Source organism: Chiroxiphia lanceolata, chromosome 3, assembly GCF_009829145.1.
Source record: "Chiroxiphia lanceolata isolate bChiLan1 chromosome 3, bChiLan1.pri, whole genome shotgun sequence".
Taxonomy (NCBI): Eukaryota; Metazoa; Chordata; class Aves; order Passeriformes; family Pipridae; genus Chiroxiphia; species Chiroxiphia lanceolata.
In genome coordinates, this window is record NC_045639.1 from 116242189 (window position 1) to 116362691 (window position 120503).

Below are 120503 nucleotides of genomic sequence, written 5' to 3' on the forward strand. Positions count from 1 at the left end.
ACACCCCAGAGCCTCCTGTACCCCCAGACAGAGTTGCAAGAGGCTCAGTGCCTCGGGACTGCAAAATCCTGCCTCCCACAGCACCCACCCCACACACTGGAGAGAGCCTGGGTCAAGTCCACACAAGGTTCGAGGTCCTCCTGAGGCCCTGGTGCCACCCATGCATGGTTCCATCACCTGGCCCCAGCCCTGTGCTGCTCTACCGAGCACTGCTGGGGGCTGCAGCCACAACCCCTTCCCACTTCTCACCCTCAGGCGAGGGCCAGCAGCTGGGTAGGCTCTGTAGCCCCATCCCCAGATGAGTGCACAGGAGCAGGATTCAGCTCCTCTATGCTTCGGGTTGTACTCACCTGCCTAGAGTGGCCCCAAAGCCCGGGCCAGCCCAGAGCCAGCCCAGGGCAGGAGTGTGAAGGTGAGGGAGGAAGGATAGATGGTGCATCCTCTCCATAAGGGCCATGCTGGCAGCCCGCAGAACCCAGCTGGTGCCAGCACCAAGGGGATGGCTCCATTGAGCTGCATGGGGCTGCCACAGTGAGACCGAGGGGGCTGGGACTCAAGGCCCTGTGGGGGTGAGGTGAACCATCATGATCCTACCAGTTCCACTCAAAGCCCCTGGCTGGGATGTGCTGTGTGAGCTGGGTTGTGTCTGCTCACTCCTGGTGTAGGGTGAGCATGGACACACATCCCCACAGGGCAGCAATGCTGGTGACGGCAGCCCTGCCCCAGCCCCAGCTTCAGCCCTACTCCCCACCCTTTCCACAGCCTCCCAGGATGCACAGCCCTGCACTGAGCACATCCTGACCCTGTGGGGACTCTGCACCCAGCGCTGGAACCCTGGCACCATTCACCTTGTCCCACTGTTCTGTAGCAGTGAGGGCACTGTCACAGCCCATGGAACAGCTGTAGTGGAACCTGGTGATCCCCTAAGCCACCATCCACCCTCTGTTGGAGCTCCCTCTCCTCACCCAGTCAATGGGGCAGCTCACCCCATCAGCCTGCAGTCCACAGCCCCACACTCAGTGCCTCGGGACAAGGCAGAGTGGAGCTGTCGATCTGTAACACAGGAATGGTCACTCTGGAACTGCTTCTGCAGGGCCTGGAGGGGTTGCTGGGCCATGAGCCTGAGGGCCATGGGAATCGAGAGTGAAAAATGCCATTTATTGGTGCTCTGACTGTCTACAGCAGAGTCACACCAAACCCCATTTTCAGGGGAAGCACCCCCAGCCTGCAGTGACCCCAGCTCTGTGCCCATGGTACTGCCAGCCCAGGGTCAGCCCCAGCCCAGTGGCACTCCCACTCCTTCCTCCAGGGATGTGCCATGGGGAAGGGCAGAGTGATGCCCAGGGCAGGAGGACTCTATGCAGGCAGGGGCCAGGAGAGGGTTGAGCATGGATGGAGAAACACATTGCAGGCAGAGCTGCCACACGGCACAGCCAGAGCTGGAGCCAGAGTCGGAGCCACTCCAGGCCTGTCTCAGGGTGCCCTGGCACCATCTTCTCCCCAGTGTGTCCCTGGGGCAGTGGGGGCCGTGGTGATGGTGTCTCCCCAAGGAGAGGGACAGCTGCTGCCAGCACTCTGCCTGTTTCAGCCTGTCCACAGCCACAGGCACCCACTCAAAGGGCTCCCGAGGTGTGGCAGGGTCAGGTAGTGTACAGGTTGGGGACAGGGGTGGGACACGGCTTCTGCCTCACATCCGATTTGCTTTCCAGGAGAGGTAGCAGTTCCAGACGATGGCAACGCACTGGACAACAGCCAGCCTGGGGACAGAGGAGACAGGGTCCACAGCCGCTGGCTCAGGGGACCAGGGGCTGGGGGCCAGAGCCACAACACTACCTGTGCTGCAGGGGCACGAAGTAGAAGTTTGCAATCTGCACGGGTGGCCAGATCTGGGCAGAGAAGGGGAGAGCAGTGAGGGGCCCTGCCAGCGCCTGTGCCCCGTGCCCACCCTTGCCTGGCACTCGGGGACAGGGACAGGGACAGAGACCCGCCAGCACTCACACAGTAGTTGGTCATCAGGGCGTCTGTGTAGTCCTGCAAGAGAAAGGAGGTCTGAGCATGCAGAGGGTCCCATCCCCACTACGGGGCACAGAGCCCCCACAGCCCTGCCCGTGTCTCCCACAGCTGTGCCCACGGGGGTGGCAGGGACAGGGCAGCCACAACCGCCCTGTCCCCACTGTGCCACAGCCAGGGCACACGGGCAGGCAGCTCCTCTCGCCGGTGTGGGCTGTGAGCCCCTATTCAGCCCCGCAACCCCCAGGTCCCTCCCAGGCACCCTGGGGCAGGGACAGAGACGGGCACTGAGCCAGGGTATCCACCCTGGGAGCCCGAGGCGCTGTCCTTCTGTCCTCGAGCTGCAGCCGCGGCCGTGCCGCATCCCTGCCCCACGGCAGCAGGACGAGTCCCTCATCCAGCCTGGCCGTGACTCAGCCAGGAGCCCGGGCTCCTCCTGGCGCTGGCCGGCAGCCCAGGACGGGGCGAGCGGGCACAGGGTGATGGATGCTCTGCTGACGCTTCCTCTGCGTGGGGAAAGGCGGATGCGCCCCAAGCCAGGGGTGAAGGTGCTGCCAGCACCACTGCCCAGGTCCCAGCCCAGCCACCCCTGCCACGGCAGCTGGGACCTACAGCTTGCAGGAATCCCCCACCACGGCGGGATGCTTTGGGGGAGCTGAAGCAAGATCCATGGCACCAGCTGGTCTGGATGCAGCAGGAGTGGATGGACAAGAGGTCGTGGGGTGCTGCCTGTACCCAGGACCTCTCCACATGTGCCTCTGGGGTGCCTTGGAGCACCCCATACTCTGGTTGTGGCTCATGCAGAGCTTCGAGAAAGCAGAGATGACACAATCCTGCCCTGGGATCTGCTCCCTGCACCCCAGGGCAGGATGAGGGGTACGCACTGGCAGCCCAGCAGGCTGGTGCCTGGGGGTGGCACCCCACCGAGGAACAAGCTCTGGGCGATGGCACCCCAGCAGAGCTCCAGCCCAGGGCAGTGGGTCTGGCTGGGCTGGGGCCCTTCACACGCAGCCCTGGCAGCGCTGCACGAGGCTGGTGTTGCCACCCCTGCCAGCCAGGCGACCACCCCAGCGAACCTCGTCCCGCGGCGGGTGGGCACCCGCTCCTCGGTGACTCACTCTGGACACGCTGACTCAGCGCTCGCACCGGTTTCCAACAGTTACTGCCAATGGGAGCCATCTCGGTAATGGCTCTGGAGACCCAGCCAGGAGCAGGGCCGGATGGCACGCAGGAGCCCATGGTATCTGTGCCCGGCACAGGTGGGACCCTGCTGCCACACCACAGGAATGGCTGTGGTGCCAGAACCCAGAAGACTGGCAGCACCGGGCACCTGACGCCCCCAGGGCCCTCAGACCCAGTGCCTGGGTGTGGGAACAGCCACGAATGGGAGCAGCCGCCAGAGCCAGCGCACCAGGAGGAGCTGCCAGGGCCCCCCGATTCCCCAGGGCCCCCCCATCCACCCCAGGGCGGCAGCACATACCTGCTGGATCTTGGACCAGTTATCCTGCACTGACAGCCCGTTCATGGCCCCCGTGATGGCCAGAAAGCAGCCAAGGAAACACGGGGCGAAGCCCCCCTGTGAGAGAGGAGCCGGGGCCAGTGCCAAGGGGTTTGTGGTGCCTGGAGCTGGGCTGGCCACGGGCAGCCCCTGTGACCCTGCCCACCCCAACCCTCCACCACGGTGGGGCTTGGCTCAGCTCAGGCACAGGGGTTCATGGAATGGGATGGAAACTTGCCACAGGAATACGGCTGTACCCATCACCCCATCCTGCTGCTCCAGCCCGATGTGAACCCTTGCTCACATCACACCAACCTGATCCAGAACCATCTTCTTGACAGCCACGACTTTTGTGTTCCCCGGGATGAGCCGATCCAGGATCCTGTACCAGCTGCCCACAACAGGGCCCTGCAGGAGCCAGGAGGTGAGGAGCAGCACCTGCCCTCACCAGCCAAGGGGGCTCCAGAGCTGGTTATATGGGCCCAAGACTACCAGGATGGGCTTGTCCTGCCTCCGACTGGGCTGTGCTGCCGTGCTCCAGGGAACCAGCCCTGCCCACGGCTGCCAGAGCTGGCATCAGGATGTCCCAGCTCACACTGGTGGGCAACATGACCCCACCCCGACGAAAGAGCCCCCGATCCCATCCCATCCTACCGTGCTGGCACTCACCACGAAGCAGAAGCCAATGGCCATCATTTTCAGGGTGCGGGGGCCATGGTGCCCACGCAGCCCCCGCCGCTCCACCAGCTGCTGTGCGATCACATCCCCAGCTCCCATGAGGGCCCCTGCGACCAGCACAGCCCATTCAGGTGGGCAAGACCCCCGCATGCCCTGCCCATGGCTGGGCCCCCTGCCCCAGTGCTGCTGCTGCTGCTCCCTGCCCCGGGATGCCTGAGCCTGCTCTGGCCCCACGGGCTCCATCCTGGCTGCAGCTCCTCACTGCCTGCACTGAGCCCTGCTGAGCACCTCGGGCCTCTCAGGACGCTGCAGCATCTCTGGCCAAAAGGGTGCCCGACTGCATCTCCTCCTGGTGCCCTGGGCATGGGGCTGACCTGTTGTGAAAGACTGATTAACACCCGTCACCCAGGGCCTGTGGTGCCTGGGGCTCTCAGGACAGTCCATCTGGCTGCTGCCTGTGCTCCCCACCATGGCCTCTCCTGAGCCTCTCCCAAACCTCTCCCTGTGCACCAGGCAGGCTCTGCTGACTGTGATTCCTCTCTGGAGAGCCATTCTCTGCCTGTGGCTCTGCCAGCAGCCAGGACAGGCAGGATGTGCTCCCCACTGCCCGGGCTGCCCCAGCCCCTCACTGTGGCCGGCTGCTGGCACGGCTTCCTGGCCCTGTTTCCAGATCAGTGTCCCCGGTGGGATGCTGCCTGGCTGGGCCTCTGGCAGCTCCTGCTCCATTCTACACCCCTGACCCCTTCGACGCAACTTGGCTGGCCCGGTGCTGCCCCCCAGCCCCAGTGCTGCTCCCCCTGGCCCTGGCAGCTCCTGCTCACTCCCCCCGCTCCTCCTGGGACAGTTCCCAGGCAGCTCTTCAGCCCCACTGCTGCTCTGCTCTGAACTTGGAAGCCCTGAGCCCAGCAAGCTCTTGGCCTGGGGAGCACCAGCCTCAGCACTCCTCATCCCAGCAGCCCCTGTCACGGTCAGCTCAGGGCCAGCCCCATCCCAGGGGCTCCATCAGCGGTTCATGGGGGATCAGGGCCCAGCTCCCTCTCCCAACACCATGCCATGTGGCCCCCAGACAGGGCAAGCCCAGGCTCTACAGCCCCATGGAGGCCCCAAACACCTCCTGCTGCCACCTCACAGGCTCCATCTCCCACCCTGGACCAGCCCCAGGGTTTGGGGCGCTGTCCCCCAGCCCAGAGCCCTCTGCTCCCACCCATGATGGCAGGGCAGCCCTGGCAGCCCACGGGCTGCAGCAGCGCAGGGGAGGGGGTGGCAGCAGCAGCAGGATTCCAGCCCAGCACACCAGAGCGCTGGCTGCTCCTGCAGGTAGCATTCCCAGGAGCTGGGTGCAGGGGCACGATGCTCATTGAGAACATGCAGCCGTGGCACTGCCGTTACTCATCCAGTGCCGAAGGCTCCGGGCACGGGGCCCAGCGGTGACAAAGCTGTGCCGGAGGAACAGATCTGTCTCTGCCCGGGCCTGGGGTGCAGTTGGATCCAGTCCCTCACGATAACTTTGGCACCAGTGCTTGCCCAGGGGGAGATGGTTGTGTGGGGCTGGAGCCTGCAGCCAGGTCAAGCCCAGAGCCAGGGTGCCCAGCTGACCCCCAGGTCGTTGCTCCTGCGACCAGAGGATTCTGAATTGGGCCTGAACCTAAGTAGGGCACCGTCTGTATCCCCACAGCATCACCACGGCGGGAGTGCAGGGCTGCTCTCCACAGGCAGGGAGGGACAGCAAGGTCACGGCTGTGGGCACGTGCTGCTGCCTGCTGTGCCCGGGCCCTGCCGGTAGCCTGGCCTGGGGCCCGGGATGCAGGAGGCAAAGCCCTGCCCGACCCCGTGGTCCTCGGACAGCAGCTCAGGCGGTGAGCACGGCTGGATGCAGCAGGCACAGCCAACTGCCAGCAGCTCCCTGGCCTGGCCCCAGCTGGCAGCACCGGAGGCTCCGGGAGCAGCAAGGGAAAGCAGGGCTGGAGGCCGGAATGTATCTGGCTCAGGGCACGGGAGCTGCATGGACCATGGCACAGCCAGAAGAGAGGGGCTAAGCCCAGCCGTGAATGGGGGGGGTCTGAGAGCAGGAACACTCAGCCCCAGCAGTGCTGCTCCAGCCCAGAGGGAACGGCCGTGCCCCCTCAGCTGGGCCTGGGAACCTGCCACAGGCAGGGAGAGCCCAGCCTGAGGGCAGAGCCTCTTCTGGGCCGGGGGAACCACATCCAGCGTCAGCCCAGCACCCACAGAGCAGCCGTGCCCCTCACAGCACAGCCCTGTGCCCCTGGGGGCTGGTGGGGCCTGGAGGGACTGGGGGGCTGTGCTACAGCAAGGCCAGCTCTGACACAAAACAGCAACAGGCAGAACAGGGCTGAAGCCAGCCCAGGGCCACACTGAGCCTGCACAGCAGCAGGCAGGGGCCAGGGGGGAATGGGCAGGGCTGGCCCTGGGCAGCCCTCCCAGCTCCACCCTGGCCTCTCGCCAGGCACCAGGGGATGTGTGGCCAGCAGTGCCCAGCAATAGACTCCATCACATCCCATAAAAATAACAGCAGGAGCAGCGAGGCAGCCTGGCAGGGCCCCAGCAGCTGGGCAGGGGGGCACCCGGGGGCAGCAGGGCCAAGGGCCAGTGGCTGCACCATGAGGGGAGGCCCTGGCTCAGCAGGGCACTCCCTGACCAAGGGGTTATGCTTTCCCAGCTTCCTGGGCTGGTGGCTTGGGAGCAGCAGGACAGGGGGAGCAGCAGGACGAGGGGAAGGCTGTGAGCAGGGGGTGCAGCAGGGAGCACACAGGGACACCCCGCTCCCAGCCAGCAGTGCCACACAGCCCCTGCATGGCCCCGAGAACACCCAGCACAGGCAGGATGGGCTCTCCCACCACCCAGCCACAGTCCCAGCCCCGGGTGGATTGGGGGGGACAAGAAGGGCAGTAGGCAGTGGGGGCAGAGGTGTCTGGTGTTCAGGGCTACGAGTCGCTGGGGCAGCAGAGCTGCCGGCCAGTGTTGGAGCAGATTTATGGCACTTCCCAGCCCTGTAAGCAGCAGCATCGTTAGGGAAATTCAGGGCAGGGCCCTGGGAGCCTCTGCCCAGGCAGCACCTCCGTGCCTTCGCCCGAGTGCTGGCACACACCCGGGGGTGCTGAGACCCTGCAGGGGGCTGCAGCCCACTGAACCGCCAGTGCCACAGCCCAGAGCCCATCCCCTCCCGGGGGAGCAGGACCTCCGAGGCAGCCTCCCCCCGGGGCCTGGGGGTGAGTGGGGCGAGTCCCTGAGCCGCGGAAGACCCTTCTTAGGCCCCCATTACCCCGCCCGGAGCCCGGCGGGGTCCCCGCTCTCCCTCCCGTGTGCCGGGGTGGGCTGCGGGCCAGGGGCTCCCGGCGCGGCCGCCGCAGGGCGCGGGGCCCGTGCCCGTCCCTTACCGGCGGTGAGCGCCTGTGCCGCCCCGGGCCGCCCCAGCAGCCGCCCGCAGCCCCTCCACAGCGCCGCCATGGCCCGCGTGTCGCGCCGCGGTGACGCGAGTCGCGGAGAGATGTCGTGTCGCGACCGGGGGCGTTTATTGGTCAGTATCGGCCCAGCACGGTGGCCAGCAGCGCCATCCGAATGTACATCCCGTTCTCCGCCTGGCGGAAATAGGCGGCGCGCGGGTCCGAGTCCACCTCCACGCTGCGGAGGGACCGCGTCAGCGGGCACTGCCCCGGGACCGCCGAGCCAGCGGAACTCCTGATCCCACCGGGACCCCTGACCCCACCGTGACCCCTGATCCCACCGGGACCCCTCACCCCCCCCCGGGACCCCTGATCCCACCGGAACCTCCGAGCCACCCTGCGACCCCTGATCCCACCGGGACCCCTGATCCCACCGGGACCTCCGAGCCACCCTGGGACCCATCACCCCCCCGGCACCCCGATCCACCGGGACCCCTAACCCTACCGGGACCTCTGATCCCCCGGGACCCCGATCCACCGGGACCCCTGACCCCACCGGGACCCTGACCCCCTCAGGACCCCTCACACCACCGGGATCCCGGATGCCCCCCCCCCCGGGACCCCTGATCCACCTCGATCCCTCACCTCACCGGGATCCCTGACCCACCGCACACCACAGACCCTGTCTCCCTCCAAACCCACCAAGCAACCACAGTCCCCATCACCCTGAGCCCCCCTACCCTGCCCAGCACACTGCAGTCCCCTGGCCCCTGACCCCGCGGCAACACCACAGACCCAGCTCCCCCAGAGCCCTCCACCCCCCAACACCCTGGGAACCCCCACTCCTGCCCAGTATATTAGATAGCCCATTCTCCCAGACACTACCCCTGAGCCCCCCACCCACCCAGTACCCTGCAGCCCCCCTGCCCCTGCTTCCCCCCTCCACCTGATCTCGTTGACACGGGGCAGGGGGTGCATCACCACCATCCTCTCCTTGGCACGGGTCATGATGTGGGGCGTGAGGATGAACTGCCCAAAGCACTGAGAGGGGACACACAGAGCCCTCAGCTAGGGCAGAGGACCCCCCACAGCCCCCGAGGGCAGCAGGACCCGGGGTCCCCTCACTCACGGCCTCGTACTCCTCGGCCCGTTCGAAGCGTTCCTTCTGGATGCGGGTCATGTAGAGCACGTCCGTGTCCGGCAGCGCCTCCTCGATGCTCCCGAACTCCTCCTGGGGTGGCACTGTCAGCAGGGCTGGGGGCACAGGGCTGGGGGGGGCGTGTGGGGCCAGCCCCCCACCCCACTCCTCACCTGCTGGATGCCCCTGGAGGCCACAAAGCTGGTGATGTCGGGGGGCATGCGGAGGCCGGGGGGGGTCACGTAGCGCAGGTTGATGCGGTACAGGGTGAGCAGGCGGGCCAGGGAGTGCACCGTGCGCCCGTGCTTCAGGTCACCCACCATGGTGATCTGGGGAGAGCGGTCAGGTCAGCCCAACCACAGCCCCTCAGGGCCCAGACGGGGTCCCTTGGCCCCCCACCCCCCCTCTCACCGTCATGCCGTTGACGGTGCCCAGCTCCTCGCGGATGGTGAAGATGTCCAGCAGCGCCTGCGTGGGGTGTTCCCCCACCCCATCCCCGGCATTGATCACCGGCTTGCGGCAGTGTCTGGCGGCCAGCTGGGAGCACGGGCAGGGCAGGCAGGGGTGAGGGCAGGCAGGGGTGAGAGCAGGCCCCACCAGCCCCATGGTGGCAGGACCCGAACCCTGCCCAGCTGGGGACCATGTCCCCGCCCCATAGTGCAGGTCACCATCCTCGCCCTCAGGGCAGAGCCCCCGGCGCCTCCAGGACAGGACACGGCTGCCCCAGCCCCCCCAGCCCCTCTCACCTCGACGGCGCCAGGCTGGGGGTGCCGCAGCACCAGCACGTCTGCGTAGCAGCACATGGTCTGCACGGAGTCGGCCAGGGACTCGCCCTTCTGCACCGAGGAGGTGGCCTCGGAGAAGGACAGGACAGCACCGCCCAGCCGGTTCATGGCTGCTGCGAAGGAGCTGCTGGTCCTTGTGCTTGCCTCGTAGAACATGGTCACCATCACCTTCCCCTGCAGGGCCAGGCTGTCACCTCGGGGAGCCCAGGGCACCCCCACCCGGGACAGGGCTCCCTCGGGGCACCTGGGGGCCAGGTGCACGGCTCACCTTGAGGATGTCCACGTTCCGCTCCTTCTGCACCAGCATGCGCAGGGTGTGGGCCACATTGAACAGGTGGGACAGCTGTGGAGACAGGTGGCTCAGGGGGCGCAGGGGCACTAGGGCTTGGCCAGGGCGCAGGGGGCACCGCAGCCCCCATGGCCACCCGGTCCCCGTGCCCACCCGCCCAGGCACCTGGTCCTTGGAGAACTGCTGGACAGAGAGGACGTGCTGCCCGACGAGGGGGTTCAGCAGTGGGGAGGTCTGGAAGTGGGGGGAGCGCTGGGGGGAGGCCTGGCGTGGTAGAGGGCCCAGTGGATAGAAGTGGTTGTCCTGGATTGCCGCCGCATCTGGGGCACCAAGAGCAGCTGGTGAGCCCACAGGGGTGCCCAGGGGAGCCCAACCACTTGCTGTAGGCCTGAGACCCCCACTGTGGGCCCCCAGATCCCCTCTGCACTCACCCAGCTCCGCTGCCTTCCTGCCGGCCTTCTCACGGGCGTCCTCGGCTGGGTGGGAGAGGGGAGCGGTGCCATTAGGGGGTGTGGGAAGCGGCGGCACCCTGGGCCCTGCTGTCCTCCCAGGGTGTTGCTGGCATGGCACAGCCCTCCCGGCACTCGGCAGCACCAGACAAACCACGTCAGGGCTCAGTGCCAGGGTGAAGGCCACCCAAGGACAGGCAGGCCAAGCCCCACATCATGCTGCGCCCCTCTCCCCACGCACCCCGCAATTCCCAGTTGGCCGCCCCCCAATCACACTGGCAAGCGAGGGGTCCCCGAGGTGCTGTGTGTGCCAGGGCGGGAGCGGGGCAGGCGGCACAGCCGTGCCCTGTCCCGTGGTGCCCGGCACCGGGTGTGGGAAGGGGCCCGTGGCGGGCGGCGCGGGCAGCCCGGGGCCCGCACGGCACCTGGGGGAGGGGATGCACTCATGGGCTGCAGTTAGTGCCATTAGTGAGTCCCCCCCCCCCGACATTACCGGTGCCTCGGGCGCCCGGGCGGTGCGCGGCTCCCAGCCTCTGGAACGCTGAACGGGACACAAGGGCCGGCGTCAGCAGGGCTGCCCGTCCGCGGCCCCAGAACCGGCCCCGGGCAGCGCGCCCGCCGCCCCCCGCCACGCCCGCCGTCCCCGCACCGCCCCCCTACCTGGCAGCCCGGGGTCGGAGGCCCGGTGGATGCGGGGCGGGGGGTGGAAGCGCGTGTCGCCCGCGGGGCCGGGCCGGCGGGGGCTGGGGGCTCGTCCACGCAGAGTCTCACCAGCTGCCATGTGCCGGGGCCGCTCGGGGGTCTGCAACGAGAGACCCCGCTGGAGCCAGGATGGACAGGGACCCCTGCCCAGCCCCGTGCATCCCAGTACCTTCACAATGTCCTTGACAGGGGCCACGTGTGGCGGCACCACAGCTCCTGAGGGCCACTTCTTCACATCTTGCCCATAGCCAGGGGCCACCAGCACCTGCATTCATAGGGGTGATGGGGTTCGGGGTGATGGGGTCGGTGCTGGGGGACCCCTTCAGTGCTTGGGGACCCCAACAACACAAGGGAAAACAGACCCAGGGCCTTACCTGCCCGTCGATGTAGGCAACCTCCCCACGCAGGACCACCCTCCGCACCGTCCCCTTCACCTTCATGCCCTCGAAGGGGGTCCAGCGGGCCTTGGAGAAGGCCATGCAGCCAGGGATGATCCACTCGTGCTCCAGGTCCACCTGCCAGGACAGTGGGTCAGAGGCAGCGGGGCCAGGACCAGACCTGGGGCAGGTGGGCAGGGACCCACCTCTACATAGGTGTCCTCCTGTGCCGGCAGCCCAAAGATCTTGCGTGGGTTCTCGTAGAGGCGCTGGACAATGTCCTCCACGCTGAGCCGCCCCTCGGAGACGGCCGTCAGCAGCAGGGGCAGCATCGTCTCCAGCCCAGGGTACCCAGGGGGCGGCTGCTGGCCCTGCTTCTCCTCCAGCGTGTGGGGGGCTGCAGGACAAGGCTGGTCACCAGGGGCTGTCCTCACCCCTTGTCCCCACCCCGCAGCCACCGGGCTCACCGTGGTCTGTGGCGAAGCAGTCGATGGTGTCCATGTTCTCCCAGAGCGCCTCCACATCCCGGCGGGTGCCCAGCGCCGGCCGCACGGCCGCCCGGCCCTCCCCGAGGCGCCCCAGGTCGTCCTGGCTCAGGAAGAGGTGGTGCGGGGCCACCTCGCACGTCACAGGGATCCCCCTCTGCTTGGCTGCCTTGATCAGGAGGATCTGGGGGAGCTGCACTTAGTGGGGGGAACACAAAGGGCCCCACACCCCGACCCTGGAGTCCGCTGTCCCCACTCCCAGCTCACCTCCTCCCTGCGGGCCACGTGGCAGATGTGGACGGGGCGCTGGTACAGCTGGGCCACCATCAGCACGGCGGCCACCGTCTGCCGCTCCGCGTGCGCCACGACGGGCAGGTGCTGCGGCCACTGCTCCAGGTGCTGGGGGAAATGGGGCTGGTGGGCGCCGGCACTGGGAGCGGCTCTGCCCCGTGCCAGCCCCTCCCTGCCCGCCAACCTCCATCCACAGTGACACATCGTCCATCCGCAGGCTGGAGAAGGTGTCGTTCAGGTACATCTTGAGCCCGGCAGCCGCCCCAGCCAGGGGGCCCAGCGCTCCGGCGTTCTCCGAGGAAGCCCCCAGGAAGAGGGCGAAGTCGCAGCGGGCCCCAGCCTCGGCCAGCTGTGGGGTGTGAAGCGGTGGGTACCGTGGCAGGGCCAGTCCCACCCGGGGCAAGCAAGCCCACTGCAGGCAGCAAGCCCACCACGGTTGGTGTGACAGTGACCAGGGAGGGGATGTGAGCGTCAGGCTGGCAGCGGCCCCTCACCTTCTGTGCCAGGGCGAAGGAGGCGGCATCGGTGATGGCAGGGTTGGTGTTGGGCATGGCACACACCATGGTGATGCCCCCGGCCAGGGCGGCTGCCGTGCCCGACGCAAAGTCCTCTTTGTGGGTGCCGCCCGGCTCGCGGAGGTGGACGTGCACATCGATGAGGCCTGGGGAGTGTCAGCCTCAGCACCAGCAGCCCCCGGCCCCAGGGGACATGGCAGCACAGCAGGGAAACATCTCCTCTCCCTGCAGTGCTCACAGATGCGCCCAGCCTGGCTACCAGTGCTGCTCCAGCTCCAAAGGGCCACCTGGGAAGCCCCTGCCCCCCCTGTGGCCCCTGTCCCACCCACCTGGCAGACAGATGAGTTTCTTGGATGTCATGCAGTCCACGTGAATCTTCAGTGGGGGGGCTGCCCCAATCTGTCCCAGTGCCTGCAGAGACAGCAGCTGTGAGGCAGGACCCCAGGCCAGGGTAACAACGGCTGCCCGAGTTGCACCCCAAAAGCAACCCCTGCACGGCGATGGCTGCACACAGTGCCCACCCCACAGCACCCACAACGGGACTTCCACAACCTCCCTTTGCTCTCTTCCCCTGCACACACTCCCTGGGGCCCCCGTGTGTCCCAGCCCACCTCCACGAAGAGCTTTGTGCACTTGATGTCGATGATGAGGGGCACGGAGTAGTCGACGGCCAGGCGCCGGGTGCGGTACCCCTTGGTGACGAAAGAGGAGAGCCGGCGGCCCCCCGAGTTGCGCATCGACAGGTTGATGACCATCTCAAAGTGGTTCTCGGCCAGGTAGTCCAGGATGCTGCGCTGGGTCTCCCGGGCGCCGGCCTCGTTGCCATCAGCCTCCTCGAAGTGCCAGTCCACGGCCTTCACCTGCAGGCAGTGACCCCGTCAGGGCCCCCCACTTCTGCCGGGCGTGCGCCCGGCCCCACCAGCCCCCAGCCCCGACCTTGATGCCGTGCTCGGTGTAGAAGTCGGCGGTGCCAAGGCTGGCGTACAGGTTGTAGCCGAGGGTCTCCAGTCTCCGCACCGTGGGCAGCAGCTCGCTCTTGTACTGCAACGAGATGGGGGCCTGTCAGAGGGCAGGGGGGAAACCCTGACCCCCCACAGCATGGTCCCCCCACATACCTTGTAGCTGCCAATGGTCAGCAGGATGTTTTTCTTGGGGATCTTGAAGCCGGTGCTGAGCATGGCCTTCAGGTATGCCTCACAGCGGTTCTCCCCGAAGCAGGCCACCTCGCCCGTGCTCGTCATCTCCACTCCCAGCACCACGTCAGCGCCCGCCAGGCGTGAGAAGGAGAACTGGGGCACCTGGGGGCAGTGGGGGGCTCAGGGGCTGCCCAGCCCCATACCCCAGCCTTGCCCCCACAGCCCCTGCTCACCTTGACGCCTACAATGCCCGTGCCCGTCATCAGCCCCACGGGCTCCACGTCCTCGCCCATAATCACCTGGCTGGCCAGAGCCACCAGGTCCACCCCCAGGGTCTTGGACACGAAGGGGAAGGAGCGGGAGACACGGACGTTGCACTCGATCACCTTCAGCTGGTCGTCCTGGGGGAGAGGGGACAGAATGAGGCACAGTTGGGGACACAGGGTGTTCTCCCGCCGGCACTCTGTGCCCCAGCATGGCCCCCAGCCCCTGTACCTTGGCAATGAGCTGCAGGTTGAAGGGCCCTGTGACCTGCAGCTCCTGCCCGATGGCGTGGACAATGGCCTTGATGCGCTCCAGGGTCTTGTGGGTGATGTCCTGGGGGGGTGTCACCAGTGTGGCATCGCCTGAGTGCACCCCAGCGTTCTCCACGTGCTCCGAGATGGCGATGGCCACCACAACACCATCACAGGCCACCGCATCCACGTCGATCTCCTGTGAAGGGGAACACGGTCACAGCCTGTCACTGGGGGACAGGGCTCTCAGGGCACCCTGGGGCTGGAGCAGCCCCCTGGATGGACCTTGGCCTCCTGGATGAACTTGGAGATGACAACAGGTTGCTCCTTGGACACGGCCACAGCATTGCTCAGGAACTTCTCCAGGTCGCTGTCCGAGTAGGCCACGTTCATGGCGGCACCGCTCAGCACGTAGGAAGGGCGCACGACGCAGGGGTACCCCACCTTGCAGCAGAAGTACTTGGCCGACTGTGGGAGACAGAACCTCAGGAGGTGCTCTGAGGGCCACCCTGAGCCACCCCACCCCCGTCACCAGGCCCCACCTCCATGTCAGAGAGCTCCTTCCAGAGGGGCTGGCTGATGCCGATGGTGTCAAGTAGGCGGGAGAACTTGAAGCGGTTCTCGGCCGAGTCGATGGCCTCCGGGGACGTGCCCAGGATGCGGCACTGCTGCCGGTGCAGGGCCATGGCGATGTTGTTGGGCAGCTGCCCACCCATCGACAGGATCACGCCCTCAGGGTTCTCCAGCTCGTAGATGTCCATCACCACCTGCGGCACCGCACGGGGCAGGGGGATGGTTCGGACAGGGCCATGGCAGCCCTCACCCAGTCCCACGGTGGGCAGAACCCTCGCCCCACAGCAGGCAGGGCTCCAGCCCCCATACCTCAAAGGAGATCTCATCGAAGTAGAGGCGGTCACACATGTCGTAGTCGGTGCTCACTGTCTCGGGGTTGTAGTTCACCATGATTGTCTTGAAGCCCATCTACTGGGGGTGGGACAAGGTGAGCCCAGGGCCCCCCACCCCTCTCTGGCCACATCCTCTGACCAAGGACACCCACTCCCCGTCCCAGAGGGTGCTGGGGCCCGTCTGACCTTGCGGAGCTCCTGGATGCAGCCGACGGCACACCAGTCAAACTCGACACTGCTTCCGATGCGGTAGACGCCAGAGCCGATGACCATGACGTGGGGCTCGTGGAAGGCCAGGTCATGCTCGGAGCCGTTGTAGGTCAGGTACAGGTAGTTGGTTTGGGCCGGCCACTCCGCCGCCACCGTGTCGATCTGCTTCACCATCGGCAGGATCTTCAGGTCGCGCCGCATCTTCCGCACAGCCAGCTCGGTGCTGAATGGGGCTGGGTGAGCTCCGGGACTGGGACGGGGGGCAGGGCGGGGCCGCCCCCCTCCCCAGCTCACCTGAGCACGGCCAGGGCCACCTGCTTGTCAGAGAAGCCGAGCTGCTTGGCGCGCTGGAGCACGGCGGGGGGCATGGTGCCCTGCTCGCCGCGGTACGACTCCAGCAGCACCGCGTGGTCCGTGATGTTCTTCATCTTGTGCAGGAACCACCGGTCGATCTTGGTCAGCTCGTACAGCCGCTCGATGGAGTACCCGGCCCGCAGCGCCGCCGCCAGCACAAAGATCCGCTTGTCCGTCGGCGTCTCCAGCTCCTGCCAGGCCGGAGGGGTGAGCAGGGCCGGGGAAGGGAGGTGGCCACCTCTCCCCCAGGACTGCACCAGCAGCACATACCCCCCAGACCCCAGTGCTCACCACGTCCGAGGCCGGTTTCACCATGTGGTCAAAGCCCACGCAGTTCTCATCCACCATCCTCAGCGCCTTCTGGAACGCCTCCTCGAAGTTCCTCCCGATGGCCATGACCTCCCCTGCAGAGGGACAGGTGAGCAGACGGACCCCACGCCCACCCCATGCCCGTGGGCGCCGCTGCCCCCCGCGCTCACCCACGCTCTTCATGGAGCTGCCAATCTTGGTGCTGACACGCAGGAACTTGCTGAGGTCCCAGCGCGGGATCTTCACCACGCAGTAGTCCAGGCTGGGCTCGAAGTTGGCTGTGGTGGAGTTGGTGACAGAGTTCCTGGGGAGGGGACGGGGGTCAGCGGCCGGGGCTGTCCCACTGTGGCAGCGCCTCGTCCTGTGTTGTGCCAGCACCTTACCTGAGGACGGGTAGGGGGATGCCCAGGGCCAGCTTGGCAGCCACGTAAGCCAGCGGGTAGCCGGTGGCCTTGCTGGCCAGGGCTGAGCTGCGGGAGAGCCGGGCGTTCACCTCGATGATGTAGTACTGTGGGCAGGGGGTGGGCAGGGTCAGCGGGTGCCGTGGGACACGGCTGAGCCGTCGACACGGCCGGACCCGCTGGATCCCAGAGATGCCACAGCACAGGGAGGCTGGTGTGGCACAGACTCATGGGGCAGAACCCAGAGCACCCCAGGGTAGGGCTGGACAGGGGTTGGGAGTGGGACCCAGGACTTTCAGGGAGCTGCTTGTACCTGCTCCGACTCGGGGTTGAGGGCGAACTGGATGTTGCACTCGCCCACGATGCCCAGGTGCTGCACCACCTTGATGGCCGTGCGCCGCAACATGAAGTACTCGGTGTCATTGAGAGTCTGGCTGGGGGCCACCACAATGGACTCGCCCGTGTGGATCCCCAGCGGGTCCAGGTTCTCCATGTTACACACCTGGCAGTGGGGGGAGGGTCACTGTGAGCTGATGGTTCCCCAGCACCCCACGTGCTGCCCATGGCAGGTCCCTCCCAGCTCCCACCACATCCTCCCCTGCCCAGACAGGGCTGAAACACAAGCCCCTGGGACACCCGATGTGTTCAGCCCACCCAGAGCAGGGGGGTGCAGGGCTCTGGCTCAGGAGGTGCAGCTCCCAGTGGCACACAGGAGCTGTGCCAGCACCTCGGGAGGCACAGGGGAGCTCTCCCTGGGGACAGGGTCCAGCAGGAGCCCCCCACCCCCAGCCTCACGTCCATCCCCTCTCAGTGGCCCGGAGGTCTCCCCCCATCCCATACCGTGACACAGTTGTTGTAGGCGTCCCGCACCACCTCGTACTCAATCTCCTTCCAGCCCTTGAGGGACTTGTCCACCAGCACCTGGGAGGTGTGGGTGAAGGCCTGGCTCACCAGGGCCACCAGCTCCTCCCGGCTGTTGGCGAAGCCGGAGCCCAGTCCCCCGAGAGCGTAGGCAGAGCGCACCAGGACAGGGTACCCCAAACGCTCGGCCGCTGCCTGCGCCTGCAGGGAACAGAGGGGTGACGGTGGGAATGGGAAGAACAGGCCCCTGCCCTGCCCCGCAGCCCCACAACCCACCCCGAACCTGCTCCAGGGAGGTAGCAGCCTCGCTGGGCGCCACGTGCTCCCCGATCTCTTCCATCTTCTCCGCGAAGACCTTGCGATCCTCCGTCATCTCGATGGAGGCGACGGGGGTGCCCAGCACCCGCACGTGGTACTGCTCCAGCACGCCCGCCTTGGTCAGCTCCACCCCGCAGTTCAGGGCCGTCTGCCCCCCGAAGGTGAGCAGCACCCCGTCGGGGCGCTCATTCCGGATCACCTGGGGGGCACAGGGCGGTGGGACAGAAACCATGGTGGGTCTTGTGTCCTCCTCCAGCTGCTACCACGCCTGTGCTGCCCACCAAGTCCCTTCCACTCCCAGCCAGTCCTCCATACACCAGTCCTTCAGCCATCCCCCAGCCCAGCCATCCCTGTACCCCTGAACTGCCCCAGGGTGCTCACCTGTGTGACATACTCAGGGGTGATGGGCAGGAAGTACACCTTGTCTGCCAGCCCCTTGGAGGTCTGCACCGTGGCGATGTTGGGGTTGATCAGCACCGTCTGGATGTTCTCCTCCCTCAGCGCTTTGATGGCCTCATGGGGAACAGAGGGGTCATGGCTGGTGTCCCTGGGCCCCTGCCACCCCAGTGACCCCCACCGCTCCCCGTGCCCTGCGGTGGGTGCTCACCTGTGACCCTGAGTAGTCGAACTCGCCTGCCTGCCCGATGGAGAGGCCGCCGGAGCCCAGGATCAGCACCTTGCGGGGCTGGGCCACGTCTGGGCCTCCTGCCGGCGCCTTGCTGTAGGTCAGCCAGTCCCGCAGGCGCTCCCGCACTGGAGGGACACGGCACGCTGGGGACGGGGCTACAGGGACCCCGGGCACAGCCCTGTCCCACAGCCTCTGCCCCACCGTCCTGCCCATGGCCCTGGCTGCCCCTCATGCTCACACCCACCCGTCCGGGCTCCGCCGTCCCCATTCTGCAGGTCTCGCGCCGCCTCCACGAAGACATCAAAAAGCCCCTCCAGGTCCGTGGGTCCGGCACAGTGCTCGGGGTGAAACTGGACGCTGTGGAGGGGGGTCAGGCAGGGCACAGCCCTGGGCCCCCCTGCACCCCCAGCCATGGCCCCACAACCCCCGGCCCCCCGCTGCGGCCCCGTGCCCACCTGAAGAAGGGCTTGTGCTGGTGGACGAGGCCCTCGTTGGAGCCGTCGTTGGCGTTGGTGAAGAGCGGGGCCCAGCCGGGCGGGAGGCTGCCCGCCTCCACCGCGAAGCCGTGGTTCTGCGCCGTGATGAAGCAGCGCTGGGTGTCCTCGTGCAGGCACGGCTGGTTGTGCCCACGGTTCCCATACCTGGGCAGCGGGACGGGTGTCAGGCGGCCCCGGCAGCCGGGACCCCACGGTGACCCCGGCCCCAGCCTCCCACTCACTTCATCTTGTAGGTGCGGGCACCGAGGGCCAAGGCGAGCAGCTGGTGCCCCAGGCAGATCCCAAAAACCGGCTTGGGCTGGGGTGCGTCCAGCACCCGGCGCAGGCTGGACACCGTCTCCTGGCACAGTTGCGGGTCCCCAGGGCCGTTGCTGATGAACAGCCCATCAAAGTCTGTGCCAAGAGAGCAGTGGGGTCAGAGTGGAGCCCCCCAGCCCCTCAAAGGCAAAGTAGGGCTCCCCAAGGTCCCCACTGGCTCACAGCAGCCCAGCAGTGAAGCACTCTGAGCCCCCAGCCCCCCCAACACCTCAGTAGGGTCACACCAAGATGCTCTGACCCCGCAACACCCGTCCCAGTGGCAGCAACGGCCCCCCCAGTCCACCACAACTTCCCTTGCAGTCACATTAGGGCCCCTCAGTACCACAGCCCAGAGCCCCTCAAGCCAATCCCAGCAAGGCACCCCAGGCCCACGGCCCCCCTCCTGCAGCGTCACACTGAGGGCCCTGAACCCAAAAGCCCCCAGGAAGGATGACACCAAGACTCCTCAGCCCATGGCACAGACCAGGACACAGGTGCCCGCTGCCCCCAGCACCAACCAAGCAGACAGCCCTAGCTCCAGACCCCACTGAGGGGTGGGGCCCCAGGACATCCCTGGCCAGTGTCATCTCACCTGCGGTGTCCAGCGGGTGGTCCCAGGGCACCACGGTGACGGCCGCCCCCAGCTTGCACAGGCACCGCACCTGGTTGTTCTTGAGGCCGCAGTCGAGGGCCGTGATGCGCAACGACCCGCTGGGGTTGAACACGAGTGGCCCCTGCGGGGGGTGGAGGTGGATTGCCCGGTCCCCCCGTGGGGACCAGCCCCCCAGGAGGGGCTCTGCAGCCCCCGCCACCGCCCCCCAGCCCCGCCCAGCCCTCCCCCCCTCGCACCTTCAGCGACACCTCCTGCACCAGGTGCCGCTTGTTGGGGTCCTCAAAGGAGAGGCTCTCCTCGGGGGTCCCGTCCGGCACCAGCTTCCCCAGCAGCGTCCCCTTCTCACGGATCTTCTTCGTCAGCGCCCGGGTATCCACCCCTGCGGGCGGGCTGTGAGACACAACCCCACGGCCCTGGCCCACCCCAGCGGGACCCTGTGCCCCAGTGGGACCCTGCGCCCCAGTGGGACCCTGCGCTCCAGTGGGACCCTGCGCTCCAGTGGGACCCTGCGCCCCAGTGGGACCCTGCGCTCCAGTGGGACCCTGCGCTCCAGTGGGACCCTGCGCTCCAGTGGGACCCTGCGCCCCAGTGGGACCCTGCGCTCCAGTGGGACCCTGCGCCCCAGCAGCATCGTCATCCCCAAATCCCAACACTGGGTTGACCTCCATGGGGGCAAATCCCAACACAGAGACGGGACCAGCTCAGAACTCACAGACCCCCAACCCCCAGCCCACCCTGCAGTCTCCCCAGTCCCACCTTCCAGCCCGGGGATGTTGTGCTCCTTCAGCCACTGGTCCAGGGAGCGGGATGCACTCCAGTGGCTGGGGGTCTCCGAGCACTCGCCCACCACCAGTGCAGCCACGTGGATCTTGCTGGACTCGAACCACTGGGGGAGCAGGGGGTGAGCAGGGCCAGGGGGGCGGTCACCAGCCCAGGAGAAGTCCCAGGAGACACAGACCCCATCCCTGGCCCACAGTATGGGACCAGACCCCCCCAGTGCTGGGCTGCCACTGTTGAGCTGAGCTGGGCTGGGCTGCCACTGACCAGGCTGAGACTTGGTCCAGGGGAGAGCTGCTGACAGCAAGACCCCCATGGTCAGTGTGGGGAGGTCAGCATAGCACGGCCACAACGGGCCTGGACTCTGCCCTGGGACAAGCAGCCTGGAGGCTTGAAGGGGTGGGAGGGGGCTGGGGCCTCGAGCAGGCCCAGCGCTGCCTTGCCCTGGGGGGCTGGGACCCCCACTCTGCAATGGAGCCCTGGTAACGACACACACACAGTCCCACTCCCCAGGTGCTGCAAGGGCACCCCAGTCCCAGCTCTCCCCCTGCCCAGACCCAGTCCTTGGCATGTCAGAGCATCCTGGACTCTGCTGTGGCTCTGGCCACAGGATCAGAGTCAAGCCTCCACCTGCCATGACATGCCACTCGCTGCCCTGCCCTGGCACCCTGTGTCATCCCATCATGGCACTCTGTGCTGTCCTGCCCTGGCACGTCACGCTGTCCTGCCCTGGCACCTTGTGCTGTCCATCCCACTCTGGCACCTCGTGCTGTCCATCCCGCCCTGGCACTCTGTGCTGTCCTGCCCTGGCACCTCGTGCTGTCCATCCTGCCCTGGCACCCAGCACTATCCCGTTCAGCCACCACGACGGGACACGCTGCCCCGGCCCCCCTCGCTCACCCTGCTGAGGCCGAAGGCGTCGGGCTCGTCCCGGGGCACCCCGTAGTTGCCGACCAGCGGGTAGGTGAGCACCAAGATCTGCGCCTTGTAGGAGGGGTCGGTGAGTGCCTCGGGGTACCCCACCATGCCGGTCTGGAACACTGCGCGGGGATCGGGATGGCAGTGATGGGATGTCCCGCCGCGGGGCACTGACCCGGGCCGATCTCGGGGGACCCCGAGTGGAGGGAGTCCCCGGGCCGGGCCGGACCGGACCGGACCCGCCGTTCCCTCCCCTCCCCGCCGCCGGTCTCGGGCCGCCCCCCGGCATCCCGACATCCCGGCCCGGCCCGGCCGGCCGCACTCACCGACTTCCCCGGCGACGGCGGCCCCGGCGGCCCCGAAGGGGTGGCCCCGCAGCACCGACCCGTCCTGCAGCAGCAGCCGGGCCATGGCGGCGCCACGTGCGCTCCGGCGGCCCCGCGGCGGCGAACGAGCGGCGGAGCGGGGGCGGCGGGAGGATCCGGGGCGGGGCCGCGCCGGGACCGCCCCGGGGCGGGGCGGCGGCACCTGAAGCACCGGCCGGGGGGCTCCGGGGGCTCCGCGGGGCGGGAGGAGGAGGTGCAGCGACCCGGGACCCGACCGCGGGTGCGCGGGGAACGGCGGAGCGCGGGCGGTGGGGCCGGAGCGGGAGGGGACCGGGCTCAGCTGCACCGGGCCGGGACGGATGGGGAGTTTGGAGAGCCATAGGAGTTTTAAGCGCAATAGTAGAAGTGCCGCGAAGAGTTTGCATTCAGCTGTTGCAGACTGTTAATCTATTTTTCACGACGTTTGTCAGGGGAGAGCGCGAACGCAGTCCCCCACTACCACAAATTATGCAGTCGAGTTTCCCGCATTTGGGGAAATCGCAGGGGTCAGCACACCCGGAGTGCAAGGGATGAGCCTCGCCCTGGGAAAACCACCTGCCTGATCATGGTGTCTCCCCTGCCAGGTAAGTATGACTCCAACTCCCAGGCCCCACCGCGCCCGCCCCGCGCACCCACCCCGAGCACACGCTCAGCGCGGCCCCGGCCCCGCTCCCGCGCGGCCCCGCGCTCCCCACCGTCCCGCAGGGTCCCGCCCCGCGCAGCGCCCGCGGACGCGCGTGGCCGCGGGGTTTGTGTGCGGGACGTGTCCCGGCGTCCCCCGCGAGTGTTGTATGATTTGCATGGACACGCCCCCATCCCCGAGGCCCCGCCCTTCTCAGAGCTCGGCTGCTCGAACGTGGCCCCGCCCCCTCCAGGCTCCGCGGGTCCCGCCGCAACCGGGTCCGGTCGGTGCCGCGCGGGGCTCGTGTGTCACCGCCCAGCGTGTGTCACCGCCGACCGTGTGACATGTACAGGTTGACACGGTGGCACTTACAGGGTCTGTACACAGACACCTTCGCAGCCCAGCAACCCCCAGTGCTGGGACCGTGGGGGGCTGGGGGCTGGTGGTGCATGGTGAGAGCAGATGCCCTCTGAGGAGCCACCCACAAGAACACGGTGCTGTGGAAGTGCCCACGCACCCTCCGTGGGGAAGGTGAGGGGCTGTTAAACACCAACAATCGTGGCACCCCAGACCCACCAGCTCCAGAGCCCCACACCTGTGACCCCACAGACCCCAACGTGCCCTCAGCCAACACCGCTCCCCACAGTCCCTCTGCTGCTGTCTGGGCACTGCTGATTTGGCTCTAACAGCACACGCTGTCCATGTGCAAAGGAGAGGGTGGAGAACAGCGATGGCCTTTCACAGAATTAGAGAACTTCTGGCACTCTTTGAAACATCTGGAGCAAAACCTTTGGGTGAGTGGGGGTGGCTCCCGGGTGTGGGAGGATGGATAAGGGAACTGCTGGGGCCAGCACAGAGGGCTGGTTGGGTTTGTTGGTGTTGGTTGTTGTGTCTGTGAGGGTTCAGCTGATCTGACCTGGACCAAACTAGGATGTGAGAGGCTGGAGCGAGGCCTGGACTGTGCAGGCAGGGCCCAGAGGAATGATACTGAGTGCAGGAGGGGATGGGGAGAAAGAGGAGAGGAGGTAGAAAGGCTTGGACTGGAGACTGTCAGTGGCTACACAGTCAATCCCCAAGCTGGGGTGATGGGAGACCCGGGACACAGTGGTGAGGGAGGGACCCCAAGGTATGGGTGCCAGGAGCCCCTGTGACGCAGCTCCCGCAGTGGCACCAAGGTGCTGTGAGTCCCCCCTGCTCAGCAGTGAGGTGTCAATGGCCGGTGAACGCGCCGTCGGCACTGCCAGCGCCCCGGATCGGGGACACGGGCCAGCCCGACCCGGGCCATCAGCCCTCGGCGGGACCGAGCGAATGAGGGGCGAGCCCCGGGGCGGAGAGTCCGCGCTGGAGCCGCCGGTGCGTCGGGAACCGGGAGCAGCGGGACCGGGATGGGCGGAGGGGCGGGGCCTGGCGGGAGGGGGCGTGGTCACAAGCAGTATGTACTGACGGAGGGGGCGGGGTCTTGTAGAAGAGGAGGCTGGGCTATGCAAATCATACAACACTCGCGGGGGACGCCGGGACACGTCCCGCACACAAACCCCGCGGCCACGCGCGTCCGCGGGCGCTGCGCGGGGCGGGACCCTGCGGGACGGTGGGGAGCGCGGGGCCGCGCGGGAGCGGGGCCGGGGCCGCGCTGAGCGTGTGCTCGGGGTGGGTGCGCGGGGCGGGCGCGGTGGGGCCTGGGAGTTGGAGTCATACTTACCTGGCAGGGGAGACACCATGATCAGGCAGGTGGTTTTCCCAGGGCGAGGCTCATCCCTTGCACTCCGGGTGTGCTGACCCCTGCGATTTCCCCAAATGCGGGAAACTCGACTGCATAATTTGTGGTAGTGGGGGACTGCGTTCGCGCTCTCCCCTGATGAACGCGGTTAAAGGACAGATATACAACTGAAGCAAGGCTGCAACATTGGTGGTGAGGGGATGGGGCGATGCTTTGAGTCGGGTGCTATGACTCGATAGTTGTGATGCCCCGCAACAACCGCGCGGCTGCTGGAGGTGGCGGGAGTGAGAGCGGAGAGGTGTCTCCTGGACGGGGACGTGGCGAGGGACACCGGAGCAGCGGGCTGTGGGGACCGCGAGTGTTGGGGGCGAACCCGGGGTGTCCGGGCCCTCCGAATAGGCGGGAAAGCTGTGCGGGGGGTCCGCTCGCCCCCGGTGCGAGGCTCGGGAATAGCCGGGGGTCCTGGGGCATCACAGATGCCCTCTCCGAAGAGGCGCTGCCGATTGCCCGGGAGACGCATCCACATTCCCGGCTGGAATTGGCCAGCGGATCCCTAAGGGTGGGGCTCTGGGCTGCTGCGCCTGGAACCGGAACAATCCGGGAACCACCCGCGGGAGCGGGTCCCGCGCGGGGGAGAGTGGTGGAAGTGCCGGTCCCGCTCCGTTGTACTGTTAATTGGCAAATAAGAAACCCCTAAGCCTCAATTTGTGAGCATTAGTGGGCAGGCGTTCTTTATAATCAGCACTGGACACACAGGGAGGATTGCTTCCCTAATCATCTGTGTGTCCTGTTCTCGCTCAGCGTAGCTAATATTTACGTACAATTTTACATATAACTGTCTTACGTATTCACTACTTTCCTCAGAAAGTTCATTCAGATGTTAATTAGCTCTGAGAAGTTCCTCGGAAATCCTTATTTGGTCACTAGGGGGCTTCTGGTGCTCTCTTGGTCTCTGATGGTCTTCTGGAGCTTGAACTTTCCTTGCACTTGTCCGTTGAGCAGCGTATTTACAGCTGGTTATAGAGCGCCTTTGTTCAGCATCTCTTATCAAAAACTGCATACTTATGTTACGACTACTCTAACTGAAAGCATTCATAAACTTGTAATATTGCAACTGAACCCTGACAGAAACTTACGTAAAGGCCCGTGGAAAACTACTGAACAATGGAGGAATTACTGCCCTGACCGTGAGCACCGCCGGGGTCACACCCGTCGGGTCCGTGAGTGCCGCTGGACTTCCCGGGGGCGGGAATTGGATGCATCTTGTCCAAACTCGAGTCAGACGAAGTCTCTCCCCCGCTCCGTCCCACCCGCGGGGTCGGTGTGCGGGGCCGGCCGCTGACCCGAGTGCCGCCCTCCGCCGCAGCTCGAGCGCGGGGTCGGGACGGAGCCGCTTCTCGGCGGGCGAGTCTCGGGCCGGGGCCGCGCTCGGGCGCTGCTCGGCCCCGCGGGCGGCAGCGGGAGAGGCGAGGCCGGGCCGGTCCCGCAGGGCTCCCGCACGGGCAGAACCGGGATCGGGAGCGGGCGGGTCCTTCCGCCGGGGGCGGGACTCACCTGGCGGGGCAGAGCCCGAACCCATCAGAGGGATCCCGAGGGCCGCACTGGTCCTGCAAGTGCCGGGTCTGCGGGGCACGGGGGTTTCCGCGAGGTTGTGGGGTGAGCAGCGTCCGGGGGAACGCGGACACGGCCGAGAGTGCTCGGTATTACACACGGAGATGGACCCAGGTACGTATCCTTTGAGTTCTCTCCTTTAACCGCGTTTGTCAGGGGAGAGCGCGAACGCAGTCCCCCACTACCACAAATTATGCAGTCCGAGTTCCCGCATTTGGGGAAATCGCAGGGGTCAGCACACCCGGAGTGCAAGGGATGAGCCTCGCCCTGGGAAACCACCTGCCTGATCATGGTGTCTCCCCTGCCAGGTAAGTATGACTCTAACTCCCAGGCCCCACCGCGCCCGCCCCGCGCACCACCCCGAGCACACGCTCAGCGCGGCCCCGGCCCCGCTCCCGCGCGGCCCCGCGCTCCCCACCGTCCCGCAGGTCCCGCCCCGCGCAGCGCCCGCGGACGCGCGTGGCCGCGGGTTTGTGTGCGGGACGTGTCCCGGCGTCCCCGCGAGTGGATGATTTGCATGGACAGCCCCATCCCCGAGGCCCGCCCCGGACCCCGCGAGCAGGGCAGCGCCCCCTGGCGGATCCTCCCGGATGGATTCGGATCCGTTGGATCCCTCGGAACGGAGGGAAGCGGGGGCTGTTTGTTTAACGGGCGTTTTGTTGGGCGGTTCGTGCTGGGTGTTAGAAAGGAACTCGGGAAGAGAGAAGGAGCGCCGGGGGCGGTTCTTTCCCGAGTGCTGTCTGTAACCACAGGGAAGAGGGAGAAGGGAAGGAGAAGAGCCGGGTGAAATTCCCAATTCCATTGTCAGCTGCCCCAGCTGACGTGCAGGGACAGGGAGGAGGCAGAGGGTGAGGTGGATTTTGGGGGCGAGGATGGGGATTAACACCCTTCCAGAAGGATCAGGATGCCTGTTGCAAACAGGAGGGGCACTGGGAAAAGGAGTGTCCTGAATTGCAAAGGGAGAATCAGAAGAGATGGGATTTATGGCAGAAACTGGGCTGGACTGAAGGGGACCGGTCCTCAGGCCAGTCCTCAGGTTCCAGGTAAGCCGGGGAATGGAACAATGGATTTTCTAGTGGATACTGGAGCAGCTCATTCCATAGGTCCTGGCCCTGGGGGACCTTTAGTGAAAGGAAAGTGGGTGTTGTTGCTGTGAAATTCCTCAGGGACAGGGAATCCCCCAGACCCTTTCACAACCCGTGGAGTTCACGACTGGGAACACAAAATGAACGCATGGCTTTCTCCACAGGCCGAGTGTCCTTTGCCATTGCTTGGGCAGGATTTGCTGGGCAAGTTAAATGCACAGTTGACTTTTCCTCAGGACTCTGTCCAGCTGCATATTCCTCTGGAAAACGCATGGAAAGCACAGCTCTACCCACTCACCGAGGGAAACCTGCAGACAAGGGAATCTCCAGTGAAGTTTTAGGTGCAGTGGTACCATTGGTTTGGGCTCTGGGAACCCCGGGATGAGCGAGAAACCCGAGTCTGGTAAAAACTGAACTGAAACCAGGAAGCCAAGTGGTAAGAAAAGACCAACACCCCAGAAAATGAAGGGTCTGGAGAGGACTGGAACCGTTAATAGAGTAATTTTTAGAGTTTGGGTTGCTGCCAATCAGAATCTAACACTCCAGTCCTGCCAGTGAAAAAGCCTCAATCATCAGGATATAGAGCAGTGCAGGAGTGATGGGAAGGTAATGCCTGGACACCTGATGTTCATTCAGTTGTCCCAAATCCCGACACCCTTCTCACCTCAATCCCAGAGACCAATATGGACTTTGCAGTGTTGGATGTGAAAGATGCCTTCTCTTATATCCCTGTGGGTGAACAGAGTCACCTGGTCTGTGCCTTTGAATGGGAAAAAGCCAACTCGAGCAGGGAAATGATATCAAGCCCCTCAAGATTTAAATCTAACTTTGCAATTTTTTTCAGTTGTTCATCAGTAGCTGCAGCTGGACAGCTGTGATCAACAAATTCCACTGCGAACGTCCTGCACTCGGCTGATGTTTTGTTTCAAGGAAAAGAGGAGACAACCCCAAGAGCAGTGGGCTGTCTGGACAGGAGCCTCCAGGAGTGTTGTCAGCAGGACTGAGCAGCACCTGGGGAAAGGTAATTCCAGCAGTGGGAGATGGTGACCAGTGACCCACTGACCACCTGCTCAGAATGGCCCCCGACTGAAACAGAGGGAAGAGCTGCCCCTGCAGAGGGAGGGATGAGCGAGGGAAGGGAGGGACACCCAGCACAGAGAGGTTTCAGTGCTAATTGATAACGAGATGTGTAACCTGTAACCAAGGAACACTGGTGCCTTTGTTTGCTCAAATGTATAAATGCTGATGCTCGGAAAGCAGAGAATGGCCTTGGGGGAACCTCCAGCTCCGGTCTCTGCACTAACAGGGGTAAACCCCAGAAATCCCTCACCTGGGGGTGGGAATTGGCACTGCGCTCGGGGAACGAGCCCGCGGCGGGGACAGCGGTCCCGCTCCAGCCCCCGGGACTCAGTCCCAGCGTCAGGGAGCGGCCGGGGCAGGACGAGCCGCCCGTGCTGGGCTCGGGGGCAGCGGCTCCGGGAGCTCCCGGCGGTGCCCGGGCCGGACCGAGGGGCTGCGGGACCGGCGCGGGGGAAGCAAAGGGGGAGGGGCCTCATCGCGGAGGCGTGTCCATGCAGATCATACAACACTCGCGGGGACGCCCGGGACACGTCCCGCACACAAACCCCGCGGCCACGCGCGTCCGCGGCGACTGCGCGGGCGGGACCGTGCGGGACGGTGGGGAGCGCGGGGCCGCGCGGGAGCGGGGCCGGGGCCGCGCTGAGCGTGTGCTCGGGGTGGGTGCGCGGGGCGGGCGCGGTGGGGCCTGGGAGTTGGAGTCATACTTACCTGGCAGGGGAGACACCATGATCAGGCAGGTGGTTTCCCAGGGCGAGGCTCATCCCTTGCACTCCGGGTGTGCTGACCCCTGCGATTTCCCCAAATGCGGGAAACTCGACTGCATAATTTGTGGTAGTGGGGGACTGCGTTCGCGCTCTCCCCTATCGTGTTGTTCAAAAACAGTCCGGTAAAACAGGAAGCACTCTAACTGTGCTGTGTTTGTTTTTTTCCCCGGCACCCTGATGTGCGTCCTGTTCAGCTCAGCACTTTTCCGGGCCGGGCCGGAACATCCTGATGCTCGCCAGGCAGTTCCTCTACAGGGACGTTCCGGAGCATCCTGATGCTCGCCAGGCAGTTCCTCTACAGGGACGTTCCTTCTGCTCGATCCAAGTTCGTTCTGACCGAGAGCGCCCCGGGCCCACTGCCTGTCGCTCCCCCCATTCGCAGCCTGCACAGGGGGTGGGGGCGATTTGCATCTCCCTGTCCTCTCCCCTATCAATGATGGTTCCACTGAGCTCCTGCTCCCCTCCCTGGGAAGGAACTGATGGTCCACTGAGCCCCTGCTCCCCTCTGATGGTCCCACTGAGCCCCTGCTCCCCTCCCCGGGAAGGAACTGGACGGACACATGGTGAGAACCTGTGGCTTTATTGATCCCTGGCAGCCACAGGGACAGCCGGGCCTGAGCACAGAGACCCCCAGGCCAGGGGGTCCCCTGCCCATCCGCAGCCCCCTGCCCCACTCAAGGGGTCTTGGCCTTCCTCCGCTGGGTGCCCCAGAGCAGCAGGGACAGGGATACGGTGGCAGTGCCCAGGATCCCACTGAAGAGTAGTACCGGGAACGTGCCCTGCCCGGGAGCAGCGGTGAGCGGTGCCACCCCCCGCAGCCCCCCAAAGCCCTCCCTGATCCATCTGGGGGGCAAGCCGGAGAGGGTCCCGTCCCACTGGTGCTCACCTCGCGCAGGCACTTGTAGCTGTGTGAAGGGGCTGTCACAGAGGCACTGGACGAGGCCGGGGCCATCGGGGGCACACGCGGAGTTTCGGGACACGGCCAGGCTGGCAGAGCAGAGTGGGGGGTCACGGGGCCCAGGCCAGACCCCACTGCCAGCCCCAGGCACCCATGCCAGGGTCTGGTCCCCCCCGCCGTACCCAGCTCCATGGAGCCATTGCAGGGGTTTTTCTGGCCCCGGCACTGCCGGATGCTCCCGTCCACTGTCACATCCTGCCAGGCGTCACTCCCGCCCGGACACTCCAGCGCCGGCGGCACCGCGCTGAGGACAGAGCTCAGAGCTCAGCACCAGACCTGCAGGGACCTCCAGCCCCGACCCCCGGCACTCACAGGAGCTGCAGGTGGGTGAAGCCCAGGAAGGAGTCGTTGGGGAGGGACGTCAGGGGGGTTCTCAGTCAGGTCCCTGTGAACAGATGGACCTTCAGCCCCATCCCGCACCCCCGGCCTGGTGGGCACTGGGGTCCCTCCGGACCTCACTGAACCTCAGGCTGTTACCCATACCCCCATTTTCCCCCCAGGCCCCTGGGGGTGCAGCCTCCCCTCCCCCAGGGCTCAGGGCTCCCTGTGGAGCTGCTGAGGGAGGGGCTCGGTCACTGACGTCGTTAACAAAGACCCGGAGCTGGGCCCAGCGGGGGTGCCCTGAGCTCTGCACACCCAGCCCTGACAGTGCCCTGGGCGGGGCCGTCCAGCCGAGCCACCCCCTGCCCCCATCTCTCCAGCCTGGGGACAAGGACGCTGTGTGGGACCGTGGAACAGCCCCTCCACCATGGGCAGCCACGTGTGCCCCGGTGGAGCTGCACCAGCTGTCCCCTGTCACAGAGCTCCAGGAGGGTCTGTCCCACGCTCCCACTGGGCACGAGAGTAGTTTCCCTTTGTCCAAGCCCGGGGGACTGTCCCCGACTGCCACCAGGGCAGAGAGCAGCCAGTGTCCCCTGGGGTGCTGAGACCAGCAGGGCAGGGCTGTGCTGGCCTGGGGCCCCTGGGGGGTCCCACGGAACCCACCCCAGCCCAGCTCCTCACGGAGGCAGAGGGGGCCCCGGGGGACTCACAGGACGATGGCAGCGGTGGCCTCAGCCAGTTCTGGGGGGACACTGTGCAGGGAGCAGTTGCTCAGGTCCAGCCTGGGAGGGGGCAGCAGTTGGGGGGGACAGTAGCACACCTGGTACCCCCCATACCACCCCCCCCCATTCCCATGTGACCCTCAAAACCCACCCTGGCCCCTTTCTGTGCCCGGCCCCCCCCCCCACACCTCCACCCTGCATGTCCTCCATCCAGGCACCCCCCACTCCCGCCGTTCCCCTGACTCCCCTGTGACCCCAAACACCCACTCCGGCACCCCCCGCCCCCGAGCACCCCCGTCACGTGGCCCCCGACCCCCCCGTACCCCAGCAGCCGCCCCCGGGGGGGGCCCCCTCTCCCGGCAGCAGCGCCCGTCGTTCTCGGTGTCTCCCCGGGACTCACAGAACCGGGACACAATGGAGCCGTTCCGCGGCGGCCCCGGGCAGCTCCCGCACACCTTGGGGGGGGACAGGAGGGCATGGGCAGCGCCGGCACCCGGGGCAGCCCCCGACCCCGGGCACCCCCGGACCCCGGGTACCCCCCAATCCCCGGGCACCCCCGATCCCCGGACAACCCTCGGCCTCGGGGCAACCCCCGACTTCCCCGACCGCCGGACACCTCCAAGGCGGTCACCCCCGAACCGCGGGGCATCCCCGGCCCGCAGGTCACCCCCCGAGCCCGGGGCAGCCGCGATGCGGGCACCCGGACCGGGCACTCGCCGACCCTCGGTCCCCCCGTCCCGGGTACTCCCTGACCTCTTGGCACCTCCGATCTGGGGCATCCTCCGCCCACCCCAGCCCCCCGTTCCCGTGCCCCGTCGCTCACTGCGGCCCCGCGGGCGGTCCGGGCCAGCAGCAGCGGCAGCAGCGGGAGCAGCAGCGCGACCCCGCCCATGGCGCCGGGCTGTCTCTCCCCTCCGCGGGCCGGGCGGCCTCTGGACCCGAGCGGGACCGCGGGGGGGCCCCCGCAGCGCGGGCAGCGGGGCGCGGTGACCGGCCGAGGCAGCGGAGCGCGGCGGGGCCGGGATCGGGATCGGGGTCGGAAGCGGGGCCGCCCCACGTGGGGCGGGCGGTTGACGCCATCAGAGCGCGCGGAGGCCGGGCAGAAGCGGCGTCGAGGGCGGCCCCGCCCGTACGTCATCACAGCGCGCACCCGGCTGTCAGGCGGCACGTGTGGCACGCGCCGCCGCCGGTGAGTGTCGCACCGGGTCCGCCGTGACAAGGTCACCGCCCGACCCCACACCGCGCCGGGGGCACTGCGGGCACCGGGCCGGGGCGGGCCGGAGGCCGGCACCGGGCTGGGGACACCGGGGACACCGGGGACCAGGGGACGGGGAGCAGAGCCCCCGGTTAGAGGCACCGGCGACAGCAGGGACGGAGCGGCAGAGCCTGGGCTGGTGTGACTGGGGACACCGGGGAAGGCGGGCTGGGGACAGTAGGGACAGGGCAGCGGGTTCACCACCCGGGGACACGGGACACCCCGGGGCTGGGGAAGCGGCACTGCGAATGCTGAGTTTCGGGGGGAGACACCGGGACCCCCTGGGGGAGCGGCAGCAGGACGGCGGCGGGGTCAGTAGGTGACGGGGACACGCGGAGCGCCGCGGCTCTGGGTCATCGGCTGCTGGGGGCGCGGGGGTCACCGGGGCTGGCGGCAGCAGAGCCTCAGGACACCGAGGGCCCCCCGCAGCGCGAGAGCCTTGGCCCGAGGCCGGTGGGTGCCCCTCGGGACGCGGTGCCCCCGCCCGTGTTTAGTCTGGGTGGGGGAATGCGGGGGGTGACCTTGGACCTGTCCGGGAGCTGGGGCGGTGACGTGTCCCGGGCCGGTGGCGGCCGAGGCGCTGCCCTCTCACCTCCTTCCCCCCCGGGATACCCGGTTCTGCCGTCGCTGACGGACCCCGGCCCGGCTCGGCCTCCCCCGGCCCCCGGCGGGCAGGCCCGGGCAGGCTGTGCCGGGGTGCCAGGAGAGCTCAGCCTAATCCCCCAGGCATTCCCCAGGCGAGCATTCCAACGGGGATCACGGTGGGCACACTGCCACCCGCAGTCCAGCCCCGTCCTCCCTGTGCCCCTAACGCTGCCCCGCCGGGATGGGGGGTCCCCTGCAGCCTGTACCCTGTCTCTGGCTGGGAGGGGGATCCTCCACAGCTGCATCCCCTGCTCCTTGGCACCCTCTGCTCCGGGCTCCCCGCAGTCCCTGCATGCCTGGGGAGGCAGAAGAGGGGTTGTCTACCCGGCCACCCCCTCCTGCTGCACAGGGGGCAGAGCTCGGGGGGGCCCCGGGATCCCCCTGTGAGCGAGACAGGGGTGCCAGAGCCAGCGAGTGCTCAGGTGTTTGCTCCACCTGGCTGGTGCCCGGAACCCCTCTGGCTGCCAGCCCCCCCCTGTCGTCTGTCCGTCCCTGGCCGTGTGGGGCGTGTGGTGTGGGGGTCACCCTGCCCAGCCTCTGCCCTCAGGGATCAGAGTGTGGGAGCTCCTCCTGCCCCTCCTCGCCGGTGCAGACTGGGCTCTGCTGTGCCCTCCCCCGCCCCGTCGGCCGGTCCTGCTGCGGGGGCTGCGCTGTGACGGCCCCAGAGCGCCGGGCTGGCGCCGGGGCCGGGCGGGGGGCGGGCTGGGCTGGGCTGGTCTCTCGCACCGGGGGCGGCTCTGCCGGGGCTGAGCAGTGTCGGGGCGGTTGGGCCGGGCTGGGTTTGGCGGGGCTGTCCTGCTCCGGGGGCAGCCGTGCTGGGCTTGGCTCCGGTGGGACCGGCACTGCCACGCTCAGGGCTGTCCTGCTCCCGGGGCGGCTGGGTGGGGTTTGGCTCTGGTGGGACCGGCACTACCAGTATCGGGGCTGTCCTGCTCTGGGGGTGGCTGTGGTTGGGTTTGGCTCCTGTGGGATCAGAGATGTCCTGCTCTGGGGGTGGCTGTGTTGGGTTTGGCTCCTGTGGGGTCAGAGATGTCCTGCTCTGGGGGTGGCTGTGTTGGGTTTGGCTCCTGTGGGGTCAGAGCTGGCCTGCTGTGGGGGCGGCCCTGTTGGGTTTGGCTGGTTCTGCCGGGGCTGGCGGGGCCCGTGCCGTGGGGGCCTGGGTGTGACTGTTTTTGCAGCCAGGGCCTCAGTGCTCTTTGGAGGCGCTTGGGTTCCCCTCGGCGGGGCAGGTGGGGCAGCCCAGGGGTGGCCAAGCCCGGCCCAGAGGGAGGAGAAAGAGGAGGAGGAGGAGGAGGAGGGTCTGACCAAATCCCCCCCGCACTGGGTCCTTGAGGCCAAGACAGAGCGAGCGAAGGTCCCTGCGGTGCTGACACGTCCTTCTCACAGCTGCCAGCGCCGGGGCGATGCCGGCCAGGACGTGCTGCCGGGGCGGCTGCCGGGGCTCGGGGTGCCCATGAGGCCGGCGGGACGTGGGTGGCCGGGCAGCAGTGGCGCTGGCAGGGCGGCGGCACAGAGACACGCTCACTATGGAGTTCACCACCATCGACTACACCATCTTCGTGCTGCTGCTGGTGCTGTCCATGGCCATCGGGCTGTTCTACGCGCTGAGCGGCGACCGGCAGCGCACGGTGCAGGAGTTCCTGCTGGCCAACCGTGACATGGGCTGCCTGCCCGTCGCCCTGTCCCTGCTGGCCACCTTCCAGTCGGCCGTGGCCATCCTGGGCGTGCCCGCCGAGATCTACCGCTTCGGCACCGAGTACTGGTTCCTCGGCTGCTCCTACTTCCTGGGGCTGCTCATCCCGGCGCACGTCTTCATCCCCGTCTTCTACCGCCTGCGCATCACCAGCACCTACGAGGTGAGCGGGGGGGCAAGGGGGGCGCAGGGGACCCCGTGGCCAGGTGGGGCAGTGCCCTGACCCCTCTCCCCGCAGTATCTGGAGCTGCGCTTCAACAAGACGGTGCGAGTGCTGGGCACTGTCACCTTCATCTTCCAGATGGTGTGTGGGGCTGGGGAGCGTGGGGGGCATGGGGGGCGTGGGGGCTAGGCACGGCTCAGCACCACACTCTCCTCCTCACAGGTCATCTACATGGGCGTGGTGCTCTATGCGCCCGCGCTGGCCCTCAATGCAGGTAAGGGGGGACGGGTGGGAGGGATGCCGGGAGCCTGCTGCCTCCCACCCCGTTAACGGCCTCTGCTGCTTCCAGTGACGGGCTTTGACCTCTGGAGCGCAGTGCTGACCATAGGGCTGGTCTGCACCCTCTACACTACACTGGTGAGTCCCCGGTGCCGCGGGTGCCCCGTGCCCCTGCCGTGCCGTGGTGACGGGCACCGTGACCCTGCGGTGACCCTGTGCCCCTGCTGTGCCCCTGCCGTGACGGGCACGGTGTGTCCCCCAGGGCGGGCTGAAGGCTGTCATCTGGACAGACGTGTTCCAGACGCTGGTGATGGTGGCAGGCCAGCTGGCTGTCATCGTGGTGGGCGCACAGCGGGTGGGCGGCATGGCCCACGTCTGGCACGTGGCCGAGCAGGAGGGCAAGATCTCCAGCATCGAGTGAGTGACCCACCAGGACCCCCGTGTCACACCAGGGGGACACGCGGGGCAGCCTGGGGTGGGGGAAAGGAACCCCCACAGTGCGGGTCCATCCCTGCTGCCCCCTTTCTTGTGGGGTGCCAGTGAGGACCTGCCACTGTGACCTCTTGGTGCTCCTCACAGCCTGGACCCCAACCCCCTGGAGCGCCACACCTTCTGGACCCTGGCCATGGGCGGGGTGTTCATGATGCTGTCGCTGTACGGGGTGAACCAGGCGCAGGTGCAGCGCTACCTCAGTGCCCGCAGCGAGCGGGAGGCCAAGCTGTGAGTGGGGCCGGGGCTGGGGGTCCCCGCACCCGGGATGGGCCCCCTTTGCCTCCCCCAGCCCTGACACCCCCCCGGTGCCTGCAGCTCCTGCTACGCCGTGTTCCCCTGCCAGCAGATCGTGCTCTGCCTCAGCTGCCTCACAGGCCTCGTCATGTTTGTCTACGACCGGGAGCACCCGCTGACCCCACGCCCTGGCTCCTCTGACCAGGTGGGTGCAGACCCCTTCCCCGTGTCCCTCCCTGAGCCCCAACACCCGCACTGATCCCCTGCCCCAGCTGGTGCTGATCTTCGTGATGGACGTGCTGCGGGACCTGCCGGGACTGCCCGGGCTCTTCGTTGCCTGCCTCTTCAGCGGCTGCCTCAGGTGAGCGGGGCGGCCCTGGGGCAGTGGCTCGGAGGTCCTGGCCAAGCCCCCTCCCGCTCCCTCCTCCTCAGCACCATCTCCTCCGCCTTCAACTCGCTGGCCACGGTGACCATGGAGGACCTGGTGCGGCCGCACCTCCCCGGGCTGTCGGAGTCACGGGCCACGCTGCTCTCCAAGCTGCTGGGTGAGCGGCCGGGGGGCTGCCAGGGGGGTGGCAGGGGGGCCGGGATGTCAGGGGGCTCCCCAGCACCGCCATGACCCCCCGCTCCCCTCCCCAGCTTTGGTTACGGGCTGCTGTGCCTGGGCATGGCGTACGTGTCCTCCATGCTGGGACCTGTGCTGCAGGTAGGGATGGGGCTGTGGGACCCCCAGCTCCGGCAACCCAGACGGGCTGTGGGACCCCAGCTCTGGCACCCCAAACGGGGCGAGGGACCCCAGCTCTGGCACCCCCAGGGGTCGTGGGTCCGGCGCTGAGGGCCCGTGTTCCTGCAGGCGGCCATCAGCATCTTCGGCATGGTGGGGGGTCCCCTCCTGGGCTCTTCTGCCTTGGCATGTTCTTCCCCTGTGCCAACCCATGGTGAGTGCCCTCCCACCCGTGAGTGTGTCCCCCCCTCCCGTGAGTGTCCCCAGCCCCACAGGGGTTGGTGGGGAGGTCTGGGTCAGTCCGAGCCCGGCTGTCCCCTGTCACAGGGAGCCGCCTTGGGGCTGGTGGCCGGGCTGGCCATGGCCTTCTGGGTGGGCATCGGCAGGCCCTCCTGAAGAACATGGGGCAGGCTGGGGGGGCGCCCCATGCCCAACAGCACAGCGCTGCCGACTGTGGGCAACCTCACCACCATCCTGGCTACCACCCCTGCTGCCCCCCACGCCGACCCCGAGGTGAGCGGACGGGGGCTCAGGGGCAAGGTGGGGGGGGTGAGGGGGTGCTCCTCTGCACAGCCCCTGACACCTCGTGTCCCCCAGCCCTACGGGGCTGCAGCGATTCTACAGCCTGTCCTACATGTGGTACAGCGCCCACAACTCCACCACGGTCATCGTGGTGGGGGTCCTTGTCAGCCTGCTCACTGGTGAGTGTGTGGCGGTGGGGGGGCCACCATGACCCCCCCGGCCCCGCTCAACCCCTCTGCCCCCCAGGCCCGACGCCGCCAGAGGCCCTGGACCCTCGCACCATCTCCCCTGTGGTGCCCCGGCTGCTCTGCTGCCTGTCCCCCAAATCCGGCAGCGGCTCTGCTGTGGGGGGGGAGACCCTGCCCAGGTGAGGAAACAGACCCCCAGCACCTTGGGGGAAGGGGGACATGGGGTGGGTGCCCCCTGCCCCTGCTGCCCCCCACTGTGCCCCCCTGCTCCCTGCTCTGTCCCTGCAGACCCCTGGCCATGCAGATGCCACAGAGAAGAGCAATGGGATTCCCAATGGCCTGGGCCCCCCCGGGCAGCGGGAGGAGGAGGAGGAAGGACAGGGGTACATCCGCAGTGCCACGGCCCCCTCCTATGCCGTGCAGGAAACCTCCTTCTGACCCCCCCGGCGTGGGGATCCTGGACACCTCCCAGCCGTGGGGCTCAAAGCCCCAGTGGGGCACCCACAGATGGACAGGGAGTGCCAAATAGTGGGGTGTGGGGTCCCTGGTGGGGGGCCGGTGTGCTGCCCCCCAGGGGGGCTCTGGGACCATGTCTGGGGGGTGTCAGAGCGGTGCCCCCCACCCAGGCTGGGATGCTGCCCAGTGCCCCCAGCCTGGCCATGTGCCTTACACACCGCTCTGCTCTGGGGGCTGCCTGGACCCCTCGGGGTGCAGAGCACACCCCCGAAGGCCCTGTCAATCATCTCTGTGTTTAATGTCCCCCCAATAAATGGTTCTGGAGCACAGCTGTCAGAGGGTCCCTGGGAACCACCCCCTCCCTGCTGTAACCCTGGACCCCCATCTCTCCAAACATTGGGGTGTCCCCACTGTCCCCCAAGAACCCACAAGTCCTCATTTCCCTGATCAGTGGGGGAGTCTCACTGTACCTCAGAACCCCTCAAGCACTGGGAGTCCCCACGAGATCCCATGGGAACACCGTCTCCCCAAACACTGGGTTGTCCCCACTGCCCCCCAAGAGCCCATGGGGCCACGGACCCCCATTTTCCCTGGGGAGGGGCCGCACTGTCGCCTGGGACCTGACGGGACTCCTGTCTCCCCAAGCAGCGGTTGTCTCCACTGTCCCCCAGGAGCCCATGGGGACAGAGGCCCCCTGCTCCCATGAGCGCTGGGGGTCCCACTGACCCCCCGGGCCCCCCAAGCCCCCGAGATACCGGGGGTGTCTCCGCTGTCCCCCGAACCGCCTGGGGCACGTGACCCCGCGCCCCCGCCCCTTTTGCGGCCCCACCCCTCTGGCCCCGCCCCCTGGTCTTGGGGCGGGGCGTGCTGACGTGCTGGCGCGGTGACGTGCCGGCGCGGTGACGTCACGGCGCTGCGATGGCGCCCCGGCGCCCCCCGGAGCTGTACCGGGCGCCGTTCCCGCTCTACACTGTTCGCCTGCACCCGCGCCGGGCGCTCGCCATCACCGCCGGCGGCGGCGGCGCCGCCAAGACCGGCATCCGCAATGGCGTGGTACGGGGGCAGGCGAGGGCTCGGGGGGAGCGGGTCTGAGCGTGGGGACGGGGGGCTTTGGGGGACCAGGCTGCAGCGTGGGGGGTGGAGGTTTGAGCACCGGGGGAGTCTGAGGGGCCGGGGGACCCGGGGGTGTGTGGGGGCCAGGTCTGAGCGAGCAGGGGGGGTCTGAGGGGTCGGGGGACCCGAGGGTGTGTGGGGGCCAGGTTTGAGCGAGCAGGGGGGGTCGGAGGGGCCGGGGGACCCGGGGGTGTGGGGGCCAGGTTTGAGCGAACAGGGGGGGTCGGAGGGGCCGGGGGACCCGGGGGTGGTGGGGGCCGGGTCTGAGCGAGCGGGGGGGGTCTGAGGGGCTGGGGGACCGAGGGTGTGTGTGGGGGCCAGGTCTGAGCGAGCGGGGGCTGCGGGATTTGGGTGCCCGGCTCACGGGGAGGCCCCAAAGGGGTGTCCCCGGGGAACCCCCCAGAGCCCGGCGGGGGCCGCGGCTGAGCCACCCCCGCCCCCGCAGCACTTCCTGCAGATGGAGCAGATCGGGGGGCAGCTCAGCGCGTCGTACTGCACTGCCACGACACCGATGACCCGCGCCACCATGACCCATGGCGCTGGCCGGGGACGTGATCGCCGCCGGGCAGGGACAAAGCTGCCACATCCTGCGCTTCACCCTGCAGGAGCCCGAGGGCCCGGGCACCGCCGGGCGCGACGGTGAGAGCCCGAGTCACCGGGGGCGGCATGGGGCACCTGCCCTGGGGCGAGGGGGATGTGGGGACGGGCACTGCCCTGGACTGCCCCCTCATACCTGCCCTGGGTGCCCTGTGGAGGGCTGGGTAGTGTTTTGGAGATGAGGCATTCTGTGGACACCCCCGTGCCCGCCTTGGATCCCCCTCTCCGTGCCTACGTTGGGTGCAGTGGGGCAGGATATGGGGAACTGGGGGTCTGTGGGGTGGCTTGGAGATGGGGCACTGCCCTGAACCCCTGCATGTCTGTCCTGGACCTGCCTCTCTGTACTTGCCCTGGGTGCCATGGGGAGCTCTGGGGATGGGACACTGCCCTGGAACCCCTCTGTGCTTTCCCTAGACCCCTCCTTGGACCCATCCCAGGTGCTGTGGGCAGGGTGTGGGGGGCTGGAGAGTGTTTTGGGGATGGGCAGTGCCCTGGACTCCACCTTCTCTCTGCTCTGGGTGCCCTGGGGCAGAAGCTGTGGGGTGCTTTGGAGATGGGGCTCAGCTGTGGACTCCCCCCCATGCCCACCCTGGATCTCCCCCGTGCCTGCCCTGGGTGCTGTAGGACAGGGCGTGGGAAGCTGGGGGTCTATGGAGTGTTTTGGGGATGGGCAGTGCCCTGGAACCCCCCTGGATCCCTCCCTGTGCCCACCCCGGGTGCTGTGGGGGCTTTGGGTACCGGAGCTGCCCCGGACCCCCCGTGCGTGCCCCGGGCGCTGTGGGGGGGCGTGTGGGGTGCTGTGGGGACGGGCACTGCCCCCCTGTGCCCCCCGTGCCCGCCCTGCCAGCCCCGTGTCCCGGTTGCAGGCGGGGGGGACAAGGGCGTGCGGCGGCGGCGCGGCCCCGGCGGGGGGGCCCCGGGGGACACGCAGGGCCGGCCCCGCGAGGTGAGGGTGGAGAGCCTGCACCGCGTGCGCACCGACTTCAGCGCCGACGCCCTGCAGAAGGCCGTGCGCTTCAGCAGCGACGGCGCCCTGCTCGCCACCGGCGGTGCCGACGGCTTCCTGCGCCTCTGGGAGGTGGGCACGGGGCGAGCTGTGGTGGGCAGGGGGGGCCAGGGGGCACAGGACAGTGGAGTTGGGCACGGGGGGCCAGGGCAGGCACAGAAAGCTGGGGGGACGTGGGGGAGCCAAGGGGGGCACAGACGAAGGGAGATGGGCACAGGGGGCTGGCAGAGGGAAGCGGGGGCTGGCAGAGGGAAGCGGGGGCCAGCACTGCCGTGCTGGTGGCAGCACGTGTCGGGCAGGGATGGCTGGATCAGCATCAGTTCCCTAACTCTGATTCCCCCCACACCTGCCCGGGGCTGCAGCGGGGCCCAGCCCCTGCCCAGCGCCCTCACGGCTCTGCCCCCACAGTTCCCCAGCATGAAGAAGATGCTGGAGTTCAAAGCCCACGATGGGGAGATCGAGGATATTGCGCTCGGCCCTGACAACAAGGTGAGCGTCGGGCAGCCCTGCGGCCCCTTGGCCCTGCAGAAGAGCAGCGTCTGACCCCTGTGCTGTGTGTGGCAGGTGGTGACGGCAGGGAGGGACTTCCAGTGCTGCGTGTGGCAGCAGGACCAGCTGGTGACGGGGCTGCGCTGGCACGAGAACCTGCCCGGCATCCCCGACAAGGCCTATCGCTACCAGGCCTGCCGGTGAGGGCTGGGGATGGGGCAGGGAGCTGGGAACAGACCAGTGGGGATGGGGATGGGGCATGGAGCTGGGAACAGACCACCGGGACTGGGGATGGGGCAGGGAGCTGGGAACAGACTGCTGGGAATGGAGCAGGGAGCTGGGAACAGACCACTGGGAATGGAGCAGGGAGCTAGGAACAGACCACCGGGACTGCGGATGAGACAGGGAGCTGGGAACAGACCACCGGGGATGGGGATGGGACAGGGAGCTGGGAACAGACCACTGGGGCTGGGGATGGGGCAGGGAGCTGGGAACAGACCACCGGGACTGGGGATGGGGCAGGGAGCTGGGAACAGATCACTGGGGATGGGATGGGGCAGGGAGCTGGGAACAGACCACCGGGACTGGGGATGGGGCAGGGGGCTGAGAATGGGCCACCAGGGCTGGGGATGGGCTATCCCCAGCTGCTGCCTTGTACTGAACCCTGTCCCGGTTGGGTCTGCAGGGAGGGGTTCCCGGGCTCTGCTGCTCTACTGGGGAGGGGGCTGGATGCCAGGAGAGCCACAGCCTGTGCCCTGTGCCCCCTATGCCCCCTGAGCCTTGTGCCCCCCATGCCCCATGCCCCTGTCCCCTGGCAGGTTTGGGGCAGTGGAGGACAGTGCTGGGGCGCTGCGGCTCTACACGGTGCAGGTGCCCCACAAGCGGGAGCGCCGCCCCCCGCCCTGCTACCTGACCAAGTGGGACGGGAAGAACTTCCTGCCGCTGCTGACACGGCCCTGCGGCTCCGAGGTCATCTCCTGCCTCTCCATCAGGTACCCCGGGGCCTGGGGGAGGAGGGGGGCTGTGGCAACCCCAGCTCACTGCCCTTTCCCCGCAGTGATTCGGGCACTTTCCTGGGGCTGGGCACAGTGACGGGCTCCGTGGCCATCCACATCGCCTTCTCGCTGCAGGTGAGCTGGGGCAGGGGTGTGGGGCAGCTCCAGTGCCCCCCAGCTGGCCTCTCACCCCCCTGTGCCCCCCAGAGGCTGTACTACGTGAAGGAGGCCCACGGCATCGTGGTGACCGACGTGGCCTTTGTCCCCGAGAGCCAGCCCGGGCGGGAGCTGCTGGGGGGCCACGAGGCCGCCCTGCTCAGCGTGGCCGTGGACAGTCGCTGCAAGCTGCACCTGCTGCCCACCCGACGTACGTCCTGGGACTGCTGAGGGGCTGCTGGGGGGCTGCCTGGGGGCTGGGGTGCCTCTACCCCTCCCGCAGCATGGGGGGCTGCAGCCCCCCTTCACCCATCTCTGCCCCACAGGCTCCCTCCCGGTTTGGCTGCTGCTGCTGCTCTGTGCCGGGCTCATCGTGGCCACCATCCTGCTGCTGCAGCTTGCCTTCCCGGGCTTCCTGTAGCCCCCCAGCCCCTGGAGGGGACCCCTCGGCGCCAGGAGCAACCCCCCAGCCTCGACACCCCCTCCCCACAGACTGTGAAACAGAAAAGGGACCAGCCCCGGCCCCACCCCCCGCTGGTGTTCGGGGTGTGCAGGAGGGGCCGGGGAGCTGCCCGGGGCCCGGCCCACCGGGACTGTGCGGGCAGCGGGGCAGGGCCAGCCCTGGGACAGGGGGCCTACCGGACACGGGGGTCCCCTGCCCCAGAAGGAGGGCGTCCTGCTGGCCCCCCGCCCCACTGTGGCCATTAAACTGGAGCATGAAGACAGTGCTGTGTCTGTGCCGGGGGAGTGGGGCTGGTTTGGGCGCGTTGCACTGGTCTCCGTCCGGGAGAATGTGTGCCCTCGGGGGGGCCGGGCCGTGCCCTCGGGGGGCCTTCCTGGAGCCCCCCACGGCGAGCAGGTGCTGGCACTGGCTGACCCAGGCCCTCGGTGGTGCTGGTGCGGGGGTCCAGGGATCAATGCTGGGCTGGCCTGGCTGTACCTGGGGCCCTGGGGAGTTTAGGGGGGTCTCACCCACCGGGACGGCCCCGCCCGTGCCGTGACCACGCCCGCATCTCGCCGCCCCGCCCGGCCCCGGTTGAGAAGCGCCGGATCCTGGTTGCCCCGGAGCTGCCCCGGGACGTCCCGCATGGTGCCGAACCCCCCCGGGAAGGGCAGGGCAGGGCCCGGGGCGGGCGGGGCCGCTCCTGGGCCCGGTGGCGGGGCCGGGACGTGGCGGCTACGTGGCCCCAGCGCGGGGCGGGCGGCACCGAGACGCGAGCGGGGCTGGGGGTGTTGGGGGGCGTGCACTGGGTGAGCAGCGCCAGCCGGTCCCGTCCGTGCCAGCGTGTCCCCGCCGCGCTGGGACCGGGGCAGCTCCCGGATCCCCCGCCCCTCTCCTACCGCCGGCTTCCCACGGCCCCGGGACCCCGACCAGCCCAGAGACGCCCCCGACCCCGCCACTCTCGTTCCACTGCAGCCCGAGGTGGTGGGATGAGGAACCCACCGGTGACACTGACCGTGCTGCTGCTGCTGGGGCCGGTGGCACGGGCCGCCCCTAGGACGGGGGGGCACAGGTAGGGGGGTACAGGTATGGAGGGTATGGGTGTGGGGGCACAGGCATGGAGGGTAGAGGTGTGGGGGGCACAGGTAGGGGGGTACAAGTGTGAGGTACAGGTGTGGGAGGCACAGGTGGAGGGCAGAAGAATGGGGGGACATAGTTAAGGGCAGGCAGAGATGTGGGGGTTCATATGGGTGTGGAGGCACAGGTGTGGGTGGGGTGCATGGGGGCCGATGGGCACCTGGGCATGAGGGGGGCACAGGTATAGAGGGGACGTGTGGCTGTGGGTGGGCACAGGGGTCCGGGGGTGCACGGTGAGGGGTGGGACTAAGGGGGCTGTGGGGGCCATGGTTAGGGGGATGTCAGGCCAGCACGGGCAGCCCCCCCAGGGGCACAGGTAACCCCCCATCTCCTGGCCAGGCCTGAGCCCCCCCTGGCCACAATCCTGGATGAGTATCCCGACCTGCTGAGCCTGGAGTTGCCGCTGCTGCCGTGAGTCCCTGCCCTGGAGAGCCCCATGACACCGGGACCCCCACCCCGGCTGGGGCTGTGCATTGAGGGGGGGACAGCAATGGGTGGGGGGTCCGGGCAGTGCCCACCTGCTCCTGGGACAGGGTGGGCCATGGGGCATGGGTGGTGTTGCCCACCCCTGTCCCTGCCCCCCCCAGGCTGCTGCGGGGTGCGGTGCGGAGCCTGGGGCTGCCAGAGCAGGACGTGGAGGCCATGCCACGGGAGCAGGGTGAGACCATGTGGTGTGATGGGGGGCTGAGGGGCTGGTGGGGTCAGGGACCCCAGCCCCACGGTGCCTCTGTGCCCCACAGCCCTGCTCTACCTCATCGTGCTCCATGACCACGACCGGAATGGGCACCTGGATGGGCTGGAGCTGCTACAGCTGCTGGGCACTGTGCTGGCACAGGCTGGGGGGTGGCCGGACCCCGACACGGTGGGTCCCACAGGGATGGTCCTTCGCACCCCACAGAGCCCCCAGGCCAGGCCCTCACCCCCATCCCCTGTCCCTGCAGGTGGCTGCTCTGGTGGACCGAGCCCTGGCGAGGCAGGACCGCAATGGGGATGGGCTGCTGGACGCCCACGAGCTGCTGTCACCTGACCGAGGCCGGGGACCCCTGGGGCAGCCCCCCCTGGAGCCGCAAGCAGGGTCTGAGGCTGTGCCTGAGGAGGGCACGGAGATGGGGGTGAGCAGCCCAGGGCAGGCAGCCCCTGAGACTGGAGCCGCCCAGGCTGGACCCCCTGAGGATGGAGGCATGGAGGGGGATGGAGCCCCCAACGTGGAATCCCCCAGTGCTGAGGCTGTGGAGGCAGAAGAAGCCCCCGAGGCTGAAGCCCACAATAGTGATGTGTCTGATGAAGAGGAAGTCCCTGAGGCTGAAGCCCTTGAGAAGGAGGCAGCCCCAGCATGGAGGGACTCTGGGGAGGGGTAGATGGTGGGGGGCTGTGGGCAGGGCTGAGTGGGGCAACGCCCTGGCTGCTTCCTGACCTGCTCGGGGCACAGAGTGGTGGGGGGTCCCTGTGCCCCCCACCCTGCATCCGGACTGAGGGGCTGGGTCACTGTGGTTATATGGTCTCCCCTGTAACGCATCAGACAGAGAAATAGAGGCTGCTGGTGGCCTTGGCCATGGTCAGTGCACCCCTGGGGCAGTGAGACCCTGGGCAGGGCAGGGGGGGCATAGCTGTTGTGGGGCACGTGGAGCTTTATTGGGGGAGGTGCTGCGTGCAGTGGATACGTGGTGCTCCTGGGTGGTGAGGGGGTCTCCAGGCACAGGCTCAGATGATGCCATCGAAGCCCTGGATCCCGCATTTCCTGCCTGCGATCCGGCAGCCGAAGGTGAGGGCATCCTGCAGGGTCCTCCCTGGGGACGGGGCCCAGGATGAGACGTGGCCGCGCTGTGTCTGCAGCGCAGCTGTGCCATAACTGTGCCAGGCTGAGCCATGGCCACGCCGTGCCCGTGCCGTGTCCGTGCCCACCTTCTGCGAGCGCGAAGATGACAGCGGCGTTGAAGGTGTCCCCGGCCCCCAGCGTGTCCACGAGGGTCTCTGGGGGGAAGGCGTCCGAGTGCACGAGCTTCCCATCGGGCCCCACGGCGTCGGCCCCCTCCTCGGCCCAGGCGCAGATCAGTGTGGCCCTGGGGGGGTGTGGGGTGTGTGTGGGGCTCACCATGCACTCCCCAGCCCTCCCGGCCCCCCATGCGCCCCCCATACCCTGACTGGATGCGCCCCCGCAACCCCCGCAGCGCCTCAGGGGCCGAGCGGTACCCGAAGTGCTGGGCCAGGTCCTTGCTGATGAACACCTGCACGAGAGGGGCTGGGGCGGGGGGCAGCCCCCGGCTCCCCCAGCCAGGCAGGGATGGACCTGCATGCCAGGGCTGCCCCCAGACCCCAATCACACCCCCAGATCCCGACGACACCCCCAGACCCCAATCACATCCCCAGAGCCCGACGACACCCCCAGACCCCAATCACACGCCCAGAGCCCTTACACCCCCTGACTCTGACTCCCTTACACTCCCCAGACCGCAATCGCACCCCCCCACTCTGACCACACTCCCAGTCTCCGACTGTGCTCCCCAGACCCTGGGTACACCCCCAGACCCCACTCCTGCACCCCTCGAGCCCGGATCGCGACCCCCAGCGCCCCTGGCCCCGACTCCGGGTGCAGCCGCCCCTTGGCCCCGCCCACGAGCCGTAGGTCCCGCCCCCTTATCCCGGCCCCCCCCCCCCCCCCCTGGGCCCCGCCCCGCACCACTTGGCCCCGCCCCATCAGCGGCAGCAGCTCCTCCCGGGGCTTCTCCACTTCCACCGAGATCCGGACCCGCTGTCCCGGTGCCGCCGCCAGGTTGTGCCGCTCCACCCGCTCCAGCATCGCCTCCTGCTCCGCCGCGTTCCGGGCCTGCGGGCACGGGCACGACTCCGCCACCGCCGGGGGTTCGCCGGCCCCGGGGAGCCCCCCACTCCCGGGATGCTCCGCCCTCTTGGGATGCTCCCCAGCCCGAGGAGTCCCCCCAGCCCCGGGCTCGCCCACAGTCCCAGGGAATCCCCCTCCGGCCCCGGGGGTCCCTCTAGCCCCAAGGATCCCCACAGCCCCAGGCTCACCTCAAAGTGGATCCACTTGTACTGGGAGAGGTCGACCCGCTCGAAGTCGCGGGCCGTCACATCGGGCAGGTTCCTGCGGGACGGGCGCCAGGTGGGGCAGGGGACCCCCAGCCTGGCACGCGGCCGGGGGCGAAGGGCAGTGCCAGGGGCTGTGCAGGGCCCCACGCTGCCGGGACAGAGGTCCCAGGGGTGACACTGCCCTGGTGAATCATTAATTGATGGCATCTGGGACCCTGAGCTCGACTCGAAGGGCAGCGCAGCGGTGGCCAGGCCGGGGCCGCGGTTCAGCGATGCCCAACAGCCCCTGACCCTTCGGCACGGCCGAGAGAGCACCGGGCAGGTGCCATGGCGGTGTCGGGTGTCCCCATGGGGCCGTGCCCGCTGCCCCGCGCCCCAGAACGTGTGGTCATGTGGGGATGTCACCGCCAATGCCGGCGGCGGCACAGGCGGTGAACGGGGGGCTGCAGGGACCACTGACGGGGCTACAGGGAGTCAGGCAGCGGGACCCGCGCCTGTGTAACCCCGAGCTGGCACAGCCCGGCTGCCCGCAGGTGCCGGGCCCTTACGTGTCGTGCAGGACGATGGTGCGGGAGCCGCTGGAGGCGTTGACGATGCAGCAGGCGCAGGGCACGTCCCCGCGGGTCTGCCAGGCAACGTGCGCCGTGTCCACCCCCCGGCGCTGGAAATCCGCCGCGATGAAGCTTCGGGGGACAGAGAGCGGGGTGAGGCGCCCGCACATCCCCGGGAGGGGCGGGACGGTGCGGGTGCCCCGGCGGGGACAGGCGGACAGCGGGGGGACCGCGGCAACGGCATCGCGCCGCGGGTCGAGGCTGCCGGTGGAGTAACACGGAGAGGGCGGTGGAGTGTCAGGGCGGGGCGGCCCCGTGCCCAGTGCTGGGGGGTCCCCGCACCCCACTTACTCGGCGGCGGGGCCGGGGGCCAGCGAGCCCATGAAGGCGCAGGGGGCTCCCAGCAGCGCCAGCACCGTGCAGGAGTTGGAGGCGTTCCCGCCCCGCTGCCACCGCTGTGACACGCACCTGTGGGGGACAGGAGGCTGCGGTGGGCGCGGGGCCGGCTTGGGAGGCACCGGTGGAGCCGCCCCCGTTGGCGGTACCTGGTGTCGGAGTCCTCGGCCGGGAAAGTCTCCACCACGCTGATGATGTCCAGGCACACCAGCCCCACGCACAGGATCCGCCGCTCGCCCGCGGCGCCGCCCGCCCGCGCCGCCATCCCGGACCGCTGCGGTGCGGGACTGGGAACGGGAGCGGGATCGGGACGAGGACCGGGCACAGTCCCGGGACGGCCGGCCTGGCCACGCCCTCGGCCACGCCCCCATCCCCAGCACCGCCAATCAGCACCCGCTGCCGCGCCGGGCCCTCGATGGGCGGGGCGAGAGTTGGGCGTGGTCGTGTGGGTCACGCCCCCAGTGCGCCCCGCCCCCGCCCCGCGTGCACATAACGGGCGGGAAAGGACAGACATACCCCAAACACTCACCCCACACCCACCCACCCCACACACACCCACCCCCCACACACACACCCACCCCAGGGACAGACACCCCCAAACACTCACCCCACACACACCCACCCCCCACACACACACCCCACACACACCCACACACCCCAGGGACAGACACCCCCAAACACTCACCCCACACCCACCCCAGGGACAGACACCCCCAAACACTCACCCCACACACACCCACCCCCTCCACACCCACCCCCCTCACCCCACACGGACAAACATATCCAGCTCGCGTGCCCTTTGGACACACGGACACACGGACAGGGACACACAGACACTCTGTGTGGCAGCCCCCGGTGAGGGACTGGGACCTGCCGACCCTTTGCGCAACAAAGGGCCCGAGGACCTGTGGCCTGGCCAGCTGAGGGACACTCGGGGACAGCGGGAGCTGAGCGTTCCAGGCTTTGGACACAGCCGGGTGAGGCACCCTCGGGGACAGCGGGAGCCGAACATTCCAGACTTTCCCGTGCTCAGACCGTGAGGGGATAAATGCTCAGGGGTTCCTTTGTTCGGGGTCCCTCCTTGGCGGCACCAGCTCGAGCTGTTTTGTTGTTTGTTTTTTTTTACTTAGTTATTGCATCAAGATTAAATCATTTCAAGGACTGAGGCGTCTGAGACTCTGCGATGGGAAGGCTGGGACTGAGCTGGTGAGGGGAACTGGTCTGACTGGGCAGTGTGGGGGGTGCAGCTGTGAAGGGGCCTCGGTCCCAGCTCCGGTGGGATGGGTGTGGCTGCTGGGGCAGCTCCGGGATGGTTGGACAGGGAAGTTTCTTTAACAGTTTGGCCACCCAGGTGCGGCCCCGGGCCACCCGCTTTGGAGCCTCCCTGCTCCAAACCCCCACCTGCTGGCACCGGGTGAGCTCACCGGGATCTTTGGAGCAGCCAAAGGGATTCTCAAAATTCCCTGAGCAGATTCAACGTCAGTGATCAAGGTTTGTTATTAAACTGCTCCGATTCCCTCAGTCTCTCCGTGGGTGCAGCATTTTGTAGGGTGGGGGGAGTCCCTGCAGGGGTCGAGTGTGGGAGCGTGGCCTGAGCAGCGTGAGGGGAAATGGGGGGATTGGGGGCTCGCCCAAGGCCTGCAGGGGGTGGGGATCCCTCGTAAGCCACGCAGGGAGCTGAAGTTAAGGGGGGGTTATGACTATTTTTAGCACATCCAGCACAGCAGAGGGGATGCTCTTGGCCAAGGTTGTGCAATTGGGAATGTTGGGGATGATTTGAGGCTTCACTGACCCTGGGAGAGAGAGAGAGAAAAGATTGATGGGAGAGTTGAAGCATTTGAGAAGATTAAGAGGGAAACTGTTTAAAACCCTGGGCTCTGTGCGTGCTACAGACGGTGTTTAACATCTAGTGACTCCCTCAAGACGCTTCAAGAGTTTCCTTTGCAGCAAAGAGCCGGTTGGTGCCCAGACACAACACCCAGGGAAGGAGCTGGTCACTTGAGGTCGCTGTTGTGTGCGCGTGGGATCTCCTCAAAAAGAGGGATCCGGGGACATCCAGAGGCGCCTCAGCTGCAGCCCGTGCTGTTTGTACCCGTTTGGAGGGGGTGTTGGGGTGTGAGGTTGAAATCCCACACCAGGAGCGGGTTCTCCAGACCAGCGGGTTTGGGGTGTGTGTGAGATCCCTGTGCTTGTAACGGTGGTAGCTCCGTGTGTGTTTCTAAAAAAATATTCCTAAAAGCACATTTTCCTACGTGTATGTTTCTGTTGGGTAAGTGGATGGTGAAGAACGCAAAAGAATGGGTAGAACTGCTGTGATTGTTCTCAAGGAATTGCTGTGTTCTGTCTGCAACTGGAGGCTTCCCCTGGGCCTGGTTTGCTGCTTGGGTCCGGCAGGAGGAGACTGTTTGAATTTTCACGTTAATGTTATTTATATTAAGTAACATTATGTATAAATATTTATATTAAACACTTTCATTTCCTTCCAGGAGGACGATCTGCAGAGTCCTGCCCGAGCAGGAGAGGGGCTGTGGTGCCTGATGGTTTGTACGGCCCCTCTGGGGAGAAGGGAAGGAAAAGGCTTTTGCTACTTTAAAAAAAAAAAAAAAGTAAATGAGAAAATGGTTTTAAAGCTCTGTTGTGATTTTACGGAGGTTGAGGGTTCAGCCCCTTGGATCTGCAGAGGATTTTGGCACTTAATGCCCTGCACTCCAGGTATAAAATTCCTGGGCCAATCAACTAAACCTCTGGGTGAGGCAAACAAGGACTATCAGTTAGGTGAGGAAAAGGAGAAGAGGCTGCAGGCAGAGGGGCTGCTGAGTTTGATTGGGTTGGAAAGGTTCAGGCAGAGCTTTGGGATGTGCACGAGAGAGAGAGAGAAAATCTTATGGGAAAAATTGCAGGATGGAGAACCCGTAACATCTTCAGAAACAGTCTTGTAACTCAGAATTTTCCTGTCTAGTGCAGGAGTTGAGTGAATGGGTCTTTTGTTCTGACAAAGAGCAAGACAGTAACGTTTGCACTGACATCTGATGACGAGGAAGTGACATTACGACCCTTCATTAAAACTGGTGATTGTTGGGGTCACTAAACTGCCACTAAACCAGAGCCATCTGCCAAATCTCAGCCTCAGCAACCCAAAGATCAAAGTTGGCCAGTAAATCAGGGGAGCCTGAAATCCAGCAAGTGGAATCCCATCAATGCACCCCATACATTTGGACTCCTGTTGGTCCTGGCCAGCAATTAATAACATTTCTAATAGATCCTGGAATGCAACATTCAGTATTAACGCAGTGGGGGGGGCTGAGGAGCCCTGTGTGTGACCCAGGCAGCAAAGAGTTAAAATCACTGGAGTAAACAGAGCAAGTGTTATCTGCCTAAAATCACTGGAGTAAACAGAGCAAGTGTTATCTGCCGAGCTGCTGAGCTCAGTTTATGGCTCCTGGGTGAGAAGTGAAGTCTTAACCCTAAAGGAAATCCAGAGCCTGCAGCGTGCTGCTGCAATCCCTGGCTCGGGGATTGCTGGGGTATCTCAGAGCTGGATTTTTGCTGCAGCACGAAATGGAATTTCTGAAGTTGTGGCTGATTTGGCTCCTCTAAGAGCTGCAGAACCCAACACCACAACCCAACAGCCACCCACGTGCCTGGGCAGTGGTGGGGGTCTCACAGTCCCCCTCGAATTCTCCTGTCTGGGCAGTTTTTTACAGGCAGTTAAATGCCAGTGCTGCACCTTTAACCGCTGCTGTGACAAATCTGGTGGAGGTGGTCACTCAGATTCAGAGTGTCCTGCTCATGGATGGCAACCCAAGATGTGAAAGATGAGTCTTGTACGATTCCCTGCTGGAAACAGGACAGGGCTGGATTGGTGCTTGCCTGGAAGGGAGGGCAGGACACCTTTATCAGAGCCCACAGGGGCACAAACCTTCACCACAGCACAGGCTGCACTTGTGGAACTCTCACAAGCAGCCTCACTCCCTCAGGGCGTGGAATTCATGGGAGGAGACCCCCCTGGAAAGGCGGGGGAAGCAACAACAGCAGCGAAGCAAAGGGTTCATGAAACAGAAGCTGAGGTTCCACCTGAGAGGCACCAAGTCCAGGCTGTTGAACTCGAGCCACTCAGGGGGAACCTGCCCGGCCCCCCCGAGAACCGTGGGGGTTGATTTTTCCAGGGATGAACCAGCACAGCCCCACTGAAGGTCCAAGGTCAGCCCTGAGGGTGACCCCCCTCAGGAGCCCAACACTTGGGTCCTACCAGCCCCGAGGGGGACCCAGCCAGAGGATTTGTGTGACACAGGAACCAGGAAAGCCAGGGAGAGGTGAGAGTCCCTCTGCCTCGGGCCCTTTTGACTTCTGGGTTTCTTTTGTGGTACTGAACCAGCACCGATGGATTGTTCCTTCTATTTAATAATTGGTCTGTAGTGGGCAAAACTTTCACTTTTTGTTTAACAGGAACCTTCTAACAGATGACATCGAGCTGTGTGGAACTGCTGAAACCTTTAACTGCCCCCATAACTGCCTGTATTATCAGTTTATTAATTTTTGTGCCTTTTTTGCGTTATTAATATCACCTTGTTGAGGACCAAATATTAGTCAGATTTTGTAAGACAGACCACTATATGTATTCCTTGTTTGATTTTTGCTAAGTTTATCTTGTCTTTTTACTGGGAAAAAAAAAAAAAAAGAAGAATGGTATAAAGAAGAAGAATGGTGGGTAAAGCTTTTGCTTTTATCCTATGGATGTATAACTTTGTCTCGAGGAATCGAGAATTGGGGAATTCAACTAAATTTAGCCTGGGAGTCGATACAAGGATTTATACGTGTTTGAGATCGTACAAATATGTATTGACCTTCCATGTTCTGCCTCAGAAGGCTTTATATCTGTCATGATTTGGTTGAATTTTTAAACCAAAGGAGATGTTACACGGGAAATGGATGAGCCCCCCTGCCCAGCCCAGAAGGAAGGACAGCCACGGACCACAAATGGGACACAGCTAAAGTACAAAAAGCACTTTACCAGCTCTCACACAACTCCACCTGTAACCATTTTGGAAACCAAATATGTTACCAGTCATTAGACTTTCCAGAGTAAATCGGAGACTTGTATTCCCGCTGGAACACGTCTGATGCACTGCTGGGTTTCCTGCTGTGTGTCCCAAGGGCTTTTGACATTTCCTCACCTCTTTTATTTATGCTGAGCAAGATGGTAACTGTAGCACGTTCTGCACCACACACGCTTCTCATCTGGGGGTGCGACTCAGTGCTGCAAAGGAAGGTGACGAGGGTGATTTGCTCACTGAAATAAAAAGAAAAAAAAAAAAAAGCAAGCAACCTGGGATGACAGGGATAATACAACCAAATTCGAAATGGGTCAGAGCTTCCCTTATGTCCCCAACAAACGCAAAGCCACAGTTTTTGGTTTTTGTCAGGATTAGATCACGATGGAGCTGTGCTCTACCCCCCAGAGAACAGAGTGTGGGCCTGATGAAGGGCTGTGTTTGCATGAAAACCTTTAGTGTGAGAACTTTTTCAGTGTTTTGTATGAAAACTGTGCAGCACAGGCAGCCTTGTTGAGGGTACCAGGGTACTATTACCAGGGATGCATCGAATTCCAAAATCTGACTGAGAGGGCTCCTTGTCAGTCTTTCCCTTCTGATCCCGTTTCTCACCCACTGAGACAAGTGGATCGTCAAGAAGCCCCATGTGTGCTAAAGGTTCATTTTTCACGGTGTACAGAATTACCCACCGTGCTCCCAGGGACGGGAGCGCTGCCTGTAAAATTGTTCCAACTCTATGTGGATGTGGAGAACCTTGTTTCAGAGAGAGAACCTTGTTTCAGAGAGAGAACCTTGTTTTAGAGCCTTTGAAGGACGTGAACACACCCCCTCAACAAACCCATTTGCAGAGGTGTGAATGAACCTTTGTACAACTTCATCCCTCAGGATTAATGATGGCAAGTCAGATATGTTTATATAAAAATAAATTATTTATTATGATAAATGATTAGGCAAAAAGATCTTAATCAGAATTATTTGCTACACAGTATAGAAGCTAAAACTGCTTATACAGTATAGCGTACTATATCAAAGCAATTATATTAAATTATATAATATATATATTAAATATATTAACATTATATTGATATTATATTAAATGATTTAATTATATTATTATATTAATTGATATAATATTAATATTATATTAAAGCAATTATATGAAAAGAATTACATTAAAGCAATTACAGCAAAACAATTATATTAAAGCAATTATATTAAAGCTAGCAAAAAGAAAACAATTCTTACATAGAGATTGATGTTACTCACCCAGACCAGTGTAACTGGACAAATCTCTTTGGCTCAGCCTCGAGGGTGTTAGCTGTATTATAATCATACATTACACTTTTACATACAAAATTATCACAAAAATCAGTTGGAATTTAGTTAGCAGCATTAAACAGAGCATAATATAGAATCAGCTATTGATTCTGGCAAGAAACACTGTTATAATTTCAGTTTATGTATTCCTGGAGTGGTTGGTATCCTCATTTGCTGGATTAGGTACCACACTCATATATGGAGTGATTATTAATAAAAAACACATTTTGATTAATCACAATATTATAACAACAGGTGTAACATTATGTGCAGTTGAGGATGGTCCAAAGGAGTCAATCCCACTTCCCTTCTGTTCTCCATCCCTTGTCACTCCCTCCAGGCCGTGGTGTGTTTTTGTCAAATCACCATGGACAGTGATGAGCATTTTTGGAGTGTCCTTCCCGTTGTTGTACCAGTGTGTGTGGATCAGGGTGTCCCAGCAGTTGTTTAACCAGGGTGGTGTCCATTCCTACAGGCACTGATTGTGCTGGAAGGCTCCCACTTCACCTTTTGGAGCTGATCCAAGGGGCAGGGGGCCAAGAGAGCTGCTTAAACAGGACGACCCGTTGGTCCCTGAGGGTTATTTGTCTGATACAACACAGAGGGGAACCTTTAATACTGTTCAGGTTCGTGTGGCCTGAGGGAGCCTTTCACCAAACCATTCCCAGCTCCACGACCCTGTTGGCTTGGGAGTTACAAGGTGCATGGAAAACCCGTTTGCTGCTCCCCTTTGGGGACCAGTCTTGTGCCATCACACTGCTGAACTGTGGTGATCCATTGTCACTTCTGCAGTCTGGGACAGGGAGACTGGAAAACCAGTTACTGAGTCCCGAAATAGCAGCTTTGGCATCAGCCCAGAGACCACCCCCACACCTGTCAGTGTGTCCCTACAGCCACTGGATGTCCCCAGAGGGACAATAGAATCGATTTGCCGAGTGGACCCGAGTGTCCTGTTATTTTTGATTTGCCAAGGTAGTGCCAAGTCTGGGTGATTTTGTCCTAATTGGCACTGGGGACATTGTGTGGGAGTGCCTCTACACATCTTTCTGGTCGGTAGCCAGCCTCCAATTTGTGCTGCAAAAAATAAAGCTTCCTGTCCTGTTTGCCCTGATTTAGTGTGGCCACTCCCCCCAGCTGGTACCAGTGCTCAGGATTTTCCAGTTGATCAATTTTTAGTGTTTGTCATCTGATCCACCCGGTTGTTCCAATCAGTCTGTGAGGCTTTATCCTGGGTATGAGCTTTGACCCACCTGTGTGGATTGGTGGGGATTGAGCCTGTAACAACAACCATTTCCAAAACTCCTTCTGCTGAGCCTCCTTTCCATTCCCTTGACAACCCAGCGCTTCCCACCGACACAACCACTGTGTGGCACCAGCCCAGACTGCACAGGAACCCACACACATTGTCTTTGTTTTCCCTTTTACTGCCAGCAGTGCAGCTTTCCAATTTCCCACCTGTGCACTTCCCATTCCTCCTTCTGCTGCTTCCCTTCCCGTCTGAGTGTTGAGCAGCTGCTCTGTCCTTCCACTTGCCATTGCTGTGCTTGGCTGAGGCATCAGTAAAACCCCTTTAACTGCAAAGTCTGGTGTAAGTGCAGGAGCACCAAGCAGAGGACTCTGTTCATAGGGCTGGGGCAGAGCCAGCGTGTCTGGGGTCACAGCTATTTGTGGTTTGGAAGGTTTTGTCATTCCCTCAGTTGTGTCTGTTTGATCCCTGACTCCTGAGGCACAGGCACACCATTTGTGCACTGCTGGGCTCTGTGCAATCCCATCTGGGGCAGCACTGCCCTTCCTAATCCTGGCTAACGGGTTAAAAGGGCCTTGGATTTGCACGGATTGGTGCTGGGGAATTTTTTCTCCTTATTGAAGAGCTCGGGTCAGAGACAATAATCTCCTTTCCCAGTCAGTTTATCTTTTTTCAGTATCTTTTAATGCTGTGGAGCTGAACTTTAATGGTTGTTTGGGTCCATTTGGGCCTTTCTGGAACATTTTACAGTAAGTCTCATGTTCAGCAAAACCCCATTCAACTCTTACAGGATCACTGGAGAGAACTGGCCCAAGTGACTGATATATTTTTAGCTCTTCTATCAGTGTTTGCAAAGCCTGTCTGTGTCTATCAAGGCACTCCCAGGTCTGTTTTTTCCTCTTTAATGCATACAGGGGTTTTGCTACAATAGAAAATCCAGGAAAATTATTTCTCCAGCATCCTAAAGCACCCACGATCTTTTGAAGTTCCTTTTTAGTAGCAGGGGTGGGTATAGCATCTAATCTTGTAGTGGTTTCATCTGGGACTGCAGCCTGACCTGCAATCCAGCAGGTTCCCAGGAATTTCACCTCTTCAGAGTGTCCTTGGCCTTTGGCAGAGGGCACTTCTACCCCCTCCTCACTTAATTTATTCCATATATCCTGTGCTGTTTTTCTTGCTGCACTTTCCCCTTCACCCCCTATCAATGCATTATCAATGTATCGACAGATTTGTGTCCCTTCCAGGATTTCTCTTTGTTGAAGGAGTTCAGGTAAAGCCTCGTGTTCCATTTTAGGTGAATGCTGATCCCCGTGGGGCAGGTGATTAAAGGGGTATTTTATTCCTTCCCAAGGAAATGTAAATTTAGGTTTGTCTTCTCCCTGCAGTGGAACCATGGAGAACATGTCCTTTACATCTGGAACTGCCATCCCTTCTTTGGCTGCAGGAGGAACAGGACACTGTTTGATGCTGGTCACAGGAGAAGCAGGTAAAACTGCAGCCATTTTAAATAGATTAATTTTCCTATTTTTTTTCCCGGAAGATTTGCTATATGGGGTGTTTGGTGGGCCCAAATGACCAAACATTCTCTTTGGGCAATTGCCAAACTTTTCCTTTAAGGACACCATATCCTAAAATGTTTTCTTCGTGATCTGAAATTGCAAAGGTGTGTCAGGTCATTCACTTTTCCCCAAATAACCCTAAACAGACTCTGGCAGGATAACAGACAATACTCTGTCCCTTGAATCCCATTATCAGACCCTTTTTCTCTCAAAACTTCAGTTTAATTTTTCAGCCTCTGTGGGGGTGATCAGAGATATTTGGGCTCCCGCATCAATTAGCAAATTCAAAGGTTGCTGTTTGGGTCCCACTGGTGAGTAGATGTGGGGCCCATCCTTACTGGACCATTGATAGGTCTGGGTGAGGAGGCCCAAAGTTCACCCAGCACTCGGTGGGTTGTTCCCTTTTGTGTCTCTGTTTTCTCAGAAGGGTCGTGAGGTGTGTTTTTCCTGAGGAGGCTTTTTGTTATTCCTGTTTCCCTCTTGCTGTACTTTGACTGAGTTTGCTGTCACTGCACTGGGGGGTCCCCTGAGAGCTGCACTGGGACCACCTGAGGTCACCGTGTCCTCCAGGCTCCTTCTGCTGTTCCCCTGAGTGAGGAGGGGGTTTGGATCTTTCTTTTCTCTTGGGTGGGTTATGTTTAAATTCAGAAGGTCTCCCTGTTGCAGTTTTTGTGCTCCTCCCAACAGCCTGAGTTTGCTCTCCAGGATGGTTTTCCCAGCCCATTTCCCTTGCATGGTTTATCTAACCATGAGAGTTCTGCCCCCGTGGGGATCGGTCACCTCACGGCCTGTGGATCCTGCGAAGGTTCACTGTGCATCACACCTCTGCTGATTCCACCTCCTCACCCCACTAAGTATGTTTTTAACATTGTTGGGTCTCCTCTCAAGAGAGATCTCAGCACATCAGGGTCCAGCTCTGCGAGGTTGGGGTGTCTGTGCTGGCACATCTGGGCATCGTCTGGAGGCAAAGCTGCCTTGGGGCCGTGGGGCAGATTTCCTGAGGTGACCCTGTGGGTGTGGAGCTGCTTCTCTTCCCAGAACATTTGTTCCTCCTGCCCAACACGCAGCCCTGCTGGTTATGGAAGGGGTTGGTTGGCAGGCTCAGGTCCCAGATTTAATGGGACTCCTGGCCCCCGAATGCAGCACTCTCAGTTCCCTACAGCAACATTCTGGCTCCCCAGAAGGTTCACACTCCACAAATACTCAGTCTCTGACTCACCTGGTTTTCGTCCACATTTTTCCTGTAGGTTTGCCAGTTGCAGGGGGTCCCAGGGAGTGGTTCTGACCGTGTTCTCCCTCTGACCTCCCTGAGGTCCTTCAGACACTTTGGTCTTAATTGTGGGTCTCATTTTTCGTTCTGGAACCTCTTCCTCTGCAGGAGGTGGGGGTTCAATTGTTTCATCAGAGTCCCACTCTCCCTCATCAGCATTTTCCTCAGGGCTTTCCCAAATATCACCATCCCAGTTCCCAGGTGATGCTATTAATATTCCTATTTTACTGACATCCAGAGGATTGGGGGCTTTTAATAATGTCCATTCTAATTTTTCTTCCAAGGTTTTTTCTTTTCATTGGACTCTTTCAACTGTTGTTTTAATCGGTCGTTTTGATGCTGTAAAGACAGTTCTACACGTTTTCTTTCTTTTATTTCATCTCTCAGATTATTAGTTTCTTTTATCATTTGTTCTCTCCATTGCCACAGAGCCTCTAAGCACAATCCCAATGCATGACTGATGACACCTTTTCCCTTTTTATCTTTCTGTGATCTCCGGGTTTTGTCTAATTTCTCTTCTATCCCTTCCCACTCACACCAATCTCACACTGGCCCAGAACCATCAGTGTTAATGTGTGTCCTGGGCCTCTGGAAATATCCTGTTAGGCCTTTTGTCTGTTTCTCAGAACTGGGATGGGATGGGGAGTCCCTAAACCCTGCAGTGAGGGAGAACACAGAAAGACTGAGCCCTTCCCAGTTTTCAATTCCCTCCTCTCCAAGAACTCCTATCGTGGCTCTGGATCTCCACCTCCTGCCGACAGCGGGAATGTCATCTCACAGAAACAATTCCCCTAAGAATCGTCTCTCCTCTGCTCTGGAGCCAGGCTGGGAGATCTGGGGGTGTTCTCCTGGAGAAGGGAAGGATCCAGAGAGACGTGAGAGCCCCTTCCAGAGCCTAAAGGGGCTCCAGGAGAGCTGGAGAGGGACTGGGGACAAGGGCTGGAGGGGCAGGACAAGGGGGAATGGCTTCCCACTGGAGAAGGGGAGATTTGGGTGGGATATTGGGGAGAAATTCCTCCCTGTGAGGGGGGGGAGGGGCTGGAATGGAATTCCCAGAGAAGCTGTGGCTGCCCCTGGACCCCTGGAAGTGTCCAAGGCCAGGTTGGACAGGGCTTGGAGCGACCTGGGCTGGTGGGAGGTGTCCCTGCCCATGGTAGGGGGTGGAATGGGATGAGCTTTCTGGGATAAATGATCTTTTTTCACATTACCAACACTGGAGCTGCATTAGCAGAACAGCCAGACATCAACCCTCTCCAGTGAACTGTTAAAGATCCCTCCAGTTACCAGACAGACGGACAGAGGCAGATAATGTCCCTGGAGCTCACCTGATGATGGTACTGAAGATGTCAAGAGCACCCAAGGGCAGAAGGCTCAGTCCCAACCTCACCATTAATTAAACCCATCAACAGCAGGGGCACAAACTGGGGTTGGACACCCCCTGTCCCCACCCCCTGTCCCCAAATCCTGATGTTTCCCCTCCAAATCCTCTGCCCAGGAACCAGGAGCACAAACACCTAAAGCTCTAAGGAGGTGCCAGTGCCCAGACCCGTCCTGGAGCCTGTTCGACCATCGACACCCCCAAACACACCCAATCTGGAGCCTGTTCTTCCTGGGACACCACCACCTCCCACCACCACCACCTTGCCCCTTCCAAGGGCACAGTGGTGGGCACGGTACCCCCGATGCCCCGGCAGGACAGGCCAGGGAACAGCCACGACATGGAGGAACAGGGTACCCCACAGCAGCCCCCATGGCAGGGGGTGAAACCACCACCAGGGGTGGATTAAACAGCAAGTGGAACTGCAGGGCCCCCCAAGACAGGTACCAGCAGCTCCAACCTCCTGCCAGCACAGCCACCACCTGGGCTGAGGGGGTGCACCAGAGGGTGCCCCAGCACCAGGACACGGCTCCAACACCTGGAAGGTGCCGACACCCACCAGGCCCGTCAGAACCCGACCCCATCCCAGTCACACCGTGACCAGAACAGCCAGGAACCCCCTTCCCTCTGGGCACAGGGACAGCCCTGCTGGGGCCATGGAGGGAGGTTGTGCCACAGGGCAGGCGGGATCACGGTGACCCCCGGCAGGGACCGGCCCCCTCCCCACACCACACACCACCCCCCTCGGGGCGAGGGACGGAGCCGGAGCCGCGGGTACAAAACCCGGTGCCGCGTCTTTATTGGGGGGCAGTGGGGGGCCGGGGGGCGGCGTGGGGGGCCGGGGCGGGTGGTGTGGGGCGGGGGCGTGTGACAGTGGGGCAGCGAGGGCTGGGGGGTGCTGATAAATAAGGGGGCGGGTGGGGGGGGTCCCGTCGGGGTGTGGGGACCCCCCGGCCCAGCTGTGCCCCCGCCGGGGGCCCGGCGGCTCTAGGGCTCCTCGGCGTCGTAGAGTAGGGCAGCGCTGAAGGTGGTGAGGGGCTCGTCGGGCGCGTGGGCCAAGCGCCCCGACACCAGCTCCACGCACAGGGTCTCGCCGGCCGCCAGCGGCAGCAGGAGGCTGAAGATGCCGAGGGCACCGGGGCTGGGGGCCTGCGCAGCCACCGGCCCCTTCTCCAGCCCCTCGGGCTGGAATCCGGCCGAGTCCAGGCGGGCGATGCCGTGGCCGGAGCGGGACAGGACGGCCTCCAGCCCCTCGCCCCGGTGCCCCGTCAGCACCGCGCTCACCAGGTACCGCCCGGGCACCGGTGCCGTGAACGTGCCTGCGGCAGGAGGAGGGGATCAGGGACCCCCAGGAACCCCCGGTGCCCCCAGAGTGGGCTCTGCACCCTCGGATCCCCTGCAGCACCCCACGGCCATGGGCACACCCTGGGACAGGCACAGCACCGCCCAGATCTCCCGGCCACCATCACACCTGGCATCACAATCCCCCTGTGACTGTGCAGCCCCCTCCCACACCAGAGCCCCCGCTGTAACCTCCATCACCCCAAAACCGCCCCACAGCCCCCCGTGCCCCCGCCCGGCCGTGCCGTGGGCTCTCACCTGTCTCGGGGTCGTAGGCGCCGCCGTCGTTGAGCAGCACCTGGTCGAAGAGGACGGTGCCCGGCTCCGTGCGCTGGGTGCTCAGGGCGGCCGAGAAGGCGACGCGGGGCACCGAGCCCGGCTCCCCGACCTCGCCTGGGCACCGTGTCAGGACAGGGCACTCCTGTGCCCCTGCCCCGGGCACCCACTGCCACCCTGTACCCTCTATCCCCCTCCCAGCACGCTCTGCCCCCAGCCCAGCAGATGCAGCCCCCGCTCCCCCTACACTGTGTCCATGCGACCCCTTGACCATGTGCCCCCCCCGCACCCCAGCCCCTCTGCCCCCAGCTGCCCAGTGCCCTGTGCTCCCCCATGCCAACCCAGACACTCCCTGCTCCCCTTCCAGTCCCACCCAGCTCCCCACATCTGCCCCAAGCCCCCAGCCCCCCATGCCCCCCCGCACCCTAAGCCCCCAGCCCCAGCCCTACCTCTCTCTCCGGGCAGCCCTGAGGGAAAAGACGAGGAGGGGCTGCAGGGTTGGCTTGGGGTAGGACCCCTGGGCACAGGGTCCAGCCATGCCAGCACTGCCCCACTGCTGCACCAGGGCACAGGAAGGAGGCTGATCCTTACCAGGGGGGCCCACGGAACCCTGCTCTCCATCCTTTCCAGGAGGCCCAGGTGGGCCGCGAGGGCCTGTCTCGCCAGCAGGTCCAGCAGGTCCAGGGGGGCCAGGGGGGCCTGGAGACAAGAGAGAGTTAGAGCCACCCTGGCCCCATAGCCCTTTCCCTCACCCCACAGACCCATGGTTGGTGTCCCATGTGTGATAACCCCATGACTGGCGTCCCCTTGTCCCCACACAGTGCAGCTCCATGGCCTGGAGCCTTCTGTGGTCTTGTGTCCCCACACCCCACTATCATGTTCCCTGGTGACTCCATGTTCCCATATCCCTGTGACCCCACACCTCCACCACCGTTCCCACAGCTGTGCACCCCCGTGAAGCCCCATGGCCCGCCGTGTCCCCACAGTCCCGGGATGCCCTGTCCCCCTGCAGTGCCCGTGATGCCCCGTGTGCCCCCATCCTGCAGCCCCTCAGGCCCACGACGCACTGTGTCCCCACAGCCCCGTGTCCCCCGCAATGCCGCACATCCTCCCACGTCCCCACACCCCGTGTGTCCCCCCGTGTGCCCTCTGCCCACGCACCGTGGCGCTCCAGCTGTGCCAGGCGGTTCAGCTCCCCGCGCAGGTGGCCCAGGCTGGCGTTGAGGGCGCCGAGCCGGGGTGGCAGCTCCAGCGCCTTCTCCAGCAGCGCGGCCTGGGCGCGGGCCGTGGCGTTCAGGTCCCGCACGGCCCCCCACAGCCCGGCCACGTGCCGGCCCAGCCCCTCGCGGACGCCCCGCAGCCCCCCGGCCACCGCCTCCAGCTGCTCGCAGACCCCCTCCAGCTTGGCCACGCGCGGCTCCAGCCCCGCCGGGCAGCCCCCGGCCCGCGCCAGCTCCCGCGCCAGAGCCTCCAGCCGCTCCTCGCTCTCGGCCTGTTGTGCCGCCGCCGCCGCCTGGTCCAGCTCGGCCACCACGCGGTCGGTGATGGAGCCCAGCTGGCGCTGCCGGGCGTCCTGCTGATCCAGCGCGTCCTGCAGCCCCTCCACCGTGGCGTTGAGGTCGCTCAGGGCCCGCAGTGCCGCCGCCAGCTCCCCCCGCAGCTCCCGCAGCTCCGAGGGTGACGTGCCCCCGAAGACGCCGAACCCCTCCAGTGGTGCCTCCAGCTCCCCTGGCTCCGTGGGGCCGGGCTGCAGCTGCTCTGGCTCCCGGGGGGTCAGCGGGGCACAGGGTCGGGCGCAGGGGTCACCGCTCAGCCTCTCCAGTGCCGCCTCCAGCTGCCCCGTCCGGTTGCGGAGCTCCTCCAGCTCCTCGACCAGTGCCTCTCCCTGTGCCCCCAGCAGCCCCCCCAGGGTCCCGGCCAGCCCGTCCCCACGGAGCCCCTCGGTGTCCTGCGGCTGCCGGAGGTGGGGGCCGAGCGCCCCGTCGTGCCCGTCCTGCCCCGGGCAGGGGTGGCCGCAGCGGGCCAGCAGCCCCTCCAGCTCGTCCAGGCGGGCTCCGCGCTGAGCCCCGCTGGCCGCCAGCCCCTCCACCGCCCGGCTGAGGTTGGCCAGGCGCCCCGGCAGCCCCCCCGGCCGCCCCTCGGGCTCGGAGGGCCACGGGCCGGCGCGGGAGGCGTTCAGCCGCCCCTCCAGCTCCGTCAGCCGCCGCGCCAGCACCGGCCCCGGCCCCGCCGCCGGCACCGGCAGCCCTTCCAGCCGCCGCTCCAGCTCCGCCAGGCGCCGGAGCACGTCCGGGGGTGGCGGGGCAGGGGGGACAGGGGCCAGGCGGCTGCTCAGGCTGCTGATGTGCCGCTGCACCGACTCCACCGCATCCCGGTTGCGCTTGTCCACCGAGCCCACCAGCTTCTCCAGCGCCCGCATGCGGTCCCGGTCCTCGGCCGCCTGCCGCCGCAGCCCCTCGGTGCCGATCGTGCAGGCAGCGCACAGCTCCTGCAGCCGCCGCTCCAGGTCGAGCAGTGACGCGGTCCCCGGGCCCCCCGGCGCCCCCGGGCCGTCCCGGCCGCCCTCGGTGCGGCGCAGGCGGGTCTCCAGCTCCTCCAGCCGCTTCTGGACGTGGCTGAGCGCCTCCCGCACCTCGGCGGGGGCGGCCGCGTCGGCCGGCTGCTCGCCCCCGGGGTGCCCCTCCGGCCCCCGGGGCGGCGGCTCCTGCCCGGCCCGCAGCTCCTCCACCTGCTCGCTCAGCTGCCGCACCTGCTCCTCCAGCCGCCGCATCTTCTCTGCGTCCCCGCCGCCTGCCACGCACCGCCAGATCAGGGTGTCACACCCCCCTGCCATTGCTTCCCCTGCCACTGCGTCCCTCCACCACCGCGTCCCCCGCCCCAGCACTACCTTCACCCCCCAGGCCGCTGAGGGTGTTGCCGAAGCCGGAGAGCGTGGGGCGGCCGGGGCGGGGCAGGGGGCGGCCGGTGGGCTGGGGGGACGCTGGCGCGGGTCCCTCGGTGCAGTCTGGGCCCGAGTATCCCTGGCAGCAGCGCCAGGCCAGCTCCGACACCGTCCGCTGGGCCACCTTGTAGCGGGGCCGCAGGAAGCTGCGGTACCTGTGGGTGGAGGGGACAGGGAGTTTGGGGGGTCCTGGGAGGGGTGCGGGGCTTCCCCGGGGAGCCAAACCCAGCACAGGCTGCAGCTTGACCCAGCGGCGCCTCCGTCTTGCTCAACAGCCGGCGGCCCGGGGGGCTGTCCCTGCCCCTGTCCGGCTCTGTCACCCCGTCACCAGCATCGCCCTGTCCCCGGCATCACCCCAACACCGGTATCACCCCATCACTGGCCCGAAAAGCTGCTCGGTGTCCCAGGGTCCTGGCTCTGCTTGGCCAGGGGGACAGAGGCCGGTCACCCCCCGGCACCACTTGAGGTCACTGGCTCTTGCGCAAAGGTAAACACGACCCCGGGGCGGGTAAACACCAGCGGCGGCAGCAAAGCCGCGGTCAGCCCTGGCTCTGCGCTGGCCCCCCAGAGCCTCCCTGGAGACCCCCAGCCCCATCCCGGCCCCACTCACGTCAGGACCCGGGGGCACTGGAGCTGCCCCCAGGGGCAGGGCTGATAGTCTGGCTTGATGAAGCTCTCGACACCGTCCTCCACCACACAGCTCACACTGCGCGTCACCACGTAGGCACACCAGTTCCTGCCGGAGGGAAGGGGTCAGGGCACGCACCTGGAACGTGCCGGCACCGGGCATCGTCCTGGCACACACCGGGCATTGTTCAGGGATAGACCTGGCGTGGTCCCGGCACACACCGGGCGTCATCCCAGCACAGACCCGGCATTGTCCTGGCGCAGAGCAGGCACCAGCATGGACCTGGCATCATCCCAGCACACACCAGGCATTGTCCCGGCACGCACCTGGCACAGTACCAGACCAGACCTGGCATCATCCTGGCACACAGCCAGACATCGTCCTGGCACAGAGCAGGCACCGGGCACTGCCCCGTCAGAGACCCAGCATCACCCCCTGCACCAGGCATCCCCTGGCACACACAACCCCCCCCCGGCACACACCGGCTTCCCCAGCAAAGACTGGTTCCGCTGGGCACACACTGGATTCCTGGCACATGCTGGCCCCCCGGCACAACCTGACCCCCTGGGCACACCCCGGATCCCCCGACACGCTCCTGTGCTCGCCCAACCAGCCCCACCGGTAGCACCGTCACAGCCCAGAGCGGCGGGTTAATGGGCCGGATCCTGCCCTCCTGCAGCCCCTCTTCCCTGCTCGGCAACCTCACAGGAGCAGCCGCAGCACCTGACCACGGGGCAGCCCCTGGGAGCCCTGTGGGGATGGGGGCTCTGCCAGGAGTGGGGTTCTGACACCCCATCACATCGTGCTGTGGCTCCCATGCTGCCTGGCACAGGCATCCTACATCCTCCCCCTCCCCATCACTGCCCTTGTGTCCCCTGTCCCCTCTGTGCCAGTGGGGCAGGAGCACTGGGGCAGCCACACACTGGGACTCCGACCGGTCACAGACTGTGGGGATCCCTGCCTGAGGTGCAGGACCCCAGCCCAGCCCAGCCCCACAGGCTGCAGGGACCCCAGCCCCACGGTGTGGGGCTCCAGCCTGTCCCCGTCGCAGCCTTATATGGTCCGAGCCCGGGGCCCAGCCCGGCCCCCCTGACCCGTCCCCAGCGGTCCCCCGGGGAGCAGTCCCCGGCCCTGGGACCCCGCCGCGGGGCCCCGGTGCGGCGGCCGGTTCCCGTCAGCCCGGCTGGTTCCCCTCAGGCCCCGGCTGGATTCCAGCTCCTCCCCGGGGGCCGCCGGGAATTCCTGCGCCGACCGACGGCCCCCCCTCGCCTCCCCCCTTCACTTCCCAGCCCCGCACCCGCGGGGCCCTGGGACCCCCCGGCTGCCCTGGGGTCCGACCGCCCCGCCCCGGGGCTGTCCCCATCCCAGGAGCGGGATGGGACCGGAGCCCCCCTGAAAGGGCAGGACGTGGGGACAGCCCCGTACCCGCGAGCCACGGGGATGGGGCGCTGCACCCGCCGACCCGTGGGAAGCCCCCGCTGAGCCCCCAAAGCCGCAAGTAAAGGCTCAGCCGTATCCGTGCCCCACCAGGGAGCTGGGGGTGCCCGACCCACGGCCCCCCTCCCCAGGCACTCCATGCTGGGGCCACGTCCTGCCACCCGCCGGGGCCGCCGTGGGGCCGGGGCAGCTCCAGCCCTGCGGCCGCGCTGCTGCGGCGCCGATGTGGCCGCGGTGTGTGACCCCAACCCAGCGCGGGGCCGCCCCCAGCCCTGCGCCCCGCCAGCGCCCCGACCCATAGTCACGGGCTGCCCCACGACCGCCCCGCGCTGCCCACGGCACGGGATGGGACGGGGATGGCGATGGGGTGGGTCCGGGCCCCTCTCCCCTCCCCGGCAGCGCTGACCCCCGCGTGGATGCCGAGGCGGGACCAGCCCGGGATCCCCGCGCCGCGGCACCGGCTCCCGGCCCCCGCCCTCCACGTGCGCCCACTGCCCACCCGCCGCGGGGCCAGGGGTGACCCCCCGGTCAGGGGAGCCCCCAGCGCTGACCCGGCCCCCGGCACGGCCGCTCCCGCCGCCCCCCGGGTTGGACGTGGCACGTGCCGGTGCCCGGCCGATGCCGGGGTCCCCGCGGCGTCGGGGTGGGGGCTGCCCCCGGTGCCCCCGCTGCCGCCCGTGTCCCCCCGGTGCGTCCCGGTGCTCTTGGCTCCTACCTGTGCCGGCCGGCGGCCCGGGCACCGCTGTGGGCCGCGGCCGCGCCGGGGGTGAGCGGGGCGGCCCCGCCGGTGTAGAGGCTGTACCGGGGGGGAAAGTTGGCGGCCAGGGCCTGTGCGGCCAGGAGGCACGGCCAGAGCCAGGGGGCCATGCTGGGCTGGGGCGGCTCCGCTCGGCTCGGTCAGCCCGGTCCGGCGCGGCTCAGGAGCGCATAGGGTGTCCCGTCGCGGCTCCGCGGCTCTGGGCGGCTCGGCTCGGCACGGCTCGGCTCTGCCCTCCCCCCGGCCGCCCCTCGGCCAGCCCCTCGCCGCCAGGGCCGCCCCGCTGCCGCTGCCCGCCGGCGGGGTCCCCGGGGCCCCCCGCTTCCTGCCCACCGCCGCCCCCGCCGCGGCCGCGCCGGGCACCGCGGCCCCGCCGGCCCCGCCGCCGCCACATCTGCTCCTCGTTAGGCCGGGCCGGGGAAGCCAGAGGGGCCGGGCAGGGGGCCAGGGCGCGGGCGGCCAGCGGGGCGGCGGGGCTACCGCTGCGGTACCGCCACCGGCACCGCCACCGCTCCGCCACCGGCACCGCCTCGCACGGTGCCCCGCGTCTCCCCGGCCGCCGGTGCCCCCGCCCCGCGCCTCTGCCCCGGGCACAGCCGCGGCAGGTCCCGGCACCGCATCCAGCACTGCCACGTCCCTGTGTCCCCGTGTCCCCGTGTCCCCGTGTTCCTGTGTCCCCGTGTCCCCGTGTCCCCGTGTCCCCGCGCCAGGTTACACGTCCCGGTGCCGGTGCCGAGCCAGGCGCTGCCCCGCGCCCCCAGCCCAACCCTGACACCGCGCTGAGGACACTGGGGGCACTGGAGCAGCCGGCGGTGACACCGCGGCCACCCAGGGCCACCGCGGTCCTAGGCCTGCGGTGACGCCATGGCTTCCCCGGACCGCGCGGTGACGTCACGGCCTCCTGGTGACATCACGCCTTGGCTCCGGCCCCACGGTGACGTCAGGGCGCGGGAACCCCCCGCCCTCGGGGAGCTGCGAGCGTGGGTTAAGCACAAACAGCTGCCGGCAGCTGGAGGGGGGAGGGGACGGGGAAGGGGACAGGGGGGAAGGGGGACGGGGGGTGGGGGACACGGGGCTGGGCTTGGCCAGAGCCCAGCCATGGGCTGTCCCCAAGGGGACGGCGTCACCTTCTCTGTGCCCCCAGAGGCCGTGGGGGGCAGTGGGGGTCCTGCAGGGCTGTGGGGGGCCGAGGCCCTGCCGCGTCCCAGGGTACTCCAGCCAGCGCCGGGGACTTGCGGCCGAGCAGGGACAGTCAGTGGGGAGACTCACTGCTGGGGCCCCCCGGCTGCGGCCCATCCTGCACCCAGCCCAGTATGCCCCAATGCACCTCAGTGCACCTCGATACATCCCAATACACCCCGGTACACCCCACCACATCCCAGTACGTCCTCCTCATCATCATCATGGCCAGGCTTCGCGAACGAAGATTTGGGAAGGGCTCTACCCACATTTGCTACAAGCGCGCTGGTGGCTAAAAAGGCCAATGCGAGGCAGGTCCGGTTACAAAAGGCACAGCGGAAAGACCCCCAGCACACCACAGTATACCCCCGCCCAGTACATAGCCCAGTATCCCTCACTACCTCCCAGTATATCCCAGTACAGCCCAGCAGATCCCAGTATGCCCCAGTACGTCCCAGCACAGCCCAGTGCAGCCCGTCCCGCCCCAGCCCCGCGGCACTGCCCGCTGTCATCAGCTGTAATGAGCTGTCATTAGTGTCATTAGCGCTAATTAGCCGCGGCCGCCCCGGGGCTCCCCGCCCCGCCCCCCGCCGTGGCCCCGCCCCCCGCCTCGCGCCGCGCCTTGTATGGAGAAGGAGCCGCCGCCGCTGCCAGGGGGCGGGCAGCGCCCGAGGGGGCGGGGCCAGGGGTGAGGGCCACGCCTCCGCCAAGAGCCCCGCCCCGCCTGGGGCAGGCAGTGACGTCACCGCGCACTCGGGTACTGTGACGCCACAGCCTCAGACAGGAGTGACTTCACCGCCAGGCCACGCCCCTCCCGCCGTGCCCCGCGGCCGGAAGTGACGCGCGGCGCGGGGAGACGTGTCGGAGCGGCAGGGCCGGAACGTGAGCGGGGGGGACACCGGGGGGGACCGGGAGGGGACAGGGACCGCACAGGGACCACGGGTGTGCTCGGAGGGGAAGGACCGACTGCGGGGGGCGAGGGGCCTGTAGCGGGGGGGGGTCCCTGCGCGGTGCCAGCGTGTGTCCCCCCGCAGGATGATCACGGACGTGCAGCTCGCCATTTTCGCCAACATGCTGGGCGTCTCGCTCTTCCTCCTTGTCGTGCTGTACCACTACGTGGCCGTGAACAACCCCAAGAAGCAGGAGTGAGGGGACCCCCGAAAGCCCCGGCGGCGCTCCCCGCCCGCCCTCCGTCCCTCCGGGCCGCACGCGATGCCCCGGCCGCGCTGGGCGCGGGGCCGCGAGAGGCGCGAGGCCGAGCTTATTCCAAACCAGTTTTAAAGGAAACACGATGATACAAGACTAAACAGTGTGACGTCGTAAAAGCCCCGGACCCTTCCGCCAGGCCCGCGGGGAGGGCCGGGGCGGGTGCGGGGGGATCCCCCGGCCTGGGGCTCAGCGCAGCAGGAGAGGAGCTGCCGGCAGGAGCTGGGTCAGGGGGGGCCGGTGGGCAGGGGCCGCGGTGGGGCACGGCGAGGTCGGGGGGGCCGCAGCTCCCTCTCCAGCGCCGCAGCCCTTGCCCGAGTGCGGCCGGCACGGGGCCGAGCAGGGCCAGGGGCCCCCGGGCTGTGCCACAGCCCCCCGGAGCCGCGGGGCCGTACCTGGGGCCGCGGGCCCCTGCCCTGGCACGGGAAGGGTCCCTCGGCGCTCGGCACCCCCCCGGGGGGCACGGGGGCCTCCGGGCAGAGCCCTGTGGGACAGAGACCGGGGTCAGCAGGGCAGGGGGTTCCCGCAGGCCCTTGTGCACCGACAGCCCCAGGCCTGAGGGTGTCGGGGTCCCAGCCCCCCCACCTGGCAGGGGACTCGCTCAGGGCTCCCACCACCCCCCTGTCAGCATGGGCTCTGGGGTGACACCACACCACAGCACCTACCCAGGCCGCTCCAGGGCTCTCCGGGCGTTCAGCTTCATCGGGAGCACCTGTGGGAGGGGGGCACAGGGGAGAAGAGGGTTGGTGCCAGGAGGGGTCTTTGTCCCCAGTCGTACGGGAGCTCCCTGGGGCTGTGGGGGTCACACAGAGCTGGACCCCTGCCCCTGGGGTGTCCACACAGTTTCAGGAGGGCACTTGGGGCAGAAACACCTGGCAGAGCCCCACGGCTCAGGGGGCTCTCAGCCCTAGGGGGTGTTCCCCCAAAGGTGTTCCCCCAAAGGTGTTGCCCCAGGCACCCCCAGGCCAGGCTAGCAGAGCCGTGGGGCAGCCCTGGGTCCCCTCCCTGCGGTGCCCCCGGTACCTGCAGCAGTGCTGTGCCCTGGAGCTCTCCCACACCTCGCTGGGCCTCCTGCAGTCCGTGGCTGGTGCGTGGCATTACCTGGGTGCCCACGGGCAGGGTCCCTGTGTGACAGAGGAGACAGAGCTCAGCCCGTGTTGGTGACGAGCTGTGTGCCATGGTGGGGGCACTGCCTGCCCTGGGGGCACGCAGCCATCGCAGGGCACCTTGGCACGGCCTGGAGACACCATTCCCACAGTGGCAGTGGGCACAGAGTCCCCCTCCCTGCCAGCCTTGCCAGGCCCAGGCCCCCCTGCACAGCCCGACACCGAGGGCCATCCTGGCAGTGGCCAGTGCTGGAGGGAGGATGTGATGGGCACAGAGCTCAATCCCAGCCCTGCTGGTGCAACAGGCTCTACCCCAGCCGGGCCTGGTGGTCCCACAAATCACTGCCCCTGGCTCCAGCCAAGTTTCCAGCCTGGTCTCTCCTGTGGCACTGGCGTGACCGTGCTGGCCAGGCCTGGCTGGCAGTGAGGACCAGGGGGACACAGCTCCGGACCAGGGGATGTCCTGGATCATGGGACACCCGCTCAGCCAGGAAAGCTGGGTGGGAGAAAGGGGGGCCTTTGGGGGCCTGGCTGTGGTTGGCCATGCTGAAGGAATACCTGAGTCACCTCAGCTCTGCTCGCAGTTTCAGCTCTCCCAGTTAAACTGTCTTTATCCCAACCCAGGAGTTCTCTCCCCATCCCACTGGGGAAGCAAGCAAGTGGCAGAGAGGCCGTGCTGCCCACTGGGGTGAAGCCAGGGCTGTGTCCCGTGGGGGTTGGACAAGGTGCCCAACAGCCAAGGTAGCCATGAACAGCCACAGACCCTGCAGCAAACGAGACCCTGCAAGCAGGAACCTGTGCTGGGCAGGATATGCCAAAGCCACTGGTGCCAGTGGGAGGTACTGAAAAGCAACAGCTGGCTTCACCTGGGCCAAAACAGCATAATTCAGTGACCAACCCCAGACAGCAAAGGCCAACAGCAGACAAGGGGAGTCACTGGGGGGCTGGCAGAGACCTGGCACACTGACCTCCCTGGGGTGTGGCCAGGCTGGAGTGGAAACTAGGAAGGAAGTGGAAGGATGGGACAAGACCAGGGTAACAGGATCCTCACCCCGTGCCATCCAGCCCCCAACCCATCACAGGTTCCGAGCATTCCTGGTTCCTTCCCAGCTGCCTGGGAAGCAGAGGCTGGGATGGCACAGCTGGGAGGTGCCAGTGCAGGGCTCGGAAGGCAAAGCCATGGGGTCAGAGCATCCCCAGGCCGTGATCCCTGTGCAGACCCGAAGGAATAGACGGAACAACGTGCCCATGAGAACATCAGCCTTTTATTTCCTCCCACCGCGTTCTCATGGCAGACAAGACACAGTCACAACAGAGGGCTGGGCAGCAAACCCCGAGGACAACACGACAGACACGGCAGAACACAAGCACAGCTTCAGGCACACCCAGTCACACAGGCAGCCCCGCCCCCGGCTCCGGGCTCTGGGGGCAGGGGATGGGAGCAGGGCCCTCCGGGGCTTCCCCTGGAGCCCAGCTGAGGCACGGGACCCCGAGGGGCCTGGATTGGCACTGCCTGCCCCCTGCGGCCCTGAACCCCTGCCCCACGGTGAGAACACCGGCACGGGGGGCACAGCCAGCGCCTCGCCTGGTTTTGGCACTCCACTGCAGCACATCAACCCAAGAGGACTCACCACGTGTTGGAAGCCCCCAGTGCCTCATGCCAGCCCTGCCAGCCCACCTCCCCACAGCCACAGCCAAGGCCACAACCTACTGCTGCCCAGCCAGTGTCTGGGAAGGGGAAAGGCACTTTGGTGTGTCCCCACTGGCCTTTGGAATGCTTTGGGAGAGGCAGGAAGTCAAGCAGAGGTTTTCTGTGCTGGTTTCTCCAGAAGCCCTGCAGGCCCCACACTTCAGGGGGGGTATCTCCCCACTGCCCCAGTGGCTGGGATCCCCCTCATCCCGATGGAGCAGCAGCAGCTCCTGCCCGGCCGGGGCTGCAGGACCGTGGGGCGGGCCAGAGGGGCCACAGGTCTCCCTGCTCAGGACTGCCCCATGGGGATGAAGCCCCTCACACTCACAGTTCCACACAAACCACTGTCACGCTGTCCCAGCCCAGGTCGGGCTGGCCCCGAGCTCCCTCAGGGCCGTGGCCCTGCCCAGCAGCTCGACAGGCTCCGGAGCAGGCGCGCGAGGGGTCCCCAGCCCGGCTTACCTCTGCCCGGGGCCGGGGCGCCGCTGCCGCTCGGGGGGCTCGGGGGGGCCGTGGCCATAGCTGGGGGCCTGGGGCTGCCGAAGGTGAAGCTGGGGGAGGCCCGGATCCGTGGGGAATCCTGCTGGCTGCCCCCGCTCCCGCTGGTGCCGTTGCTGAAGCTCCTGGCGCGGGCCAGGGAGTTGTCAGAGGCCGAAGTGGGCAGCCCACTGCGGGGGTGAGAGATGGGGGTCAGCCTGGTGTGGCAGGGGGGTTCCCCTCTGCGCCCCCCACCCACTGTCCCAGCCCAGCCCTGAGCACAGGGTGGCTGTGGCTGAGGCACCACCTCTGGCAGAGTCCTGGACTGGTGAGCAGCTGGGGACAGGGATGTCACCAAGGCTGCCCCGAGAGCTGCAGCCCCAGTGTCCCATGTCGTACGTCACTGCCCCAGCAGTGTTGTCACAGGATTCTCACTCCCTCACCCCCAGACACAAATCATAGTCTCACTGAGGTTGGAAAAGCCCTCGGAGACCATCAGGTCCAACTGATCCCCCACCACTGTTCTGCCACCACTAACCCACCTCCCCAAGGCTTTTAAATTCTTCCAGGCACGGGGACTCCACCACTGTCCTGGGCAGCTCTGCCAGGGCTGGACAGCCCTTTCCATGAAGAAACTGGTCCCAATATCCAACCTGAACCTCCCCTGGTCCCTTCCTCTTGTCCTGTACCTTGTTCCCCAGGGGCAGAGCTTGACCCAGCCCACCCATCTCCACCCTCCTGCAGAGTGAAAAGGCCGCTCTGAGCCTTCTTTTCTCCAGGCTGAGACTCCTAAATCGCTCAGCCGCCTCCATCCCAGTCCAGTGCTAGAGGGGATGCAGGAAAGACACTTTCCAGGCTACTGGGCCAGGTGAATCCCAACCAGTGTCACCCCTGCCCCTTTCCCCACCAACAGCTCGGAGCACAGGGACCGACACCTGCGGCTCCTGGAGCTCTGCAGGGCCAGGCCCCGGCCGAGCAGGTGACCCTGGCAGGTGACTCACTTGGGGACATTTATCATCTCTAAGTGCTGTTATCCTGCAGCTCCCGCGCTCGCCCCAGCCGGCCCTTACGTGGAGCTCCTGGGGGGGGTCCCGGCCCCTTCTCTCCTCCGCGGGCCCCCCCCCGGCGCTGCGCAGCCCCCGCACGTGCTTCAGCATCCAGGCCCGCAGGTTGCCCAGGCAGGTGTGCTCCGACAGCACGATCCGCGGCCACGGGTTGCACTCGGCCATGTCCAGCGCCGCCACCGCCACCGCCCGGCCCACCTGCACGGCACAGGGCACGGTGAGGGGGCATGGGGGGGGACACGGCCCGGCCCACCTGCACGGCACAGGGCACGGTGAGGGGGGACAGGGAACATGGCCTGGCCCACCTGCACAGCACAGGGCACGGTGAGGGGGCATGGGAGGGGACACTGCCCGGCCCACCTGCACGGCACAGGGCACGGTGAGGGGGCACAGGGGGGGACACCGCCCGGCCCACCTGCACGGCACAGGGCAAGGTGAGGGGGGACAGGGGGGGACATGGCCCAGCCCACCTGCACGGCACAGGGCACGGTGAGGGGGTGCAGGGGGGACACGGGGACAGGAGGGCGTGCGGAGAAGGAGGGCACAGGGAGAGAGGGGCACTGGTGAGGGGGTCACAGGGAGAGGGGGTTTTGGGGAGGGCGGGAGCACAGGGAAGGGGGGACATCGGGGTGGGGCAACGGTGAGGGGGTCATGGGGAGAGGAGGGGATACAGCAGCAGGGAGGACACTGGGGAGGGGAGGCAGCTCCCCAGAGCACAGGGCAGAAAAGCACGTGGAGAAAAGTAACCCCAGCCCTGAATCCCAGCCCAGCCCCCCGATCTCATCCCCTGCCCTGGCTCAGCTGGGCCCCCTGTACCTGCTCAAAGAGCTCCACAGTGTAGCGGGAGGGGAAGGCGGGCGGGGGCGGGGGGCTGGCGCGGCCGTTGTCATGGCAGGCCCCCGGGATGCTGTTCACAGAGCGCCCCGAGTTGTAGTTGCACTCCAGGGTGTAGCTGTGGGGCACAAGGGAGCCACTGTCACCCCATGGACCCTCAAGCAGGGCTGGGGTGACCCCGCATGTCCCTCTGGGAGAGCCACTTTGGTGGAGCTGGGGCACAGGAAAGCGGCAGGGTTTGAGGAGTGTGCTCTGACAGCAGGAATGGCCCATCCCCTGAGCAAGGACGTGTGGACACACCAGAGATCAGCGTGATGGGAGCTTGGGATGGAGCTTGTGGGGGCCTAAGGGTGGCACCCAAAGTGCCTGTGAGGGGACCTCTCAATCACCTCTGGAAGGTGATAGAGAATGGGGGATCCCTGATGGAGAAAGGGAAGTGTCTCATGTCAATCCAGGGAGTGGGCGGCCACAGCCTCCCCCCAGCCTCCAAGGTGTCCTGGAGTGAGCCCTCCCAGAGGCAGGAAGGAGAAGAGGGGCTGGGAACTGCTGGCTGGGAGGGCTCCCATCTGTCCCACTGGCCAGAGACAGCTCCAGGGCCAGTCCAGCAGAAAACCTGAGCAGCTCCATCTCTGTTTGCCTGAGGCACCACACAGTCACTGAAAGCACTCCCAGCACCTTTTGGAATGTCGCTGTTGGATCAACCCTGGGCTGCTCCAGGCCAGCCCAGAGCAAAGTACCAAGCCCAAGCTGCTGTGTGTGTGTTCCTGTATGGCTGGATTGGTGTGTCCCTGACCCACCAGAGCTGGGCACGGAGCAGGGGCCGAGTGCACGGCAAGCACCAAGGAAACGGGAGAGAACCTCCCTTCTGTGGGTCTGGCTGCCAGTGGTGTGTTCCCAGCACAGAAACGGGCCAGGAATATCCCATCCCACGTGGGAGGGGGCGGATCATAGGTATCCCCGGCTCCTGGGATCACAGATGGGCTGAGGCTGGAATCTCACACACAGCCACGGGGATTCTGCGCCCACGGCAACTCAGCTTAATTACAGCTCAATACAGACACGAATGTCTCGGAAAGAGAATTCCCCCTGGAAAGCCATCCAAGAGTGGGGAGGAGAAGCCAGAGCAACTGCAGGAAGAGTGTGGAGAGGGAGGAGGGGGAGGGCTTGGCTGAGCCTCTGTCTCAGGAACACAGCAGCACCTGGCACAGCCAGGCCTGGCTTCTGCCGACCTGCCCCGGAGCCATGCAGGACAGGGCGGTCCCACGGAACTGGTTCCTCCTTCCCCCAGTCCCATGCCCAGCACGAGCACCCAGTGCCAGGCTGGACAGTGCTGCCCTACCTGTGGATGATGCCCAGGGCCTTGTAGACGGCCACACGCCCGCTGCCCTCCTTGGACTGCCCGTCCCGCTTGTCCCGGGCGTACATGTTCTTCTCCGAGAAGTTGCAGCCCGTGAAGTCAAAGTGAGGCGAGTTCAGGGAGATCAGTTTGGGGAACAGCATGTTCTCCACCTGTGGAGAGCAGCAGGGGTGATGGGAAGCCCTCAGCTCCAGTGGGACCAGTGCCAAGTGTGGAGATTCACCAGGGTTGGCTGGACTCGCTCTGATCCAGTTCCAGGGTCTCACAAGCTCCAGCTGTGCCCAGAGGATGCTGCCCAGCCCTGCCCACCTCGCACTGGGCTCTCCTAACAGCCAGCTGGGAGGAGAGGAAGGGAGCCCAGTGGCACTGCTCTTCCCCACCCTCATCCCTCAGGAAAAAGGCAACTGCTGCTAGCCCACACTAGCTCCTGGGGAAAATCTGAGACCTCCTAGGGGAGGAGAGGGAGGGGAAAGGAGAGAAGGAAAGAAGGAGGAAGGGAAGGAGAGGAAGAAAAAGAAAGAAAAGTAAGATAAGGAAGGAAAAGAGAAAGAAGGGAAAAGGAAGGAGCTGTGACAGGGATCTCCGTACCCCCCTCCCAGGAGTGGCAGAGCAGCAGGAGGGTCCCAGCAGCCCCGGACTCACCTGGTCGTTCTCGTCGCTGAAGCTGTTTCCGTACATGAAGCAGCCGCGCTTGGACGCGTGGCCGTGCAGGTCCACGTAGTAGGCCAGGCCGCTGTCCCGGGGTGCAATGGGCTCGGGGGGCTCGGTGGCCTCGGGCGGGGGGGCTGAGGGAGGCCTCTGCACCCCCTCCTCACAGTGCTGGTCAGTGTGGCTCGAGGGCAGGATCCAGGCGGGCCGGTCGGTGCTGTCCGGGCGGGAGGCGGTGCCGGCACACCAGGCGCCGGGGGAGTTCCGCGCGTTGTTGGCTTTGTCCAGCTCCGACAGCGCGGCCTCCGCCTCTGGGACGGGAGGGTTGGGGCATTTTGTGCTCAGAGAGCTGGTGCCGAGGGGGGAGACAAACGTCCTCCAGTCTGGGGAGCCCGGCAGGACGCGGCTGTGGATGTGGTGGTAGAGCAGCACGGCCTTGGCCCCGTACACCGCGGGGTGCAGCTCGGCGTCGGGGTGCAGGTACTGCCGGTTCAGGTTCACCCCGCGGGAGTCGGTTCTGCAGCAGGGAGAGCAGAGACGTGAGACCCTTCCAGGGCGCCCTGGCAAAGCTGAGCTCACCTCACAATGCCAACACTCCAGCATCTGTCCTGGAGTACAACAGCCAAACCACCCCCTCGCAGCCAGGGGCTGCCCCAGAGCACTGAGGACCTCGGCAAGGCAGAGCCTTGTGTGATATCCTAGAGAAGGGAATGCAGCTGGGGAAGGGGCTGGAGCAGCAGGAGTGACTGAGGGAGCTGGGGGGGGCTCAGCCTGGAGCAAAGGAGGCTCAGGGGGGACCTTCTGGCTCTGCAACCCCCTGACAGGAGGGGGGAGCCAGGTGGGGGTTGAGCTCTACTCCCAGAGAACAAGGGACAGGACAAGAGAAAAACAGCCTCAAGCTGTGCTAGGGGAGGGTTAGGTTGGATATAGGGAACAATTCCTTCATGGAAAAGGCTGTCCAGCCCTGGCACAGCTGCCCAGGGCTGTGGTGGAGTTCCCATCCCTGCAGGGATGGATGTGGCACTTGAGAACATGGTTAGTGGTGGCCTTGGCCGTGGGGGAATGGTCGGACTCAATGGTCTCAGAGGGCTTTTCCCACCCAAATGATTCCATGAAACATGGAGCAGTTTTCCAGGCAGGAGAGCCCAGCCCAGCCCCGCACTCACCGGTAGTGGCCCCGCACCACCCCGTCGGGGTTCAGCATGGGGATGAGCTTGAAGACGAACATCCGCCGCAGCATCTGGGCACGGGGATCCTCCTCCCGCAGGATGAAGTCCAGGAAGCCATTGAAAACAAAGCTAGAGGGGGTTTCTCCTGGGTGGACTCTGCTGCTGAGGAAAAACACCTGGGGACAAGCAGACAGGGGTGAGGGGGGTCGCTGCCTGCCCCCCGACACTGCAGGAGGGTCTCGCAGACTCTGCTCCCCACGCTCCACCCAAACGCTCCAGCCCTTGGGGACACAACACAGTTTGGGTCACAGACACGAGAGTGGCAGCAAGGCACCGACACAGGGGCCACTGTGGGGGCTGCTGACCCCCCTGTCCCCAGCACAGCCCCGATGTAGGCACGGCCACTCACCCTCTTCCCGGCGAAGCGGCGTGGCCGGGGCGTGCTGGTGTCTGGGAAGAGCTTGTCCAGCCGCGGCTCCCGCTTCTCCTGCATGCCGTGGCACGAGGTGACTGTCAGCAGGTCCACACGCAGCTTGTCCAGAGAGTGGCACAGCAGCTCCCGGTGGTAATAGACGGAGTCCAGGGGGCTGTGGGGCGAGGAGGGGCCTCAGCCACACCCAGAGCGAGGGGGCTCCCGGCTGGGCACTCTCCCACTGGGAAGGGATGAGAGGGCTGGGAAGGGGTGTGGGGGGCACACCTGCTGGGGGACATGTGCCTGCAGTCCTGGAAGCGGCCGTCCAGCTGTGCCAGCATGTCCTGGCACTCGGTGTAGGAGAAGGGGTAGCAGAAGGCAAAGTAGGTGGTGGCCCCGCGGTGCTCCAGGAACCGGTGCACGAAGGACAGCACGAACTGCGTCTCCACCATCTGCCACAGACATGGAGCAGGGCTGGGCACAGGGGCAGGGCCACCCTGGCACAGCCCCCACTCCCCTCTTCTGGCATCGCCCTTGGCTATCCCCATGGGAATCACTGCCCAGCCAACACCCCTGGTGTCCTGGCACACCAGGCTGTTCCCTGCAGATCCTTTGGCTCCTTGCTCACCCCACCAGTGAAACCAAACCTGTCCTGTCCCGTGTCAGGGGGTGGAAGGGATGCTGCACCCCTGGAAGTGTTCAGGGACAGGTTGGACAGGGCTTGGTGTGACCTGGTCCAGTGGAAGGTGTCCCTGCCCAGGGCAGGAGGTGGCATGAACTCTCTAAGGTCCCTTCAGCCCAAGCCATTCTGGGATTCAATGGCTCTGGTTCCTCTTCCATGGAACAGAGGGTCTGCTGGGAAGGTGGGCACTACCTCCCCAGGGCAGCACACGTCGACCAAGGAGCACTCAGAACAGGAATCCCTTGGGCAGCTCCCACCACATCCAAGGAACCTCCTGGGAATCTCACCCCTTGGCTGTGCCTCCCAGGGCTCCCCCAGCCTCCCTGGCTGTGCCCCCCACTGGGGCAGCAGCACCTGCTGCCACAAAGAGCTGTTTTCTGGCCACTTTGGCACCTGGTGAAGGGGAAGAGAAGCACCAGGAGTGCTCGGGGGGCAGTTCTGTGTTCCCCCACTGAAAACACCCCATGGTGTCCTGTGCCCAGCCACAGCTCCCCGGACCCTCCTCTGCACAGCCCTGGGAAGGGACTGTCACTAACCCCCTTCCCCTGGGGGTGCCAGGGACAGCCCAGCCACTCCCCTGCCCCAGCAGAGTGCAGTGGTCACCCCGTGGCGAGGGAGGGGTGTCCATGTCCCCCGACCCCCCCCGCCCCGTGTCCCACCTGGAAGCTGGGCCGCTGCCGGATGCGCTCCCAGCGCGGGCGCACGGGCAGGGTGCGCACGAAGGGAGCCATGCCCTGCGCGTACAGCCGGCTCTGCTTGTTCATGTTGAGGATGTGCAGCTTGATCAGCTTCCCCGGGGCCCCCCCGCGCACGCTGAAGTAGAACCAGGACCTGGGAGGAGGCAGGAGCGGCGCCGGCTCAGCCCCTGCTCGGGGGTGTCCCCCGAGAAGTCCCCCCACCTCCCCCCGGGGGAGGGACCAGACCCCCCGAGCCTCCTCCCAGGGCACCCCGGACCCCGCTGGCTCCCTCAGCCCCTCTCCTCCGCCCCCCAACCTCACGGACCCCCTCCCCAGGGCACCCCTACACGGTACCACCCACCCACCCATCCGGCCCTGTCGAACCTTGTCTGTCCCCCGGGGGGGCTTAGATCCCTGAGGGAGAGGGATCTCGCTGCCCCCGAGCCCCCTCTCAGGGCACCCTAATCTCGCCGGCCACCCCCCAGCCCCTTTGCTCAGCCCCCCAACCTCGCCGACCCCCGTTCCAGGGGCTCCCTCGCCCCGCATCAGCCACTCCTGGACCCCGCCAGCCCCTTCCCCGGGGAACCCCCGACCCCAGCGCCCCCCGTACGGTACCAGCCGCCCCTATTCGCTCCCGCCGCCCGCCGTTACCTGTTGCCGTTCTCATACTCGGTCTGGGCGCAGTCGGGCCGCGTCCACACGTTGAACTCGTAGTCGGCGGCGGGGAGCGCGTTGGCCCGGGCGGCGGGGCCGCCCCCCGCCTCTGCCGGCCGCACCTGCTCCACGTGCGCCAGGTTTCCCGAGTCGAAGCGGGAGCTGAAGAGGAGCCCCCCGCAGCGGATCTCCATGGCCCGGCGGGGCCGGCCCCGGCATCGCCCCGGCGCGGCCCCGGCACGGCCGGTACGGGCCGCCCGGCAACAGCAACGCGCGCGACCATTGGCTACCGCCTCCCAGCAACGCCGCCGCCCATTGGCCGGCGCCTCGGCAACGGCCGCGGCGCCCTTAGGGCCGCTCCGCCCCCCTGGCCACGCCCCATGCAGACCACGCCCCATGCAGACCACGCCCCCAGGTACCTTCACACCTGTCCGTGCTCACCTGTACACGGAGCACAGGTGTGTGCAGAGACACGTGTACACGGAGCACAGGTAGGTGTGTGCACAGACAGGCACGGACACGTGTACACAGAGCACAGGTGTGCCCACAGACAGGGACAGATGTGTCCGTGCTCATGCGTGGCTGTGTAACGCAGGTCGCACACACAGGTAGACGTGTGCACACACAGCTACACAGACACACCCGTGCTCAGGAACACAGCTACGTGCACACACACCTGTGCACGCGGCAAAAGGACACGGCGGCAGCAAAACGGCAGAGCCGGGACTCGAACGCGCCACCTCCCACACCTCGGGCGGGCGCTCTGCTCCCTGAGCCAACCCGGCGGGGCGGGGCCGCGCGGCGCCAGCGGCTCCTTTGTATTGCTGGACACGGACATGGAGCGACCAGGATGCTGCCCCGCCCACTGAGGGGAAACGGTGCCTTCCCCCCAAAAGTGTGCTGGGGGTGGGGCGCAGGGGGCTCTGGATAACCCCCTTCACCCTGCGGGCACCCTCAGTAAGAAAAGAAAATAAAGCACGTGGAGTAATTATAAGGAAAAAATAATAAAATAAATCAGTTCATTTACCAGGGAGAAGGGGTGGGGTGTGGGGGTGGGTGGGGGCTCCAGGTGTCCACCCCGATCCTGTGAGCAGGCAAAGCACAAGGGGACGGGGATCACCCACCAGGGACAGAGGGACAGGGAAAGCCAAAGCAGTCACAGGGTGCGGAAAAAACCTGTATGTGTGTCTCCCCAGCCCCCCAGAAAATAAACCTCCCCCAAAAGCCCTGACTTGACCCAAAGTTCCTGTGGGCATTGCCCTCAACGTCTCCATCCCCCATCCAGCTGCACTGGGATACCCTCTGGCAGCTGGAACATCGTGAGATGGTGTGACCTCCTCCAGAAAGCAGCTCAGTGTCCAGAAATCATGGCCAGGGCCCAGTTTTTGAGGGCCAGGGTTGTGTTTTGCAGGTAAATCCAAGAAGAATAGGTGAAACTCGTCAGGTGGTCCCTTACGCACTCCCATGTCACGTCCCCACTGGAAAAGCAAGAAGGGGTTATGGGGGGGGGAGCCAGAGGCAGGAGGGGCGACACAGGGGGGATACAGGAGCCCCTCGGGCAGGGTGATGCTGGCCCTGGTGCCACGTGCCCAGGAGCAGGATGAGGGGCCACCCCCCCACAGGGAGAGAGGTGGCTGATACACTGAGGGAGCCCCTGGGGCAGTGGAGCCCAAGGGACCCTGGGGGACCCCATAGGGGGTTCTGCTCACTTGCAGGAGTCGAGGCAGCGCTGCCAGCCCTGCTGCAGCACCGAGGCCAGGCCCTGCAGCAGCGGCACCAGGCAGCTCCACAGCAGGAACAGCAGCAGCTCCCGCACACACTCGGCAAAGTGCAGCAGGGACTCGGGGAGCCGGGTCTGGACCTGCAGGAGCAGAGACAGCATGGGGGGAACATCAAATCTCCCAGCAGGGTTGGGGCTGGGGTCCCAGTAACCTGATAGCTCCATCTCACCCCCTCCCTCCTCTGTCACCCCTGAGCCCTTCCCCACCTCCCTCCTTCTCCAGCACACAGCAAACAGGGCACCCACACTCTGTGCAACACTGACATCACCCCACTGACACCAAAACACTGGTTTTCAGGACACCAACAGCAGGAAGTTCTCTCAGCCCTCTCCCTGTCAGCCCTGACAGCCACTGGAAGCAGTGAGAGCAGGGGGGCACCACAGGGGGACGAATGGCACTGGAGATGTGGTGCAGGGCCTCCCCCTCCCCAGATCTCCAGCACTCCCCCTCCCATAAGCCCCCCCCTGCATTCCTGGTCTCCTCCAGCCCCGGGAACCCCCCCTTACCCACTCGCTGAGCCAGGGCAGGCTGCCCTGGAGCCATGAGAGCAGGGAGTAGCACTGCTGGGACACATCCCGGGCCAGCTCACCACCCGTGTCCCAGAGCAGCTCCAGCTGCGGCCACAGGACGGACACGGCCGCGGAGCCGTGGTGGGCCAGGCTGTGCTCCAGCCACCTGCACGGGAGTGAGGACTGGTGAGGGCACTGCCAGACCGGGGCACCACCGGCACCACCGCAGGGTGGACAGAGGAGAACTCTCGGCTGAGCTGGAAGTGCTCCCAGGCAGGGCTGGGAACAGCTCCCGGCTCCCTCCCGAGCCCCCGTCGTGCTGCACGATGGCCTCACCCCTCACACCCCCCATCTGCCACCCACCCACGCCAGCGCCACGGACCTGTAGCCCTCGAGGCAGCCGTGGGACACCTTCTGCCAGGCCAGCTGGGAGGCGGGCAGGACGCCAGAGGAGCGGAGCAGCCGTGCGGAAGAGGAGGCTGGAAGAGACAAGAGTGTTCCTTGAGCGGCCCCTGGATGATGGGACACTCGCCAATCTGTCCCCAGGGGCTCTGTGGTGACACGTGTCTGTCTGTCCCTGAGGGCTCTGCTGTGACACGTCTGTTTGTCCCTGAGGGGTCTACAGTGACACGTGTCTGTCTGTCCCTGCGGGCTCTGCAGGGGGGGTTAGGGCAGCCCCGAGGGACTCTCCCAAGAGGACACAGCCCAGGGGGTTTGTCTGCAGCTCCTGTCTCCACCAGTGCCCCTCAGCTGGACAGACGGACAGGCCCGTTGCTCACAGCAGCCACGGGATGGACCTGGGAGGGAGGCAGGGACACAGGGGCTTCACTTGGGGAGTAGCCACAGGACTGATCCCAGAGATATTCTTGGATAGAGCAAGAGGAAACAGCCTCGAGCTGTGACACAGGAGGTTTAGGTTGGAAATTAGGAACAATTCCTTCCTGGAAAGGGCTGTCCAGCCCCGGCACAGCTGCCCAGGGGAGGGGTTGCACCCCCATCCCTGGAGGGATTTAAGAGCCGTGTGGATGTGGCACTTGAGGACAAGGGTTAGTGGTGGCCTTGGCAGCGCTGGGGGAATGATGGACTCGATGCTCCCAGAGGCCTTTTCCAGCCTGGATCCCTCTCTGATTCTGTGACTCTCAGCACACGGAGCTGGCGCCGTACCCTGGAAGGAGCCGTGTGTCCGGACGTCGTGCAGGAAGAAGCCGGTGGCGAAGACCAGGAGGACGAGCAGCAGCTGCGACCAGGGGAAACCCCGGCCCTTCATCTTGCGCAGCAGCTCCTGGGCGGGAGGATGAGGCCCTGTCACTGTCACCGTCACTGTCACCGTCACTGTCACCATCACCACGGTGTCCCGGCGCCGGGGAAGTCCCGGCACGGCCGCGCCGCCCTCCAGCAGCACCCGCCCCCGGCGTCCCAGTGGGGACCAGTGTCATCTGCCGGGCAGCTGGGAGGATGGACAGGGGCCAGCACATCTGTCCCAGTGTGTCCTGTGCGTGCCCCGCTGTGGGGCCCCGGCCCAGCACGTGCCAGCAGCAGGAGGGGCCATTCACAGCCCCAGCACGGGGCTGAAATCCAGCTGGAGAGTGACACCGGGCAGCGCCCGCCCGTCGTCCACTGCCGTCCCTCACCTTGCAGGCGGCGTCACAGGCAGCCACGTCCTGGCCCCCTCCGGCCCCTCTGGCCACCAGCTCCTCGTTGGTCACTTTGAAGGAGCGAACGGTTTCCTGCAGCGACTGACGCACCTCAGGGACAGCAGGAGCTGCGTCAGGACCCCCAGCCCCTCGCAGACCCCCTGAGCTGCCATGGCAGGGCAGTCCCACGGGGACACTGCCGGCATAGGGAGCCCCTGCAGCAGCACGGGGACATTATCCCACCCCAGGACCTCCTACCTTCTTGCTACAGCTCTCCCAGGACTCCAGGAGGTGGTTCAGCAGCAAACTGGGGGGAAGAAGAGAACAAGGGGCTTGGGCAGGAGCTCCCAGAAGGAATTTAGGAGTCCCAAAGGCTCTGTGGGTGGGTGCTGGGCCCACATGGAGCTGTGGCATGGACTGACCTGGACTGAGCGAGGTGCTTGGTGTAGAGCTGCCTCCAGACGCTGAAGCTCAGCGGGTCCAGGCTCAGGCACTGGCTCATGGAGGTCAGGAGCTGGGGAGGGGACACGGCTGGTTGTTACACCCAACCCTCACCCCAGCACACCAAACACCCTGTGCCCCAGGCAGTGCCCCAGCACAGCCTCCCACCCCCACACCCAGGGCACGAAACTCAACCTTGGCACCCCTGCCCATGGCAGGAAGTGGAACTGGATGGTCACTACGGTCCCTTCCCACCCAAACCATCCTGGGATCCAGTGATTCCCAGCCCCTGGGTGTGGGTGGTAGGACCCCCGCCCTGTCATCACCATCCCCGTGGCAGCACATGCCTGCCCTGCTGTCGCTCCACGGCAGCACCAAACCCAGCCCGTGCCCCCCGAGCAGGGCTCACCTCCTTCTTCATGGCGGGGGGGCAGGTGGGTGTCGCTCGGGACAGGAAGGAGGGGAAGTAGGTGTGCAGGGCTGTCTCGGGCCGGGCGCCGAACGCCAGGACCTTCAGGCGGGGGTAGAGGCGCCGCAGCTGCTCCTGCAGGCTGGGGGAGAGCAGGGGCTGCCCAGGGGCACCAGGGGCACAGGGGGCACTGGGGCCTGCCCTGTGGCACAGCCACGCTGGGGGATGGGGTGCCTGGACGGGCCGGCGTACCTGGGTGACAGTGAGTTGTTGGGCATGAAGGCGAAGTCCAGGAGCGGGAAGAAATCCTTGGGGCCGATCATGCCGAAACCTTTGGTGAGGTTGGGGTGCATCCTGCAGAACAGAGCCCTGAGCTGCTGTGGGGGCTGGAGAGGGGCAATGCTACCCGGTGGGAAATGGGGGTCACTCACATCAGCAGCCGGTCCAGGTAGGAAACGGCGTACGGGGAGAGGGACTTGATGCCGAGCACAGGGAGCATCACGTTGAGCCACACTGTGGGGAGAGGTGGGAATGGTCCAGCTGGGCCATCCCTGCACCGGGACAACCCCCCCAAACCACCCGGCGGAAGCGCAGGCAGATCCCTCGGGAAGGGCTCCAGGGAAGCTGAGCTGCAGGGGAGCAGTGGAGCAGCACAACCCCCGTCCTTCCAAGCAGGATGGCTCCTCCCAGGATCCAGCCATTCCCTGCCCTTCCCCAGGAGAGCCATTCCCCAGGAAGCTGCTGTCCAGATCTTAAAGGTCTTTCCCAACCTTTTCCCACCCCAGAGCAGTACCACCAGCGGGAGCAGAGATGCCCTGGCAGTGCCAGGGAGGGGGATCCCACCTGCTGCCCCCGGCTCTCACCTTTCAGGCCCTCGTGGAGGTCGGTGAACCCGGCCTGTCCCAGCGCCCAGAGCACGGTCAGGCACTTGGCCGGCCGGTTCTGGTGGGAGCGCAGCACCTCCAGGTACTGCGGGAGGAGGGGACACGTTAGTGGGGAAGAACCACAGCCCACCCCACCCCAGTGAGCCTGGAGCCATATGGGACGGTGGTGGCTACCCCAGGCCCTGGAGCAGCCTCCAGAGCAGGGCAGGGCCCCTGGGATGGACTCACAGCTCCAGTGAGGCCAGGAACCACACTGGGGGGACAGAGGGAACCCCAAAACCCAGCCCAGGGGGTGCAGGCCTGTTGAGGAGGGCAGGCAGAACGCACTGGGATGTTGGTCCCTCTGCATGTGGAGGACAGGGAGGCAGAAAGGCTTCATGTACAGGACAACCCTGACCCCTCCCAAAGGAATTCTGATGGACAAGGATGCTCATCCCCCAGCTGCTCCAGGGCACCCCCAGGGTGGGTGGAGGAGCAGCACCACTGGGTTTGCAGCACCCACAAACCCGAGTGACCCCAGCTCACCTTGCCCAGGTTGGTGGTGGCAATCCGGGGCCTGTCCAGGAGCAGTGCCTGGATGCAGATCCTGTATCCATGCAGTGACTCCCCTGGAATGGAGAGGGGGGTCCTGCTCAGCCATGGCCACCTTGGGGCTCTCCTTCACAGCCCCCAGTCCGGGCACTTCCCAGGGCTCGTTTTCCCCCATACTCTCCGTGAGATCAACCTGGTGACAGCCAAGCCTCTTCCCCAGGGACATCCCAACACAGCTCCCAAAGCAAAGCTCCACCTTGGCTGCTCCCTAAGGACTGTTTCTTGCTAATCCTGATGCTCTGGACAGCAACGAGCCCCCGGGCAGGAACAGCCCCTCACCACACACTGGTGGGCAGGGGGTGTGTCACCCCTCCCCTTCTCCAGGGAGCAATTCCAAAGAGCTTCCAAACAGGCAAGGGGGATCAGCAGCCCCCAGGGACAGAAGAGGGAGCCCGGTGCTCACCTGGGGCCTTGTCCAGCTCCTGCAGCATGGTGTAGATGCAGTGGTCGAAGAAGAGCTCCAGCACTCCCGACGCCCTTCCCAGCAGGGTCCGGATGATGCTCCTCAGCTCCTTGCTCGCCAGGCTGTACGGATAGTCTGGGGTGAGATGAGGGAGGGAGGGAGTTTGGTCAGACCCCGTTTTGGGGAGTTCCAGCAGCTGGAGGAGGCGGGCACAGGGAGCGCCTCGTCCTCAACCCCCGGCAGCACCCGGCCCCTCCTCAGTGATTCTGGTCCAGAGGAAGCTAATCCAGCCCTGAGGGATGGCTTCCCGTTAGACACCAGCAGTGCAGGATGGACACGGGCCTGAAGAAGGTATTTTGCTCCTTTATCCCTCCCCATCCTGAGCAACACACGCTCAGCACGAGTAGGGACCACCAGACCACGTGGGACAGGGACATCCAGCCCCAGCATCCCTCTGGATACCTGCGAGTGCATTCCCAGACTCCAGAACAGCAGGCAGAGGTCATGGCTCCCCACGGGGAAGGGGTGACTGGGGAAGCCTCCTGTTTGCCAAGGGCACAGGCAGTTCCACTGTGTGTGTGGCCAAGGGGAGCTCACTGGGGACAGCCCAGAACGAAGCAAATCCTCCCGGTTCCACTAATTAAGGACTGCGGCCCCACCCCTTCCCGGTCAGCAACGGGACACGGGACACAGGACACGGGACACAGGACACGGGACACGGACCGTGGGGGTGCTGGCTCAGCACGGGGTCGCTCTGGGGTGCCTGCAGCTTGTAGTTGAGGTACCCGGCCAGGTCCTTCACCCACACAGAGGGGTTCTCGGGGAACACGCTCCGGCTCTTCTCCAGCTCCTTCTGCAGATCTGCCAGGTCCAGCTGGAAGGGACAGACAGACAAAGTCAGCCCGGGACGGACGGAATTGGGCAAAAAGCAGGGGAAGGGAAAGTCAGCTCTGGCTTCTATGGGACTGTGGGGCCTCCATCCTGGGAACAACGCCCTTCCTGCTTGGAAAACCCCAGCTGCTGGGGCTCCCAGGGGTCACCCTGGGCAGCCGGCTCTGTGCCAGTGCCAAGGAGCCTGTTGGCACATGATGGCACACACCAGCACTGCCAAGGGTCACTCACAGCTGCAGCTGGGCAAGGATCAGCCTGGGGTGATCCTGGACACAGCTGGTCCGTGCGGGCACTGCCAAAAGCTCCGCACCCGGAGTGCTCCAGGGAGGAAACAACCACGAGCACCCAGATCCACCCGATGGACAACACGGCACTGCCAAACCAGGAGTGCAGCAGCAGCAGCTCCTGTCCCCTCCAGCCCCCCCTGCTACCCAGACACGCTCACTCCCTGCTCCTACACCCGGATTATCCGCAGGCTCAGAGGAGCGGATCTGCCAGGGATCTGCCAGGGATCTGCCAGGGCACGCTGCAGGGCTCAGACTCTGGGTGAGGTTTTCCAGAGCCCAACGTTCCCTGTGAGTGGATTCCCACTGCCAGGGCTTGGCAGAGTGAGCTGGGCGCCCCCGGGCAGGTTTGGCTCAGCCCCACCTTTCAAAAGGAATTTGACACAAACCAGCTGCTGCCACGGCAGGAAACAAAACCCCAAACGCCCATCAGTGACCTGGCAGAGCCACGTGGTGTCTCACACCCCGAGCACCAGGACAGCCCTGGCTCTGCTGCCCTCCCAGGGAACAAGGGGACCATGCAGGGTCCTGCACCCACCACCAGCACTCTGGGGAGCAGAGGGAACCCCCATGCAGGGGGGAACGGAGGGAACCCCCGTGCAGGGGGGAACGGAGGGAACCCCCATGCAGGGGGGAGCAGAGGGAACCCCCGTGCAGGGGGGACTGGAGGGAACCCCCACGCAGGGGGGACTGGAGGGAACCCCCACGCAGGGGGGAGCAGAAGTCCCAGGATGGCAGGGGAGGAGCCCAGTGCACAATGCTGTGGGGGGCCCTGCCAGGCACTGTCCCCACGACATGTCACCCCAATACAGCCCTTCTGGGGTTAGTTCTGGAGCCTGCTGTGCTCAAGACAAGTGGGACAGACATTGACAGGTTCCCAGACCCATCCAGAGCAAAGGAGCTGCCGGAGCAGCTCCCAGGGCCCCACCGGTGAGACAGGGAGGATGTTCCAGCCACCACGAGGCTTCCTCAGGGTTCCTCCCAGACACAGACAGGGAGTGGGTGAGAAGAGGAACCAGAAATTCCCTTCCAGCCACCTCCCGCCGCTCTGTCTCCTGCCTCCAGCACGAGGCAGCTCCTCCCAGCTGGCCCAAGAGGGGATCAGCCCGTGCCCATGCATGAACCCATGCAGGGTCCTGTGCTCCGTGTGCCCCCTCCTGCCGGATCGAACGGCACCCACGGCACCCAGGGCAGCCGGGACACGGGCCGGGAACAGCGGCCCCTGGCATTCCAGCGGGTCAGGGCCCGGCTGGGCACACTCACAGCTCGCAGGGCCTCCTCCAGCGAGCGGCTCCTGCCCGCCTTGGTGCTGGTGGCATTGCCCGACGGCTTCTTCCCGCTCTTCCCCGGGTGCTGCTTCCGCTGCGGCGGCTCCGGGGCCGCGGCCGGGGGCACCTGCTCCTTGTTCTGCTTCCGCAGCGCCCGCTCGAAGCCCAGCTGGAAGATGGTGCTGGAGGTGGCGATGGGAGCTGGGGGCGGGAGAGGGCAGGGGTGGCTGAGGGCACGGCGACACGGGGGTAGAGGGGCCCGGGGACGGAGCGCGGCACGACGGACAGACGGAGGGACCCCCACCCACGGCCCCGGGCTGCCCACGGGGGCAGGGGCCCACGGCCGGGTCCGCAGCATCCCCCCAGATCCCACCGCCCCAGCGGACACCTCCGGACCTCCGGGGGACCCTCGCCTGACCCACGTGAAACCACCCAACCCCGGCAGAACCACGGGAACCCCCTGCATTCCCCCCGAGACCGCCCAGCGTCCGCTGTCCGGGACCCACCGCGGACCCCCGCCCGCTCCATAAACGCTCCCCCCCCCACTGCAGACCCCGACGGGACCACGAGGGACCCGCTCCAGCTCAACGCGAGCCCCCCGGCCCCGCTCAGAACCCCCCGCCCGGACCCGTGGGAGCCCCGCCCGCTCCGCCGGGGCCCCGCGGCCACTCACCGGGCAGGGGCAGCGCGCGGCCGGCGTTGGCCTCGCCCAGTGCGCGGCGGCTGCCGGTGCCTCCCGCGGGGCCCCGCCGGCCCTTGCGCACCACCTCCCAGCGCCCGGGGCCGGCCGTGCCCGTGCCCGTGCCCGGGGCCGCTCCCGCCGCCGCCATCGACACCGGGAGCGCGAGCGGCGCCGCCGGAGGGCGGGGCAGAGGCGCCTGCGCGCGCCGCCGCCACTGATTGGCCGCTTACGGGAACACGAGCCGCGCGCGCCGGGTGCCACGTCTCCGCCCCGCCCCGCCGGGGCACGTGACCACTCAGGGCGGGGACACCGCGCTCCGCCCCCCGGCGGCTCCGCCCCCCCGGCCCGGCCGCGCCTCAGGGAGGTCCCGGCTGTCCCCCCCTTGACACCGGCAACGCCGGAGAACCGGAGCCGCGGGCCCGGCACGGCAAGGCTGGACAGGAGTGGACCCAGACAGAGGGAGGGGTGGAACGAGGAAGAGATGGGCGGGGCCAGAAATAGGGGGCGGGGCCAAGAAGAGCGCGCAGGCACCGCCAGCTCAGCTCAGCGCCGGCGGGGGCGGGGCCTCAGCGGAGGGGGCGGGGTCACGCAAATGTCCGTCGCCAGCAGAGCCGCTTCGCGCTGAGAGGGGCGGAGCCTCACAGAGGAGGAGGGCGTGTCCATGCAAATCATACAACACTCGCGGGGGACGCCGGGACACGTCCCGCACACAAAACCCGCGGCCACGCGCGTCCGCGGGCGCTGCGCGGGGCGGGACCCTGCGGGACGGTGGGGAGCGCGGGGCCGCGCGGGAGCGGGGCCGGGGCCGCGCTGAGCGTGTGCTCGGGGTGGGTGCGCGGGGCGGGCGCGGTGGGGCCTGGGAGTTGGAGTCATACTTACCTGGCAGGGGAGACACCATGATCAGGCAGGTGGTTTTCCCAGGGCGAGGCTCATCCCTTGCACTCCGGGTGTGCTGACCCCTGCGATTTCCCCAAATGCGGGAAACTCGACTGCATAATTTGTGGTAGTGGGGGACTGCGTTCGCGCTCTCCCCTGGCATAGTTGGTCAAAGACAGATCAAACGAAATATTATAGCTACACAATATAATTATTTCTTACTCGGATATGGATGTGTCCCGTTCCCGCGCCGACGCGGGAGATCCGGACGGTGCTCAGGGAGCGGCACCGGCACCTCCGCACTCCCTCCACGGACCCGCTCCCGGGGGCCCGGACGCTTCCCGGGGCCTGCAGACACGGGGTGGAACAGACTGGGATCATCCCGGCTCCAGATGTGGCAGCCCAGAGCCCGCCCTTAAGGATCCACTGGCCAATTCCAACCCGGAATGTGGATGCGTCTCCCGGGCATCGGCAGTGCCTGTTTGGAGAGGACGCCCTGGGATGCTCCAGGACCCCCGGCTATTCCCCAACCTCTCACTGGGACTGGGCTCCCCTCACTGCCTTCCTGCCCTTCCGCAGGGTCCCAGACGCCTCGGGGACCATCCCCTACACCCACAGTCCGATGTCCTCCTGCTTCTTTGTCCCTCACTCCTTCCCCATCCAGTGCCAGGCGCTCTGCTGTCCCCTCACCACCTCCAGCAGGTGATGCCTGCGGCTGCAGGGCTCCTATTCACAGAATCACAGAATCAACTGGGTTGGAAAAGACCTCTGAGATCATCAAATCCAACCTATGATCCCACACCCCCTTGTCACCCAGCCCAGAGCACCCAGTGTCACGTCCAGTCTCTTCTTAAAAACCTCCAGGGACGGTGACTCCATCCCCTCCCCGGGCAGCCCATTCCAAGGTCTGACCACTCTCTCTCTGAAAGATGCCTTCCCAATGTCCAACCTAAACCTCCCCTGGTGCAGTTTAAGACCACACTCTTGTCCTACTGCTGGTTGCCTGGGAGAAGAGCCTCAGGCTCCAACCTGGCTCCAACCCCACCCGGTTCCAACCTCCTGTCAGAGTTGTAGAGAGTGAAGTCTCCCCTGAGCCTCCTCCAGGCTCAACAACCCAGTTCCCTCAGCTGCTCCTCATCAGACTGGTGCTCCAGACCCTTCACCAGCCTCGTTGCCCTTCTCCAGACCTGCTCCAGCATCTCGACATTCTTCCTAAACTGAGGGACCCAGAACCGGACACAGCACTCGAGGTGTGGCCTCACCAGTGCCGAGTCCAGGGGAAGAATCACTTCCCTGGTCCTGCTGCCACACTGTTCCTGATCCAGGCCAGGATCCACTGGCCTTCTTGGCCACCTGGGCACACTCTGGCTCATGTTCAGCTGCTGTCGAACAGCTCCCCCAGGTCCCTTTTCCTCCAGCTGTTCTGTCTGCAGCCTGTGGTGCCACAGGGAGTTGTTGTGGCCAAAGTGCAGGATTTACCACTTGGCCGTGTTTAACCCCACACCGCTGGATCCTTCCCATCTCTCCAGCCTGTCAGGTCCCTCTGCAGAGCCTTCCTGCTCTCTCGCAGATCGACACCATCCCCCAACTCGGTGGCTTGGAAATGTGCTGCATACCTTCACTATCGCCCCCCCTTTTCCCCACATTACTTCTGTTTTTCACCATAAAACCAGGGGAGAGCGCGAACGCAGTCCCCCACTACCACAAATTATGCAGTCGAGTTTCCCGCATTTGGGGAAATCGCAGGGGTCAGCACACCCGGAGTGCAAGGGATGAGCCTCGCCCTGGGAAAACCACCTGCCTGATCATGGTGTCTCCCCTGCCAGGTAAGTATGACTCCAACTCCCAGGCCCCACCGCGCCCGCCCCGCGCACCCACCCCGAGCACACGCTCAGCGCGGCCCCGGCCCCGCTCCCGCGCGGCCCCGCGCTCCCCACCGTCCCGCAGGGTCCCGCCCCGCGCAGCGCCCGCGGACGCGCGTGGCCGCGGGGTTTGTGTGCGGGACGTGTCCCGGCGTCCCCCGCGAGTGTTGGATGATTTGCATGGACACGCCCTCCTCCTCTGCGAGGCTCCGCCCTCCGGCGGCAGCACCGCCCCCTCCGATCCTCTGGCACAACTCCAGGTCGTAAAAACTACAACAGATCGAAGGAAACCTGCCGGCCGTCCGTTCCACCTGAACTTCTCGGCATAACTTTGACATTTGCCTGTTTATTGTCTAATTCATTCTTTCATACTTCTCGCTGGACTGGGGTCTCCATGGGATAATTCCCAATTAATATGCAAAAAACTTAAACACCTCCTGCACTGCTTCTGCTATAAAGTGGGGTACGTTGTCTGAAAATTCCTTCTGGGTATTATTTCTTTTAACAAACCTTAATCCCTTTTCTGTCTTACAGGTGGAACAGGGGAAAGCTCCAGCCAACCAGAAAAGGTATTTATGGACACTGACAGATATTTGTATTTCTGCTCTGTGAAAAGCAGCAATGGACCTGCCCCGACATGGATCTCTAGATGCATCCGTCATCTTCTCAGAGACCAGTCAGCGTTTGCAAGTATTTCCCCTTTGTCCTCTTCTCTGTCCTCTTCCTTTGTACGATCTGGTGCAAACTTTCTTTCCTCGGCTCAATTCCAGATGCACATCAGGTGTCCAGGCATTACCTTCCCATCACTCCTGCACTGCTCTATATCCTGATGATTGAGGCTTTTTCACTGGCAGGACTGGAGTGTTAGATTCTGATTGGCAGCAACCCAAACTCTAAAAATTACTCTATTAACGGTTCCAGTCCTCTCCAGACCCTTCATTTTCTGGGGTGTTGGTCTTTTCTTACCACTTGGCTTCCTGGTTTCAGTTCAGTTTTTACCAGACTCGGGTTTCTCGCTCATCCCAGGGTTCCCAGAGCCCAAACCAATGGTACCACTGCACCTAAAACTTCACTGGAGATTCCCTTGTCTGCAGGTTTCCCTCGGTGAGTGGGCAGAGCTGTGCTTTCCATGCGTTTTCCAGAGGAATATGCAGCTGGACAGAGTCCTGAGGAAAAGTCAACTGTGCATTTAACTTGCCCAGCAAATCCTGCCCAAGCAATGGCAAAGGACACTCGGCCTGTGGAGAAAGCCATGCGTTCATTTTGTGTTCCCAGTCGTGAACTCCACGGGCTGTGAAAGGGTCTGGGGGATTCCCTGTCCCTGAGGAATTTCACAGCAACAACACCCACTTTCCTTTCACTAAAGGTCCCCCAGGGCCAGGACCTATGGAATGAGCTGCTCCAGTATCCACTAGAAAATCCATTGTTCCGTTCCCCGGCTTACCTGGAACCTGAGGACTGGCCTGAGGACCGGTCCCCTTCAGTCCAGCCCAGTTTCTGCCATAAATCCCATCTCTTCTGATTCTCCCTTTGCAATTCAGGACACTCCTTTTCCCAGTGCCTCTCCTGTTTGCAACAGGCATCCTGATCCTTCTGGAAGGGTGTTAATCCCCATCCTCGCCCCCAAAATCCACCTCACCCTCTGCCTCCTCCCTGTCCCTGCACGTCAGCTGGGGCAGCTGACAATGGAATTGGGAATTTCACCCGGCTCTTCTCCTTCCCTTCTCCCTCTTCCCTGTGGTTACAGACAGCACTCGGGAAAGAACCGCCCCCGGCGCTCCTTCTCTCTTCCCGAGTTCCTTTCTAACACCCGGCACGAACCGCCCAACAAAACGCCCGTTAAACAAACAGCCCCCGCTTCCCTCCGTTCCGAGGGATCCAACGGATCCGAATCCATCCGGGAGGATCCGCCAGGGGGCGCCGCCCTGCGCGCGGGGTCCGGGGCGTGGCCTCGAGGATGGAGGCGTGTCCATGCAAATCATACAACACTCGCGGGGGACGCCGGGACACGTCCCGCACACAAACCCCGCGGCCACGCGCGTCCGCGGGCGCTGCGCGGGGCGGGACCCTGCGGGACGGTGGGGAGCGCGGGGCCGCGCGGGAGCGGGGCCGGGGCCGCGCTGAGCGTGTGCTCGGGGTGGGTGCGCGGGGCGGGCGCGGTGGGGCCTGGGAGTTGGAGTCATACTTACCTGGCAGGGGAGACACCATGATCAGGCAGGTGGTTTTCCCAGGGCGAGGCTCATCCCTTGCACTCCGGGTGTGCTGACCCCTGCGATTTCCCCAAATGCGGGAAACTCGACTGCATAATTTGTGGTAGTGGGGGACTGCGTTCGCGCTCTCCCCTGACACGGCTGGTCAAATATAGAATTAGCATCAAGGTTCTCTCTGTGTGACTTCATCAGGCTCTGTCGCAAGGGATGCGATAGCCCCCATTCGCTGCTGCATCGATGAGTCGCAGCCACAGTCCTTCACGCCCCGCCCCACAATCTTTGCCAATGCCGAGGCAGCAGCGGGGGCCGGGGCGTCTCCGGGATTTTATATCCCAAAATACCCGCAACAATAAATTATTAACGCCAAATGGAACCAACTCGCAGCAGCCCCGCAGCTCCAGCTACCCGCCACCCGGCGTGGCCTGGCAGCACGGAGGGATCCCCAGGCTAGGGAGCGGGTCCAGGACCCCCCGGTGCCCCCCCAGCACGGGCAGGACACGGTGTTACCACACGAGTTTATTTAAATAAAACCGAACACAGATGCAGCGTTGCGACCGGAGTGATGGACCAGACAAGCGATGCGACAGGGACACGGTGGCCGGGGCGGGCGGGCGCTGCGAGCCCTCGCGGTCACCCACCCCGGACCCCGGCTCCGAGGGGGCCACGGGCGAGGGGAGAGGGCCACCGCTGTCCCCACCCCATAGCAGGGACAGGCTCCTGCTCTAGGACCCCTGTGGGGGCAGGTGCCCCCCACTGCCACGGCTGCACAGGGCTGGGGTCTCCTCTTCATCTTCCCGGGAACCCAAAGCAACACCTCCCTCCTGCACACCACGGCCTCCCGCCCCTGCGGGCTGCCAGGCACACCCACCCTGCCGCGGGGGTCCCGTGGGGGTCCCGTGGGGGTCCCGGCAGGGCGGGCAGCACGTGGCACCCCGGGCCAGCCCCCGAGGACTCGGTGTTCCGTCTCGCTCTCACCACGGGCAGGCGCGTCGCCGGGGCGGCTGCGGCACTCGCTCACACCGAGGGGACAACGGAAATAAATATGGGGAGGGGGTGGCGCGGGCTGGGCCCCAGCGTGGGGGCAGAGCCCGGCCCCAGCCCCGGCCCCGGCGCGGCCACACTTCTCGCCCGGGGGACGTCGGCTGGTTATGGAGACGGGGGGTTCCCCCCGGAGCTGCCGGAGACCGCGATGGCATGTGACAGTGCAGGGCGAGGCATGGGCTCGGACCTCGAATGTCTATGGTGGGGGCGGCGCGGGGGGCACGGGCGCGGGCCGGGGCTAGTACTCGTCCTGGTCCTCTGGCGGCTGCTCCTCCAGCTCGTCATCCTCTGGTGGAGCGAAGCCCTCCTGAGGGAGATATGGTGGCCATTGGCACGAGGGTGGCAGAGGTGGGCACACTGACCCCCCCCCAGCATGGCACCGGGGCTTTGGCAAAGCCCCAACCCCCCCAGCATCCGGGGCAGCGAAGGAGGCTGGAAGCGGCCGTGCGGAAGGGGTCCGTCCCCTCCCATGGATGCCCAGAGAACAGGATGGGGACACGGGGGTCACGGGGGTCCTGTGGTGCCCAGTGCTCACCTCCGTGGCGTAGAGGACGCTGACGATGCCGGTGATGATGGGGCTGTTCTCGTTCTCGTGCTCCTGGCAGATGAGCTCGATGTCCCGCAGTTTGCTGAAGTAGAAATCCCGCTCCTTCTCCAGCCCGTCCACCGTCAGCTTCAGGTCCATCAGCTGGGGGAGAGGGAAATGGCCGGAGCCTTCAGGGCCTCCCACAACCCTGCGGTGCCCCCCAGCCCCCCTGGCAGGGTCGCCCCTACCTGCTGGTTGAGCTCCAGGATCTGCGCGTCGGCCTCGGTGCCGCCGTTGCGGGCGGCGGGCGAGTTTTTCCGAAGGATGCCGCTGGGCACGTTGCCGAGGCGGGCTGGGTTTGGGGTGTTCTTGGGGCCGGTGGGGGAAGTTCTCTGGGGGACTTGACAGCACATGGGGACCGGTGGGTTAATGCCAGGAGGGGGCTGTCAGCGGGGACCCTCCCCTGCATCATGCCTGGAGGCAGCGGTGGGCAGCAGGGCAGGCAGAGCCATGGCTCCAGGCTCTCCTGCTTTCAGCCCCCCTGTCTCGGTTTCCCCTGGCAGACTTCACACCCAACCGCCCCCAGGGGTGCTCGTGGCTTGGTTGAGGTTTGCTGTGCAATCTGGGGGGAGTCCCAGCCCTTGAGATGCTCCCACGTGGCTGGCACAGGGAGGCCCCGATGCCCAGGGGAGCTGCACTGCGGTGGCACAGCACAGGAGGACGGTAGCCAAGGCAGGTAAACCACCCCTAGCCTGGGGTGAGCGGGCAGACGGAGGCAGCTGAGCCCGGCCCAGCTCCCTGCTGTCCCCTCCACCTCCCTGCTGTCCCCTCCACCGCCCCGCTGTCCCTGCAGACCCGCCCAGCCCCCCCGTTACAGGCAGGCAGGCAGCAGAGCGGGGTGCAGGCAGGGGTTCGGGGGGACGCCTGGCCATGGGGTGCAGGGGGCGGGGGCAGCGCTCGCCGGGGGGCCCCGGACATTACCTGCAGTGCCAATGGGTTTCTTGGATTTGTTGTAGATGTGATCACCTGGGTTAGGGGGGGGCGCGACGTCCTGGCCCTGCCGCGCCAGCAGCGGGTTGTACTCCTTCCCGTCGTAGTTGGCGTCAAAGAATTTCTTGAACCACTGGATGAACTCGAAGTTGTCCTGGAACTTGCCCTTCACCAGCCGCTCCACGGCGATGATCTGGGGGCACACGGAGGGACCGGTGGGGCCGTGCTCCCGGTGCAGCCCCCGGCACGCTGGCACGGCACGGCACAGCACAGCCCCCCGTGGCACAGCCCCCACCATCCCCATGGACCTACTTTGTCCACTCCCATCTTCTTGAAGGCGGCCTGCAGCACCTTGAAGTTGTGGATGTACTCGTGCTCCAGCTTGGCCTGGAATTTCACCTTCCGCAGGTGCACGCAGCCGGGGAACAGCATGTCCATGAACTGGCAATAGGCAGCCCCTGTGCCGGGCCCACGCCGCGGTCAGGGGGGGCTGGGGGCACCGAGACACCACCCCCTCTGTGTCCCCAGACCCCCCCGAGCCCACCTGAGCAGAGCTGCTCGATCTTGGTGTAGTTGAGCTGCAGGGAGTCGTTGACCCAGGCCAGCATGTCATGGCGGCTCAGGTTCTCGCTGGTCACCGACGTCGAGTACACATTGACGGCCATGCCCCAGCTGTGAGAGACAGGGGTCACACCGGCACCCCGGGGCAACCCCGACCCCGGGGTGTCCATCCCACACAGGCTCTCACACTGGGGGCACTGGGACCTGGGGTGCCCACACAGGCTCTCACACTGAGGGCACTGGAATCTGGGGTGTCCATCCCACACAGGCTCTCACACTGAGGGCTCTGGAACCTGGGGCACACATCCCACCCAGGCTCCAGCACAGGGGGCACTGGGACCTGGGGTGTCCATCCCACACAGGCTCTCATACTGGGGGCTGGAACCCAGGGCACACATCCCACCCAGGTTCCAGTACTGGGGGATGCTGGGGCCAGGCTGCCATGGGACCTGTGGGACCCCCCCCTTCAGCTGCACCCACAAATAAGGCAGGAGGGGTGTGACAGGGAGGCGTGAGGGTCTCCAGAAGCCCCATGGTGGCCCACTCGGCTGGGCGGACCCCTGCCCTGAACAGGGGTACCCAGGGGAGCTGGGTCACAGGGTGCCACTGGGAGCAAGACAGGGATGTAGTGCAGGATGTTGCTCATGGGCAGGGGATCCCAGGGGACGTGGGCACCACGGAAGGGCCACGGGCACTGCCGAGGGCACTGCCTCTGCACCGGGGGGATGTTGCTGCCCTGTGTGAGGCCACGGGGCTCCCGGGGGCTGCTGCCCATAAGCAGCTTAGGGCCCCCCCTCCGGCCCCCGGTCCTGCCTAATCTGCTGGGGCCAGGATCGGGATTGGGGTCCATTAGAGCAGGGCTTAGAGGGGCAACATCTGCCGGCAGGCATGGCCACAGAACCGTGCCCAGATGGTGGGGGGCTCTGGGACCCCCTGTCCATGGCCCCGGCACTGCACAGCAAGGGGAGCCCCACCAAAGAGTGGTGGGCACCGAGCCCCCATCCCACTGCCCCCCCCAAAATGCTTTAGCTCAGGGACCGATCGAGGATCCCGGTCCTGCAGCCCCTCCCCGGGGCCGAGGGTCCCCGTGCCCCTTTCCCCCCCCGCGCAGCAGCGGTGGCAGCGGCGGTGTTAATCCGCTTCCCTCCCTGGCCAGGGGGGCTGCGGGGCCCGGGCCAGCTGCCAGGCGGGGGCTTGGGGGGGGCGATCCTCATCACCCCCCTCCCGCTGCCACAGCCCGGGGGGGGCGAGGGGGGCACTTCCACCGCACGGCTGCGCCCTGGGGGGCTGGGGGTGCATTGGCGGGGGGCTGTGGGGCGCTGCCACCTCCCCGGTGCCCGTTTGGGGAGGAACAGGTGCCGGTGGCCGCAGCCCCCCCACGCTCGGGCTCAGCACCGCGGTGACTCAGCACCGGCGATGCCGCACGGCCGCGGCCGTGGCCGCTTGAACCCCACGGGCAGCTGAGCCCCCCGACCCCCGCCGCGGCCGGGACCCCCGGCCCGCTCCGCCGCGCCACCGCACGCAGCTGGGGGCGGGTATCGGTATTTTTAGCCGCCACCGCAGCCTCTGGAACCGCGGTCCCCGCGCCGCCGCCATCCCCGGCACGGCGCGGTGGGCACCGACCGCTCCCGGCACCGGCGAGAGCCAGAGCCCCCCCCGCGCCCGTCCCGCGGCCTCGTGCCAGCGGGGTGCGGGCAGGGGTCCCCCCCAGGCTCTGCCCCGCTCCCCCCTCCCCTGGCTCCGGCAGCGGAGCTGAGTCATGCGCGGCGCTGAGCCAGAGCCACGCGCACTGCGGTGCCGCGGCTGCCGGGAACCGCCGCGCCGGGGCCGGGGGCTGCAGAGGGCCGCGGGGGGCAGGGGGCTGCCGCCGACAAACCCCCGCCATCGCCGGCCCTTCCCCAAATAACCGGAGCTGCCGCCGGCAGAGCTGGACCCACCGCGAGCGGCGGGGCCGAACCGTGCCCGGTGGAGCGGGGGATGCCCGGTGGGACCCGACACGGCCGCCCGCGGCTCTTAGGCCCCCTGCCCGCGTTTGGGACGGGGCAGGGACCCCCTGGGGCCCCAACGGGGACGGGTTTCCCGGCGGGATGAACTGGGGTGTCACGGCGCCAGGCGAGCCCTACGTGTCGCCACCAGCCGCACCCCGACTCCCGCACACGCCGGCACACGTGAGAGCCCGGGGGAGAACCTTGGCCCGCGGGGAGAACCGTGACACGTCGGCAGAACCCTTGACCCCTTCGGCAGAACCCCGACCCCGCCAGGCACCGGCGTGTCCTCACCCCGGAGCGGGGACGCGCTGGCCGGGGCACTCGGTGCCACCCAGCCCGTCCCCACCCTCCCAAACCTCCCAAACACCTTCCAAGCCCCCGGCGCAGCGCCGAGCACGCCCCGGTGTAATGACAGGGCAGCCAGGGCCTGCGGCACCCTCCGACCCGCTGCCGCCCCGACGCCGGGCGATGGACGCGCCCAGGGCCGGGAGCCTCCGGCCCGGCCGGTTTGCCGCCGGCTCGTGCCAAAAAACTAATGAAAATAAGAACTGAGCCCCGATTCCCGGCAGGCCGTGGGGAGAGGGACTGTTGCCGGGCGCTCGGCCAGGCGGGGGACGCTTACCGCTGCATTTTAATTGTCCGGCCCCGAGCTGATAATCACGGCCCCGGGCTGTGTCCGTGCCCGTCCCGCGGCGCTGCCGGGGCGCACGCAGAGGTCGTCCGGGCCCGGTCCCACGGCGCAGCCCCCGGGCCGCTCTGCCCAAACAAACGGGAGCAGAGTGAGGCCGGACGCGTGTGCCAGCGCCGGGGCGGCCGTGCCACCACGGCGGCCGAGGGCGGCACCGACAGCGGGCACCGAGAACCGGGCGGCGCGTCGGTGCCGGTCCGGCAGCACCGCGGTGCCGGGGCGAACTGGGCTGCTGCGACTGGCGGGTTCTATTTTGGGAGCCGTCCCGGTGGCTTCTCAAGTGACAAACACGCGAGGGGGGTGGCAGACAGCCCGGTGGGGGCTGAGCGCCGTGCGGAGCCGCCGCGGGGCTGCCGGGGATCTGGCAGCGGGCACGGTGGCCCGGGTGCCATCAGGGGTGGCCACTCGCCGCTGTCCCCCCCAGGGGTCCCCCCAGTACCACTTCCCCCCACCCCAAGCGGAGCATCCCCGCTCCCCAGCCCGCGCTGCGGTGGGCACAGGTGGGTTTGCCGGGCGCGGGCAGCCCCCAGCCCCGCACCGGCTCCATCCTCAGCCCCGCACCGGCTCCATCCTCAGCCCCGCACCGGCTCCATCCTCAGCCCCGCACTGGCTCCATCCCCAGCCCCGCACCGGCTCCATCCCCAGCCCCGCACCGGCTCCATCCCCAGCACCCTTCCCTGTCTCCCGGCAGCAGTGCCCGTCCCGACGAGGCGAACCGGCCGCTCACGCACCGGGAGCTGTCGGCTCCCGACGGCGATGCCCGCGCGGTGCCGGCGCCCGGAACGCGGGGTCGGTGCCCGGCCGAGCAAATCCCCCCGCCCCGCTCGGCTCCCGCTAACCTAAATAACTCGGTACGGCGGCGGGAGCATGTGCAGAGAGGAGCCCTCCCCCCGCTCCTGAAATATTAATGCCGAGCGCCGCGGGATGAGCCGAGCCGGGAGAGCCGGGGCGGGCGGGGGACACGCTCCCGCTCCCGGTCGGGACACTCAGCCCATGCCACGCCGCCGGGTAGCGCTGTCCCCTCCGTGTCCCCACAGCGTGACGGGACGGACAGTGAGGGCTCACGGCACCCCCGGGACCCCGATCACACCGGGGGGGTCTTGGGGCGGCGCTGGGGGCCGGGTCTGTGCGCTCCGACGGCGGCGGGGGGACCCGCTCGGGAAGGCCCGGGCGGGAGATGGGGGTGTCTGTCCCCGGGACGGCGGGGGAGCACAGGGAAGGGGCCCGGCCCCATCCCGACACGCACGCGCCAGCGACACCACAACCGCACGGGTGACAACCGGTGACAACCCCGTCCCAGCGGCACCGCGGCCGTGCCGGTGACACTGCCGCCATGAGTCCGAGCACCGGGAGCGCGTCACGCTCGGTGGGTCACGGTGACAGCCGCCTGCCGCCCGGGACCGCCACGGCAGCATCCCGGGAGTGTCACCCACATCAGCACCGGCGGGACGGCACCGGCGGCACCGGCACTGCCCGACCGGCGGCGGCCCGGGCCCCGCAGGACCCCCCAGACCGGGGATCCCCGGGTGACGCCCAGGCCCCGCTGATGCCCGGGACAGGCGGCGATGCCCGGGCCGGTGCTGCGCGGTGCCGGGAGTACAGCTCCCGGCCTGCCGGTGCCGTACGGGACCGCGCCGTACCGGGGCCGCATCGTGCCGTGCCCGCGGCCCCGCGGGAGCCGCAGCCGGGCCGCAGGAACGGCCGTCGCTGAGTCAGGCCCGGCCCCGCCGCCACCGGCCCCGCGGGACCACCCGGCCCCGCCGCTCAGCCCCGGCCCCGCCGCTCAGCCCCGGCCCCGTTCCCGGCCCGGCCGCGGCCGCTCCATTCCCGGCGGCACCGGACAGACCCCCCAAACCACCCGCGGCCGCTTCATCCCCGGAGGCCCCGCGGCCCCCCGGCCTCGCCTCTCAGGCCGTGTTCTCGGCCCGGCCCCGCCGCTCCATTCCCGGAGGCCCCGCGGCCCCCCCGGCCGGCGCCGGCGGCCGGTGCGGGGATGCGGGCGATGGCGACGGCGCTGCCCGGTCCCTCCCTGGCCCCCAGACGGTCCCGCCGCACTCACCGCTCGGCCGCGGCCGCCGCCGCTCCGCTCCCCCCGTTTCGCTGCCGCCGCTCCGGGACCGGGACCGGGACCGGGCCGGGACCGCTCGGACCCACCGCGCCTGCGCCGCCCCCCCGGCGGGCGGGGCCGGCCATTGGACCCCGCCCATACTGCCATGGCAACTGACGTGACCACGCCCTCTTCGACCATGGCAACTGGGCGTGGCCACGCCCCCTCTCCGCCATGGAAACCATCATGCCCTCCCCTCCCTGTCGCCATGGCAACCGGTCTGGCCACGCCCCCGTCAGCCTTGTTTCCCACAAAGCGCCCCCTGGCGGTGGGCGGAGCCCCCTGCACCGCCGGGACCTCCCGGGACCCCCCGGACACCCCTGGAACCCTCTCGGACGCCCCGGACACCCCCGGACCCGCCGGGACCCTCCGGACACCCCCGAAACCCTCCCGGACCCCCCGGATACCCCCGGAACCCTCCCGGACCCCCCGGGACCCTTCGACACCCCTGGAACCCTCCTGGACCCCCCGGACACCCCCGGACCCCCCGGGACCCTCCGGACACCCCCGGAACCCTCCCGGACCCCCCGGGACCCGCCGGACACCCCCGAAAACCTCCCGGACCCTCTGGGACCCCTCTACAATCTCCCCAGGACCTCCTTCGGCTCCTCCAAAACTCCCCTCGGGACCCCCAAGCACTCCCGGGACACCGCCGGGACCCCTCTAGGACTTCCCTAGAGACGCTCCGAGAGCCCCTCGTGCAGCCTTGTGACCTCTCTGGGAGCCCCTGAGCCCTCTCTGGACCTTACAGAGCCTCAAACTATGCCGGGACAGGCGGGACCCCTCCTGTAGCCCGAGGACTCCCCCCACTTTGTGACACACCTGAGACCACAGAGCCCCCCCCGACACTGCAAGCCCCCTGCATCCCCCTGTCTGTGTTTGTGCATCCGAGCAGAGGATGTACATGTGGTGGCAGGGCCAGCCCCGTGTCCCCACAGTGTCCCCCTCCGTCACCATGTCCCCAGCTGTGTCCTCATGTCCCCACACATTCCATGCCCCCCTGTGTCCCCACATCTCCATGCATGTCCCTAGGTGTGTCCCCCGTGTCCCCATGTAACCCCATGTCCCCCTGTGTCCTCACATGTGTCCCCTGTGTCCCCATGTCCCCACATGTGTCCGCTCTCTGTCCCCATGTCCCCACAAATGCCCCCCCCCATGTCCCCTCTGTGTCCCTATGTCAGGGCTCTTTCTGCTCCCAGCACCTCCCTGGGCACCACTTGTCCCCAGTGCCATGGCCATGGGGTCCCTAATCCTGTCCCCCATCTGGATCTCCCACCCTGGATCCCCCCCGGGCCCCCCAGACCCCCAAGCAGGCGCAGGCCGGGCGCTGTGAACGGTCTTTAATGAGCAAACAACGGACGGCAGGTTCCTAAATTGGCCGTGTGGGACCACCCAGGGGGACACGGGACCCCCCGCCAGGCACCCACCGGCCCCCAAACACCTACAGGGACCTACAGGGGGAGGGCACAGGGTGGTGGGGGGTGGGGAGCAGGGCGGGGCACCCCCAATAGCACCAGGGGGGACGGGAACCCCTCGGGGGGGGCCACACGCACCCGGACCCCCATCGGCACCGGGGGCAGCGCCGGGGGCCCGGTGGGTGAGAGGGGACCCAGCACAGCCTGGAACAGGTGTCAGAGGGGTGGGGACACGCGTGCAGGTGTGCTGAGGGGTTCACCTGCACACACGCGTGTGCAAACACACCTGGGAGCGTGAGGGGTGACACAGGTGTGTGCTGGGGACACCTCGCTGGGCCCGGGCAGGGGTGACACAGGGGTGACAGGTGTGCACACCTGTGCCAGGGCAGCTCGCTGGCCCCGTGCTCGTGCAGGGGTGTGTGTGACACCCCTCACTGCCGGGGAGGGGGCACGGAGAGGGGCAGGAACGGGGGGTGTGGGGATGGGGAGGTGCAGGGAGGGGGAAGGGAGGACAGGGACGGAGGGGAGGGCGAGAGGGGGCAGGAATGGGGCTGCAGGAGTGCAGGTGAGGGTCAGGCATGGGGGAAAGGGATGGGAATGGGGGGCTGGGGTGCGGTGGGGGGTCAGGGATGGATGGTGGTGCGGGGATGGAGGTGGAGACAGGAGGACAGTGACGGGGATTGGGGTTAAGGGCAGTGATGGGGGTTAGGGATAGGGACTTGGTGATGGAGGAGGGGCTGGAATGGGGTTCGGGGATGGTGATGGGGGTCAGGGATGGTGATGGGGGGTCAGGGATGGGGTCAGGCCAGGGGCAGGAAGGGGGGGGTCCCTGCGTCTCCCCTACGCTAGTGACACAAACCACTTCAGAGTATTTCCACGTGATGCACAAACAAGTCAAAAATTCACTGATCCAAACCCAACGTGCAAACAGAAAAGGGCCGGGGGGGCACCCGCTGCCCCCGGCCCTCCGCGGCCCCCGCGCACGGCCCCGCCGCCGGCACGGCCCCGCCGGCAGCACGGGGGCCAGGCAGGGCCCCCCCGCGAGGGGAGCCCCGCCCGAGCCGGGTCCGGGGGGCGCTGGGGGCGGCGCCCGGTCCTCAGTTGGGGGACAGGTCCCCGGCTCTACCAGATGCCGCTCGACCGGCCCCCGGGGGGAGCGAGAATCCGGGCCGAGGCTCGTTTTGGAACGTGGTCATCGATCTGAGAACCTGCCGGGCACACGGACGGACGGCGGGTGTCGGGGGGGGGCAGCGGGGGCACGGTCCTGCAGAACCCCTCAGCCCAGCACCACCGGCAAGGGGGACAGCAGGGGCTCAGTGTCCCCTCAGCACTGTGGGGTCAGAGGATGCTCCGTGTCCCCCCAGCACTGCAGGGACAGGGGATGCTCCGTGTCCCCCCAGCACTGCAGGGACAGGGGATGCTCCGTGTCCCCCCAGCACTGTGGGGTCAGAGGATGCTCCGTGTCCTCTCAGCACTGCAGGGACAGGGGATGCTCCCTGTCCCCTTGTTCCCGCCCCACCTGTGCCGGATGCAGTGGGGGAGCACCGACCCCGCCTCGTGCAGCCCCTCCCTGTGCCAGCACGGACGTTCAGCCCCCAAGTCCCATGTCCTGCCTCGGGGGGCCAGAGCAGCTCCAGCGCCACCGGAGCATTGTCCAGGCACAGCGTGGGGAGCTGGGGCTGCCCGAGCACAGGACGCAGCTCCATCCTGCCTGGCACAGACCCCCAGACTGGCACAGACCCCCCAGCCACTCCCCTGACCACCCCAGAGCCCCGGCCAGTGCAGCCACACAACGGACAGTGCGCAGAGGGAGGGAGGGGTGAGGGCTGAGGGGCTGCAGGTCCACGGAAGGGGGCAACTGCTCTGCCACGGCTCCCTGCCCGGGAGAAGGGGGAGAAGGGGGGCTGCACCCTGCGGGAGGGGGTGATGGGAGTGATGGGGACACCCTGAGGTGGCAGCGGGGACACCTTGGGGAGGGGGGTGACAGGACACCCTGGGGTGACAGTGGGAACACCCTGGGGGGGGTGATGGGGACACTTGGGGGTGGCAAGTGCCCGGCCAGTGCCGGACACTGCCGGATGTGGGGCTGCCGGTGAGCCCGGGGGGGCCCAAGGCCGGGGGGCCGGGCCCTTCACTGCGGCCCTGCTCTTACCGGAGAGGCTGAAGCTGGACTCGTGGAGGTCCCTCATGCCCCCGTGTCGCGTGGCCGGCCGGGTGGGCGTATCGGCCAGGGGCGTCCCCGTCTCTTTTTTCCCAGCATGCACAACCACGGCCACGTCCCCCAGGTACGGGGTGCGATCCACACCCCGCAGCTTCAAAGTCTGCCGGGAGCGAGAGAGAGAGCGGAGAGAGCGTCAGCACCCACGGGGGGGGGCTGCGGCCGGGGCTGGGGGGGCCCGCGGTGCCAGCGGGGTGAGGGGTGCCAGGGCCCTGCAGCGGGGTGCGGATCGGCCGGTCGGGGAGAGGGACAGGGCTGGGGCATGCTGGGGCTGGGGAGGGGGCTGTGGTGTGGGGAGGGGGCTGCGGCTGGGGAGGGGGCACTCGGCGGGGTGCTGGGCAGGCTGAGGGGCTCCTAGTGCAGAGCAGCAGGACCGGGGGCTGGGGGAGGTGGGTGACCCTGGCAGAGCAGCCCCTCACCCTGTCCCCCACTGCAATGCCAAGCCAAGCCAAGCTAAGCCAAGCCATGCCAAGCCATGCCACGCCACGCCATGCCAAGCCATGCCACGCCAAGCTATGCTAAGCCAAGCCAAGCCATGCCAAACCATGCCAAGCCAAGCCCATGCGATACCCTGTGCCCTCCCCGCAGCCACACAGCTCCAGCCAGGCACTCTGGTGCTGGCCACCAGCTCCTTGTGACAGTGCCAGGTCCCCCCTCGCAGCACCAGCACCGCCCCAGTCCCCCAGCACACCCCCTACGGCCACGGCTGTGGGGCACAGGGTGGGCCCTGGTGCTGGGGGTTGCCAGAGCTCCCGGGTGTCGCGGCCGGGCAGCCCCTGCCAGGCGTGTCTGGTGCACGTGGTGCCACCACGAGCCGTGGGGCTGCCTTGGGGGCACCCAGCAAAGGGCAGAGAGCCGGGGCAGAGGGCTGGGGGGGCCCTAACGTTCAGCCTTGGGATGACCACGAGCCACACACGTGTTGGGACAACCGTCCCCTTGCACTGCCAGCAGGGACCCAGGGAAGGGTCCTCCATCGCACACCCACCTGCAGGGACCCCCCGTCCCCTGAGCGAGGCACGCTGTGCTCTCGTCACCCGTCCCAGCGTGGCACAGTGTGGCACGGCACTGTGGTGGCACAGACCCTTCTTCCACACTGCTGGGACCACCGTGGCCACCGGCCCCTTGTCCCATCCAGCACCCCGCACGGTGCAGCCCTGCCCCACACTGTGGCACTGCTCTGGCACCGCTCTGGCACTGCTCTGGCACTGCTCTGGCACTGCTCTGGCACTGCTCTGCCCCGGCCCCCCCGTACCTTCTCCCGCTGCACCAGCTTCTTGTAGGCGACGTCCGGGAAGGAGCGGAGCGGGCAGAACTTGCCAGTGCCCTCGGCACACATGAAGACGCCGTTCTCGTAGACCACGCGCCCGCGGCTGATGGTGACCAGGGGCACCCCGTGGCACCGCATGTTCTCGTACAGGTTGATGTCCCCACCCTGCACCTGGGTGCTGGCCGAGATGGTCCTGGGCGGGGGGGTGGCACGGTGAGGGGCGCTGGTGGCACGGGGAGCCCCTCCCCAGCCCCCTGCCTTGGGCTGCACCTACTTGGTGGCCTCGGGGTCCCAGACCACGACGTCGGCGTCGGCCCCGGGGATGATCCGGCCCTTGCGGGGGTACAGGTTGTGGATCTTGGCGGCGTTGGAGCTGGTCACGGCCACGAAGCGGTTCTCATCCATCTTACCCCCCACCTGACACAGGAGTGGGGGTGAGGACGTGCCAGGCTGCGTCCCATCCTGTCCTCACAAGCCCCCATGGCACCCCAGAGGTGCTGCTGGGGCTGGGACCCTCACCAGGACCCACTGGGGTGGCACTGGGGAGCACCTCACCCGCCAGCAAACACCCCACGGGACGTCCCACCCCAGCAGAGCCCCCAGGGCCAGCCCCGTGCCAGGGGCTGGCAGTGCCGTACCACGCCGCGCTCCCAGATGATGTTCATGCGGTCCTGCACCCCGCTGACGCCGTGGGGGATCTTGGTGAAGTCCTCCTTGCCCATGGCCTTCTGCTTGGTGCTGAAGGGCCGGTGGTCCGAGGCCACGATGTTCAGCGTGTCGCTGTGGGGGGACAGGGCAGGGTGGGGGACGTCACCCCTGGGGTTGCTTGGGGTGCCCGGGGAGCCCAGAGCCCAGGGAATGGGGCACCTACACCACGGGGTGCCTGGAGACCTGGGCACCTGGGGGGCAGGGTGCCCAGGGAATGGGGTGCCCATGCAGGGAGTGCCCAGGGAAGAGGGTGCCCAGTGAATGGGGCACCTGTGCACGAGGATCCCCATAGGAATGGGACACCCGTGCAAATGGGGTCCCCAGGGAGCTCAGTGCCCAGGGAATGGGGTACCCAGGAAATGGGGTGCTCACACCACGGGGTGCCTGGAGAGCAGGGTGTCCAGGGAATGGGGCACCCAGGGAGTGGGGTCCCTGGGGAGTGGGGTACCTGGGGAGTGAGGTGCCCAGGAAGCTCAGTGCCTGGGGAGGAGGGTGCCCAGGGCGGGGCCCGGGAGGGGCACCCACACCCCAGCAGCTCAGCGAGTGCTTGGGAAGTGCAGCACCCACAGAGCACGTCCCCAGGGGCACACAGGGAGGGAGGCACAGAGAGCTCGGTGCCCGGGACATGGGGTGCCCGAAGGACGGGGTACCTGGAGGGCACAGCACCAAGGGAGCAGGGTGATGGGGCGATGGCACAGCCAGGCAGCCTGGCACCCGGGAGCAGGACACCGGGGGCTGTGCCGGGCACCAGAAAGCCACCACGAAGCGTGGCTGGCGGGGGGAAGGGGGCAGAGAGGGCGTGGCTGGGGGGGCCTCACTTGGCGAGCAGGCTCATGAGGTAGGCGGAGGTGTTGGTGTCGAGGCGCAGCGGCGGCACGGTGACGTAGGCGGCGGCGTGGAACCAGTCCTGGTGGTAGTAGTGCAGCCCGGTGAGCGTGGCGTGCGCCGTGGTCGTCTCCGCGTACACCACCTTCCCTGCCGGGGCGGAGGCACACGCGTGTGCGAGGGCACGCGTGCGAGGGCACGTGTGTGTGTGCACTGGCCACATACAGACCCCCATGCACCCCTCAGGCCATGAGCCCTGTGTCCATGTGTGTGCTCGCGTGTGTCCCGGGGGTGCTCACATGTGTGTCCTGGGGGTGCTCACACGTGTGTCCCGGGGGTGCTCACACGTGTGTGTCCCCTGGGTGCTCATGTGTGTGTCGTGGGTGCTCACATGTGTGTCCTGGGGGTGCTCACATGTGTGTCCCAGGGGTGCTCACGTGTGTGTCCCCTGGGTGCTCACATGTGTGTCCCGGGGGTGCTCAAATGAGTGTCCTGGGGGTGCTCACGTGTGTGTCCCAGGGGTGCTCACGTGTGTGTCCCAGGGGTGCTCATATGAGTGTCCTGGGGGTGCTCACATGTGTGTCCCGGCGGTGCTCACATGAGTGTCCCAGGGGTGCTCACATGTGTATCCCGGGGGTGCTCACGTGTGTGTCCCAGGGGTGCTCACGTGTGTGTCCCGGGGGTGCTCACACGTGTGTGTCCACTGGGTGCTCATGTGTGCATCGTGGGTGCTCATGTGTGTGCCCCGGGGGTGCTCACGTGTGTGTCCCGGGGGTGCTCACGTGTGTGTCCCGGGGGTGCTCACATGTGTGTCCCAGGGGTGCTCACCCGTGTGTCCCCTGGGTGCTCACGTGCGTGTCCCGTGGGTGCTCACACGTGTGTCCCCTGGGTGCCCGGTGGCTGCAGTTCCAGGTGTGCACACCTGTGCGAGGGCACGGCCCCACAGGCACACACGTGTTCCCATGCCCACATGTCTGTTCCCTCCCGTGTCTCTGGGTGCCCGTGTGTCTCTGTGTGTCCACGGCTCTACCATCCACATCTACATTCCTCCAAGCCCACAACCTCCCCGGTGCCCACACGTGTCCCATGTCTGTGGGTGTTTCTGTGCTCCTTGCCCACACGTGTGCCGGGGGGGTGGGTCTCCATCCGTGTCCCCTACCTTGCATCTTGGCAGCAGCGATGACGTCCCCCGCAGACATGCTGGAGACGTTCACCAGGTACACAGGGCAGTGGGTCTGTGGAGAGCGGGTCAGGGCACTGTCCCTGTGGCACCCTGGCTCCACGGGGACCCCCCCACGGAACTGAGATGCCCACTCTCAGCCCACCCCACGCTCAGGACCACTCACCCTGTTGGCGATGGTGATGACACGGTGCGTGGCCTCGGCTTCCAGCTGCGGAGAGAGCCGGCAGTGACACGTGTGGCGTGGCACAGTGGCACCCAAGGGTGGGTGGGGGACACAGTGATGGGTGGGATGTCCCAGAGCATCCCAGCCATGACCCGTGCCACCGCTGTGGTGACACGGTGACACCAGACATCACCTACCTCTTCGGGCCGGCTGATCTCAATGCCCTCTGGTCCCGTGATGCCCAGATCCAGCGCTTCCTTGGCTCCCTGAGGGATTTGGGGGGTCAGGGTGGGGGTTCTGCTGCTCCAGGCTGGGGGCCCATTGCACCCCCCTTCCCTCTGCTCCCACCTCAGCCACGAGTTCTCCGTTCTCGGCGTGGACGCGGGCGATGGCGCCGAAGTCGCGGCAGGCGCGCAGGACCTGGTAGAGCTCGCTGTCCCGCAGCATGTACAGGTCCTTGTAGGTCATGAACATCTGGAAGGAGTTCACCCCCTTCTCCCGCACCAGCGTCTCCATCTCTGCCTTCACCTGTGCCGGGATGGGGAGTTCAGTGTGGACCCGCTCCCCACACACCACGAGGGGCCCCATCGCAGGGCAGGGACAGACACACCCCCTGGGGACACGGGATTTGGGGGTGATTTGGGGAGCGACAGCTGCTGAGGGGCGTGGAGGGGATTTTCTCACACCCCAGGGGGGCACTCACTCCATCCCTCCACTCCCTGCTCTGTATGGGGGGTTCGGGGCCGGGGTCTCCCCACAGCACAGCCGGGAGTCAGGTCTGATCCCCCTCTGGCAGCTTTGGGGGGATTGCAGGGGCTGAGCGTGCTGTGGGATGCGGTCCAGGCATCAAGCCCCCACTGCCATTCCCGTGGGGGTCATGCTGCAGGTTGGGGTCCCCCCAGACTGGGACCACCATCCCTGGGCACCCTGGTCCTCCCTTTGGAGTAGCACCACCTTCCCTCCCCAGCGAGGGGCTCAGCCTCACAGGGACCCCCTGCCCCAGGGGAACCCCTGAGCCCCTGCCCTGCTGAGCCCGGCTCAGGGCAGCTCAAAAGGCAGCCTGGGGGCTCAGCCCACCTCCCAGGCAGCTAATGGGATCAACGGGGCTGGGAATTAGTCCCAGCAGCTGCTCCCGGGCTCCTGGAGCCGTGCCGGACTCACCTTGGGCGCCCACCAGGTGATGCCCATGTGCAGGGCGTAGTCACAGCACACCTTGGGGTCGGCCAGGCTGCGGCACTTCTCGTAGGCGTCCAGCAGCGACGTCTCCTTGTCGGGCAGGACGTGGCCGATGATCATTGTCGTGCCCCCCACCAGCGCTGCCTGCGGGGCACAGGGACCGCGGTGGGGGGGGCAGGATTCACCCCCCTGCTGCCGGCACCGATCCTGCCTGGCCCTGAGCCAGGGGAGCCCTCAGACGCCAGACCGGGGTGGCCACGTTTGGGAACGGCATTGCCCGCAGGCAGGGAACACATTTGGGTGGCCACATTTGGGAACAACATTGCCCACAGGCAGGTGGGGGCCCTGGGTGCAGGCAGGGACCCCCCACATGTCCCTGGCCCCGCCCGCAGCTGCCCATTTGCAGCAGCACATCTGGGCACCCAGCACATCTGGAGAGCCCCATCCCGTCACCCCTGGGGCACCCACCGTCCCAGTTGCACAACCCGCTGGATTTGGGGGGCCCAGCAGCCCCCTGGCACAGAGCCCTGTGTGGGGTGGGGCCCCAGGGAGCCCCCCCTCTGCAGCGTGGGCGGCAGGGCAGGCGCTGTGGCACCGCCGGTGTCCCCGGCTCACCCAGCCCCGCTAATCCCCAAAGCTCCTTTGCCCATCGCCCTCACGGGAGGTGCCGGCGCGGTGCCACGGGGCGGGTGATGGTGATGGTGATGGGAAGCAGGCCTGGCACGGGGTGTCTGGGGGCACTGCACCGGCCCCTGTCCCCCAGGGACTCCATCACTGAGCCCCCCGCCCAGGGACACCGGACACCCCGGGGACAGGCACGGCCAGCGCTGGCCTGGCACAATGGCTGCTCTGTGCAGGCACTGGGGACAGCGGGACAAGCTGCAGGGACAACCCTGTGCTGGCCCCTCGACACCCCCAGGCAGCGGCACCCGGTACGTGGTGCCACCAACACAGGGAGGGCAGAGGGTCCCCGAGCTGGCACAGGGTGCCACGGCCCCAGAGCGGGAGGAGAGCGCTGGCAGGAAGGGGACATGATGGATGGGGACATGATGGATGGGGACACGGGGACAGGCGGTGCCACACCACAGCGCTGCTCTGGAGCTGATGCTGCCGGGGATGCCCGCGCTGCTGGGGCAGAGAGCTGCACCACACCACACCTCACCACACCTCACCACACCACCAGAGCCCCAGGGAGCCCCCCAGAGCGGGGGGCAGACCTCCACAGCAGGGGCTCAGGGTGCAGGGGTACCTTGGTGCCGTGGTAGAAGTCATCGACACAGGTGGCGTTCATGAAGGTCTGGTGGAAGTGGGTGCTGGTGTCGATGCCGCCCGGGATGACGAGCTTGCCGGTGGCGTCGATGACCTTGGCACCGCCAGGGATCATCAGCTCGCGCCCCACTTGCTGGATGATGCCGTTCTCGATGTAGACGTCGGCCTCGAGCGTGCAGTCGTCGTTCACCACCTTCCCCCCCTTGATGAGGATCCGCATGGTGGCCGCGTTGGCCATCATGGTGCTGTGGGGCAGGGGCGGTGCCGGGGTGACCACCGGGAGCTCCCCGTGGCCGGGGGGTGGTCACCCCACTGCCCACCCTTGCCAGAGATGCCCCGGTGCAGGGCTCAGGCTGCACATCCTCCATGGGCCGTGTCAATGGATTATCCCGGGAAATCCGCAGAGAGGAGGGGCCCTGGCACTGGGCCGGGGGCTGCCACCCCACTGAGCCCCCTGCTCCGGTGACACCAGTCTGCACCCTGGCCAGTGCTACCCCTCCCATGGTCCCGCACCCAGAGCAGGGCTGCTGGACCCCATCCCTGCCCGTCCCTCATTGCCCCCCCAGTTCTCCCCAGCTGCTGGTGCCACGCGTGCTGAGGGGACACTGCTTGGTGTCCCCATGAGGTGACAGCACTCATGCCTGGGGCAGGCTGCCTGCCTTGTCTCTGTGGGTGACTGGGACTGGCACAGAGAGCACTAGGACTGGTACCATCCAAGAGGGTCTCTGCCCACAGTGCCAGATCTGCCGGAGACCCCCGCGCTGCCCCAGCACTGCCTGAGCCCCCGGCGGTGAGGGGCATCCCCAGACACGATCAATAAGTCATTTGGTGAAGGTCAAACACCATCGACCTGTTGGAGCGGGGACAGCATGTGCCAGCTGTGCCCACTCGGGGGGGCATGAGGTGGGCTGAGACCCCACCAGAACCCCCAGCCCAGAGACCCCACTGCAGGAACCCCCAGGGACCCCTCCACCAGACAAAGGCCAGGGAACCCACGTGTGGCACAGCCCAGCGTTGCTGGCACGATGCTGGCACCAAGCAGCCCTGTGGGAACAACCCCCAACGCCCACCGAGACCCCTGGACGGGCACACCGGAGCCAGCACTGAGCCACGGGGCAGAGGGTGCTGCTGGTGGGGGCACAGACCTTGTGGCGAGGGGTGATCGGTGCCCCCAGGACCCCGCTGCTGCTCCAGTGGGTGCTGGGACCCAGGTACAGCTCTAAAGGGACAGTCCCGAGCTGTGCTGGCCCTTCCCAGTGCCCACCCCAACAGCTGCAGGGCAGCAAATGGCTTCCCAGGCCCCGGAGCTGGCGGGAGCCTTGGTGTCATGGGGCTGGGTCAGGCTTTGCCAGCAGCTGGGCATTGCCAGAGCCACCGGCCAGAGCAGCTGCGGGGGGGCGAGTGGCCGTGCCCAGCAGGGACCACCACCATGCTGGGGGGCACCAGGAGCCCCTCCTGGGCCAGCTCCTGCCCTGGGGCTGTGCAGGAGCAGTGCCAGCCCTGCCGTGGGTGAGCCTGGTGCCAGCCAGCGCCTCATCCCGCCGCCCTTGCTCCAGAACAGGGCAGCAGGAGCAGCTGCCGGGGTCCTGCAGGCAGCCCCCCTCGGGAATGTCACTGGCATGCACAGCTGTGTCACTGCTGAGGGACCCTCCCTAAGGACCGAGGCGGGGTGGCAGTGACCTCGTGCAGCATGCCAGGTCACTGTGGCACGCTGGGCACTTGTCACCCCAGCCCAGCTGGTCCCACGCCCACATCTGCCCCCAGCTCTGCCTCAAGTACTGAGGCAAACCACTGCCCCACGTGAGGGCTGTGCTGGGGGGCACCCAGACCCACAGCACCACTGCCAGGGATGAGGGGAATGAGGGGGATGACGGGCACAAGGAGGATGAGGGGATCAGCCCCAGCCAGGGACCCTCCAAATCCCCTCGTCAACCAGGGTGGGCCAAGACACCAGGGCTAAGACCCCCCTCGGTGGGGTGGGACCAGAGGGGACGAGCCGGTGCCCACAGTGCCACCACAGTGCCCACAGCCCCCACGACCCCCGGGGACGCCAGGGCAGGGCTGGGCCAGGCAGGAGGATACAGGAGGGTGGTGCGGGGGGGAGATGGTGCAGCACAGAGGGGGTGTGGGGGGAGGTGTCACGTCGCACCCCGAGATGAAAGCAGGTTGTGGTGACGGACGGATCTGGAGCACGGAGCGTGCGGGAGCAGCCAGTGCTGCCGCAGCACCCACCGCCCTGAGACCCCCGGCACGGGGGGATGGGGCACTGAGGGGCTGCCGGCGGTGGGGGAAGGGGTGAGCATGGCAGAGCGTGGCAGAGCGTGGCACAGAGGGGGCAGGGCTGGTGGGGGACAGGACATTGCTGGGGGCACAGGCGTGGGCTGGCCACCGTGCACAGACAAGGGCTGGCAGCTCCACACGCTGCCTGTGGCCTTGGCCACCATGGAGCCACCCACGCTACTGCCACCACTGTCCCCACACTGCCCTCATTCCGCTGTGCCAGGCCCCTTTCCCACCCCCTCCTCAGGGACCCTCGACCACCCCCTGGACTGCCGCAGGAGGGTCCTGCTGTCCCTGTGCCACCACTCCCCAGTCCCTGTGCCCAGCCCCAACTGCCCACTGAGGCCTCTCTGGCACAGCAGCGTCCCCAGCTCACACCAGTGCCCCCATCACACCCAGTGCTCCTCAGCTCACCCCCAGTGCTCACACCGGTGCCCCCAGCTCACACTGAGCATCCCCGGAGGCTCTGCCCCTCCGTGCCCCAGCCCGTGCCGCAGTGCCAGCGTGGCACCAGCCCTGGTGACACCGGGGCCGTCGCCCGCGCCCCGGCCAGCCGCTGCAGCGTGGCGGCACAGCCAGCATCGGCCGGCGGTGGCCGAGCTGGCGCGGTGGCCGGAGGTTTCCTGCCAGACAACAAACGGGCTCCCGCGCTGGGCAGAAACGCAGCGTCAGCGCCGGGGGGGCCACCACCATCCCGGGGACCCCCGCCCACCCCGCGCCGCAGCCCCCCGGCTCGGCCACCTCGGCTGGCGGCGGCCGCGGCGCCGCTCCCGGCACACAAAGCGGGGGGCTCGCAGCACCCCCAGCCCCGCCGGCTGCCGCGGGGACAGCTGTGACCCCGGCAGGACAAAGGGACCCCGGCCCGGCGGGGGCTGCCGGGGGCACCTGTCGGGGCCGGGGCGGCTGCCGGGCCCGGCCTTTGTGCCGGGGCTGCCGCATTGTGCGGCGCGGCGGGGCCGGGGGGCCCTCACCGCCCCCCGCTTTTGTCTGCGCCGCCGAGACCCGGCACCCGCCCTGCCCGCGCCCACCCTGCCCGTGGGTGCCCCGACAGGACCCCGCTTTGTCAGGGCTGGGCTCGGCGACCGTCCCTCCGGTGACACCGACCCGCGGCTACCGGCCAGAGGCGGTGGTGGGGCGGGCATCGCCCCCCGCCCGGGAAATGTCCCGCGGGGGGTTCGCCACGGCCCCCCAGCCCTGCCCCTGCCCAGGACGGTGCCGGGGTCCCACCGACCGCCCCCCCGGCCAGGACGAGCTGCGGTGCCACCGAGCCACCGCCCCGGGAGGGAGCGGGAGACCCGCGGAGGCCGCGATGGGCGGGCGAAGGGCCAGGGATGCTCCACCGGAGGCAGAGCCGCCGAGCGCGGGATGCTGCCGGCGGGAGGCCGGTCCTCGTCTCCGCGGGCACCTTGGCACGGCCCGGCCGGGCACGGGAACGGCGCGGCCACGCCCGAACGAGCGAGGGGCGCTGCGGCGGGTCTCGGTGCGGGCTCCGGGCACCGCGGAGGGTCCCAGCCCCGCTCCCCGATCCCCGTTCCTCCCTGGCGCTGCCCCCCGGGTCACTGCGGCGGGAGGACGGGGCAGCGGGCACGGCCCCGGAGGTGCTGCCAGCCGGGGAACCTGGCCGGGGGTCCCCGGCGGAGAGCGGGGCCGTCCCGCGGTGCGGAGCGCTGGGCTGGGCGCAGCCCCGGTGCGGGCCGGGCCCGGGCGAGGCGCAGGGCGGTGCCGCTGCGGCGGGTCCCGCTGCGGGGTCTGGGGGGCGCGGGGGGTCCCAGTGCGAGGTCCGGGGGGCGCGGGGGGGTCTCGGCCCCACCGGCCCGCGGCGGCCCCGCAGACAAAGCCCGGGGCTGCCCAGCACAAAGGATGCTCCGAGCCGGGGCGGGGCCGCCCGGGAGCCCCGGCGGAACAATGGGCCGGGCCCGGCGGGACCCCCGCCACCCCCCGCCCGCCGCGCCCCTGCCGCCCCGGGGTTCCCGCTCCGCCGCGCCCCGCGCACCTGCTGCTCCGCTCCCGGTCGCGACACGGCGCCGACGAGGGAGCCTTGCCCGCTCGGGGTGGAGCTGCCGTCCCCGGCGCCACACCCCACCGAGGCGAGCCCCTCGCGCTGTCGCGACACCATCGCCCTGTCGCGACAGGTGGCTCGCCATCGGCGGGCGGCGGCCGCACACAACCTTTCTGCCCCGCGATACCCCGGCCAGGCGCCCCGGGCGGGGGTGCCGGGATACTCCCCTCCGTCCTCGCCTGCAGCAACACACGCGCATGTCGAGACACACGCACCTGTCGCGATCGTCCCGCCCGCCGCGATAACGAGTCAGGTCCCGCCGGTGCGGGAAGACCCGCACCCATCCCGGCCCGACCCCCCGGCCCCGCCCGGCCCCGCCCGGTCCCGCGGTACCTCCCGCTCCCGGTGCCGCTCCCGGTGCCGCTCCGGCCGCGATCGCCTCTCACCCCAACCTGCGCCGCGGGGGCGGGGCCTCGCCCCCCTCGGCCAATGGCGGCCCGCTCTGGCAGGCGGGGGCGGGGCCGGGCCCCCAGCAGGGTGGGCTGCGCGCGGCATGACTGACGGGCGGAGGGGGCGTGGCCAAGCTCCGCGGCCCCGCCCCCCGCTCCCTGCACGCGCCGTTGCCGTGGTGACGGAGCGCGCGGGGCGACCCCGGTGACCCCCCCCGGGAACCCCTCGGGAACCTCCCGGGAGCCCCCGAGACCCCACACAGCCCCTGCCCACAGCCCATCGCCCCCGGGGTAACCTCCCCATATAGCCCCCCATAGCACCCGGTGGCCCCCCCATATTCCCTCCAACAGCCCCCCATAGTACCCCATGGCAACCCCCACCACAGATCCCTCCCATGGCACCTAACGGTCCCCCATGGCCCCCCTCCCCGACATCCCCAGAGCATCACATCGCTCCCCCATGGCCCCCCCCGACATCCCCAGAGCATCACATCGCTCCCCCATGGCCCCCCCCGACATCCCCATGTGCCCCTCCCAGCACAGCCCAGTAACACCCAGCAGTGCCCAGTAACATCCTGCAGCACCCAGTAACATCCAGAGGGGTTCCCAGTGCAGCCCTCACAGCCCAGTTGTACCCAATAGAGTCCAGTAACACCCAGTAGTGCCCAGCACACCCTGGCAGACCCCTCAGCACTCAGCACAGCCCACTTACAGCCGGTGATGACCAGTAACATCCAGGATTTCCCACTAACACCCAGCAGTGCCCAGCACAGCCCATCTCGGCAGCCTCAGGCTCCCCATGCTGGGGACGGGACACAGGACACGCTGGTGCTGTTCCCATCCTGTCCCCTGTGAGCAGCCCCAGGGACTGGTGGCACTGGGCACGTGGTGTGCTGGAGGTGGCCCTTGGCACCCGTGGGGTCGGAGCTGGTGCAGCACTGGGGACACGAGGCTGAGGGACCTGCTGCCCCATCCCAATCCCCAGTTCCCATCCCATCCCTGCTGTGCCACCCTGTCCTCAGGCACTGCCCAGCTCTGCCAGGTCCCGTCCCCTGAGCACTTTGGTGGCTCCTGGGCTGTGCTGTCTCCCCTGAATTAGAGGGCACTGGGCACACACGTTCAGCTCTTGTCTGCCAGGAACCCCAGGCCCTTCCCACAGAGCTGCCCCAGCCCGTGCCACTGCCAGGGGCTCTTCCTACCTTGGGGCAGGACGTGAAATTTGTCCTTGTCAGGTCCCTGCTGGTTCCTTCTCCAGCCGGGCTCCATCCCAGAGCAGCAGCACCCATGGGCACAGGGACTGGTCCTTGAATGTTTGGTCATCACAGAGTCACAGATTTGGATGGGAAGTGACCTCAAGATCATCCCATTTCTCCCCCTGTCATAGGCAGGGACACCTTCTACTAGCCCAGGTTGCTCCAAGCCCCGTCCAGCCTGGCCTTGGACACTTCCAGGGATCCAGGGGCAGCCACAGCTTCTCTGGGCAACCTGTGCCAGGGCCTCCACACCCTCCCAGCCAGGAATCTCTTCCCCATACCCCACTAACCCTGCCCTCTGGCAGTGGGAAGCCATTCCCCCTTGTCCCCAGTCCCTCTCCAGCTCTCCTGGAGCCCCTTTAGGCTCTGCAAGGGGCTCCAAGGTCTCCCTGGATCCTTCACTTCCCCAGCTGAGCACCCCCAGCTCTCCCAGCCTGGCTCCAGAGCAGAGGGGCTCCAGCCCTGGCAGCATCTCCGTGGCCTCCTCTGGACTCTCTGCAGCAGCTCCACGTCCTTGTGCTGCTGTTGGGAACCTCGTTAAGATCTGATGATTAGAGCTGCCTGTGCCCAAATTCAGGTGCAAACAAGACCATGTGCTGAAATCAACAGTATGGATTTTAACAATAAATATGAAGTAGAGAGATAGAAAGAAATAAAAAAGGGGAGAGAGAGGGGGAAAGAGAGAGAGAGTCCCACCCATAGATCCAGCCATGTCCCTTTGGTTCTTCTTCACCCTGGGCTTCTCGGTGGTGGGATGGAGGCCCCAGTTCATAGCTCTGTGCAGAAGGAGGGTCTGGCTGGAAAATCCACAAAGCCCACCCTCGACTTTCTAATCTCACTGTTTGTACACTGTTTGTTAGCAAACAAAGGAATTAGTGTTCATTGGCTACAACTTACATAGTTCTCTTATTAATTAGTATTCTATCTTCTATTGGTTAAATGATTCTCTCTGTTTTCATGCTAATTACTCTGAATGCTCAGTCTCTCTCTTCCTTTGGGTTGGTGGGTTTCTTGGGTTGGTGTTCCATGAGTTGGGGGTCATGATCTGCCCCTGCTGGAATTACCTTTTACTCAACTGGAGCTGATTTCTGCACAATTGCTGAGCTGGTTTTAGTGGTTTCTTCCTTATCTTGGGGGTTCTGCCAAATGTCCTTGTGGCCATAAATTCTGTGTTCTTTGTATCCACCCTCAGCAACACGTCCTTCTTCCCAAGCTTCGTTAACCTCCTTCTAGACCTGAGATCACTGAATTCATCTTCCTTGCACCCAGACAACAGAACTGTGCTCTTTAACTCCCAACAGACCCCCGAGCTGGAGGCAGCTCTGCAGGAGGGGCTCAGCTGAGGGGGCAGAGGGGCAGGATCCCCCCCTCCCCTGCTGCCCACGCTGTGGGATCAGCCCAGGGCACGGGGGGTTTTTGGGACAGGTCACATCCAGCCTCTCACTCACCAGCACCCCGAGTCCTTCTCCTCAGGGCTGCTCTCCATCTGCTCATCCCCAGCCCGGACTGATCCCGGGGGTTGCCCCCCCCAGGTGCAGCACCAGCACTTGGCCTCGTCCTTTGACAGCCCTGTGGCACCTGCTCACACCACCCCCCGCAGGTCCCCGAGCCACTGTCACACCCGTCACACCCACCACTGACCACCCCCTGTCCCCCCACCAACCCCGGGGGTCCCCTGGGTTGTGCTCCAGCCCCCACCACCTCTGGGGCCGGCACAGGGACTGGGGGTCCCCAGGAGTCCCACTGTTCCCCCGGCACAGGGACTGGGGGTCCCCAGGAGTCCCATCGTTCCCCCGGCACTGCCCGGCTGGAGGGGGAGCTGAGGTAGGAGCTGCATGGGGCAGTTTCCTGACCCACAGCTCAGGGGGCAGAAATGGGGGGTCCCAGTGGGATGGGCCTCTGCACCCCCACACCCTGGCCCAGAAATGGGGGGTCCCACTGGGCTGGGGCCTCTGCACCCCCACACCCCGGCCCAGGGCTGCACGAGCAAAGCCCCCAGTGCCCCGGCGAGCTGGGCTCAGCCCACAGCCCCCACACCCAGGACTGGGACTCCACTGCCCCGAGACCCCATCAGGACCTCGTCATCTCTGGGCTGGAACCCCACCAACTGCTGGAACCCCACTGTTCACCCACACT

The 120503-nt window shown here is 66.3% G+C and overlaps 13 protein-coding genes, 1 long non-coding RNA gene and 7 other non-coding genes across 36 annotated transcripts; 9 read left to right on the plus strand and 12 right to left on the minus strand.

The window, feature by feature from the left end:
• Positions 1 to 1137: 1137 nt before the first annotated feature.
• MPV17 (mitochondrial inner membrane protein MPV17) lies at positions 1138 to 7664 on the minus strand. Of its 3 annotated transcripts, XM_032683225.1 has the most exons (7): positions 7582 to 7664; positions 4178 to 4293; positions 3824 to 3916; positions 3491 to 3586; positions 1999 to 2031; positions 1834 to 1886; positions 1138 to 1757 (listed from the first exon to the last, which is right to left on the minus strand). In XM_032683225.1, the coding sequence occupies exons 1-7, from the start codon at positions 7649 to 7651 to the stop codon at positions 1688 to 1690; spliced, it is 531 nt and encodes a 176-aa protein (XP_032539116.1). In that variant the 5' UTR covers positions 7652 to 7664; the 3' UTR covers positions 1138 to 1687. The 3 variants fall into 3 exon arrangements, with proteins under 3 accessions (XP_032539116.1, XP_032539114.1, XP_032539115.1); XM_032683223.1 differs by lacking the exon at positions 7582 to 7664 and having other exon boundaries at positions 1985 to 2031; positions 4178 to 4898; XM_032683224.1 differs by lacking the exon at positions 7582 to 7664 and having other exon boundaries at positions 1570 to 1757; positions 4178 to 4865.
• Positions 7665 to 7699: 35 nt separating this feature from the next.
• CAD (carbamoyl-phosphate synthetase 2, aspartate transcarbamylase, and dihydroorotase) lies at positions 7700 to 21768 on the minus strand. Of its 5 annotated transcripts, none has more exons than XM_032683222.1 (45): positions 21684 to 21768; positions 21340 to 21479; positions 20419 to 20548; positions 19899 to 20041; positions 19642 to 19783; positions 18974 to 19145; positions 18711 to 18896; positions 18500 to 18612; positions 18235 to 18380; positions 18009 to 18140; positions 17593 to 17826; positions 17289 to 17510; positions 16762 to 16950; positions 16431 to 16555; positions 16218 to 16351; positions 16030 to 16142; positions 15679 to 15929; positions 15361 to 15607; positions 15152 to 15250; positions 14812 to 15036; positions 14555 to 14737; positions 14250 to 14468; positions 13988 to 14155; positions 13734 to 13916; positions 13555 to 13659; positions 13230 to 13478; positions 12948 to 13029; positions 12598 to 12764; positions 12288 to 12452; positions 12080 to 12211; positions 11795 to 11996; positions 11534 to 11724; positions 11325 to 11465; positions 11120 to 11215; positions 11020 to 11050; positions 10742 to 10789; positions 10231 to 10275; positions 9965 to 10119; positions 9779 to 9853; positions 9472 to 9684; positions 9137 to 9262; positions 8899 to 9054; positions 8717 to 8818; positions 8534 to 8628; positions 7700 to 7825 (listed from the first exon to the last, which is right to left on the minus strand). In XM_032683222.1, exons 1-45 carry the CDS (start codon positions 21766 to 21768, stop codon positions 7723 to 7725), a joined length of 6660 nt encoding a protein of 2219 aa, XP_032539113.1. In that variant the 3' UTR covers positions 7700 to 7722. The 5 variants fall into 5 exon arrangements, 3 of the variants coding, with proteins under 3 accessions (XP_032539113.1, XP_032539111.1, XP_032539112.1); XM_032683220.1 differs by having other exon boundaries at positions 10909 to 11050; XM_032683221.1 differs by lacking the exon at positions 10742 to 10789 and having other exon boundaries at positions 10909 to 11050.
• A 382-nt stretch (positions 21769 to 22150) lies between these two features.
• Positions 22151 to 22314, minus strand: LOC116785327. The gene has a single exon (XR_004356487.1). It is a non-coding gene; the product is annotated as a U1 spliceosomal RNA (small nuclear RNA).
• Positions 22315 to 24035: 1721 nt separating this feature from the next.
• LOC116785328 lies at positions 24036 to 24199 on the plus strand. Its single transcript, XR_004356488.1, has one exon. It is a non-coding gene; the product is annotated as a U1 spliceosomal RNA (small nuclear RNA).
• A 1626-nt stretch (positions 24200 to 25825) lies between these two features.
• On the minus strand, positions 25826 to 25988 carry LOC116785313. Its single transcript, XR_004356473.1, has one exon. It is a non-coding gene; the product is annotated as a U1 spliceosomal RNA (small nuclear RNA).
• Positions 25989 to 28537: 2549 nt separating this feature from the next.
• Positions 28538 to 28700, plus strand: LOC116785312. Its single transcript, XR_004356472.1, has one exon. It is a non-coding gene; the product is annotated as a U1 spliceosomal RNA (small nuclear RNA).
• Positions 28701 to 29160: 460 nt separating this feature from the next.
• ATRAID (all-trans retinoic acid induced differentiation factor) lies at positions 29161 to 33957 on the minus strand. The gene is given in 12 exon segments (XM_032682264.1): positions 29161 to 29380; positions 29488 to 29511; positions 29513 to 29574; positions 29577 to 29588; positions 29682 to 29803; positions 29872 to 29927; positions 29929 to 29944; positions 30591 to 30662; positions 30926 to 30939; positions 30941 to 31057; positions 31426 to 31897; positions 33887 to 33957. Coding segments are annotated over 12 exon segments (1143 nt in total). The 3' UTR covers positions 29161 to 29275.
• On the plus strand, positions 33933 to 37589 carry SLC5A6 (solute carrier family 5 member 6). The gene is given in 17 exon segments (XM_032682922.1): positions 33933 to 34358; positions 34434 to 34499; positions 34581 to 34632; positions 34708 to 34775; positions 34900 to 35054; positions 35217 to 35357; positions 35445 to 35568; positions 35636 to 35724; positions 35796 to 35908; positions 36003 to 36069; positions 36217 to 36301; positions 36415 to 36573; positions 36575 to 36600; positions 36685 to 36788; positions 36856 to 36924; positions 36927 to 36976; positions 37086 to 37589. Coding segments are annotated over 17 exon segments (1848 nt in total). The 5' UTR covers positions 33933 to 34028; the 3' UTR covers positions 37236 to 37589.
• A 562-nt stretch (positions 37590 to 38151) lies between these two features.
• On the plus strand, positions 38152 to 42335 carry PREB (prolactin regulatory element binding). The gene is given in 10 exon segments (XM_032682923.1): positions 38152 to 38306; positions 38812 to 38898; positions 38900 to 39005; positions 39830 to 40041; positions 40378 to 40458; positions 40534 to 40658; positions 41277 to 41450; positions 41516 to 41588; positions 41661 to 41820; positions 41936 to 42335. Coding segments are annotated over 10 exon segments (1248 nt in total). The 5' UTR covers positions 38152 to 38171; the 3' UTR covers positions 42031 to 42335.
• A 705-nt stretch (positions 42336 to 43040) lies between these two features.
• Positions 43041 to 44722, plus strand: CGREF1 (cell growth regulator with EF-hand domain 1). Its single transcript, XM_032682265.1, has 5 exons — positions 43041 to 43123; positions 43528 to 43599; positions 43776 to 43846; positions 43929 to 44050; positions 44130 to 44722. Exons 1-5 carry the CDS (start codon positions 43041 to 43043, stop codon positions 44544 to 44546), a joined length of 765 nt encoding a protein of 254 aa, XP_032538156.1. The 3' UTR covers positions 44547 to 44722.
• Position 44723: 1 nt separating this feature from the next.
• On the minus strand, positions 44724 to 47540 carry KHK (ketohexokinase). Of its 2 annotated transcripts, XM_032682925.1 has the most exons (8): positions 47330 to 47540; positions 47136 to 47252; positions 46782 to 46916; positions 46216 to 46288; positions 45866 to 46012; positions 45325 to 45413; positions 45091 to 45248; positions 44724 to 44975 (listed from the first exon to the last, which is right to left on the minus strand). In XM_032682925.1, the coding sequence occupies exons 1-8, from the start codon at positions 47443 to 47445 to the stop codon at positions 44890 to 44892; spliced, it is 921 nt and encodes a 306-aa protein (XP_032538816.1). In that variant the 5' UTR covers positions 47446 to 47540; the 3' UTR covers positions 44724 to 44889. The 2 variants fall into 2 exon arrangements, with proteins under 2 accessions (XP_032538816.1, XP_032538817.1); XM_032682926.1 differs by lacking the exon at positions 47136 to 47252 and having other exon boundaries at positions 47330 to 47508.
• Positions 47541 to 47934: 394 nt separating this feature from the next.
• Positions 47935 to 51840, plus strand: LOC116785240. The gene is made up of 3 exons (XR_004356444.1): positions 47935 to 48157; positions 48311 to 48386; positions 49667 to 51840. It is a non-coding gene; the product is annotated as an uncharacterized LOC116785240 (long non-coding RNA).
• An 8042-nt stretch (positions 51841 to 59882) lies between these two features.
• On the minus strand, positions 59883 to 66576 carry EMILIN1 (elastin microfibril interfacer 1). 3 transcript variants are annotated; one of them, XM_032683802.1, is made up of 8 exons: positions 66340 to 66576; positions 64170 to 64295; positions 63506 to 63714; positions 61780 to 63408; positions 61210 to 61317; positions 61068 to 61085; positions 60601 to 60735; positions 59883 to 60320 (listed from the first exon to the last, which is right to left on the minus strand). In XM_032683802.1, exons 1-8 carry the CDS (start codon positions 66489 to 66491, stop codon positions 59989 to 59991), a joined length of 2709 nt encoding a protein of 902 aa, XP_032539693.1. In that variant the 5' UTR covers positions 66492 to 66576; the 3' UTR covers positions 59883 to 59988. The 3 variants fall into 3 exon arrangements, with proteins under 3 accessions (XP_032539693.1, XP_032539692.1, XP_032539694.1); XM_032683801.1 differs by lacking the exon at positions 66340 to 66576 and adding an exon at positions 64409 to 64759; XM_032683803.1 differs by lacking the exon at positions 66340 to 66576 and adding an exon at positions 64387 to 64759.
• A 1814-nt stretch (positions 66577 to 68390) lies between these two features.
• Positions 68391 to 68867, plus strand: OST4 (oligosaccharyltransferase complex subunit 4, non-catalytic). The gene is made up of 2 exons (XM_032683805.1): positions 68391 to 68442; positions 68595 to 68867. The coding sequence occupies exon 2, from the start codon at positions 68596 to 68598 to the stop codon at positions 68707 to 68709; it is 114 nt and encodes a 37-aa protein (XP_032539696.1). The 5' UTR covers positions 68391 to 68442; position 68595; the 3' UTR covers positions 68710 to 68867.
• AGBL5 (ATP/GTP binding protein like 5) lies at positions 68822 to 79783 on the minus strand. Its single transcript, XM_032683804.1, is given in 14 exon segments — positions 68822 to 69250; positions 69432 to 69478; positions 69790 to 69890; positions 72025 to 72230; positions 73110 to 73157; positions 73159 to 73301; positions 73920 to 74055; positions 75277 to 75446; positions 75937 to 76459; positions 77109 to 77287; positions 77521 to 77698; positions 77809 to 77975; positions 78865 to 79036; positions 79534 to 79783. Coding segments are annotated over 14 exon segments (2562 nt in total). The 5' UTR covers positions 79731 to 79783; the 3' UTR covers positions 68822 to 68955.
• A 738-nt stretch (positions 79784 to 80521) lies between these two features.
• Positions 80522 to 89495, minus strand: TMEM214 (transmembrane protein 214). 2 transcript variants are annotated; one of them, XM_032684369.1, is made up of 17 exons: positions 89305 to 89495; positions 88627 to 88832; positions 86912 to 87062; positions 86189 to 86323; positions 85720 to 85802; positions 85174 to 85279; positions 84742 to 84823; positions 84563 to 84664; positions 84311 to 84452; positions 83883 to 83974; positions 83719 to 83767; positions 83458 to 83562; positions 82991 to 83108; positions 82209 to 82305; positions 81824 to 81992; positions 81246 to 81397; positions 80522 to 81014 (listed from the first exon to the last, which is right to left on the minus strand). In XM_032684369.1, exons 1-17 carry the CDS (start codon positions 89459 to 89461, stop codon positions 80888 to 80890), a joined length of 2073 nt encoding a protein of 690 aa, XP_032540260.1. In that variant the 5' UTR covers positions 89462 to 89495; the 3' UTR covers positions 80522 to 80887. The 2 variants fall into 2 exon arrangements, with proteins under 2 accessions (XP_032540260.1, XP_032540259.1); XM_032684368.1 differs by having other exon boundaries at positions 83458 to 83571.
• A 689-nt stretch (positions 89496 to 90184) lies between these two features.
• Positions 90185 to 90348, plus strand: LOC116785329. The gene has a single exon (XR_004356489.1). It is a non-coding gene; the product is annotated as a U1 spliceosomal RNA (small nuclear RNA).
• Positions 90349 to 91859: 1511 nt separating this feature from the next.
• LOC116785310 lies at positions 91860 to 92023 on the minus strand. Its single transcript, XR_004356470.1, has one exon. It is a non-coding gene; the product is annotated as a U1 spliceosomal RNA (small nuclear RNA).
• A 2209-nt stretch (positions 92024 to 94232) lies between these two features.
• LOC116785311 lies at positions 94233 to 94396 on the plus strand. Its single transcript, XR_004356471.1, has one exon. It is a non-coding gene; the product is annotated as a U1 spliceosomal RNA (small nuclear RNA).
• Positions 94397 to 94760: 364 nt separating this feature from the next.
• Positions 94761 to 102231, minus strand: MAPRE3 (microtubule associated protein RP/EB family member 3). Of its 4 annotated transcripts, none has more exons than XM_032684270.1 (7): positions 102115 to 102231; positions 97363 to 97490; positions 97131 to 97276; positions 96810 to 97011; positions 96077 to 96228; positions 95838 to 95990; positions 94761 to 95609 (listed from the first exon to the last, which is right to left on the minus strand). In XM_032684270.1, the coding sequence occupies exons 2-7, from the start codon at positions 97481 to 97483 to the stop codon at positions 95541 to 95543; spliced, it is 843 nt and encodes a 280-aa protein (XP_032540161.1). In that variant the 5' UTR covers positions 97484 to 97490; positions 102115 to 102231; the 3' UTR covers positions 94761 to 95540. The 4 variants fall into 4 exon arrangements, with proteins under 4 accessions (XP_032540161.1, XP_032540160.1, XP_032540159.1 ...); XM_032684269.1 differs by having other exon boundaries at positions 96855 to 97011; positions 102115 to 102220; XM_032684268.1 differs by lacking the exon at positions 102115 to 102231 and adding an exon at positions 99990 to 100123 and having other exon boundaries at positions 96855 to 97011.
• A 2388-nt stretch (positions 102232 to 104619) lies between these two features.
• DPYSL5 (dihydropyrimidinase like 5) lies at positions 104620 to 117135 on the minus strand. 3 transcript variants are annotated; one of them, XM_032684276.1, is made up of 13 exons: positions 117059 to 117135; positions 112367 to 112631; positions 111103 to 111261; positions 110290 to 110469; positions 110139 to 110207; positions 109942 to 109986; positions 109755 to 109830; positions 108589 to 108745; positions 107701 to 107842; positions 107337 to 107479; positions 107048 to 107255; positions 105730 to 105898; positions 104634 to 104785 (listed from the first exon to the last, which is right to left on the minus strand). In XM_032684276.1, the coding sequence occupies exons 2-13, from the start codon at positions 112625 to 112627 to the stop codon at positions 104700 to 104702; spliced, it is 1695 nt and encodes a 564-aa protein (XP_032540167.1). In that variant the 5' UTR covers positions 112628 to 112631; positions 117059 to 117135; the 3' UTR covers positions 104634 to 104699. The 3 variants fall into 3 exon arrangements, with proteins under 3 accessions (XP_032540169.1, XP_032540167.1, XP_032540168.1); XM_032684277.1 differs by lacking the exon at positions 117059 to 117135 and adding an exon at positions 116941 to 117023; XM_032684278.1 differs by lacking the exon at positions 105730 to 105898 and having other exon boundaries at positions 104620 to 104785.
• Positions 117136 to 120503: the final 3368 nt, after the last annotated feature.

What these genes read in the sequence shown, in the direction of transcription:
- CGREF1 (XM_032682265.1), top strand. Translation starts at nt 43,041, where the DNA reads ATGAGGAACCCACCGGTGACACTGACCGTGCTGCTGCTGCTGGGGCCG. An exon ending in CCTAGGACGGGGGGGCACAG is followed by an intron (nt 43,124 to 43,527) that starts GTAGGGGGGTAC and finishes TCTCCTGGCCAG; the next exon opens with GCCTGAGCCCCCCCTGGCCA. An exon ending in CTGGAGTTGCCGCTGCTGCC is followed by an intron (nt 43,600 to 43,775) that starts GTGAGTCCCTGC and finishes TGCCCCCCCCAG; the next exon opens with GCTGCTGCGGGGTGCGGTGC.
- OST4 (XM_032683805.1), top strand. Translation starts at nt 68,596, where the DNA reads ATGATCACGGACGTGCAGCTCGCCATTTTCGCCAACATGCTGGGCGTC.
- TMEM214 (XM_032684368.1), bottom strand. Translation starts at nt 89,461, where the DNA reads ATGGCGGCGGCGGGAGCGGCCCCGGGCACGGGCACGGGCACGGCCGGC. An exon ending in AACAACTCACTGTCACCCAG is followed by an intron (nt 84,453 to 84,562) that starts GTACGCCGGCCC and finishes GCTCTCCCCCAG; the next exon opens with CCTGCAGGAGCAGCTGCGGC. An exon ending in GACACACGGCTCCTTCCAGG is followed by an intron (nt 82,306 to 82,990) that starts GTACGGCGCCAG and finishes TGTCTCTTCCAG; the next exon opens with CCTCCTCTTCCGCACGGCTG.
- EMILIN1 (XM_032683801.1), bottom strand. Translation starts at nt 64,635, where the DNA reads ATGCCTGGTGCAGGGGGTGATGCTGGGTCTCTGACGGGGCAGTGCCCG. An exon ending in CTGTGCTGGGATGACGCCCG is followed by an intron (nt 64,296 to 64,408) that starts GTGTGTGCCGGG and finishes TCCCTCCGGCAG; the next exon opens with GAACTGGTGTGCCTACGTGG. An exon ending in CAGCGGCCTGGGGGGTGAAG is followed by an intron (nt 63,409 to 63,505) that starts GTAGTGCTGGGG and finishes GGTGCGTGGCAG; the next exon opens with GCGGCGGGGACGCAGAGAAG.
- CAD (XM_032683220.1), bottom strand. Translation starts at nt 21,768, where the DNA reads ATGGCCCGGCTGCTGCTGCAGGACGGGTCGGTGCTGCGGGGCCACCCC. An exon ending in CCTACAACAACTGTGTCACG is followed by an intron (nt 16,951 to 17,288) that starts GTATGGGATGGG and finishes CCCCACTGCCAG; the next exon opens with GTGTGTAACATGGAGAACCT. An exon ending in AGCAGTTCTCCAAGGACCAG is followed by an intron (nt 9,854 to 9,964) that starts GTGCCTGGGCGG and finishes CTGTCTCCACAG; the next exon opens with CTGTCCCACCTGTTCAATGT.
- KHK (XM_032682925.1), bottom strand. Translation starts at nt 47,445, where the DNA reads ATGGCGGCGCGGGCGGGCGGCGCCGCGGGCGAGCGGCGGATCCTGTGC. An exon ending in ACAAGTGGATCCACTTTGAG is followed by an intron (nt 46,013 to 46,215) that starts GTGAGCCTGGGG and finishes CCGTGCCCGCAG; the next exon opens with GCCCGGAACGCGGCGGAGCA. An exon ending in CGGGGGCGCATCCAGTCAGG is followed by an intron (nt 45,249 to 45,324) that starts GTATGGGGGGCG and finishes ACACCCCCCCAG; the next exon opens with GGCCACACTGATCTGCGCCT.
- MAPRE3 (XM_032684267.1), bottom strand. An exon ending in AGAAGATGGGAGTGGACAAA is followed by an intron (nt 97,012 to 97,130) that starts GTAGGTCCATGG and finishes GTGTGCCCCCAG; the next exon opens with ATCATCGCCGTGGAGCGGCT. An exon ending in GCGTCCTCTACGCCACGGAG is followed by an intron (nt 95,610 to 95,837) that starts GTGAGCACTGGG and finishes TATCTCCCTCAG; the next exon opens with GAGGGCTTCGCTCCACCAGA.
- MPV17 (XM_032683223.1), bottom strand. Translation starts at nt 4,429, where the DNA reads ATGGAGCCCGTGGGGCCAGAGCAGGCTCAGGCATCCCGGGGCAGGGAG. An exon ending in AGAAGATGGTTCTGGATCAG is followed by an intron (nt 3,587 to 3,823) that starts GTTGGTGTGATG and finishes CCTCTCTCACAG; the next exon opens with GGGGGCTTCGCCCCGTGTTT. An exon ending in TTCGTGCCCCTGCAGCACAG is followed by an intron (nt 1,758 to 1,833) that starts GTAGTGTTGTGG and finishes CTCTGTCCCCAG; the next exon opens with GCTGGCTGTTGTCCAGTGCG.
- DPYSL5 (XM_032684276.1), bottom strand. Translation starts at nt 112,627, where the DNA reads ATGATGGCCAACGCGGCCACCATGCGGATCCTCATCAAGGGGGGGAAG. An exon ending in CGCTGCTGCCAAGATGCAAG is followed by an intron (nt 108,746 to 109,754) that starts GTAGGGGACACG and finishes CCGCCCCGGCAG; the next exon opens with GGAAGGTGGTGTACGCGGAG. An exon ending in GTCCAGCTTCAGCCTCTCCG is followed by an intron (nt 104,786 to 105,729) that starts GTAAGAGCAGGG and finishes TGTGCCCGGCAG; the next exon opens with GTTCTCAGATCGATGACCAC.